This window comes from Chenopodium album, chromosome 23, assembly GCF_948465745.1.
Source record: "Chenopodium album chromosome 23, dcCheAlbu1.1, whole genome shotgun sequence".
Lineage (NCBI taxonomy): Eukaryota > Viridiplantae > Streptophyta > Magnoliopsida > Caryophyllales > Amaranthaceae > Chenopodium > Chenopodium album.
This window is the reverse complement of record NC_137856.1, coordinates 22,202,064-22,346,242: the sequence shown is the minus strand read 5'-3', so window position 1 is coordinate 22,346,242 and position 144,179 is coordinate 22,202,064. Positions and strand designations below refer to the sequence as shown.

The following is a 144,179-nucleotide window of genomic DNA, read 5'->3' as shown; positions in this document are numbered from 1 at the left end:
AGCTAAGGTGCGCGGTCGCGTAGCCAGCAGCACGGGCGCACACACCAAAGCACAAGCCGCGCAACCCACAAATGCGCGGGCGCGCAGCTACTTTGCGCGGGCGCGCAGGCTGCTGCGAGGGAGCGCAGACCGATGCGAGGGCGCACAGACCGCTGCGAGGGCGCACAGCTACCATGCGCGGGCGCACAGATCCTTGCGCGGGCGCACAGCGGGTCCTGTTCAGCGTTTTTGCGCGATTCTTTATATATTGCGAGGCTTGTCTCTCTAGTTTTAGGAGAGCTTCTATCTCTAGGTTTAGCTTAGGATTAGAGTAGTTTAGAGAGAGAAAGTGAGGGTTTCACCATTGTTGAGCTTGGATTTTGAAGAAGAAGATTGATCATCTTGTTTGTAGACTCTCATCTTCAATCAATGAGAATCTCTAACTCTCTCTCCTCTATTTTTATTGTTTTATTTTGATTATTATTTTTGTTGTTGGTATTGCTTGTTGATCATGTTGATTCTTGATTATTTGTTGATTAATCTTGTTATTGTCATGATTAGTGAGTAATATCCCCATTGAGGGGATGGTTGTGGTGTAGTTGGATCTTGAGCATGTTCTAGGTTTAGAATTGATTTAATTTGTGATTAAAGTCTTTATATGGTTGATATCCTTTAATCTTCTTGCAAGTGCACATTGTTGGGTTATTAAAGGTGAATCTTTGCTAACAAGGAACGGAAGTTGACTTAGTTAAGGTTCATTGTTATCGATTGTTATTTAATAGTACCACCTAGTATTTGGTTCTAATGTGGAAACATAGAGGCTATGTTAGGAGAAGCCAATTGACCCCGGAAGGCGGCTAGATTGGATATTTTATTTCGATATTTGAGCATGTTTAGTTCATAATTAATTCAACTTCTATGCTTTTGTTTATGTTCAAGTGAATGCTATACCTAAACCATTTCCCTTAATATTTTATTTCTTGTTTTAGCATTTTTAGACTTTAGTTTATTTATCTCGTATTCCGGACTAGCTTAATTGTCGATAACATTTGGTGGTGTTTAACCGTTCTCTGTGGTTCGTGTAGGAGTTTATAGGTACTACGCAGCGGATATAACATATATGAATCATATTCAATAAAGTACCTAATCCCAAGAATCGCATGCATAACACACAAGACACATAATCATACCTTTGAAGCGTGAATTCCACGAAGCTATTCGACAGGCAAATCAGGGAGAGAATAGAGCCCCAAGTGTTGCTCCTCTACTTAGTCCACGAGATTCGAACGAGCCGTCCACCAATACTAGATTGGTCGAGTGATTGAGGAAAACCGCAATCACCACCTTTTCGGACAACCGACCACCGCACGAACCACCACCACCACGAGACACCACCGGCGCCGGGAGGAGGAGAATGACGTGAGAGAGGGAGTATGAGAGGGGGTTGGTTTCGTGTTTGCTAATTAGGGTTTGATCTAAAATGATCAGTCAATTCCATAGCTGCAAACCTAGGCACCTAGTCTATTTATAATCTCATTATAATTAGACTAGGGCACGAAGCCCAATAGCCTCTCAAAGCCCCTACATGGCCGGCCACCTAGAGAGATGAGGCCCATGATGGGCCTCGTCCTCTAATGCTCGATCTAGCCCCTTTGTGTGACCTTATAGGATCCGTCCAATCGGGCTTTGGCCTATTTTACTAGTCCAAAGATCGTAAGTACCTCTAGCTATGGCAAAACGACGACCCAAATGTCCGGACTTAATTATCTCCATAATTTGATCCAATTATATATCTAGTAATTGCACACGACGAAGACATAACTCCTTCAATCTCCCACTTGTCTGAGACAAGGGTGCAATATTCAAATTCCTTAAGTCAATGTATATGTCGATTTGATAATATGATTGCATCACATGTCGAGATCATATTAATCTACAAATCGTTTCTTGAAATCTGAGTTAGAATTACAAAACCAAATGATTACTGAGTAATGCATTTGAACGCGGCCACGTATTTTCTGAATTCTCCCTCTTCAAGCGGCCATGACACATTTCCTAATTTAATAGGTAGACTCTATCCAATCTTGTGGCAACAAGCCTCCCACTCAACTTCTGAAATAACCGGGAAACATCCTTTATAATCTCCAGTTACGGGTAGACGTTTGAATGTACCACAGTTATAACATCCATTGAATGAAATCAATGTTCCACTCATGTCAAAGGAATCCACTAATATATACGGAAGCTCTATACTTGAGCTTCAAAGTAGGTCAATAGTTCAATCATGCATCATTCATGCATATCCAAGTGATTGATCGAGCATCACTATGCCCCTATAGCCCATGAAACCGAGCTATCCAATCAATCTTACATGCTAGTCCATTTATTGAAATCATTTATGTCCACTTTAATGATTTCGAACTAGGAACTTAAATAATACACGGATTTTGTTCACCTGTGGGGTTTCATACACCAGGTCTCTATCTGATAGATAACCTGATGAGCCCATCAATCCATAATTATTTTGGACATTTTATTTAATTTCAAAACCATAATTAAATAAGAGAAATAATAATTTCTGTTTTAAACATAATTCTGCAAATTGATGTATTTTCTCATGTAATATGTTTCCACAAACATACACAACTTAAAATTACATAATTTGCTTCAATCCAAGACTTTAATATGACTTTCATACCTTTGTCTATGGAAGGGGTTTAGTGATTTCTCACTCATAATAAAACTTCGCAGAACGTGACCTTCCGCCGGTCAATGATCTCATAACTGAGGCGATATTTTATATCCATTTGTTTGGATTTGTAATGTGACCCTGGCTCCTTTGTTCTTGGGCAAAGGTGATCCTTTAGTCATATTACATTTTAATCCGAACTTCCTCTAAAACTATCCGACTATAGTTTAATACACATATTCTAACATTGAGCATGCGATAGTGCTCTGCTTTGAACTCTTCAAGCTCACTGTACTTCTCCATACTGACAAAATTGTGCGTCTAGATCAAAATCTAGAGTCATCTTGCCTGTTTGGAGAGAACTTGCATTCGTAAAGCTCTTGACAACTTGTTTACCTTTAACACCATAAACTAGAAAAATTCCTTTAGCGCTTCTCAAGTACTCAAGGATTTGTTCTTGGTGACTTTCCGTATGCTTATTCTGTATTTGCTTGAAACTTGCTACACATGCACAAGTCATATGTAACAACTTGCTTTGTACATTTCATGGTACATGTAATGGTCCCTTTTGCAAAAGCATTAGGTCCACTGCCTTTACAACTCAACTCAACTAGCTTTTAAGGCACTGAGTTTTACTGAGTGTAAAACCATGAGACATGGGAAGAGATCCTCTCTTAGAATCTTGCATCTTGAACTCGTCAAGAACCTTATCAACATAAGTCTCTTGATTGGGCCCAGTCATCCTTCAAGATTCACTTTGTGGATTTTGATTCCCAATATGTACTCAACATCTCTTAAGTCTCCCATATAGAAACAATCTTTCTAACCATTGCTTGACTTATTCAAGCATTGATATATCGTTTCATATGAACTGTATGTCAACTACATACTAGACTAAGAAGACCAATTGCTCCCACTAAACTTCTTGTTTCTACAAGATTTCTTTTCATTCTTCCAAGGTAATCAAACTGTTTGATTTCCTAATGAATATTTCAACTCCTTAATGCTTACTTCAATCCATAAATGAATTTCTGAAGTTTGCAAAACTTTCTAGGAATTTCTGGAATTCAAAAATTTAGGTTGTATCATATACATCCCATCCATCAAGAACATTTCATGAAGGTGATTTTAATTTCCATAACTAGAAATAATCCGAATAGGCTTACATGACTAATAGGTTTGACCCTATTTGTAAGACTATCATGGACTAGCACATCTTTACAGACATGGAGTCCATTCTGGATTTCTTGGCTTTAAGCCATTTCCTGAGTTGGCACTTGTCCAAAGCTTGCTTGTAGGTATGGATTCCAACCATTCCAATAGGAAAATTTTAGAATCCACCTTTTACTAGAATTCCAACAAACTGTTTGTTTCAATCCTAAGTAACCTACGATAGGTATGAGCGACAATAGAATTATTCTCTTCAACTCATTGAAGCATTTCATTCTAGTAGGACGATAGAAGTCTCGCTAGTTGAATTAGCTTGCTTCGACACATGTTTGTTCAAATTAGCTGATTTCATGCGCATTCGTCTCTGATGTAGTGTTATCTACATCCCTTTGTTGCTCGTCTCGAATCTCATCGAGATCTAACTTTACTCCCACTTGGCTTTGTAGGAAGACATTTCTTTCTATAAAGACACTATCGCAAGCAACAAACATTTTGTTTTACGCGATTGTAGGAATAATACCTCTGATTTAGGGTTTATGATGTCACCTTTGTAAACATTTTACATAGATTTCATATTCCCTCAATCCTGTTTAGAAAAGATTATGTTGGAACATTTCCATCCTTTCTACTGCTTTGGTTAAGTTTCTGTTTAGTATATTCGCAATTGTTGTTGTTCTAATGCATATCCTCAAAACGATATTTGTAAATCATTAAATCTTGGATCGAACCATGGCAAGCAAAGTTTGATTCCTATTTTATACATACAATTTAATTGTAATGTTCCTGGATTGTGAACGAATTCAACAATTCCTTTAGATGATCATTTGTTTTGAGTTAAATATTTATTACAACAATCATATTGTGGTGCTAAATTGTTTTTCTCAAACTTGATTTTACATTTCATTTTTGGAATTTTGAACATTTCAATGATTCCAACTTTTATTTCATTAAGTAATTATCGACATATTTACTTAAATCGTTAATAAAAGCAATGAAATAGTTAAATCCTTTTGCTATATCTTGAACTTATGGTACACACACATCATATGTTTGTGTTCCAAAAGGTCATTTTAGCTCTTTTACCCTTTCAACTAAAAGGTAACTTGGTCATTATACCTTATCAAGCATGACTTCTAATTCTTAAGTGATTTATAATCATATAAGAGTAAGAGTCCATCCATAATTTGGATGTGCAAATGGTTTATGTGACCTAACTTTACTTTGTTATAAGTATGTTTGCTTTGAATCATCTAAATTTACTTTTGTGATCTACTTATATCAATGTTATAAATAAAATTAACTCATATCTAGCAAAATGAAAACAATTTATTACCTTGGTCATGGATCAACATTTGTCCAAGCCAAGTAATACAAATCAGTATTCAAAACAAGAAAACCGAAATATTGTCTCATCAAAAACTGGAAATAGTTCTAAATGTCATGATAAACTAATCAGAAATTAAAACTATGAAGCTATCTCTGGCCACTCAAATACTTCTAGTGCACCTTCAAGCTCCATCTCCATGCTAGCTTCACTTGTTTGCAGTTCCTGTGCAACATCATAATGTTAAGCACTGCAACTTGGTATCACATACCTTAGTGAAAGTTAAAATGATTATAACTTAATACCTGAGGTTGATGCTCCATTCTTCTTCTTGAGGAAATCAAGGTATTTCTGGCAATTGCGTTTCCAATGCCCCTTCTTCTTGCAGTAAAAGCATTCACTCTCACTTGCAACTTTGGGTTTTGGATTCGCCTTAGGCTTTTCAGGAGCCTTGGCAACTTGCTTGCCCTTGCTCTTGGCATTAGCCTTTTGCCCCTTCTTCTTGAACCCCTTTCCCTTTTGGATCATAAGAACTTCCTTCTTAGGTTCCTTAGGGATTTGTTTCTCAGCACTAACCAGCATTGCATGCAATTGACTCATAGTCTTTGCATTCGCAGTCATGTTAAAGTTCATGATAAACTGGTTGAAACTTTCTGGAAGTGAGTGGAGAATGATGTCTGTTGCCAAATCATCACTAATTGGGTACCCCAATTTCTCCATACTTTGAATTAGGCCGATCATTTTGAAAACATGATCATGAACTGTGGCACCCTTCTCCATTCTACAATCCATAATCTCACGATGAAGCTCATACCTTTCAACTCTAGCTTGTTTCTTAAACAAAACTTTGAGCTCTTCCATGATTGAATAGGCATCCAGGTCCTCAAAACGCTTTTGAAGACTAGGTTCCATGGTAGCAATCATTAAGCAAGTGATAGGCATAGCTCTATCATGAGCTTCCTTGTGCTTCTTGATATCTGCCGCAGTTGGATTTTCTGGCAGAGGTCCTGGTAATGGGGTATCAATGATATCCTCCTTACCCTCAGATTTCAGAACAAGCCTTAGCATTATTATGTTGTGATTGTTTTCGTCGGGTTTTTAATTGGGAAAGCTGTATCAATATTTCTGGGATCTAGATTTATTATGTTGTGATTGTTTAGTGAACTCTAGCGCATCATCAAACAACATAAATAAACCTAAACATGCATAATCTTCTAATGCAATAAAATATGACATAGTATGGCCCCTTAGTCCTAAGAAAAACTAGAAATGAAAATGCTCCCACTTGAATCATCATGGATCTTCATCCACCTTGCTCCTTTGGGCCTTCACTTCATGTGCTTCTTTTGGGCTAACACCATTTAAATAACTATTCTATTTACATTAAATAAAAGTTATGAAAAATACTCAACGGTACGCAGACCGTATTTAGATTACAAAAATACATCACGATACGCAGATCGTATTTAAGAATCTATGGGCCATACTAGTCTATATATAGCAACATAATATCATATATTAGAAAAGTGCCATATAATAAATCACTCAACATGCTTGTCTAAACTACAACATCGAATGTTTATAATAAAGTCAACGCATTTCCTAAAATATCTTATATTTTAATCATAATTAGATAATATCATATATTATTCATGACGGTTTATAAAATATCATATATTTAATTTAGTCATGAGATAGAATCAAATCATATTTTAATCTAGAAAGATAAAATCATATTTAATCTTCCATGATTATCCTAATTTAGGAGATTCTATCCTAATTACTAGCCAATCAAATAATTTTAAAATCAATTACATCCTAATCTAATTATGGGATAATCATATTATTTAAATCAATTATTATCCTTTTGGAATATGCTCAGAATATCCTCATCAATCTTATCCTTAATTAACCACTTTAATTTAGGATAATTATCAAAATAACAAACTAAATATGGATAATATCAAATATAACAACTTTTGAATATTTGATTTTATCCTAAAACAAAAAGATTTTATCCAAATAAAACCAACTTTATCTTTTAAAATAAAAGATCATATTTTGAAAATATTTTAACTTATCCAAAATAAAACCGATTTTATCCCAAAATAATTCGTAATTATCCTGAAATAAATTTTTAAAACAGAATTTTTTTTTTTTTTTAAAATTCCGCAACCACCAAACGCCGGCCACCGTGGTTGGCTAGCCGAAGCTAGCCACGGTGGCTGGCTGCCGTGACAGCAGCCACTGCCGCAAAGGGCAGCAGCGTGGAGCTGCTTTGCTGCTGGGCTGCAGGCCACCGTGCGTGGCCAGCCGAGGCTAGCCACGGTGGCTGGCTGCCTTGCAGCAGCCACTGCCGCGCAAGGCAGCAGCAGCACCAAGCTGCAGCCGTGGCAGCAGCCGTGCAACGGTTGCACGCTGCTGCCCACAGCCACCCTAGACCGCCGCCCTCCCTTCCCTCCCTCTTGGACACCACCTGGTCGGCAGCCGCCGTGGCTGCGCCACCCAGCCGCGGTTGCCGGCCAAAATAATTAATTTTTTTTTTTTTGTGTTTTAATTTAATTAAAATAACATTTATCCTAATTAAATTAAATTAGTCCATAAGATTAAAATTAAATCATATTCAATTTTAAAATAGGGTTCATCATAAAATTAATCCCAATTTAATTTTAACGTTTAAAATTAAATCTATGATCATACATAAAACATTTTTATGCATGAATCAAACCAATTAAAATTATGAAACATAAAACAAATCGAATAAAACCAAAGTCAAGCACAAAAATCATATTTTAGGGCTTGAAATTTTCGAAATATAGGGTTAGGGTTTTCGAAATTTTCGAAAATATTAGGGCATAATTCGGTCCTCTTTATGGCTATTTGAGCATAATTAAATCGCATTTAACCGATTCCAAAAGTTTAATCACATTAAAATAATAATCGAACCATAATTAAATTAATTTCTCCCTCTTAATTGATTATAAAATTAACGTGGACATCAAATAATCGTATTATTATGATCTAGCGCGTTAATGCAAGAGGCTAACTGATACCACTGTAGGAGTTTATAGGTACTACGCAGCGGATATAACATATATGAATCATATTCAATAAAGTACCTAATCCCAAGAATCGCATGCATAACACACAAGACACATAATCATACCTTTGAAGCGTGAATTCCACGAAGCTATTCGACAGGCAAATCAGGGAGAGAATAGAGCCCCAAGTGTTGCTCCTCTACTTAGTCCACGAGATTCGAACGAGCCGTCCACCAATACTAGATTGGTCGAGTGATTGAGGAAAACCGCAATCACCACCTTTTCGGACAACCGACCACCGCACGAACCACCACCACCACGAGACACCACCGGCGCCGGGAGGAGGAGAATGACGTGAGAGAGGGAGTATGAGAGGGGGTTGGTTTCGTGTTTGCTAATTAGGGTTTGATCTAAAATGATCAGTCAATTCCATAGCTGCAAACCTAGGCACCTAGTCTATTTATAATCTCATTATAATTAGACTAGGGCACGAAGCCCAATAGCCTCTCAAAGCCCCTACATGGCCGGCCACCTAGAGAGATGAGGCCCATGATGGGCCTCGTCCTCTAATGCTCGATCTAGCCCCTTTGTGTGACCTTATAGGATCCGTCCAATCGGGCTTTGGCCTATTTTACTAGTCCAAAGATCGTAAGTACCTCTAGCTATGGCAAAACGACGACCCAAATGTCCGGACTTAATTATCTCCATAATTTGATCCAATTATATATCTAGTAATTGCACACGACGAAGACATAACTCCTTCAATCTCCCACTTGTCTGAGCTTAGTGGTAGTTGGTTGATTACAAATGTGCGCTTCGGCTTATAATCGATTCTCCATAACCTTTTTTTAAGCCTTTGAAATTGATTCGTATTTATTAAAATTTGAACTTATATTTCCTACGTTCTTTTTTAATTGCAACATTTGTAATTTTACAATATTTACACACAATGCTTTTTTAATTGTTTTCATGATATCAACTTTTTTAATTTTTACAAAACTGTATAGAAAAATGCTTTCATGTTATCAACTGTTATAAAGTCATATGCTATAGAAAGCCTGTTTAATTTATTTTTTTCCCTTTTGCTTTTAATTTTTTTAGCCTATTTAATTTTTTTTTCTTCTCTTTTCTTAGCCTTTTTAATTTTTTTCCCTTTTACTTCAAAGAAAGAGTTCAATTCCCATGTAACCTCATTATATATAGATTTTTAAGTCTTTTTTTCCCTTTTGCTTCAAAGACTTTTCTAAACTCCCAATATCTCAACATATCAATCTAGACTCCTAATATCCAAACAACAAAATCAAATGACAAACTCATTCAAACTCATCAAACTTCTTTACCTTAAGTACTTTCTCTCCCTGATCTTCTTCTTCAAAATATTTGAAAACCCGAATGCTGTTTTAGATCCTCTTTTTCTAAATGTATACATTATATTAAGTTACATGTTATCCGTTGTAATCAGAAATTCAAACGTATGTATGCATTAAAATTTAATTTCTTATTACGTTCTTTTTCAATTGCAGCGTTTGTAATTTTACAATATTTACACACACACACTGATTTAATTTATCTATTTTTTTTTGTGATTCTTACGTTGGAAAAAATATATATAGTCAAATGGTATCTGTTAGATGAATTTAGATTCAATTCATCTAGAAAAATGCTTTCAGGATGTCTACATTTTTTAATTTTTACAAAAAAAGGTAATCTTAGATACTTATGTTATATAGTATGTGCATTGATAACCATGAAATCCCCAAAGTTGCAATTAAAACAAGATGTGAGACCTATATCTTATTATTCAACGATTCTGACACCATACTTCTGAATTCCTAGATATACCACCGTTCATGCATGATTTTATTTATGTATTTCATAGGATTATGTTTCATAATAAAGGATGCAGTTTTAGTTGCCCTGTTATGGAAGGGAATTGAAGAGAGAAAAAGTTTATGGGAGGGGGAGGTGAGAGAAAAATGAAATAGAAATAAGTAAAACCTTCGATTAAAAAAATTTTGTATCTATTTATTTGTTTTGATAGGTGAAATTGGTTAGAATAGGTAAACATCAGAATATTTACATGCCTCCGATGATCAACATAGTCATTGCTACAATTTAAAGTACAGTTCAGCACCTCCTTGCAACTAATAGCAAAGTTTAGTACCTTATTGCCGTGTTTTCTTGAGATATGTAGGTAATTTAAAAGTCAGAATTGTATTAAACTGTACTCATCCGCATTCTCCTAAATGGGTCTCACCTTAATTAGCTTATGCTGTGTAACATTATAAAACTTGGGATTATGTGTTGGGTTTTACTCTTATCTAACTATGAGTAAGGAAACAAACACTATTTCCGGATCCATGTATACTTTAAAAGATTAAATACAACACATAATCTACTCTAAAGATTATACCTTTGAAGTGTGCTTGTTCAACGAACGAAGCCAAGAACAAGAACCACAAGTGTATGCATCGATATGAACCTACTTATATATGTATTGCAACCGGCCAATGAATCCCCGAATTTGCTTCTCAGTTTTGGGCGGTGGCATTGACATGATTGCCTTGCTCTTGGCTGACTCTATCTCTATTCCTTTAGAGCTAATGACGTATCCCAAGAGTTTTCCATCCTAAGGTGACTCCAAAAGCACACTTAGATGAATTCTTAGCCTTTCGAAGAATTTTCTTAAGGCTACTTGATGTCCTGGATGGTATTTTAATTTCACAATCATGTCATCCACATATACTTCAACTTCCTTGTGCATCATATCATGGAGTAAGGCAGTCGTTGCTCGTTGGTATGTGGCACCCGCGTTTTTTAACCCGAATGACATTACTGTGTAACAGTAAGTACCCCAAGGTGTTATGAATGTTGTCTTCTCCATGTCTTCTTCTGCCATGAGAATCTGGTTATATCCTGCATATCCATCCATAAACGAGAGAAGTGCGTGATTCGCTGTATTATCTACCAACATGTTGATGTGTGGCAAAGGGAAGTCATCCTTTGGACTTGCCTTATTTAGATCTTGATAGTTGATAAATCATATTTATATAGTTTTATTTAGGCACGTTTTTGCTAGTTTTAGAGCTATTTCATAGTTTTCTTAGTCGTTTTTAGATTCATGTCTGCATAAGTTATTATATGTCGCTCTATTACGCTCCGTTTGTGTTTTTCTTAATGTTTCAGGTGATTTCATAGTCATTTGGAAGCTTTCGAAGTGTTTAGAGATGATTCGAATGATATTTTAATGGAAATCGATGGATCGAGTTCATTGATCGAGGGATTTATGCTCATGGATGTTGGCTCAAAGGATTGTATGCATTGAAAATGAAAATAGCATCCACGGGAGTCGCTATGGACCTTACGGAAGTGAATTTAAGTTAGAAATGGAGAAAAACGAAGGTTTGCAAGGTATCAAAAATGACCTTTGCTCACTCTTTTGATCATATCTTGAGTTCTACAGATTTGGTTGATGCGAATCAAGTTGGGGGAAACTAAACTTGAAGAGTTTTCCAATGATAAGTCACACGCCCCGAGAAGATTCCTAGAACAGAATTTATGAGCATTTGAATCTAAGCAATGTGATCAGGCAACCACAGGGCTGGCTGCGCGTCTGTCCCTCGCCCCCTTGAGGCTGTTGCCGCCATTGCCAAGGCGTGGGAACCACCCTGCGGCCGCGGGTCAGGTCGAGTGATGAGGAGTCACGACAACCTTGCTTCTCTCGTGCCACGTCATCAATTATCGTCCAATAGCATTATAACTTGTATTTTTATTTATTTATTTTATTTAAGATGAGGCAAAAAACATATGTACTTGAGAAGATTTTATTTTGCCTCTTTATGCTCTATTTTTCCAGATTAAACGTTTCTTAGTTTTCTCTCCATTGTTGAACCATAGTTTATTATTCTCCATTAATTCAATCATCGAGGTATTTCATTTATTCTTTTCATTCTTTATTTATTTTATTAATTATGAATTCAAGTCTATTTATTTCTTTTGTTTTTTTTATTTCAATTATGACTGAGTAGTCGTTTTCTAGGGCTAATTGAGGGAAGCCATGTTTATACCTTGATTAATTATGCTTAATTATTTATTAATTTATGAATTAGGGTTTGAATGATTCCGATTGATTTGTGCTTTATTGTTTGATTCATGTAATTGACCAATATCATGAGTTGAATATTTAGCTAATAAAAATTAGAATTGAAAGATCATATTTTTTTAGAGGGTTAATTACAATTGGCGAATTTGATTATGTTAGCGACCGAACTACATATGTTAATTCGTAAGCGTTAATTCCCGACCGTAGGATTAACAAGTGCTTTAATTATTCGACCTAGTTTGTTTATTAATGGATTGTTTGCATTTCTTGGATTGGTATAAGGATAGTGGACCGAACGTATTCCCTAGACTTTAATTTATCTGAGAACAACCTTATTTTCGTTATTGTTATTCTTTAGTTATTTAATTATCAAATCACTATTTTTGAACAAACTATTTTAATTGTTGGTTTATAAATAAAACAAGTATTAATATTTGGGTCAATAAGTATTCAATAAAAATGTAGCACATCTTCTTAATAAACCCAATCATCCTATTTTTATATATGGGCCAACTATTTTATTATTCAACTCCATAAGTTTTTATAAAGCCTAAACCTACCCTAACCCACTCTACACTATAAATACTCTATTTATCCCCAAATTTGCCACACAAAACTTAAAGGGGTAAGTTTTCTTCTCTTTTATTTTCTTTTCTTTTATTGTCTCTTTCCTCCTCCTTTCTTTTCCCTTGGTTTCACGTAGAAGTACAACACCTTTTCTTTTCTTTTGTTCCTTTTCTTTTGTTTCCTTATTCTTTTTCCTTTCTTTTTTTTACGTGGGAGCAAACCCACATACCGCATCCACCCACTACCGCTGCTGACCATCGGACCCCGCCACTGCTGCCTCCGGCCACTGGTACTGCTGCCGCCCAGCTGGCCTTTCTGCCATTCAGTCTTTCTTCCTTCCTCCCTCCTCTTGGTTTTCACATTTTATATATTAGTTTGAGTTTTATTTTTATTGTTTAAAATTTGTTTAATTAGTCAAAATGGAAAAATTGTCAAAAAGCGGTCCGCCAAAAACAAGTCAAACTTTTAATTATTTCTAAATAATACAAACTTTAGAGGGAATCTGCTTTAAATGAGAAAGTTTGCCTACAACCTAAATGATCGATAATTTTGGTTTAAAAAAATGATCGTTAATTTTTTTTATTTATTATTTTAATAAATCCTTTAACACGTAATTAACATTTAAACCATAGTTTCGTTAAAAAAAAAAAATTTAAACCATAGTTAATTAATAATTAACAGCCACTCAAAAAAAATTAATAATTAGAAAACCCACTACTCCCCACCACTAGGTACCAACCACTCTTTCTCCCCACCACCGCAGCTCCCCTCCCCCACTTCCAGCCCAGCCACCCCGCCCTGCACTCGCTTTCCCCCTCCCCAAACCGCCATCACCGAACTCCCTTCCCCTGAATCCCTCTCTTTTCCCACGGTCTCTCTCTTGTAATTGTTGGTGTTTGAGAATTTTGCTGTGATCCTTGTTTGCTTCAATAATATTTTTGAGGCCTGAATTTTTATTTTACTAAATGATACAAAAATTTGTTTTCTTGGTTATCTTAAAATGAATTTTGTGGCGCAATTATGGACTTCTTTATTAATACTCCAATGTAGATCTTCGATTATGGGCTTGCAAAGTGGCTTCCAAATCAATGGAACATTATAATTAAGCTTCCTGAATATCATTATGGTTTGAAGGAAATTCGGGTTGGTAGATTGTAAAAAATGATTTTTTTTTTTGTCGTGAGCCCATTGTTTATTGGTCGCCTGTCATTGGATTTCGTGGGTGGGCGAAAGGGCGCGCAATTGGGGTTTCGTGGAGGGAGGGGGATTTTGTAGGTTTTAATGGTGGGTGAAAGTCGGGAAAGGGAGTAGGAGGGATGGGGATGCCGGAAATGGGGGAAGGGTTGAGGCCCTGGCAGGGTGTGTCGAAGGGCCGGGCACCGGGGAAGGAGGATGAACACTGAACAGGGAGAGGAAGGGGTTGCTGGTGGGTAGTTTTTTTTTTTTTAATAATAATAATAAAATTGATATCTTTTAAAAAATAAAAATATTAAATAAATAAATAAAAATTCAAATTAAATTATCAAACCAATAAAACAATGACACATGTCTCATTCACCTATTAAGCAAGTCCCTAACCGGTCATAACTTGTTTCCGGCGGACACTTTACAAAGTTTGTATTATTTAGAAATAATCAAAAGTTTGACTTGTTTTTGGTGGACCGCTCAAATTTTGTATTATTTTTGACAATTTTTCCTATCAAAATTATGTTTTAAAGGTTTTATGCTAATTTTCAAATTATTATTAGGATTATTATTTTCAGATTTTGATATGATTAAAGTTAGAGTTATGTAGACACCCAATTGTGTCTCCCCAAAACCAAACCCAGTGATGAATACCTTTCGTGTCGAATCATAATCAAATGAAGTGAAAGTGTTAAAAGTCTAGTGTTGCGGTTAGTTTTGGTTAAAATCTTTCTTTCTGTTTTTGAAAACCAACTCTATTTTATGAAAATAGTCAATCCAATTTAGTTTTATCCATAATAAGGGTCCAATAATAGTGTAGTTGGATAGGGCTCAAAAAGAGCTTTCCAACAATATATTATAAGCCCAATTCCGATGAATAATGAGGAAGTTATGACCAAAATACTATACTGGGCTTGGTTTGATTCTTACATGCGGCCCAATGATCTAGGGGAGGGCCTATTGTTATTCTTAAAGCTTGATTATAGTCTTCTAGAATCATCTAGAAGGTTCTTTTTTATCCTAGTAGAATTAGGGTTGATAATTATGTGTATGAGTTTTACTTGGAATAAAATAATGTTTTATATGAAAATACGTTTTTAGCCTTCGTACGAACTTTACGATTCAATTCTATTGATAAGGGGACTCCGTACTAAAAGCGCATTGAAAACCACTTTCGTTGCCTGGTGACAGACTCTGTCGCCGACGAAGTGGAGTTTTATTCCTTTTCAAACTTTAACTATATTCTATCGATTTTCGGACAATTTTCCTATAAATAGGGTCCATGGACCTCCGTTTTGAATAATCTACAATCACCTAATTATCTCTCTTTTCTCTCGAACATTATAGCTTTCTTTCTCTCTCTTTCTAAACTATCTTTTACAAACACAATACCGCATTCACAAGATCTAGAAACACCTAGCCAAGTTTGAAGTTGCCTTCGCCCTATACGTGAAAGGTTGATACCTTCTGCGGGTTTGGTCCCAAATCCAGTCTAAACTTTTTAACTCTTTCTTTCAATTATTTGATTTAATTCTTTGATTTATTATTTTCATTGAAGTTTACTAACTCGTGAATTTTGTTATTAGAAAGAGGTACGATGCATCAAAGTATGTAATCTTATTGCTCTATTCTTGTAGAAAGCATGTTTATTATTTTATAAATTCTTAGTATCATGTTAGGATGTTATTATTTCTTTCTAGAATCATGTTTAGGGTGCCTTTTATTCTTTCTAATAGCATGTTAGTATCATGTTAGGCTTAAGCTTTGATCTTTATTGTTTAGTGACATGCTAGGATTTGTTATTAATCTTGTTAGTATCATGCCTAGGATCTTGCTATTGTTATTAAGCTTTATTGTTAACCTGATTGTTATTATGATGATTATCATTATGTTGCTTGATATTTATTGTTATTGCTTGATCACGCCTTTTATGCATGTTTAAAGGGAATTTGAACTTGAGATCATGCTTAATAAGATCATTAATAATTTGGTTTAGGCTAATATGATTTTAATTCAAGTGATCGCCAATAATAGTTTTATTATTGCATTAATATTCAACCAACATAGATTAAACAAGTTTAGGGTTAATATAATGATTGCATGTGTAATACCCGAGATTTTAAAACCTGATTTATTATACGCTAATATTTATTTTATTAGCTTAATTAAAGTTTTGTCTCTGTTTTAACAAGAACGAATGTTTTAATCTTGAATTTTATTTTAATATTATATTATTTCAGAAGCTAATTTTAAGGAAATTAAATTATTATTTTACAGTTTATTTTCGGTCCGTAAAATATTTAAAGATTTTGTATCAAAATTTGTATTTCTTTTATACGAAATAGTGAAATGATACAAAATATATATAAACAAAACTCCCCTCCTAACTTCCCCGAGCTCTTTCCTTCACGATTAAGTTATGAGGATTAACATTAGTTTACTTCTCCTATTCATTGTTTCCTAGTGTCTTGCCAAACCAATCAAGGATAATTGATTAGAATTTTGCCACCTTACCTTGAGCTTATCCTACTCCTTCAAGGTTAAGGAATGAAAGGAACAAGAAGACAAATTCCACCTCTTCAATTATCACCTTCAAGGTTAAGTAAGTAAGGATGAAGTTTAGTCTAACCTTACTTGCCTTCTATTGGCTACTCCATCTTTTCCCAAATACTACACAACAAATGATGAGAATATCAATATATATATATTGCTAATCCTAGTTTTTCTTTTTCATCACTTGCAAGTTCTAGTTATAAGTGAACAAATATCCCATAAATTCCAACCCAAATATTACCACCGTCATCTTCTCTTCCTAGACCGTTGCTGTCACCTTTCCCCACGGACGACCAGTCGTGCTGTTTCCCCCTCCTTTCGTTGTTCTACTTTTGCCGAGACCGTTAGGGACCAAATTCTTAACCTTGGTTTTAAGAGTACCCAAAGTAAGATAAATTCTTTGTCTTTGTACGTAGTTTTTAATTTGGGTAGTATATCTAGTTGTTTTCTAAATAGTCAAGTGTCATGTATTACTACTTACGTAGTACTAGCTAGCTATTTCTAAAAGAAAATGAGTTTTAGATTGCTTTCATACTAAAATGATTTAAGGATTTCATAGTTTTAGTCATTTTACCTACTAATGCAATAATTTATATTTTTAAGAGGAATCGGACCTCGGAGCTCAGTAAGAACGATAAGATAAAAGCTAACAGGAAGGTTATCGGACTGTAAATCGAGGTAACGGCTATTGCTAGTACCCGCAATTCCCTTGAAATGTGTTTATAAAAGCATGATGCCACTTTTGAAAGTTATTTGTATCTATGGATTTAATGACTTGCGGGATGATGAACGTGTTTATGTTAATGTAATTCAGTCTTATGATTTATATGAATGATTTTATGGATATACGTTGTTTTATTGATCTTTGGATCTCACGAAAGTATGTTATGAATCTATGAATGATCTATGTAAAAGTTACATAACATGATAAATAACAGTGAAAGACCTAGTCTGTCTGGCAGTATATGTTTACAGGTTACTTCTCGGTCATGCATGTACCCATGGGGCATTAGCCCAACTATGTCGAGCATATGCTCTATGTTATGGGCACCGGCCCATCGCGGAAGACATTCCGCCATGTCATACTTGCCAGCGACTAGCATGTTAATATGAACGTTATATATATCATTATATGAATTTTATTAAATGTTTTAAGATATTCCATTCTCCCTGTTTTGTTAACTAAAATGAATTGAAATGATGTTACACTACTAGAGTAGTTCGTTACTGAGTCTTCGGCTCACCCGTTTTTACGTTTTTATGTTTTAGGTACTGCTGGGGATGATGGAGACGAGTGATAGCGAGGATTTTACTTTCAGTTATCACTTAATAGTAGTTATAGTTTTAAGTTGTTTAATTTGAATAGTAAGACTAAGCTACTTAGTAAAGTTTGAGATAAGATAGGATTTTCTATTATAAAAATTAAGAATAATATTTGTTATAAATAGATTACTATATTTTATAAATCAAGTTTGTTAATTAAGCATGTTTGTTGCCTTGTAAATCTCGTGAGGGATTTACGGCAGTGACGTCCCGACCATGTTAGGTTAATTCCGCTGTTAAGATTCTCTTAATAATTGATTTAGAGGTCGGGGCGTTACAGTGTGGTATCAGAGCAATGGTTCCTGTGAAACCCTAATGGTTTTACATTTATATATAGAGTTTATTAGATTTTTTTTAGATTAAGATCACTAGCTAATAAAATGTGGTAAAAAAAATGAATTGAGTGTGAGTGTAGGAACGGGATCAAGGGGCTTATTTTTCCATTTTTAGTTTTCTTAATCACATTTGATGTGCAGAATGGCAAGTTACAAGGGAGCTACCGATGCCTCCAAAGGAACCCAGAACGATGTTTTTATAAGGAATGAAATGGTCCACGAAGAAAATTTCCATGAGGAAAACAACGAGGAGCCACCCTTAAAAGAGTATGAAGAAAGAATGGGATGACTTGAGAATGTGAGTACGCTATTAGCTGAACTAGTTCAGGATTCCAGGAAAAAGAAAAATACGAATGAGGAAGATAGTGCGTCGATGTTTAAAAAGTTTTCATCCCTTAACCCACCATCATATGATGGTAAGCCTGATCCTGTCGAGTTTGAAGATTGGATTAACCGGATGGATCAGTTGTTCGAGACCTTGCGATGCCCTGATCGGATGAAAGTTGACTTTGCTATATTTTATCTCACTAGTCAAGCAAGTTTATGGTGGAAGGTCAACAAAGAAAGGAAGGATGAGCTTGGATTTAGTTGGGCCAAACTCCAAGAGTTGATGCGAGATAGGTTTTATCCATTGTCCTTGAGGAGACAAAAGGAAGATGAATTCCTCCACTTACAAGAAGGAACCATGAGTGTGTTGGATTACGCAAACAAATTCATGGAGTTATCAAGGTTTGCACCAGAGTTAGTGTCAACGGAACAATCTAGGATGAATCGTTTCGAACGAGGTCTCCATTTGAAATATCAGGACAGACTATCATCTCAACGATTTACTTCTTATCAAGATATGGTTGACGTTACAGTAAATGTGGACAGGGTTGTATTACTTCGAGAGGCACAGAATGTTGGCTATAAGAGGAGGAATGATAACCAAAACCAAGGAGGAACAAAGAGGCCAAACCAAAGTCAACAAGGGGGTTACCCTGGTAATAGAGGACAAGGTCAGCAAGGAGGGAACAAAAATCAGAATAATAGATCTCAAGTAGTGTGTACTAAATGTGGAAGGAGAAGCCATACTGAAAATGAATGTCGTGTCGGTACCAATACTTGCTACCGATGTGGGAGTCCTGGTCATTATATTAAGGATTGTCCTAAGTCCATAACAATTTCACCAATTCCAAAGGGACCAGCTCTATCTGGTGCAGATCGGGGAAGGAACAACACCAACATAGGAGGCACAAACCGAAATCTACCTCGACCACCAACAACTGGAAGAGTTTATGTGATGAGACAGGATGAGGCAGACAATGATGACACTGTGATCACTGGTACTTTCTCTATCCATTCTTCACATGCTTATGTTCTCTTTGATTCTGGAGCATCACATTCTATTTCCCCAATATTTGCCAAAAGTTTTCCATTGAAACCATATTATGACTTTCTTGGCATGAGTGTTTCCCTCCCTACTGGAGAAACTGTAAAATGTGGAACCATGTATAGAGACTGTCCAATTATCTTAGAGAGAGCCGAATTCCGAGCTAATTTGATAGCTTTTGACCTATCTGATTTTGACATAATTCTTGGTATGGATTGGTTAACAAAGCATGAGGCCAAAATTGATTGTGTAGAGCAAAGTTTAACCCTTAAGGCTTCAAATGAAGAAAGGATATCCTATCAAAAGTTTGAAAGAAAACCAAAGATCCAAATTGTCTCTGCTTTGAAAGCTCACCAGATTGATAAGAGGATATGTGGTTATCTTTGTAGTGTGTTTGACTTAAACCCATCTGAATCATTAGTAACTAACATTCCTATAGTTTGTGAGTACCCAGAAGTCTTTCCAGAAGAGATACTTGGCATGCCACCACCAAGAGAATTAGACTTTACCATCGAGTGAATTCCAGGATCGACTCTTATTTCTAAAGCACCATATAGGATGGCACCAACTGAATTACAAGAATTGAAGAAACAATTAGATGAGTTTCTTGAGAAAGGATACATTCGACCAAGTGTGTCACCTTGGGGAGCCCCAGTCTTGTTTGTGAAGAAAAAGGATGGAAGTTTGAGGTTATGTGTCGATTATAGAGAGCTAAACAAGATCACAATCAAGAACAAATACCCTTTACCTCGCATTGATGATTTATTTTACCAACTTCGAGGTGCAAAAGTATTCTCAAAGATTGATTTGAGGTCTGGATATCACCAACTCCGCATTAAATCTGAAGATGTTCCAAAAACTGCCTTTAGAACGCGATATGGTCATTATGAGTTTGTTGTAATGCCATTTGGGTTAACTAATGCACCAGCGGTGTTTATGGATTTGATGAACCGTATTTTTAAACCATACCTCGATAAGTTTGTTGTTGTTTTTATTGATGACATTTTGGTCTATTCCAAGAATAATGAGGAACATGAGGAACATTTGAGAATAGTGTTAGATACCTTGATCAAGAATCAGTTATATGCAAAATTAACAAAGTGCGAGTTTTGGCTAAAGGAAATATCATTTCTGGGGCACATTATTTCTGATAAGGGAATATCTGTAGATCCTGAGAAAATAAAAGCAATTGTGGAATGGCCTAGACCAACCAACGTTCCTGAAGTACGAAGTTTTATGGGCTTAGCTGGATATTATAGAAGATTTGTTAAAGACTTTTCCAAGCTTGCATTACCTATAACTCGACTTGTGAGGAAAAATACCAAGTTTATTTGGGATAAAGATTGTGAGTCTGCATTTCAGGAACTTAAAAAACGTCTCACTACTGCTCCTATTCTCACCCTTCCATCTGGAACTGAAGGATGTGTTATTTATAGTGATGCCTCTAAGCATGGTTTAGGATGTGTATTGATGCAAAATGATAAAGTCATAGCTTATGCTTCTCGCCAGCTCAAAGTACATGAACAAAATTACCCCACTCATGATCTTGAACTTGCTGCCGTAATTTTTGCACTCAAATTATGGAGACATTACTTATACGGTGCTTCATGTAAAATTTTCACTGACCATAAAAGCCTCAAGTACATTTTTACCCAAAAGGAGCTGAATATGAGACAACGTAGATGGTTGGAACTCTTAAAAGATTATGATGTGAGTATCCAATACCATCCTGGCAAAGCTAATGTTGTTGCTGATGCCTTAAGTCGTAAAGCTCGCCTGAGTTCAATTCTACCTTTTTCTCAAGCCAACTATAACGACTTACAAAGGATGGGAATCGAATTTATTCATAAGGATGGGAGTGCTTGTCTAAATACACTAGAGATAAGACCAACATTGATAGATGAAATTAAGGAGGCCCAAAGTAAGGACTCACAATTGGAAAGAATAAAGAATGAGGTACGAAGTGGGAAATCCCCGGGTTTTGTAATTCAGGAGGATGGAACATTAAGGTTTCAAGGTAGATTATGTGTTCCCAATGAAGAGATGTTGAAAAAGAAGATTTTAGAGGAAGCTCATAGTTCACCATACTCGATTCACCCTGGAGGAAACAAAATGTACAAGGATTTGAAACAAATGTACTGGTGGAGTAACATGAAGCAAGAAGTGGCAGAATTTGTAGCTAAATGTTTGACGTGTCAGAGAATTAAGATAGAATATCAAAGACCAGCAGGTTTGTTACAACCGTTGGATGTATTAGAATGGAAATGGGACTCGATATCAATGGATTTTATCATAGGACTACCAAGGTCAACTAAAGGAATGAATGCTATTTGGGTCATTGTGGATCGATTAACAAAATCTGCACATTTCCTAGCAATGAAAAATAACAGGAGTCTAGATCAACTTGCTGAATTATATGTGAACACCATAGTGAGATTACATGGGGTACCTAGTTCGATTGTTTCTGACCGTGATACAAGATATCAGGCTACATATTGGAAAGAATTACAAAAGGCGCTTGGAACAAAACTCAACTTTAGTACTGCTTTCCACCCAACAACAGATGGGCAAACTGAACGCACTAATCAGATTGTTGAAGATATGTTAAGAGCATGTGTCTTGGATTTTCAAGGAACTTGGGAAAAATATTTACCTATGGTGGAATTTTCTTACAACAACAGCTATCAAGCCACCATTGGAATGGCCCCATATGAAGCCCTTTACGGGAGGAGATGTCGAACACCATTGTGTTGGAGTGATATTGATGAGGTACGTGTCATAGGACCAGAGCTGATTCAAGAAACAACTGACAAGATTCGTCTTATCCAATCAAGAATGAAAGCTGCTCAAAGCAGACAAAAGAGTTATGCAGACCAACGAAGGAGATCGTTAGAGTTTGATGTTGGAGAGCATGTATTTTTAAAAATCTCTCCTACAAAAGGAGTTATGAGATTTGGTCAATCAGGAAAGTTAACTCCAAGGTACATCGGGCCGTACGAAATCTTAGCAAAAGTGAATAAGGTAGCATATCGACTTGCCTTACCCACCGACTTAGAGAAGGTGCATAATGTGTTTCATGTGTCAATGTTACGGAAATATGTCCCTGATCCAAGCCATGTGATTCAAAATGAACCCTTACAATTGCGGAACGATTTGACATATGAGGAAAAACCAATTGAAATCCTTGACCGCAGAGAGAAACAGCGTAGAAACAAGGTAATTCCAATGGTGAAGGTCTTATGGGCCAATCACAGCTACATGGGAAGTGGAGGAACAAATGCGAACAAAATACCCCGAACTGTTTGTTTAACCACAAACAACGTATGGACTATTATATATTATATGTTGTGATATTGTTATTGTAGAAATATTATGAGAATTGATTGATTAAATGTGACCTGTATGCTTTAATGATATAATTGTTCTAAGTTCGACTGAGCTCCAGTTTTGAGGACGAAACTTTTTCTAAGGGGGTTAGGATATAATACTCGAGATTTTAAAACCTGATTTATTATACGCTAATATTTATTTTATTAGCTTAATTAAAGTTTTGTCTCTGTTTTAACAAGAACGAATGTTTTAATCTTGAATTTTATTTTTATATTATATTATTTCAGAAGCTAATTTTAAGGAAAGTAAATTATTATATTTACAGTTTATTTTCGGTCCATAAAATATTTAAAGATTTTGTATCAAAATTTGTATTTCTTTTATCCGAAATAGCGAAATGATACAAAATATATATATACAAAACTCCCCTCCTAACTTCCCTGAGCTCTTTCCTTCACGATTAAGTTATGAGGATTAACATTAGTTTACTTCTCCTATTCATTGTTGCCTAGTGTCTTGCCAAACAAATCAAGGATAATTGATTAGAATTTTGCCACCTTACCTTGAGCTTATCCTACTCCTTCAAGGTTAAGGATTGAAAGGAACAAGAAGACAAATTCCACCTCTTCAATTATCACCTTCACGGTTAAGTAAGGTAAGGATGAAGTTTAGTCTAACCTTACTTGCCTTCTATTGGCTACTCCATCTTTTCCCAAATACTACATAACAAATGATCAGAATATCAATATATATATATTGCTAATCCTAGTTTTTCTTTTTCATCACTTGCAAGTTCTAGTTATAAGTGAACAAATATCCCATAAATTCCAACCCAAATATTACCACCGTCATCTTCTCTTCCTAGACCGTTGCTGTCACCTTTCCCCACGGACGACCAGTCGTGCTGTTTCCCCCTCCTTTCGTTGTTCTACTTTTGCCGAGACCGTTAGGGACCAAATTCTTAACCTTGGTTTTAAGAGTACCCAAAGTAAGATAAATTCTTTGTCTTCGTATGTAGTTTTTAATTTGGGTAGTATATCTAGTTGTTTTCTAAATAGTTAAGTGTCATGTATTACTACTTACGTAGTACTAGCTAGCTATTTCTAAAAGAAAATGAGTTTTAGATTGTTTTCATACTAAAATGATTTAAGGATTTTATAGTTTTAGTCATTTTACCTACTAATGCAATAATTTATATTTTTAAGAGGAATCGGACCTCGGAGCTCAGTAAGAACGATAAAATAAAAGCTAACAGGAAGGTTATCGGACTGTAAATCGAGGTAACGGCTATTGCTAGTAGGGATGTCAGTGGGGCGGGTCAAGTAGGAGACCCTCCCCATCCCCGCCCCAGTGGGGCGGGGATGGGTCTCGGTTTGGCGGGTGGTGGGGCGGGGATGGGGATGAATTCCATACCCGCCATGGGTGATGGGGCGGGGGTGGATTTTAAGTTATACCCACCCCATCCCCGCCCTGCCCCACCCACCCCATTTTGTACCCACCTCATCCCCACCTCATACCTACATCTATATATCTTTTAAAGAAAAATTACATACTTTTGTAGTATTTATAAAATAATTACGTAAAATACAATATTAATTATAATACTTTGTACGACACTTATATTATAACACAAAAATGTGCGTAGAACGTTTATTTTATAATTCGTATTAATTATGGAGGATTGTGTATCTGAGATACGGAGATTAGGTGGATCTTGGGTGGGGATTAGGCGGGTCTTTGGTGGGGATTAGGTGGGGATGGATATCCAAGTGGGGGGTGGGGTGGGGAAGGTTTTGGAGTTGTACCCGGTGGGGCGGGGATGGGGATTAAAATTGGACCCGCCGCGGGGATGGGGATGGGGATGGGGATGGGGATGAAAATATTAGGTGGGGATGGGGATGGGAAGGCCAACATCCGCCCCGCCCCGCCCCATTGACTTCCCTAATTGCTAGTACCCGCAATTCCCTTGAAATGTGTTTTATAAAAGCATGATGCCACTTTTGAAAGTTATTTGTATCTCTGGATTTAATGACTTGCGGGATGATGAATGTGTTTATGTTAATGTAATTCAGTCTTATGATTTATATGAATGATTTTATGGATATACGTTGTTTTATTGATCTTTGGATCTCACGAAAGTATGTTATGAATCTATGAATGATTTATGTAAAAGTTACATAACATGATAAATAACAGTGAAAGGCCTAGTCTGTCTGGCAGTATATGTTTACAGGTTACTTCTCGGTCATGCATGTACCCATGGGGCATTAGCCCAACTATGTCGAGCATCTGCTCTATGTTATGGGGACCGGCCCATCGCGGAAGACGTTCCGCCATGTCATACTTGCCAGCGACTAGCATGTTAATATGAACGTTATATATATCATTATATAAATTTTATTAAATGTTTTAAGATATTCCATTCTCCCTGTTTTGTTAACTAAAATGAATTGAAATGATGTTACACTACTAGAGTAGTTCGTTACTGAGTCTTCGGCTCACCCGTTTTTGTATTTTTATGTTTTAGGTACTGCTGGGGATGATGGAGACGAGTAGTAGCGAGGATTTTACTTTCAGTTATCACTTAATAGTAGTTATAGTTTTAAGTTGTTTAATTTGAATAGTAAGACTAAGCTACTTAGTAAAGTTTGAGATAAGATAGGATTTTCTATTATAAAAATTAAGAATAATGTTTGTTATAGATAGATTACTATGTTTTGTAATTCAAGTTTGTTAATTAAGCATGTTTGTTGCCTTGTAAATCTCGTGAGGGATTTACGGCAGTGACGTCCCGACCATGTTAGGTTAATTCCGCTGTTAAGATTCTCTTAATAACTGATTTAAAGGTCGGGGCGTTACAGCATGTTAGTTAGAAAGTGCATATGAATACGAGCAGAATAAAGTAGAGGCCTATTTTATAGGGCGGGTACTCTCTCTTTTAGATTGGATTCGTAACCTCATCCCCGAACACCAGTCTTGGTTCTAGATCTATTGGAGTTGACAATCTCCTGGTTCGTGAAGGGGTGTAACCTTCACCCTGTGAACGGTTTACAAATTCTTAAAACTTGTTGGCGATTCTTTTGCTCTTGTTTCCTTCCCTTTAGACGCCACCATGCTTAAGTGTATGATCACAGTGGGGTTCAAATTTGGGGTAATGCTTGAAATATTCCCTACAGGTTTAAACTTATTAAAGATGTGATTTTAAGGGTTCTTAAACAATTTGATTTGGGCTTTTGTATACCTAATGATTATATTGATTGATTGGGCATAAAATTATGTTTTTATAAAGTTCTAAGGGAGTTTTAATCAAATAATGTTGTTGGAATTTTATTTAAAGTAGTAAACTTGTGATTTTAATGAAAGAGTTTAATTACCCATTAAAAGAGAGACTAATTAGGAGTTTTTGAATAATTTTCAGATTATTTAAAGTTGTTTAAAGTGAGTGCAGGTTGCTGGAAATTGTGTATACAAGGGTAATTAATATAGTATTGTTGTCCCTTTATGTTGGAGACTTGGTTCCGGAATTTTGACACGAGGTGTAAGCTAGGTCGTTGAAACTAACTTTCCTATGCCAAAACTAAATTAATAAACGCTCAACACACCTTCATACAAGTATAATGGCAAGTCGAGGGTCGTACCACTAGGAATAAGAGTTATTTGTTATTGCCAAGGCTAAGCTATTTCGAAGACAAGGTGTGGGTGTGTATGGTATGATCTAAACTACTAATCAACAAGTAGAAATCAAGAAAATGAAACACTAGGGCTTAGGATTCACATATACTTGTAATGGAATTAGCTAGTCGGGAATAGAATTGACTAATTCGAGTGATGCGAGGGAAAATCGATCATGCAATCAAAAGAGAGTGATAGGCTTGTCTCCTATAGGTCAAACTAGCATCAACTACGAGAGACACTAACTAGGAACTTCACAAACCACCTCAATCGACAAATGCAAGCCACAAATCAATGGTCCGTATCATTGTGGACCTACAATGCAATCTAGCATGATTAACTAGGTTGATCACTACTACTTAAACATACACATGCACATAATCAATCAACCAATTTAATCACATCATCAACTCCATCAATTTCCCCCAATTAGCATCAATCCATTACTCATATATGTCTCACCATTACCCTAGCAAGTAAACTACTCACAATCCATCAAGAAAATAGAAACCAAAGCTAAACTAACTAACAAGTTCATCATTATCAATTGAAATCAAGAAATTCAATCAAACAATGAATAAAACTTGAACAATTAACAAAAAAATTGTAATCAAACTAAAGATTGAATTAAACTGAAAGAGATTCTTACAAACTTGAGCCAAATTAAAGAAATTACATTTGAAATCATCCAATTGCTACAATCATCAACTAATCAATCTTCAACCTTCAATTTCTCTTCCTTTAAAACTAAGAACTAGAGTTTCTCTATCTAGAAATCTAACCTAATTCTAAAAACTAAACTTAAAATCTAATTCTCCCCCTAAAAATAGAAAGAAAAACTATATATAGTATAACTATCAAAGATAAGGTAGTTAAGTCGTCCAAAGAAACCCACATAGGCACGACCATCACCAAAGAAATGCGCGGCGGCTCAAAAGAGGGTACGGAACAGGGGCTCAGGAGGAGGAGCGCGACCGCGCCACAGTCGCGCGCACCTACGCCTGGGAGTAGGAGAGCTCTTCCTCTCTTCGACCTTGCTCATCCTCGTGCGCTCCACTTGGTGATGTTGATGACACCAGGTTAGGACGTCTTGAAATGGCTTCCATGGTGGGTTCAACGCCAAAAATGGTGCCCCCACCACACGAGTGCACCAACTCATAAACTTGCACCTTGTGTTTCTTCAAACTTGAACCCCAAATGGCAAGCAAAAGGCATCCGAAATGATGAGAAATATGAGAGGAAAACTCGGGAATCCTTAAGACACGATCTAACCCTGAAAAATGAACGAAAACAAACAAGTAAAAGGGAAAAAGGCAAAATAAACCAAGAAATACATAAAAATAGAAAATCAACTACAAGAAATGCAAACTAAGAAAATAAAGAACAAAACTAATGGAAAATTAAGGAAAAGAGAGATAAAAGAGCATGAATTCCACCCTAAAAAGAACTAAATGAGTGCCATAAATGACACTCATCAAATTTTTATAGTGTATTCAACTACTTTAAGTACTTATTTGAGGTACTTACAAGGTACGAAACCTTGCCTTTAGAACCATGTATAGGGATGTATCGAGAACTTAGTATCATGTATAGAGAAGACTGGGCATAATTGTTTGGTTATACATTGTGATTTTCGTATGTTGTGCGCTATTTTAATTTGCAAGTATTATTTATGTATTAATTTTAGAGGCCAATACGGGCGAATGTGACTCCATGACTCACTTCGTACCATCATCCCCGATCCTCCTTTTGTGGTTCCGAACCATATGGAGTTAGTAATCTCATGGATTATGAATGGGGTGTAACCTTCACTGGTCAATCGTTGTTGCCTTTCGTTGTCCCTTTTCGTGGTTGCCTTAAATGATCCGTGAACGGTTTACAAGTTCCTTAAAACTTGTTGGCAGCTCCCTACTTTCCTTGTCCCTAATTGTGTCCCTATCGTATATGTCAATTCCCACTTCCTATGAGTGCCAAGCATATTCACAACACATGCTTTTAACGTAGGTGCACTTCGTGCGACGCCTTCAATTTGGCGACTCCACTGGGGATGATTCTTGGTTATTTATCGATTTGAGTGACCGGTATTTAATTGAGATAAGTGGATGAGACTTGAAAGATTCTTGAATTGTATTCGTGCGATTTAATTGGCATTGTCACATATGCATATGCATATTAGGTTACCTATTTTTCCACAATAGTACGTGCTCTACGTACGAGGCTAGCCCGGGGAATTTAAGCTCTATCAACCTAAAAACGCTCATGGCAATAAGGGTTCATTCGAGTTTTTAAATCCACCCAAACCATGGAGTCGAGTTCGATTTCATCACGAACTCGCGGAGCTGCCCGTTGGCATACACCCTCAAGGGAGGCTGCCTTGCTAACGCGTCCAAACTCTTAACCATGGTACCCTTTGACACCCAAATAAGCTTGACCATAGTGGAACATAGATCTTGACTTTAGTTGCGAACTTCATTGCATCATTCGTGACAATGTGCTTATGTGTGCATATTTTTATTTTTTATTTTTTTTTCTTTTCTTCTCTTTTTTCTTATCTAACCCTTGTTTTTTTTATTTGAGTCGAGTCTTTTTTAATTTTGAGTCAACCCGGATTTTTATTCCCGTATACTGCACAAGTGTCAACTTGTTTTGGTCATAGCCGGAGTTCTAGAAAAGGTTACGTGTAGTGCCACATATGGATCTGTAGCCCCGAGTTTTTTCTTTCATTAGGCATTGGTTTCGTCCCAATCAGAGTCACATATATAAAGTTATAACCGATATACTACAGTCTGTCCAGTTTTAGGTGTCTTTTTAGTGTCAACTTTCTTTCTTTTTAATTTTTTATTTTCGTGTCAAGCTAGTCTTAGCCAAGTCCTTTTATCCGTGTCAACTCGTATAACATAGGATTATAGATTTTTATTTTTATTTTTATTTATTTATTTATTTATACCCATGAATCCTAACTCTTCTAGAATTCCACTCATCTTTTTAGTTTCTTGTGATTTTTTGTGCTAACCTTAACATGTGTTCTTTGTCGTTGATTGTGGTTGATCTTATTTATGACTAACGATTGCCAATGGACCGTTTTTACCTAGTAAATAGCATAAACATTAAAATTGAACAAAATTAATCAAGTTAGTCTGTCTTTTAGTCTTCCGTGCTATTTGGTCCTTGGGTCCTTTGTTTTTCACAATGTCTTCATGTCTAATCATGCAATCATACCACGAGTCTTATAAACTCACCTAATCATACATGTTGAGTCGTTGCACATACTTTGTCTTCGAGTAATGCACTATATTGCTTATGATCGTCTACTAGGACCACGCATGCGTCGTTTTCCGTCGTAATAGGAATGAGTAGATTATTTCACATTGGTTTTGAAAATTTTTTCATACACTCTTCCTTTCCAATCCGATTTATTGAGCCAATGCATTAAGTGAGCTCATTTTGTTCCATAGTACTCGAGTTCAAAATTCACTAGGCAAGAGTTGGAAGAATAAGGAGAACGTTATTCCTTCCTTCTTTTCTTCCAATCAAAGCATCAGCAATAACAAATTTCTTGTCCCTCTTGGCGGTAACAAGTAATTCATAAGCATCCATGAAGACGAAGCACAAGACAAGTTTCCATACAAGATTTCATGCTTTTTTTTTGTCTTTTGTTCCAACCCTTTTTCCCTAATAAGTCTAGCACAGGTTCTCCTCATCCTTATGTCTCGATGCCATGTTCCATCAATAAGCATCTATTTCCTTTGCATTCGATCATGTCATTCTCCAAAAAAAAAAAAAAAAAAAAAAAACCGCCGAACTAAACACAAGGTACACCAATGATTTGAGGCACCTTTGCAACCCTATCATTCCCCTTAAACCATTTTCATTCGATCACATATCCATTTATTCATCAACCACTTTGAGCCTCGTCTAACGTTTGGCCTCATTTATTCAACCCACATTTACCTAACCATGGGATGGGAAGGTGTGCAATTTGTGTAACATTCAAAAAGCAAGTTAAAAAAAAACAAAAGAATAAGTAAATAAAAAAACAATGTCTAAAGGCAAGTGTTCCAATGTCTTTGATACGAACACGTCTCGAATTGCGTCTCTCATCAAGTGCTTGGTACTGTGCCTAAGAAACATGAATGCTAAGTGAGTGATGAATAGCATGATCTGGGATTGCCTACATTGATTCAAAAGAACAAAAAAAAAAAAAAAAAAAAAAATCAAAGCAAAAAAAAAAAAATTGTGAAAAATAAAACTTGCGAATTTAAAATTTTCCAATACACAATTACATATCTCAAGGGGTTTCTCTCGGGTCTTGAGCCTTTTATCCCTTTCTTCCTTAAACCGTCAACTTAACCACATTACAACCCTTGAAAGATCTCTTTGAGGTGTACATACACTTGTGAAAAGTTTGGTTAGAGCTACGTTCGGCCTGATTCCTAACGGATACGTAGGGCAACCTCACATTGAGGTGCGGCCACATTCATATTCATATCCATGCATGATCGAGTCAAAGAATATTCAATGCTTAACCCTTGCCATTTAGAGCTAGACTTGGGGGCTTGAACCCACATCACTTAGCTTACCCAGCCCAACAAGAGTCATCATCTTTGACTCTTCTCACATCTATTTCCATCACCATAACCTTTGCAGCCAACCTTAGTATCACTTTCACACACTTCACTCACACATACATAGCCATATCATCATTCCCTTTAAGAACCCTTTATCATGAAATCTTGTTTCAACACTGTGCATGTCATCATCTTTCAAGACAACATTCTTTAGAAGAAACATTGTTTACTTGCCTAGCTTCCTGACCTGAGCAATGTTCATTGTTTCACACATCGCATAATGCGTTGAGCAACATTTATATGTCAATGATTTTTAATCATACAAAGCATATCGTGCTTAGCTCCTTGACCTAAGCAACGTTCATTATGCAATAATCACTTCGTCTATATACGTGCTTAGCTTCCAGACCTAAGCGACGTTCGAGATCATTTCTTTACACCATATATGATGCTTAGCTCCATGACCTAAGTTAATTCATCTATCGTGTCACATGATGTAATTGTCCTTAGTCTCCTGGCCTAAGAACATGTATCATGCATACATTATCTTCAAGAAAAGCAATTCGATCCATGCATGCGATTCATTTCGTTTTGCTGAACGAGAAGTTCAAAACTTCTTCCCTTTTTCATATCTTTTCTTTTGGGGAAGTTAAAAAAAAAAATTTCAAATTTCTTTTTTGAGGGAAGTTCGAAAATAAACTTTTTTTCACGTCTTTCTTTTTCGGGAGAAAGTAGGTACCCTCCACTCATCTCATGACAAAAATGACGAAAAACTTTTTCTTTTGCATTTTCGGTTGCTTGTGTCTATGCACACACTCACTTAATACACATATACACAAAATCACAAGTCATACACATGTCATGTATGTCATGCTTGGTCAAGTCATTGGTCAAGTCAATTGGTCGAGTCGATCATAGTCTATACGAGTCCCTTCTAAACGAGTCCCTTGGCAAATTTTATTTTGGTACAGCCCACGTCCGGGGACAAGCGGACCATTTACAGCCCACGTCCGGGGACAAGCGGACCATTTACAGCCCACGTCCGAGGACAAGCGAACCATTAACAGCCCACGTCCGGGGACAAGCGGACCATTTACAGCCCACGTCCGGGGACAAGCGGATCATCTACAGCCCACGTTCGGGGACAAGCGGACCAACTACAGACCACGTCCGGGGACAACCGGATCATCTACGGTCCACGTTCGGGGACAAGAGAACCAATTACATCCCACGTTTGGGGACAAGCAAACCTTTTACAGCCTGTTTAGGGTAAAAATACCCCAGGTACGTGGCCCAATCTCATAGTGACACGTGGCCCAATAAATAGGTGACACGTGGCCCTATGAGAGTGAGACACGTGTCCCCCTGTTATGGTGACACCTGTCAGCCATGTCTAAATACCCTAAAGCTACAATCAGAAAGAGAAAAGGGCTCTGATGACCTCAGGCCCAAATCCCGAGAAAGCCTTGAAAGCCGTAAAACGGCGCCCCCCACGACACGTGGCGACCTCTGATTGCGCAGCCAATCATGTCCCGAGATTTTAGGGCATAAACCCTAGGGGGGCACATGCTCCCACCCCTATATATACCCCAATCATTTATGATGGGAGGGGTGGATTTTGATGTGACATTAATACAAGAGCTCTAAAAACGCTCCAACTTCTCTCTACTTTCTCTCTCTAGCCTTTTCCGTTTCCGTTCACTAACTTGAGCGTCGGAGGCGAATATTCCGATCACCGGAATATTCGTTATTTTGTAGGTGTCCGAGTCTTTGTCAACAGAGCGCGACCAGTATCCGAGGGAATCACAAAAAAACCCGAAACATTTGGCGCCGTCTGTGGGGATACTCGTCCGTTATGGCAATAGATGGTCAGACACCTAATCCTGGACCTCGTCCAGGTGAGGATGGATATGTAGAGGACATATGTACTACCATACACTCAAGCAATCCTTTGACTGCCTCATTTGAAGAGGCCGAACAACCTACCCCAGCTGCCTTAATGGCTGAGCTGACTAAGCTCCGCAAGGAGTTGGCGGCTGTCCAGCAAAAAGGGGGAGGAAGCACCTCTAAGAAAGCCAACAACAAGACCAATGCAACTGATGCTGGTAACACCCCATTCCGTCGTCCGCACGGAAGGTCTCCCCGAGTCCCACGGACCAATTTCTCTGGCCTGCTGGCGAAAACACAGTCGGCTGGGGGGAGGGGCAGACAGCCAAAAATAGTTGAGACTGAGCCGTCACAGCGCTTTAAGGACGCAAGGGATTACATTCGGCACAAGCAAAGGGAGAGGGCCGCATACTCTGACACGGCCTCTACCCCAACCATGCCGGATGAGGCCTCCAACCGATCTTTCTCCCAATACACCAACACGGCTGCTTCCAGCAAGAGCCATACTATTACTCCCCGTCTAATTCAGCCATTGCAATATCAGCCTCCTCAAGTACCCAATGGGTTGGTACAACCAACTCCACAAGTCTTTGGGCAGTATGGGCCGTATGGCCAGATGTTCGGCCAGGCTCCCTATCTGGCTGGAACGTCCGCTCAGCCTCAGCCTATTGATTGGCAGATGCGTTTGTTGAATTTGGGAGATAAGCCGCCTCCGTTTTCGCAAGACATACTAGCGTCCCCTCAACCAGCAAAGGTGAAGAGTGTACTAGTGGGTGCCTATGATGATACGGGCAACCCCGAAGAGCATGTTACCTCGTACAGGAATCTGATGTACTTGCAAAGTGTAGATGATGCTACATGGTGTAGATGCTTCCCGGCCACTCTCAAAGGGGTGGCTCAGGATTGGTTTAACAGCCTTCCAGCCGGATGCATCAATTGCTTCACCACCCTCAGTTTGTTGTTTGTGGGAAACTTCTCATACAACATCCCACCAAGAAAGACAAGTCTCAACTTGGCTACAATTGTTCAAGGAAAGAATGAAGGACTACGCTCGTACGTCCAAAGGTTTAACCAAGAAAAAGCCCAAATCCATAATCTTCCGGACGAAATGGCTTATTCAGAATTTCTCCGGGGATTAAGGCATAATGGTTTCAAGTTTGATTTGGTAAGAAAGAAGATTCGGTCATACGCAGGTGTATTGCGGGAAGCCGAAGCCTATATTGAGGCCGCGGACTTTTGTTCGCTCACCAAATCCGAACAGCCAGCCAAGGGGGCTGAGAAGAAGCAATCTTCTCACCAAGACTCGGCCGGCCGAAAGAAAGAAGGAAACAAAAGAAAAGAAATCTGGGTAGCTGATGACAAGCAACCCAAGTCAAAGAAAAGCAAGACGTACGAACCTCAGTATGAGTTCAACAAGGATGGTTACTCCATTTTGATGGAGATAAAAGACAAGTTTGAGTTTGAGAAGCCTCAGCCTTTGAGAGGCTCGGCCCAATACAGAAACAAAAACAAGTATTGTCATTACCACAAGGATGTGGGTCATGACACGAATGAGTGTATCAACTTGAAGAGACTGTTGGATAAGTTGGCCGACAAGGGTCTGCTGAAACCCTATGTGACCAAGTCCAAATTCACCTTCAAACGGACAGACAACACGTCCGAGAAAAAGCAACAAAATGAAAAGAATGACAAGGAAGATGATGGGAATAGTACTGATTCAGGCTTTGTGGCCGTCATATCAGGAGGCTTTGCTTCAGGCGGCCCTACCATGAAAGGAATCAAGCAGGATGCTCGAAATTTATCAAATGTGATGCAAACGGACGTTGTTAAGGCCGAGCCATTTCCTGAAGTGATCATAAGTGAGGCTGACCGTGGAGAGGTCAGAGCTTTGCACAATGATCCCATGGTCTTTGTAATGAAAATAGCAAATTTGAAGGTGGGACGCATATTGATTGATATGGGTAGTTCGGCCGATATCATAAGTCTCTCTGCCTTGAGGAATTTAAGCTTCCCAGAAGATGCTCTCCAAGATATAACTCACCCCTTAGTAGGATTTGGGGGGAATATCATTCATCCAATCGGACGGATCGACCTTCCCGTCCGTTTTGGGCAGAAGGGTGAAGGAAGAGACATGGTCGTCCGTTTCCTTGTCGTAAAAGAATTGATTGGGTACAATGTAATCCTTGGCCGCCCTACTCTCAATGCAGCCAAGGCGGTCATAGTGCCCCATTTGATGTTGCTGAAGTTTGAAAGGTCGGACGGGAAAATTGGGACGATTCAAGGAAGAAAATGGCTAAGGAATGCAATCAGCTGGCCGTGAAGCCAACAACACGCGGCCCAAAACTGTCCGAGATTAAGGAAGAAGGAACCTCACTCCCAGCATACCAGGTCGGCCAGAAGCGTAAGGCGACCAGGGCAGAAGCCTAGCAATTAATGACTGTCGGTCGGCCAGATGAGTTGAGGCCCCAGCCGGCCGGCAGCCATCAGGATATAGTGCTTGACTCCAACTACCCAGAACGGACAGTAAGTGTCGGCACTATAGCCTTGGAATTGCTTGGGGATGAGTTGGTTCAGCTGTTAAGGGATTTCAAAGATGTGTTTGCATTTGAAGTAGGTGAAATGCCAGGAATAAGTCCTGACCTGGCCGTGCACAAATTGGCCGTGAATCCTTTGATGAAGCCTGTCCGTCAGAAGAAGAGAAATCACGGAGAAGAGAAGAATCAGGCGGCCGCAGCAGAGGTGAAAAAGCTGCTGGACGCCGGTTTCATTCGGCAATGTTTTTACCCAGATTGGGTGGCCAATGTAGTCCTTGTGAAAAAGCCGAATGGAACTTGGAGGATGTGCGTGGATTACACGGACTTGAACAAGGCGTGTCCAAAGGATAGCTTCCCCTTGCCTAAGATTGACCGTTTGGTTGACTCTACGGCCGGACACGCCCTTATGAGCTTCATGGACGCATACTCCGGATTCCATCAAATTCCTTTATGGGAAGAAGATCAAGAGAAAACAGCGTTTGTGACCGAGCAGGGGTTGTACTGCTACAAGGTTATGCCATTCGGCCTCAAGAATGCCCCTGCTACATTTCAGAGGCTTGTAAATACGGTCTTTAGAGATCAGCTCGGCCGGAACATGGAGGCATATGTTGATGACATGATTGTCAAGTCAAAAGAGCCGGCCAACCATCTCAAAGACCTACGAGAAACGTTCGCCGAACTCAGGCGGCATAAGATGATGTTAAATCCAAAGAAGTGTGTATTTGGTGTTGAGTCCGGCAAGTTTCTCGGATTTTTGATTGATCAACGTGGAATTGAGGCCAACCCTGAAAAAATTCAAGCTGTCCTTGACATGAAGTCTCCAAGAACAATTAAGGAAGTGCAAAGACTGACCGGCTGTTTAGCAGCCCTTGGAAGATTTTTGTCAAGATCAGGGGATAAGTGCCGTTACTTCTTTCAAACCATCAAGAAGAAAGCCATGTTCGAATGGACAGAGGAGGCCGAGGAAGCACTCGTACAGTTGAAAAATCACTTGCATACATTGCCTCGCCTCGTCAGTCCACTCAAGAATGAGAAGCTATATATTTATCTTGCCATCTCCGAGCACTCTCTAAGTGACGTCCTTCTTGCTGAAAGGGACGGCCATCAGGCCCCGATATACTTCGTCAGTCATGTGCTCCATAACGCCGAGCTGAAGTACCCCCCAGTAGAAAAATTTGGCCTGGCCTTGTATATGGCATCAAAGAAGCTGCGGCCATACTTTCTAGCCCATTCAATTGTGGTCTATACAGACCAACCTTTGAAGAAGCCGTTCTCAACCTTAGAGGCAAGTGGCCGCATGCTCAAGTAGGCTTTAGAGCTCAGAGGTTTTGATCTTGTGTTTGAACCAAGGAAGGCAATCAAGGGGCAAGCCTTTGCGGATTTTTTGGCTGAAATGACACGGCCTGATCTTCAGCCGGCCGGGGACCAAGTCTGGAAAGTGTTTGTGGATGGTAGTGCAACAACGACCGGGTGTGGCGCTGGTATTATATGTGAATCTCCTGAGGGAGATAAGTATGAGTACGCGTTGAGGTTTCAGTTCCAAGAGTCAAACAATGAAGCTGAGTACGAAGCATTGTTGGCCGGCCTAAGGATGTGTAAAGCGGCCGGGGCAACCAAAATTGAAGTATGCTCGGACTCCCGGCTGATAGTTCACCAAGTCAATGGTGGCTTCGAGGCCAGGGAGCCGGCCATGATGAAGTACATGCAGCTAGTTAAGGATGAGGCCGAGGGCCTAGAACTTTTTTCTCTCAAGCAAGTTCCTCGTTCAGAAAATCATCAAGCGGACGCCCTCTCCAAATTGGCTTCCTCGGCATCATGTGATACTCCAAGATCAGTGTTTTGGGAAGTAAAGGAAAAAAGGAGCATTGATGCCGAGCCTGTTCAGATAATAGATAGAAGTTCAACCTGGATGGACGGAATTATTTCCTACTTAAGAGATGGAATACTTCCGGACGATCCAAAAGAGAGCTGGCTAATGAAGAGGAAGGCGGCTTGGTTTGAGATGAAGGATGGGGAACTATTCAAAAGAGCATTTGTGAAGCCCTACCTCAAATGTATAACTCCTGAAAGAGGGCATGATGTGTTGGATGACCTTCATCAGGGCCATTGTGGTTCACATATTGGAGGACGAGCCTTAGCTGAAAAGGCAACGCATTTGGGATATTACTGGCCGAGCCTGAAGTCGGACACCATGAAAACGGTGAAAAAATGTGACAAGTGCCAGAGATTTTCAACCCTTATTCATCGTCCAACAAATAGTCTATCAGCCATCAGTAGTCCGCTTCCCTTTGCCAAATGGGGCATGGACATTCTGGGGCCGTATACTCCTGCATCTGGCAAGAGACGATATGTACTTGTGGCAGTAGACTACTTCACCAAATGGGTTGAAGCTGAGGCCGTCAGGGGCATCAAATGGACGGATGTGTCAGCCTTCATCTGGAAAAGCATAATCACTCGGTACGGGGTACCTCAGTCAATGGTGTTCGACAATGGACCCCAGTTTGAGACGCGTCAACTGAAAGAGTGGTTGGGAGACCAAGGCATTACTCATTGTTTTGCCTCAGTCGGCCGACCACAGGCCAATGGTCAAGTCGAGGCCTATAACAAGTTGATCTCAAATGGGATCAAACGCAAGCTTGAAAAAGCAGGCGGCCTATGGGCAGACGAGTTGGTCAATGTACTATGGTCCATACGGACAACAGCAAAGAGTTCTACAGGGGAGACTCCATTCTTTTTGGTCTATGGAGCCGAGGCGGTACTCCCAATTGAAATGTACGAGCCCACTTTACGGGTAATGCTTTATGATGAATCGGCCAATTGGGAGGCCATGAAGACCGCCCTAGATTTCCTTCCAGAAGCTAGGGGCAATGCGGTGCTTAGGCATGAAATTTATCGCCTAAGGATGACAAGGGCATATAACCGCCGAGTGTCTAAGTGGCCGCTCAAAATGGGGGACTTGGTGTTGAGAAAAATGGAAGCTGTTGGCCGTGCCAATGAGGATGGCAAGTTGACCCCAAACTGGGAGGGGCCGTACAGAATCAGGGAAGAAGTCCGAGACGGCACATATCGCCTCGAGGCAATTGATGGCTGTCAGATCCCACGGACATGGAACACTGATAACTTGAAGAAGTATTATGTTTCAGTTTTGTTTCTTTAAGTACTTAGCCAAAAAGTTGTTTATACAGCTAGGTCTACGACCGAGCCTTGTAATTAAAGTCATACGGCCACAACAATGTACTTTTGACAACATTAATGAAAAGTCAGGCATTGTTGAATTATTTGTTGTTTTACTTTTATTTATTTGCTTGTTTTTATTTATGATTAACGGCCGAATGAAGTGACTCACTGAGTTGCTTCCAACTTAGTAACACGGCTTATCATTCTTTTTGAATGGCCGAGGTAAAAAGGAAGCAAGGTTGCTCCTAATATAGCAATTCGGCCATGAAAAAAAAAATGATTACGTCCGCCCCAATTTTAGGCGGACGATTAAGGCATGGTATTCCAAACTTGTGTAGAAAGCAAGTGTCCTTTACAAATAAGGCAATGGCATACCAAGGCGTTTGGCCCGGCCGACCAAGGAATCTCTAAGTTGAGATAATACTTAGGATTTCTAGGGTGCGTCCGAGCGATAGATTCAACGGACCACTCGTACAATAAAAGCCAAACGGCCAGTTAAATTGATTCGGTGCTTCGCCTAGTCCAAGGGCAATCATTGTTATGATTTGATTAACTTACTAGTTGTCATACCCCTTTTAAGGTATAAAAACTACCAAGTTAATCAAACCACTTAGAAAATGGACTAGGCAAACACCGAATAAAGGGGCATACCCCTAGAAGCGTACGAAAAGGCATAATATTGAGACGTACGAAAAGGCATAATATTGAGACGTACGAAAAACTTGCAAAAAGTAGAAAATTGCAAAAAATTACTAAGTATAGAACAGAAGTAAAAACCGCTTAAAAGGCGGACGAAATTCCATTAATAAGACCGCACGAAGGCGGCCGAGATGTTTACAAAACCGCTCTAACAGGCGGCCTCAAAAAAAAAAAAAAGAGAAGTACAGAAATAAGCTAAGTAAAAGCTGCATAAAGAGAAAGCTGGGCAGACGGCTGCTGGAGGACCTGAGCTCTACTTAGCCGTATTATCCTTGGCAGGCTCCTCCTCAATCTCGACGTCCTTGGCCGGGGCAACCTTGTCGTCCCCCTCCTCCTCCTCATCCCCGTCCTCTCCGGACTCGGGGGAAGTAACGACCAGCTCTGGAGGAGGCATGCCGGCCTTCAATGCATCTTCTCGAAGGCAGACGTACTGAAGCCGCTTTTTGAAGCGTTCCTCGTAATAGGCGGCCTCACCCTCGTCCACCATCAAGTCGAAGGCATCAAAGAAGTATTCCTTAAGTCTGTCTTCTGCGTTCTGCTCTATGCGGATGACTTCTTCCACGCTGATTGGCCGAGGAGTTTTAAGTCGCTCCTCATAGTCCGCAAGGGACTTCTTCAAGGTCTCCACCTCGGCCTTCAGCGCGTCCGCTTCATCTAGCGCAGACTTAAGGTTGGCTTGGGCCAACTTCAGCTCACTCTTCAAGGCCTCGGACGCCTCGAAGCCCAACTTCCACTTTTCCTTCTCAAGGATGGCCTCGTCCCTTTCGACCCTCATGGCCTCCCTGGCCAAGGACTCCTGTTCGAGTGCCTTGCCCAGTTTGACCAGGTCCTCTGTTTGTCGCGCCGCCTTGTCGGACAACACGGTTATCTGGGTCTCAAAGTGTACCCTTTGGACGGCGGCCGTCCCAGTTACAGCATCCTCGGCTTTTCTGATTTCAAGCCAAGCATTCTTCAACCGTTTGTTCTCCTTGTCCTTCCAATCTAGGAAGGCGTTCAGACGGAGGAAGAGCTGCGGACAGAAGGAAGAAACTTAGTCAAAAATATGGAAAAATTGGCTAAGTGTTGGAAAGAAAAAGCATAAGGAGATAGAAGTATACCTCGGCGCTGCAATTTAGCATGGGGCCGAGGAAGCCTTCGTTGATCCCCCGCAGCTTATCACGCTGCGCTTGGGGGACCGCACGAACCATGGCCTCGCGCATGGCCTTCCTGTCCGCACCAGTCAGTGACTGGCCGGGTACCTTCAACTGCATATCCTCTGATATATCTGCGGACGACCGTGTAAGAAAAGTTAGTTAAAATTCACAAGTAAACAAAGACTTATAAAAAGTGAGAAAAAGATGGCTAACCAGTGGAGAAGGTTGGAGGAGAAAGGTTGGTGGGAGGAGGCGGCAAAGGAGCTTCCCCCTCCTCCGGACGGCTCCCTTCAGCGTCGCTGGACGGCGGGTTGACCAGCATCGTCCCGATCCAGCGACCGGTCATTTGTTCTGTGGTTAACCTGTCCCCACCGTCCAAAGGGACGGACTCCTCATGGACCTGATCAGCAACAGGTTCCATGGGCTTGGAGGCCCCGCTTTGTGTCAGCCGGGGTTGTTCTCCTTTAGACTGTGTAGAAACAGTCTGCGGCTTTGTCGTTGCCGCGGCCTTGGAAGACGGCTTGGAAGCAACCGTCTTTCTCCTTTTGGGTGCGGACGCATCCGGAGTAGACGTGGTCGGCTGCTTCCGCCTGGCCTTCGGAGAGGAAGAGGAGGTCTGCAAAATTACAAAGTTAGTAAAATTTTTGAAGTCAAAACTAAAGATGGCGTCCGTGCGATTTGGGAAAGAAGCTCCCTTCCAGCATGCATGAACGGACATAAAGTGTCCGTGCAAACTCAGGAAGTGGGCTCCTCCCAATATAGTAGAACGGCCACGTCAAGGAATGAAAAATTTGAAAAATAATCTAAGTGTTTACCTCTTTGATCTGCTCGTACATCTTGAAACGAGCTTTGTACCTGGCCAAGTCCACCTCGGACAACTCCACTTCAGCTTTCTGGGCCGAGTCAAGCATAGCGTACGCCTCCGCTGCAAAGACAAAAAGCAAAAGTGTTAGAAAATTTTCCTAAAAAATTCTACATGTGTACAAAAGAGGAGTCTATATTTCTAAATGTCCACCTTGGGGCATGTTCTGGTACAGGCCGTACGCAGACATAAAGACAGGGTCCCTAAGCCAGTTGGCAAGAGGAACCCAATGGCTAGGGACCCGTTCAGTTTTGTTGCCCCGCTTGACTCGGTTGACTTTGAAGTACTCAAGCTGGTGTTCGTGGCTTGGGTGGATGGGCGGCTTGTCAGGTTTATGGTCTCCGCGTCCGAGTTGAATAGGCTCTGGACGGCACCTGTTCATGCGAAGGTTGAACTCCGCATCTTGAGTTTTGATGCGGTAAAAGCGGTGCTTCCAGTCCCTCCATTTGCTGACACGGTCGACCACGACCATATAGTCCCTGGTTGAAGTTAAACTCAAGATGAGCCAACCATCCACGTCTTTCTCCAGCCGAGTAAGTGAGTGCATCTCACAGAAGACCGCAAAGTCTGGCGTGAATTTTTTGGCGATGCACGTCACCAAATACCCAAAAATGTTCAACCAACTGTTTGGCGTCAGGTGGAAGAGGCCGATGTCATACTCATCCAGGAGATTCCGGATGAACGGGTGAAGAGGGAAGCGAAGCCCCACGTCCAAGGCGGCCCTATAGACGCAAAACGCCCGTTTGCGCGGCTTCTCCTCATCCCACGTAGCCACGGCCAAGGCCTTCCTGGGGACTTGAATTTCGAATCCCTCCCCCAAATGGAGGGACTCCTTGTACTTCTCGAAGTCCTTCCTTAAAAACTTCAGGGCTGTCTCCCCAACTGTACAAGCGTACGGGTCCCTGAAGTTGTCCACATTGCAACGTTTTCCTCGGTCGCCGCCTCACCTTCAGCCATCTCACCCTCGGCCACTTTCTCAACTTCTTCTTCTTCCATTGGGTGAGAAGGGGCATTCCCAAACTCCGAAGACAGCACTCTATCCAAGTTTGCTGCCTCGGCCGAGCTTCGGCCCCTTGAACTAGGAACGCCCATTGAAGAAGGAACGTCCTTCTCGAACATTGGACACTTGCCTTTGTCCTTGGCAGCGTCCGCCTCATTTCCCGAAGGAGGGGCGTTGCGAATAGGCAGGGCGGACGGTTCTCGGATGGAGATTCCGGTTAAGGGCCTGTCCGCCCCACCCAGTTGAGGCCGAGGTCGAGAAGAAGAAGTGGGGACGGACGAACCAGCAGCGTCCGACCCGGGATTGGAAGGGTTGTCTCTGCAAGCAACCAGCTCGGCCCCATCCATGACCGAGTTGGCGAACTGAGGGAACCTAAGTTCCGAGACAGGAGCGGACGAGGCGCCTTCAGCTTGAAGGCGTTCCTCGAAGGAAGAAGTGACCTCTACAGCCAAATGTTGGGAGCCGGTGGAGGCGGTCGTAGTTTGAGTGGTGGAGTTAGTCTCCACCATAGTACTTGGGTTACTAGGGTCATAGGGGACCCTAGGATGAACCAGACTGCCGTCTGGGTTCCTGGCCGCATGACGCTCACGCGTACGCATGGTTCTTGCCATTGCCTGTTGGGACAAAGAAGAATAAGTGGGGGTGAGTATGTACATATCAGACATAGACTCACTCCAAGGAGGAGACATCCCTTCTCCGTCCACTCTAGATTCCTCAGTCCCAGGCGAACGGCCGGCCTCATGAGAAGAGTCGGACGAAGCCGAGTATGGATCCAGAATTGAAGTAAAAGAAAAACAAGGAAAAATAAAAAAGGGAAATGTAGACGGCCTACCTCTGTACGTTCTGAAAACTTTGAAGGTGGTGGTGAAGCTCTTGAAGATTGACTGGAAAACTCAAATATGCCCGGAAAACTCAACGGAAAACTCAAACTCACGGCGGCGCTCTTGAAGATTAGGGGAAAAATCACTTTCTCTCACTAGAATGCTCTGCCTTCTCTCTAGAATTCACAATTGGGTAAAGTGTAAAAATGAGAATTTACTTCCCATATTTATAGAATGAATTCATGGGGGTAAAATGGTAAAATCATTTTTCCCGCCTAAACATTCAAACAGTAATTCCTTGAGAAATTACTCGAAGAAATAAGTGGACGACGTTAGGGTTCTGTTAACTTGTGAAAAAGACCAGACGGACAATTAACGGCACGTTAAAGTGAATTGAAATGAGTTAAGTGGAACACTCAAGAATTTTACACCTTCAACACTTAGTCTCCACAACTTGAGAAAATCTAAGTTGAAAAGCGTTCGCCCAGTCCTCAGACGTACAATCCAAAACGGGAATTCAGACGTACGAAGCATGATTAGAAAGCCAAGAAGTACGTCTGAAATCAAGGAAGCCCAGGTCACCCCAAAAGAAAATATGTGGCCGTTCTGGGTGGTTAGGAGATAAGCTCCTCCCAGAGTACCAGAACGTCCAGTCTCATTTCTGTGGCTGTTCTGGGTGGTTAGGAGATAAGCTCCTCCCAGAGTACCAGAACGTCCAGTCTCATTTCTGTGGCCGTTCTGGGTGGTTAGGAGATAAGTTCCTCCCAGAGTACCAGAACGTCCAGTCTCATTTCTGTGGCCGTTCTGGGTGGTTAGGAGATAAGCTCCTCCCAGAGTACCAGAACGTCCAGTCTCATTTCTGTGGCCATTCTTGGTGGTTAGGAGATAAGCTCCTCCCAGAGTACCAGAACGTCCAGTCTCATTTCTGTGGCCGTTCTGGGTGGTTAGGAGATAAGCTCCTCCCAGAGTACCAGAACGTCCAGTTTCATCTCTGTGGCCGCTCTGGGTTGGTAGGAGCAACTCCTCCTAGAGTGTGAGGACGTCCAGTGGACGACCGCATGAATTCAGAGGTTAAGTCTCTCTCAGAGTATGAGAGCGTCCATTACAAAATATGAATGTCTAAATAAGCAAAAAGCCAAGCTCATTCCAGACTACGAGGACGTCCAGGGCAAGATATATGGACGTCCACGTAGCGAAAAGAGCCTTGAATCAAAAGTATATGGACGTCCAGGGCAGGTGGGAAGCAAATCCAACCCAGAATACCAGGACGTCCACAATGCAAGATCAGAGGAGGCGGCCAGTACGTGTACGAGCCACCCCCTCTGAGGGGCAAATGTTTAGGGTAAAAATACCCCAGGTACGTGGCCCAATCTCATAGTGACACGTGGCCCTATGAGAGTGAGACACGTGTCCCCCTGTTATGGTGATACCTGTCAGCCATGTCTAAATACCCTAAAGCTACAATCAGAAAGAGAAAAGGGCTTTGATGACCTCAGGCCCAAATCCCGAGAAAGCCTTGAAAGCCGTAAAACGGCGCCCCCCACGACACGTGGCGACCTCTGATTGCGCAGCCAATCATGTCCCGAGATTTTAGGGCATAAACCCTAGGGGGGCACATGCTCCCACCCCTATATATACCCCAATCATTTATGATGGGAGGGGTGGATTTTGATGTGACATTAATATAAGAGCTCTAAAAACGCTCCAACTTCTCTCTACTTTCTCTCTCTAGCCTTTTCCGTTTCCGTTCACTAACTTGAGCGTCGGAGGCGAATATTCCGATCACCGGAATATTCGTTATTTTGTAGGTATCCGAGTCTTTGTCAACAGAGCGCGACCAGTATCCGAGGGAATCACAAAAAACCCCGAAACACAGCCCACGTTCGGGGACAAGCGAACCAACTACAACCCACGTTCGGGGACAATCGAACCATCATCATTTTAGTGATCATCTCCCAAGCGAAGACGATTCACGGCGCAAGGTTCTCGATACACAGAGACTTGCAGTTTCATCATCAGACAACTTTTTCCTTAAGCATGAAAAATTGTCATCTGTCAACTTTCCTCAAGCATGGAAAGTATCATCCGGTGGATCTTCAAGCATAGAAAGCTACCAAATTCATCAGTCAACTTTCCTCAAGCATGGAAAGTATCATCCGATGGATTCCTTCAAGCATAGGAAGCTACCAAACTCATTTGTCACCGATACACTGGTGTCAGATATGCATTTTATCCCTTTACTCTTTTATCTGTGGAACTAACATTTTTCTGCAAGTATCGGCGTATACAGAGTGATTTAGGATCGCAGAACGTCTTAAAGCATTCTCCGTCCCTATATACTACTTTGACTATCATTTTCGAAACTGATGTTTCTACAAACTCAGTCAAAGTGGGGGCTTCTGTAGACACTTAAAAATGTCTCCCCAAAACCAAACTCGATGATGAACAACCTTTCACCGCCATTATTGGTCGGGTTGAGTATGTAATCTTTAGAGTGCTTAAATCCATGCTCCATTCAATACATTTCATAAAACAATCCAATTCATAGCCCATTTTCCCAAATCATAACTTATTTTCCTCTTTTCATGGCTTTAAACCCAAAATAATTCATTTCGTGTCCTTTCTATAAAAACGTTTGGATCAGTTTATTTTGGTCCAAAATCTGGGTCCAATTATTAAATATTTGGATGGGGCTTGAAAAGAGCTTTTCAACGATATATTATAAGCCCAAATTCGAGTTATAACGAATAAGTTATGGCCAAAATACTAAACTGAGTCTATATCAAACCTAAGCCAACCTTACCTACGACCCAATGATCATGTGGAGGGTCCAAAGGCTTAAATCCCATTCCTAATCCAATTAGGATTAATTGGAAGCTTATATGAGTTTCTAAAATATCTTAATTATCCTTTTTGAAAAGATAAGATTAAAGCATTTGAAATTGAATAAAACTTTTCTTTTTGAAAGTCCTAATTCTATTCGAATTGAAAGACGTTCAAAAATTGTCAGATATTATTTTCGTGCTTCATAGTTTTTATCTAATTCTTATATGTTTGGATAGCTCTTGAAATTATCTTTCCAATGATATATTATAATATTAATTCCGAACTATAACGGAAAAATATACTTCCTCCGTTTTCTTTTACTTGCAACACAGCCTTGTGGCACGTGTTTTGAGGTCGGGTTTATGTAATGTAAACGGGTAAATTTTTCACTATAATTTTTACAAATGATAATTAACCCTATTCTAATTTTCGTGTAAAAATTATATTGATAAAATCGCTCGTTTACCCTCACTAATCATCTCCTAAAACTGTGTGCTTAAAAGGTGTGTTGCAAGTAAAAGAAAACGGAGGAAGTATAAAAGAAATACAAAACTCTATCCAAAACTGATACCGTCCCACTATTTCGGCCATATCTTTTATTCTACATTATATTTTAATCTTATTCTAATTGGGTTAGAAATTAGACTTCAAGAGCTTTCAAACGATATCTTATTCATCTTATTCCGATTTCTGGATCAAAAGATATGATAAAAACAAAAACCGCAAAAACTGCTGTCTATCGCAAGAGTTTTATCCGATTCGAATTCTTATCTTTTCTTGATTCGACCCCTCTTTTTTCCTTATAAATAGAGGTCATATCTCCCCTTTTTCAATGATCAACAAGCTTGATCACCAAATCGTTCTCTCTTCCTCTCTTCTACACCAAAAATCATTCTCTCTCCCTACACCAAAAATATTCTCTCATCTCTCTCTTGCTCTAGCCTATATTCTAGCCACCCTATTCTCTCATTTTATATCCCTTAAGCACTCTAAGGAGTCCATGCATACCCGAAGTTCTATACTTAAACCAAGGCGTGAAAGGTATAACTAACTGATGGTTTGGACCAAATCAACTCTACTTTTATTTAATTTAATTATTTCAATTTGATTTATTTTTATTGAAGTTACTAACAATTTATTCATGATGTAGCAATTCAAGGAAACGCGGAATGTGAGTGATGAATTAATTTAATTACTTATTTTATTTTCTTGTTGCTAGTATCATGATTAGGATTATTTCTATTTGATTTGGACTAACGCTATTATTGTTGAATTGCTTCCAATATTGATGTTTATTCTATTATTATTATTATTTATGATCACCATATTGCATGTTTAAAGGGAATATGTAATTGAATATCACGCCTAATAAGATAATTTGGACAACCGGTTTAGGTTCCTTTTTAATTAATCTTGTTGTTTAATCAAGTGATCACCAATATTTTGAATTATGTGTGCATTAATATTAAACCAATTTAGCATAATAATAGTTTGGAGCGAATTGAATATTTTGTTTGTATGCCTTTGAGAGCGCAGGAATACTTTTCACAATAAGAATCGAGTAGAGGCCAATACGGGCGAATGTGACTCCATGACTCATTTCATACCATCATCCCCAATCCTCCTTTCGTGGTTTCGAACCATATGAAGTTAGTAATCTCATGGATTATGAATGGGGTGTAACTTCACGGGTCAATCGTTGTTGCCTTTCGTTGTCCCTTTTCGTGGTTGCCTTAAATGATCCGTGAACGGTTTACAAGTTCCTTAAAAACTTGTTGGCGGCTCCCTACTTTCCTTGTCCCTAATCGTGTCCCTATCGTATATGTCAATTCCCACTTCCTATGAGTTCCAAGCATATTCACAACATGCTTTTAACATAGGCGCACTTCGAGCGACGCCTACAAAGAGGAATGTTGGTTTCATCAAGAATATTAGCACAAAAATGATGCATCGAATATGAGACAATATTGACATTAGTATCATTCTACCAGAACCCCAAACCTCCAGAACTACCAAAACTACTCAAACAAAGACCATTCGTATAGCCACAACGGTTTTTAATTTTATTAAGAATACTTTCATCAACTTTTTTCTCCATAACAAACACAATTTTCGGCTTTTCCCTCTAACATAAATCTTGGAGAACTCTAACTGACCTCGGGTTGCCAAGCCCGAACCAGTTCCAACTTAATATTTTCATTGCTTTTTGAGGGCTTGGTTATCACCAAGACCCTCTACTTGAAGAAAATTGTTACAATCAACAAAAGGGTCTAAAAATTTTGTTTTTTTATTCCCTTCACTACCTCCCATACCACCAATAGTATCACCATGTTGCTCACATTTTCTTTTACCCCCATCTAAACAAACCAAACTATCAGACATATTGATGTCATCAACATTACCTAAAGATAGGCGTGCCTTTCTCTTCCACGTGCCTGATTGACTTGCACCCATAGAGCTAGCATTTCTTATCAATGGTTGCCCTTGTTACGTTGGCTTGATAATGGCATCATCACTGCTCGGAACATTTTGTGAATCAGATGCAGCTTGGACTTGGCACGGTCTCAGAACAACTTTATTGCTCCCTAGATTGTTTACAATCATGAGTGCAACTTCCCTGGTCTTCGGTGAGGCCTCACATGAGCTATGCGGGGAGTTAAATAAAAGTTTGCAAGCAGTACTTGGCGGACTTAACCGAATAGCATTAGGATCATTATACTGGGGCTTCCTCACTGCTTTACCACGAGCAAGATTTTCCACCCATCTCCTCTCATTCTCACGGTCAACATCAGTTAGACGAGGTCGCTGCAACTAATTAACGGTGATGCTGTAAGAAACGGCCCGTGTTGAAACACGCACCACATTCACCTTTTCTTTAGATTCCTCATAGAAGGGGTACTCCTTATTCACATGCCCCAATCTGCCACAGTAGTAGCAAAAGTCTCCAAGGCGCTCATATTTGAACCCCACCCACTTTGTAGCACTCCCTCCTACAACAATCTTCATTCCCCTTCTCAATGGCTTCTCCACGCCGATCAAAGCTTTTACGGGCAAGAATTTCTCCCAACCCAATGGGTTTGAGTTATTGAAGTCCACAAAATCACCGAGACTGTCACTTATCTCCCTCGCAAATTTGGAGTTTCGACGGCTAAAAGGGACATCCAAGATTCTTATCCAAAAAGGGGAGAATTGGAAAGAAATCTCGAATGGTTGATCATCTCCATTAAGCTCTTGTAAAAGTAATATCTAATTGTCAAACGTCCATGTTCTGCCCTCCATAACTTTCAGCTTGTTAGCTTCATCAAAGAATTGAAACACGAATAGGTTCGTTTCAATCATACGAATAGTCACATCACTCGATAATCGCCATAGGTTTTTCAGGTTTCTTTTCATTGCCTCGACATTAAATGGTTTCCTTGTTAGCAGTTTCCCAACCAAAGAAAGTTCAATTTGAGACTAAGAAACCTTATCAATTGGTTCTTCAAAATCACACCCATACACCTTACTTTTGTCCTCTGTCATATGGAGTTTCTCCCAATCCTCCACCAAATCATTAGCCATAGCGATGAATATACACACACATCACTCGCAAATTGATAACAGAAGGAAATTTCAAAGAAATTCAGGTTAAAATCACGAACGAAAATGATTCCCTACAAACCCTAGCAGAGACTCTCACAAACCCTACGTGAAGGACTTTAAAAACAACCACATCATTTAATTTTTTTTTTTGTTTTTATGAATATTGTTGAGACAATTACGTCACTTAATATATATATATATTTATTTATTTAACCCAATAAAGTTAATTAAAAATAATGTGTAAATATCTATACTTCTATACTATATACTAAACTAATCATAGGAGGGGACACTTGGCATGATTTTGTGAAAATATTTCCCTCCAAAATGCTTTCTTTTTTTTTTTTAAAAAAAAAGATTCTATTAAAAAAAAATTAAAGGATAGACATTATAAGTTAATTCATTTTTTTTTTATTTATAAATTTTTTTTTTACATAAGTCATTTAATTTCAATTAATTATATTTCAATTGACTATTATTATATCATATAACTATTATATAAAGCTAAACTGTTAGCCAGGCTACAAGACATTGACACTTGACGTTCTAACTTTTCGCCAAGTGTTGTGCCACGTATGATATATTTGAATATATTTGTTGTAGAATAGGATATAAAAGTTGAATTTGATAAATTATGTAGGATAAAAAAAGTTATTTTTGAGTTCTATTTTCAATAAAATTTGGTTTGAACCTAAAATTAAACTTCTGGTTTAAAATTTTATTTTCAACAAAATATCAATATTTTATATGTAGTATGTACAAGTGAGTAGTGACCAATTCATAACAATCTCCCATTTAGCTACCATATGGGTAGCCGTATTACCCGTTTGTAAAAAATGAGCACAATTAAAGACGCTAAAATCACAACTTATCCTAGAAATTTCATCCAATTAATATGAAAATAAGTTTAACTCCAAATCATTTATTATTATTCTAATTGCTCTAACCATGCTACTTCCGTTACTTTCAAGAACTACTCGATAGGCCAAACACCACTCATATCTTAATGAGCGGTAATACAATATTCTTTATTTTACAAGTATGATTGACAAGTAAATATTAATTTACTTTATAAATTTGTACATTGCACAGGACTAAAACTAGTTTATTACTACGTAATATATATATATATATATATATATATATATATATATATATATATATATATATATATATATATATATATATATATATATATATATATATATATATATATTTAACGGTAAACTACGGGGGAGGGGCTCCCACTCTATCACATGAAAGGGGGCTACGAGGAATCGAATCCCATCATATCACTCCTCAACTAGTTTATTAATATTGGCATCACCTAAATTGTGACAATAGATCAAATTAAAAGGGCTTTTCAAGTATGACATGTGCGCACTAGTTAAAGATTGATACGAGTAGTCGAGTAGCAAACTAGCAACAACGAGTACTTTATAGTTTGACTAATTCCAATTTCAATAGTTATAGGTGTCAAAAGTCTCAAGCTCAAGAGTTGGTTTCAACATATATATATTCTTACTCAATTTTTCATCTTGAGTTGTTGATACAAAAGTACTTGGTAGTATTTTAGTTTAGATTTCAAAGCATAGCGCCGTTGAAACCTCTCGCCACCCTTTCGCGGTTGTTGACATCCTTCTAACCGCCGCTGCTATTCAGGTTATCTTCTCTGTTGTGCTATATTATACACTACACATTGTAATCAAATTCTATTTCTATAAATTGTATTTCTAATTAGAATATTCAATTTCTCCATCTAAATTGCAAAAAGTATCCAATAAGATTATTGAGAATCAAGAAATTGGGGTACAGATTAATTTTTTTTGTTTAGAAATTTGAATCTCCGAGTCATTCCTAAATTAATGGTTGTTCTGTTTTTTTTATTTTTTTATTTTTTATGAATTCCGATTTGGAGTTCTACAATGAACTTAATACGAAATATTTGTTTTCTGTATGTTGATTTTGAGAAACTATCATGTTAATTATGAAATTTGGCGACACTAACAACCAAGCTAGAGAATTTTGTTGTATTGTTTGATAAAGATGTTTCTTAATTTGCTTTTGCTAGAAATATAATGACATAATTGTTAATCTTTGGGAAAAAAGTGATCATATAGCTTTATAATTGGTTGAATTTTACAGACAAATTAAGATGCGGAAGAGAAACAATAGGTCCCCACAAGAATCGAAAGCTGATGGCAGTGATGAAGTTGGTAGTTCATCTAATGCCCAAGAGCCTTCTTGGGATGAGGCAATGCCACGATTGCGTAGTGCAAATAGGTCGACGTCTGTTATGCTGACGCTCTTTGCATTACTCATTTATATCTCCTGGAGTGTTTATCATTATCAGTTCGAGGTTTTACCGGTACCTTTGAGTGCTGATAAGGCTGGCAAACGGGGATTTTCGGAGATAGAAGCTATGAAACATGTCAAGGAATTGACTCAGTTGGGTCCTCATTCTGTTGGTTCTGATGCTCTTGACCCCGCTTTGAAGGTTCTATTTCTTGAGTATTATGTATCTCAGTCTCATAGTTCGAAACTTCTTTTGTCTTCAAATTATGTGCCACATTTGGCTAGTGTGGCAAATCGATTATTATTATTGGCAATTTGGCAGTGGGGTTGATGGTGGTAGTTGCTATCTACAACGTGATTGTTATATCCTGTTTCTGTTTTTATTAATCTGTTATTTTTGATGTTCTACTTGGATGGCTGAACAATAACATAGATTAAGCAGAAAATGAATATATTAAGTGTAGAATAAATCGACTAGCGTAAATTAGCAACATATCACCATATTATCCTTACTATTGGAACCTTTGCATATCTCATTAGCTAAATGATTAGTGGTGTAAGTTGATAATGTGTATTTCCAAGGCAAATGTAGCTATTTTCTTCAACGAGGACGGAGGGTGTATATCAAAGTGACTAATTTGCTTTCATGTTGCTGAATGATCTTATGCCCTGGATGAACTTGTATTCTTTTGTATTTAAAAATTTGTATGTGAATGATCGTCAGCAAGGAGGGCACTTCTACAGAATTAGCTTTGTGGCGTCTATCATAGTACCATGCACCTGTTCCATTTGTGCAGTTGTATTTTGTGGTAAAGTAAAATTGGTGTTTTGGAGTGGAAGTGATTATAATGTGAATTTCTCTCTAATAATTGGTGAAGGACTGTTGTTCTCAGTTTACGTTGGTTGTAGAATATGTTTTGACTTATTACTAGGAGTGGTTACTATTTGTCCTACCCATGAATCCATGATGCCCCTAGGAATTTATTTTTTCCCTTGATTTAGCTGTTGAACCCTGCCTAAAAGGTGGTGAGGCCTGAGGGTATCTGAGTCAGCATGGAACCCCCAAAATGGAATTTGAGTGCCACAGAAAAGCTAGCTTTTTAAGCAATAGCGCAATACAGGGATCGCACACTAGTACTGTTTGGTTTGTTTCTTGTTTCAGGGTCTCTACTGAACATACCAGCTCAAAAACACAGTATAACCTTCAATCTTATTATCGTTATCTATTTTGTGTCAAAAAAAAAAATTATCGTTATCTATTCAAACCATTTTTTTTTTCCTAGTTTCTGTATTGTTTGTCCATTATACATGCAAGTTTTTAGGAACTAATAAAGCTAAAACTAGAAAACCAATTCTCTGGTAGATAGTGTTTCATTTTTAATTGGTAGACTGCTGGATAGTATTAATCCTGGCATTCACGCAAATTAGAAAGTCTGAATTGTTGTGATGTTTCATCACTGATTTACTACTTGTCAGTGAAAAATTCCATTGGGGATTAGAAACTAAGCTAACTTGTTTCGACAAAAAATGTGTGTAGTACAATAGCAGTATGTTTGGCTAAGGAGATAAGTAAATTATGATATTTTTCATTGAAAGGATCCTATGGTATCAAAGTTTCTCTCTTGGTTTTTTGTCTGACTTTCACTCTTTAGTTTCTCTTTTGGTTCTTTGTCTGACTTTCGAACTTTTATTTCTCTCTTGGTTTTTTGTCTGATACTCTGGTTTTGTTGGCCCTTGATTGTCTGGAGACTCTGGATTTGCACATTTAATAAGCCTCTTCTCATGGCTTTTGCATTACATGCCTTTCACTTGAGAGATGCTTATGATTTTTTCTACTGTGCAATTATTTTATTGAATATTGTTTTGCTGAACATCTCATTTTTATTCATTGTCTTATGATTTTCCTTTTCCTATTGGGCAGTATGTGCTGCTTACTGCAGAAAAGATAAAAAACACATCTCATTGGGAAGTTGATGTTGAGGTGGAAGAGTTTTATGTCAAGGAGGGTGCAAATCATCTTAATGGCGGCTTATTTGTCGGGAAGACACTTATTTATGCTGATCTAAATCATATTATCTTGAGGATCACACCCAAATACGAATCTGAAGCCAAGGAAAACTCTGTTTTGGTTTCATCACACATTGATACTGTTTTCTCAACGTACGTATGTGATTATATTATCTTTCACTGTTGTTTTGACTTTTGACTGTCTCTGTATTTGTGACAAGCTTCTGAGGAAGAGTTTAGTAATATACTTATTGTCTTGAAACATCTATATCTAGTTATGCATTTCTGATGGACTAGAGCTTGGACCTGTATTTCATATCTTTAAAGGATTGGATGGAGTTAATCTGACGCTAAAAAATAGCTAGTAGCAATTTCTGTTTCATAGAAAATTCCAAAATACATCCTTCTTTACTCAATAAAAAGTATATGCCCTCCAGTGTTAATATATTTGCATTTGCTAATCAATTTCAGGAAACCACATCTTACTGCTCTTCTACTAATACAATATTACCTCACCAGTAGTTGTTAACAGAATCATGCCTACTGTTATGTTAGAAAGCTACCTTTACTTTACATATTGTGTATGAATAAATTTCTGAACTTTGTTTTTCTTAGTAGTTAGATCTATAGTAGTGAAGTACATGTTATCTAGATGCTCTTTAGGATAAAGTTATTATTTCTTTTGACAATGGGCTATTATGAAATGCGTTACATATAATTCTTTATGAGATGATGTTTTGAATTTTTAAGTCAGGAATTCATGCTGGCCGTAGTTTTGTGTGAAGAAAACATGAATAATGGAGACATAGTGTTTTGGTCATCTCCTGGCTGCCTTGGGAGATTTTTTTTTAATTTTAATTTCACTGTCTTCCTTAATCTCTCTTGATTCTTGGTTGGAGAGCTGAATATTTCTATTTGAAATCCTTTCTGAAGATTTCTAATACAAAGAAAACTTTTTAATATATCAGATAAATGATTAGATTAGACTAAATTCAACATTCTAGACAGTAAACCCCTTTGAGTGATGAAAATGAAGTATAAGTTAAATATGAAACTGTCAAGTGCCTAGGGAAAATTCCTTGATGTCCACATGGGGATGTAATGTGAAGTCTTTAATGATTATTCATTATTATAGGAAAGCCTTGGCTTATCTTGACATTGCTGTGTGACAAACCAAGGACCACATACCTTGCTCCTCTTTGGTTGATATAATATTCATCTTTTGAATGTTTTTGGAGTAGACCGTGGTTTTCTCTCTGAGTGAAACATGCATCAAGCTTTCTGTAACTGTTGTAGTATTACACAATAGTTGCAAATCTTGCAGCATTGTGTAAGTGCACTGTGCATTTTTTTACGGAAAACTTGTTTATTTGTTCTTTGTGTTAATCTGTTGAGAACTGTTTGTATTTTAGGGGAGGAGCTGGTGATTGCAGTTCATGTGTTGCAGTTATGCTGGAGCTTGCCAGAGGAGTCTCACAATGGGCTCATAGCTTTAAGAGCTCTGTCATTTTCTTGTTTAATACAGGTGAGGAAGAGGGTCTAAACGGTGCTCATAGCTTCATTAATCAGGTATCTTACATATCTACATGCTCAAGGTGATATCATTTTCTTTCCATATTATCTTTCCAAGTTATCACGGGAAGGAAGAGAATTGGTATAGTTGCTTGGAATTTAAGTTTGACCTGCTATCTCGATGCAGCATCCATGGAGCAAAACTGTTCGTGTTGCTATTGATTTGGAGGCCATGGGCGTTGGAGGAAAGGCTGGGATTTTTCAGGTCAAGTTCTAAATATTTTCATGCCATAGGTTTCCATAGTCAATCTCACGAATAAAATTATTTAATTTAATTAAACTCCATATTTTTTGTTCTAGTGCTCTATGGTTTTCCTTGAACTTTAGATTCTTAACTTTAGATTCTTATTTCTTGTTGCTTATACAATAATACTGCCTGCTCGCATTGGAAATAAGAAATCATGAGCTATTAAGTTGATGTGCTCTGTATATATATATATTTTCAGGCTGGAACTCATCCTTGGGCTATCGAAAAATTTGCCTTAGTGGCTAAGTATCCATCTGGTAATATCATGGCACAGGTTAGCTCCTTGTTGCTACATTGCAGTTTCAAATAAGAACAAATGTTGGATGTATTTGCCAATAAATACTGAATTCATGAGAAATCAATCTTTTTCTTCCCAATATGCCTACATATACCAATAAGGCAATAAGGTACCTATGGCATGTGATCGTGCATGAATGTAGCCACTTTGTTTTTACTCATGGACCTAGGACCATGATGTGCATCTAAATATCTCATAATGTTTGAACTTTATGTTCATTTTTGCTGCTGAAGTAAGAAATGAACTTTATGGCCGGAGTATTTGAACTGTAACAATTTGTTTACAAAAATTTAAACTACATGTTCGTCTAGCACACATCTTTATGAGACTAAGTTAATAGTTTTCAGACTTGTCATTGTGACCGTGAGTGTAATATAGAGTTTTCTGTTACATTGTGCACCTTCTTATTCGTTTTTGTTTCATTAGCTTCTTTACATATGAACACTTACAATTGATTTAGTGTTGCAGGATTTATTTACTTCCGGTATTATCAAATCTGCTACAGACTTTCAAGTTTACCAGGAAGCTGGTCTATCTGGACTTGACTTTGCATTTACGGACAATACAGCAGTGTATCACACAAAGGTTTGTTTTGCTTGATTTCAAACTTATTAATATGTTTAAAGGGTCTCTTTTGGAAAAAAAAAAATTCTCCCTCTGTCCAGTAACGTCTGCACACTAATCTTTGACTGAAACATCTGAATAAATATCAAGCGGTTCGTGAGGTTGCTTTTTCTTCTGGGTTAGGCATAAAAAATGAGAAAAGCACTTGGGAAAGAATTTATATAATTACCCTCACTAAAAATTCTTTAACAAAGAGAATGACATGCATATCTCGGTTAGTTTGTTGGGTTTTTTGGTTAAATTGGCTTGGGTCACATCAGGCAATAATCCTTCACGCCTCGTTTGGTTGACATGGGAATTAAATTCCCATAGGAAGCATTTAATGGGAAGTTATTTACCTAATAAAATTCCTAGGGATTTCCTTAATATGTTTGGTTGGCAAAGTGAGAATTTAAAATTCCCATGAATTTTAATTCATCAATGGGGGCTTGGTAATATACTTCCCAATTTTGAGGTAGTATTCTCACTTCCTCCATTTTTTACTTTTGTGTGTCAACCAAACAATTATCCAACTTGTCAATTTCTATGAATTTCCATTTCCCCCATTTTGTGTTGTCAACAAAACAAGGCCTCAGTTTGGTTTAGTTTATATTTATTTTTATTATATGATGTGTTGTTATTCAGAGTTTTCATTGTACTTCCTCAACCCTTATTTAATTTCAAAGTGGTTGGAGGGAGGGGGGGGGGGGGGGGGGGCACAATTTTAAGAAGAGGAGAGAGATAAAGTGAGAACCACTAGCCAAATCAAACAATGTTGCAATTGTTTTGCAACATACAAAAAGGAATATGCTGCGAATAAAAGGGAATGGAGGAAGTACTATTTACGGCAGACCAATCTATGGTCATCAATAATTCAGGTTGGTGCAGTTCTGATTTGGGTCAATTTTTGTGTTGTAAAAATTCTGTAAGTATAGTTTTGATTTGGTCATCATACTCATATGTGACCAACCTAAAAGCTTAAGCTAATCATATATTATTAATTCCTCCAAATCACACCATTTCGATTTTTTCACTATCCACACATCTATCTTTGACATCTTCTGTTTTTTATACGTTTTTTTTTAAAAAAAGTCATGTGTTATCTTATTAAATTCGTCTTGAATTATTCTTTTCAAATATCAAATCTTTACGGAGTATAATTTTTTCTAAAACCAAATTAAAGATATTAATATACAAAGTTTTGCATTGGCAAGCATGAAACACCAAATAGTCCATTTTTTTTTTTTTTTTTTTTTATGTTTAATTTTTTTTTTTTATTATTTTTTATTATTTTTTTTTTCAAAAAAAAAAAAGAAATTATTATTTCACAATTCTGGCATTATTGTGTTGTCTAAATTTCTGGGTAAGAATATGTTGCCATCTGTCATGTCCACAATGTGTTGGTATGTTAGTCGGAAAGATTTTTTTCTCTGTTATACAAAGATGATTTTCTTAAAGAATTATGAAAAAGTGTAGCTTGCAATTTACACATTATTTATTATTCGTCAAACCTCCTAAGAATTTGCTTAAGGTTACACATGCGCAGGCTTACACTCTTACCAACTCATCAAATTTATTACGAGTAGCACCTGAATGATACCATGTAAATGTGCAAAATTTATTCCAGGAAAACTCACAACTAGAAAATCTTTCTAATGCCCTCCCCTTTTCCTCCCGAAAGTATAGTGCAGTGTGGAATGCAAATGGTACACGAGAGCTTGTAACATTCATCTTTTCTTCAGAGTAGCAAATAATTAATTAATTTTATTTTTCATTTAAAAGTAAAAGTAACTTTTTTTTTTATTCTCTAAACCACATCAACTTTTGACTGACAATTCAACACTTTCTCCTCATGCCTTTTTATTTATTTATTTATTTATTTATTTTTTTTTTAATAATTATTCCTTGTTTAATGATATAATAAATCCTAGTGCAGCAAAAAAGTAAAATAAAATAGAGAGAGTATTAAAGAAGTAAGCTAGAAGACAATGGAAGAACATAAGACTCATGAAATTCCTTACCACCAAGGCACCAATAATATATTTTGGTTTATTTACCACTTGTACCCTATCACTTCCATTTAGTGTTGCTTTAATTACCAAGGGTTTAGTTATTTTAGTGAACATTCTGTTTGATTTTTTGGCCCAAATTGAAGTGTCAAAGTATCTAATGAAATGAAGAGTTGAGTAAAGTAGTTCTTGGTTCCAGATTTAATCATCTAACTAGTCGTTGCTAGATCTGTAGACCTTATCACACTCTTCATATGCTTTTAAATTTTAGTGGAGGCCATTCCGCCATGGTTTGAAAATTCGGTTTTGGTCACGCTCAAGGAAACGATCATTTATTGAGGAAACATAACTGATGTATTAATTGCGGTCCATGTCACGGTTGTTGCAAATATGAATATGATTTTTAATTTTTTTAGGATTTTTTTTTTATTAATGGTAAGATACTCCCTCTGTCCCCAATTGTTTGCTCCACTTGCCTTTTTTAGGTGTCCCCAAAAGATTGCCCCGTACTACTTTTGGCATGTTTTTCCACTTGCACTCTCTCTATCTCTCTCCTCTTTGATATTTGTGTCAACCCATGTGCACCATTTTTTGCCCAAGCCTTAAGTAAGTGATTTTTTAGTTTGGGGCAAACAACTAGGGACGGAGGGAGTATTAGGGTAGCTATACAAGACAATTAGAGAGACATGGAGAATTTCTTCAAAAAAAAAAAAAAAAAAAAAAGAAGAAATAAAGAAAGAGACATTGAGAATCTTTCACTTCTATAATAAGTAACATTTGACCGAGAGTCTGAGACACACGTTCAATCCTGGGCGATTTGGTGTGGGATTATTTGATTTGGACAAGATTGTGGGTTTTTGAAACATCTGTTATTGAATGGTCAATTGAAAATCCTTTGCAATACAGCCTAGCCAGAAATACTGTGGTCATATATTTGTATCATGGTAGATGCTGCAATATGAATATTAGTCACTTCTTGTGAAAGCATTTTCTATTACTGTTTTGCATGAAGGATTATATTGTCTGCATTGATATGAGTCATGTTAGATAAATATAGATTTTGAATTGAATTTAACTAATGATGCTTATAACACTTAATGACTTGAGAATTTTTTGTTGAGCAAGCTTAGTAAGTGATGCGTACTAGCTGATATGTTTCTCATCGGTAAATATTCAAATGACTCCTAAGGTGATCCCTCTCACCGCTCCTTACGCACTAAAGAAAGTCTTGCATAGCTTTCTCAAGACTGACTCTTGTGTGCAACAGCAACAGCATGTTTTTATTTGTTTATTTATTTTCTGTTGGGAGTAGTAAAATAGTAATAGAAATCATGAAATTAGTAATAGTGTAATACATAAGGCCATAGGGCTACTATCCCCAAGAGATGTAATTGGATAGGTGTATTGTGCCTTACAACGCAATTTGTGGTTTCATTCACCAATCAAGCTTTCTGTAGACTATGTCCACAATCCACCACATGGTCCCTCTTATGAGATTGGTGAATAAGTAGCCTTTTATCTCTGTGGATCCCACTAGCTCACAACTTCCTTAATTAACCATATTTTGATGAAAGAGAATAAGATTTGAATATTTGACAATATTTTGATGAAAGAGATAATATCCATGTGCAGAATGACAAAGTTGAGCTATTAAAGCCTGGTTCCCTTCAGCATCTTGGAGAAAATATGTTGGCGTATTTGCTTCATGTTGCATCTTCAACTGATCTTGCAAATGGCAGTGCTTTCAGAGCACCAGAACATGCCGATCAAAACTCTGCCATTTATTTTGACATATTGGTAATACTTGTGGAAAATTGATTATTGTTTGATTTGACTTTGTGTATGCTCGATATTTAGTTTCGATATATTTTTTTATTATTTTTTTTTTAATTTTTTTATATTTTTTTTATATTTTTTTTTGTGTTAACAAAACCTATACCTTTGCAATTGTTAGGGGAACTACATGATCGTGTATGGTCAACAGTTTGCAAATATGATGCACAACTCTGTGATTTTGCAGTCGCTGTTGATATGGTTCATGTCCTTATTTATGGGTGGTTATCCAGCTTTGGTTTCGTTTGCTTTGTCAATATTAAGTGTTATCCTAATGTGGATAGTTTCTTTGACCTTCTCCATTGGTGTTGCCTTCATCCTATCAAGCATATCGTGGGCAGCAGTGCCTTACATTGCAAGTCCGTGGTTGGTTATTGGTTTATTTGGGTTCCCTTCTCTTCTTGGGGCTTTTGCTGGTCAAAATCTTGGTTTTCTCCTTCTGCAAAAGTATCTTTCTAATGCATATGCTCAGGGAGAGCGGACTTTATTGCCATCCGTTCAAGTTAATGTAGCCAGGTTAGAGGCTGAAAGGTGGCTCTTTAAATCAGGAACATTGCAGTGGCTGATAATTTTGGTTCTGGCACATTACTATAAAGTTGGTAGTTCATATATAGCCATGGTTTGGCTTATTGCGCCGGCTTTCTCATGTAAGTGAATGCACTTCTGTATGTTAAATTCTGTATCTAGAGAAATAGAGAAATTAATTGTAGATTGACATAAAACTCTCTCTCTCTCTCAAATTCTGTATCTAGAGAAATAGTGAAATTAATTGTAGATTGACATAACTCTCTCTCTCTCGCTTTTGTGTATTTTGTGTTCATTCCATGTGCAAGCTCAGTGAAAGAATGCATTGAAACGTTATCTTCTTTATTTGCAATTTTTGCAATCATTTTTCCAAACTAACTTTTGTTGAAATCTTCATGTAGATGGGCTACTAGAGGCAACACTGACCCCCATTCGGTTACCCAAGCCGCTGAAGATTGTAACCGTGCTTATTGCTTTATCAGTTCCTCTCTTAGTTTCTATTGGTTCGATCATACGAATAGTTGGTGTACTTATCGGGACTGCTGTACGCTTTGACAGGTAAAAGTTTAATTAGTGATATTAAGTATCTGAAAGCTAGTTGTCACATTCTTTTTCCTTCATTTTTTTAAGGTAATAATAAATAGAATATTATTAAACAAAAAAAAAAAAAAAAAAAAAGAAGAAAAGAAATTGTCCTTGAACAATAGTTGGCTGCAGAGTGTGAAAATATAATCTGCATCTGGAAAAAGAAAACATATCGGGTGCTTCTTAGAGCATTCTTGTGTTCATAATGTTTTGCAGCAGTGTTCATAATGTTTTGCAGCACAAGGATTCATACAATTCATCCTCTTCTCATTGCCATATGGTTCTAGTTTTTTCTTCATCACATTCTGTATTTCTGTGTATCAGAGATTGTAAATATAAATTTGATGCCCACCCTAGGCAGGAATTTAGATTTTTGCTGCCTTACTTCCCCAACTCGCTTCCATAATTTTTCATAGATTATTATCAATAAATATGTGCAGAAGATTTATTATCTTATATTGATCCTTATATTTGCTTGTAACAATATGTTTCCAGTAAAAGATTTCTAATGAGTTGTAACTGCTTAAATTAGCTACTTGACAAGTTGATGTATAGTAGTCTTCATGATGACCATTCCTGAAATTGTAATAAACCTTGTCATATTAGGAAAATTGGATTAAATCCATTGGTGTGTGTCATGGCTGAAAGAAGTTTGTCAATTGGGCTAAGAAGCTTAGCTGGAATCCCTTTGTCTTGCATCAACTTTATAATTCCTTTGACTAGTCATGAAGTTGGATGCTTTTGCTTTTAGAGGGATGAATTTTCTGTGGGTTTTTTTAGACTTTTATAATAGGTGTAAGTTAGCTGATAAATTCTCAAAAAATAGGCAGTGTATGTTTAGACTTTTATAATAGGTGTAAGTAAAAGAATAGGCAGTGTATGTTTATCAGGCTCTCAGAGTGATGCTAATTTTGCTGGTTTGTTACTGTGCAGAAATCCTGGGGGTGTTCCTGAATGGCTGCTGAACGTAATTGTATCTATAGTTGTAGCTGCTACAGTATGCTTGACATTGGTGTATCTACTTTCTTACATCCACCTTTCAGGTTTGCTGCAATTCATCTCTTGCATCTTATATTCATAGTATGCTTGCCTGCTTGATTGTTAGGGAGATTTTTTGATTTTGACGTGAACCTAGTGACTCGGAAATACCAATCTAGATTCATAGTTCCATCCTTTTATAGATTGGTTGACCATAAAAGAATCTGTTCCCATGGGCAAGATTACAGAAGAATTCTTTTACTGGCTTTGTAAAAGAATCATTTTTTATTTTTGTACATAAAGAGATTTTTCCCTTTCAAAAAAAAGTAGAAAGTAATTTTTGGGTTATTATACGCTGAGGGATTATATACCCTGCAATAAACATGAACTCTGTGCTGTTGGGTGTACAAATTGGGTAACTTTGTGGTTATTTTGTCTATTGGATCAAGTTCATTTTCTCATTGGCTGCAGATGATCAAAGTTGAAGCTATTGGAAGGAGTTTTTCCATATTTACATTTACTTTTAGATCATTAGTCTTCCTAAATCCCTATAATTCTCTTAGAAATTTAATGTTGAAATTCTTATGTAAGTGCGGCTGCAGAAGAATTGTTGAAAACTGCATCTATAAAAAGAACATTCTTGAACATGACATCAGGCTCTTCGAGAGAAATATTATGCACGGATGTAGTTTATTATGACCCATTATAACCTCCTCCCTCCCCGCTTGAAGAGAAAGATGTTAAACTTTAAATCTAACTCTCGACCAAGTCACTGGATCATGTGAATTCTCAATCAAGTTCTCATTTCCAGTGTTATTTTTTCTACCTATTCAAATATCAAATACATGGATCTGTAATCAGGTTTATATGTATCCCTGAGTTCTAACTAGTCTAACTAGCAAACTTGATTCTAGATTTCAGATAGGTTAGGTATTACTGTGGGCAACAACTTTTAAATGTTGTTTAATGCCTATGACAATCCTTCATGGTTATTGCCTGTGTAAAGGAGGGGAAAAGACTTTCACTCCCATGATGGAAGTTGCAGTCTTCTACCATGTAATGGCCTGGATTTTAGTGCGATAAGGTAATTTGGCCTCTGTCTTTTTTTTTTCCCATAGGCTCACCTTTCAAACAGATCAACTTGCTATCAGCAGATACCTTTCTTCTTCTGTTTTCTCAGTATTTGATTTTTTTCATTGTTAATCCCTACCTTTTAAAGAATATGAGAAAACACTTATAAATAGTGTCAGGACAATTATATCCTTATGTTTGTTTACCTACATGCCCTTATTGGTATGATGTTAATTGCCTCTAAGCTTTTCCTTGTGTGATTTAATGATTTGACTCTTATGAATAGTCTTTGGACAATTATACCCTCTAAAATGTTTATTTATTTTGCCCTAATTAATGCTAATTGCCCTTTTTAACTCTTAAGAATAGTGTGTGGACATTAATACCCCTAAAAATCTTTGTTTATATATTTTCCCTCAGTATGATGCCAACAACTAAAAGAGCTCCCTGGACATGGCTATTAGTCACCCTTGTCTTGAAAAAGAATTAGATTGTCAAATGTTCTGTACAGTTTTATTCCAAATTAATTTACGGTTTGTGTTTTTTTGCATTATGTATAGGAGCTAAAAGGTCTATCATTCTGGTGAGTTTTGTTTGTTTTGGACTCTCCCTTGCTGCAGTATGGTCTGGTGTCATTCCAAGTTACACCGAAGAGACTGCTAGAGCTGTGAATGTAAGTCACTGATAACATATACTATTTCAGCAGAAAAGCTGTTATTTCATTGCCATAATCCTCAGCAATCAGCATATTGTGATCTCAAAGAAAAAGCCTCACCTTTTATATTCTTAAATGTCATGGTATGGCTACATATAAGAAGAATAAAATTGAAGCTAAGAGAATTGATATAATGTGCTTCCTTATCCTAGTTTAATTCCTAAAGTTTTTTTTTTTTTTGATCAAAGTTTAATTCCTAAAGTTAGTCATGGGATATGATCTTGACTAAATAATCTAAATCTTTTATTTTTTAAATAAAAAAAATATCATGCATTTTAACAGTGAGTTTGGATAAAGAAAGGGGAAGGAAAAGAAGGGGAGGGAGGAGAAGAGGAGGGGAGGGAAGATTAAAGAAAAAGCCTCACCTTTTATATTCTTAAATGTCATGGTATGGCTACATATCTATAATCTATAACTTTATACTAAAGGCAAAACCAGGAATGACACATGTCATTTCCTGGTTAAAAATTTTCCCTCCAAAAGTTTTCTTTTTTTATTTTTTTATTTTTTTGGCCAAAGCTTCTTAGAGAAGTTTTTAATACAAACTATACAATAATAATTCACTTCCTATTTGATAAGTATATCTTATTTATTTATTTATATATGCAATAATAGGTTTTCAATCTATAACTTTGTAATGTAATTCATAGTTATTTTTATTAGTCGTGCATATATTTTTCTCTCTGTTTTCTTTAGTGTGATAATTTTTTTTTTTTTTTTTTTTTTGTAACTACAGAACTTTCATCATATTTTGCAATTAGGTATAATTTTTTTTATAATTAAATAGTAGTCTTAAACTAATGATAAGTATTAAAAATTACCGTGCATGGCATGAGACTTAACCTAGTAAGAAGAATAAAATTGAAGCTAAGAGAATTGATATAACGTGCTTCCTCATCCTAGTTTAATTCCTAAAGTTTTTTTTTTTTGAAAAAAGTTTAATTCCTAAAGTTAGTCATGGGATATGATCTTGACTAAATAATCTAAATCTTTTTTTTTTAAATAAAAAAAATATCATGTATCTTTTACAGTGAGTTTGGATAAAGAAAGGGGAAGGAAAAGAAGGGGAGGGAGGAGAAGAGGAGGGGAGGGAAGATTGGTGAGTTTTTCTTTTAAATCTCTCCATTGTTGGAGGGATCAATTTCCTACAATTTAATCCCTCCATTTCTCTCCCCTCCATTTCCCTTCCTTCTTCATTTGCTATCCAAATGAAAAATGCTCCATCTCTCCATTTCTCTTCCCTTCCTTTCCCTCATTCCCTTCAATCCAAACACACCGTTAATTTGTCATTTGCCTTGAAATTATAATTGTCTTGGTGGCTCAATTTCACAAAGACCTTTCTAAGAGCTTGGTTTAGTTGAGTAAACTGACAAACCTTTTCACTCAATTTAGTTAAAGATTTTTAAGGAGATTCTATCAGACTTTTAGAAAATGTGTCAATTATATACAGACATTCAATATAATATATGCGACTGGTATATTTGGATAAAGTTTTAATGAAGGTTTCAAAAGAATCTAAGAGAAACCAAAGATGACTTGTGCGAAGGGAGTCAAAAATTACATGATTAAATCAGGTTTTAAAGTGCATGTGGCAAAACTGGCAATAGATAGAACTCATAGAAGTGAATGTGGTGGAGAGATTCTTTGTGGATGACCGCATGAGATTTAAATTTTGTTAATGTAGCCTGCTATATACTTTTTGGAACAAATTTTTTGTTTTGTTGCTTTGATTTTTTTGTATTATGCAATGCGTTTCTTTCCAACAAAAGTAAAAATAAATTCAGTATATAATTCATAAACAAAAGCACATAGGTAGGTCTTATTGCCTGACTCATCAACTTTCATTTGAAATTAAATTGTTCATATCATGAAAAGCTGCATAATTTCTTATAATTGCTGTGTCTGAATTCTATGTTTTTTCCTTATTAGTAGTCTCTCATATCACTAAAGTCAGATGTTCAACATGCACTTTTTTCAGATAGATGACCTTTATTAATGCTTACCAGGTTGTTCACGTTGTTGATACAATGGATGGTCATGATAATGGAAGAGACCCTACCTCGTATGTTTCGTTCTTTTCCTCAACTCCAGGGAACTTGGATAGGGAGATTGAACAGATCAAAGAAGGTTTTGAATGTGGTAGAGAGAAGGTTGTGGATTTTGTTACTTTCTCTGTGAACTATGGCTGCTTGAGCTACAATGAAACTGAACAAGGATGGAGTGACCTTGATATTCCCAAAATTGAAGTTAAGAGTGACAGGAAGATGGATGTAAGAGTGACCGAGCTTTCAATTGACACAAAGGTCTCCACGAGGTGGTCTATAGCAATTAATACAGATGAAGTAGCAAATTTTGAATTCCGAGGTATAGCTCAAATAACGCACTGCATCTTCTATTAATAATTCTTAATCACCATTATTCTTAGCAATTTCCTGTTTAAACGAAAGCTCAATTTGTTGCTTATTGACCTGGACCATTTTTGTATATAGTAGAAATTAGATAAACATATTCAAACAAAGCAGGGATTTTCAAAACTTAGTTAGACACCCATAAACTTGTAAGAAAAGATTAACCCTTAAGATTAATATAGAGATTCTGTGTTATTGGAAAATTGGGAAAGCCCAACATATTTTTGTTACAAGGTGTATTTGATTCTTATGATGATTGGTTAAACAGTCATTCACTATCTAGGCTAATCTGATGAGGATCACAAGATTTGGTAATAGGAAAGTGAGACATGCATTAACATTAGTTTAATTATACCTGTATCTCTTAAGTTTATGATTTTCCTGTCTTATGTTTGTAGTAAAATGAAAATAACATATCTTAGAATCTTTTCTTTAGTAATATATACAATGAACTAGCTTTTATTTATTTATTAATTTTTATTACTATTTATTTCTTATTTTTTAAATGGAGTTTATATGCTGATACCAATGTATACCCCTTGTAAGATTAATTATAATATGGCATTATGATTTTTTATTTTTTATTCTTTTAAATGGGATCGAGATTGACATATTATCATGGTTGGAACTGTACTAATATATGTCTCATCCTCATCTAAATGAGTTTATTATTTCGCTTAATCTTAAGCGAAAAAAAAATAAAAATTGTACAATCATATATACCGAGTATATATTTATTTATTTTATTTTGACATTTGTGTGCTCTCTAGTATCAGGTGATCATAAGGAGCTAGTTCCAATGAGCAATAAGAGTAGCATTGGTGGTTGGCATGTCATCCAGTTTTCTGGAGGAAAGAATGCTCCAACAAAATTTGATCTCACTCTTGAATGGATCAAAAATTCTGTACGTTCTACTAGTCATGCCAGTAATGATGCACAAAAATATCTTATAAAATTAAGGACGGATGTAAACAGATTAACTCCAAAAACAGAGAGAGTTTTGATGAAGCTTCCTTCTTGGTGTTCTCTTTTTGGGAAGTCCACTTCTCCATATACCTTGGCATTTTTTACTGCTCTTCCAATTGATTTATAAACCAATTATTTTCGGAAATTTGTGTAATAGGTGCAGAATTTATTATTGTTATAGCAAAATAAGATAAACCTGTATAAACTTTTGAAATTAGCATTTGTATAACTTTTTAGATGTATATAAACTTTTTTTTTTTTTTTTTAAGTTGCAATGACTTGGTTTTAAAGAAGTTAATCGTAATTTATTGTAGTAAACAAGAAGTTATCAAAATAATAGAGGAAGATTACTAATAGTAAAAAAATGAAATGTTAGGGCTAAGGCAATGGTTTTAAGCAATGATTTTGTTATCAGCTATTCTGATATGAGTATTTTGAAACGAAGCTTTTTGCACCCAAAATGCTTTTACAAACAGCTCCTAACCAACCAAACATCTTAAATAAAGAGCTTTTTGAAATGGTCAAATAGCTCATTTTGCTCCAAAAAGCTTTAAATTAAACACCCCCTTGCTCTGCCAAAAAAAAAAAAACACCCCCTTGTAGACTATTAAAAATCTCTTCCCGAAACCAAATTCGATGATGAACAATCTTTCATTGTCATTATTGGTCGAGTTGCGTAATGAATCCGCAGAGTGCTTGAAACCATAGCCTTAGCCCACATTTCATTTTTTCCACCTAAACCAATCATATTCCTAGTTTATTTTCTCAAACTATAATTTATTTTTCTATTTTCGTGTCAACATCACAAAGCCGAGCTATTTTGATTTTGTGGCCTCATAATTTTGATCCAAATATTATTTGGTTAGATAGGCCTTGAAATAAGCTTTCCAACGGTATATAATAACCCAATTCCGATTTAAAACGAAAAAGGTATAAGCGAAACACTAAAACTCGACCTAAAATCGTCACCTTTTCACTAAAACTATCTTGTCATAAAATCTACAAAAGATTTTGATTTTATTCCCATTAGGTTGGAAAGGAAACTTAAAGATCTTTCTAGCAATATATTACTAGATAAGCCCCGTGCGGTGCACGACATAAAAAAATTCATTGAAATAAATATATATTTTATATATGTCCCTCATATGATATAAATTATAGAAACATAACCATTAATTGCCATTTGCAATGATATTTAGATCTTATTAATTTTGTAGAAAAGAAAAAACTTAAGCAAACTATACATTACGGGGTACCCTATAACCGAGAGTAATTATATTTTGAAGCCAGATAGTCACTCATAAATTCATAATATAAAATATGGAGTATAATATAATATAATAATAAAAAATAATTGCCTTACAAAAATATTGTTATAATTTAAGGTAAAAAAATAAATAAGAATATGGTGTCAGTAATTGATTTAGGCGGGAAAAATTTTAACAACAGCTTGTCATGTGTACAATTTTAAAAAGTGATGATGTCAGCGGTTGTTGTTTTAAGTTATTTATAGATATGCCTTATTCCAAGCTACGGACCAAAAGCTGTGATAGTTTTAAAAGCTCGTAAAAACAGGAAAATAACGTACAACGGTACGAAGTACAGTGCCACAGTACTAAATGTCGTGCCACCGCACCAAGATTTTCCAGATTCTTTTCTTAACGCACTTTCTTTTCCCAAAATGATAGAATTTGGAATCGTGCTACAGTAGCGTCACCGTGAGGGTACGTGACACGACATCTTGTACAATGCCATGGCGCACATTGCCATGCCACGGTACCTTTTTCTTCAACGGCGCCTCGTTTTGAGGGTTTTGTACCTCATTCCATCATTTTTTTTCTATAAATACGAGGCTTATTTACAAGTTTCGGGACACCAACACACATTCTCATTTCTCTCTCATATTCTAAGCCTTGAATCTAATCTCCTAATTGCACCATTCCTTCCCTAATTAAGCACTCCAAGGAATTTGTACTATACAGCTATACTCGAAGCTCAATACTTAAACCAGACATGAAAGGTAGAAAAAATTGAGGGTTTGGTTTGGGGATACATTTTTAGGTGTCTACAGATCTAAATCTTCCCCTTTCCTTGTACAATAGTTAAGGAGATAACAAAATACACTACTCTCATACTTTTTAGGATAAATTGGTAATATTAATGTAATACCTGTGTATTTTGTAATTTTATAAAATATAAAAATTAGAAGTTTCATATATTCTAAATTATGTCATTTATCTTATAAATTTATAAACTTTAGGTAGACTCTTTTATGAGCTATTAGATTTATATATTCTTAAAACCTACATGATATTTAAGTATATAATTTTACCCAAAAAATAAAATAAAATAAAAAAAATAAATAAAAAAAAACCTCGTCAGCCGTAACTCGTTAGCCGTGAAGCTATCAAATTGCATTCCTTCACTTTTGCGTGTGATTTCTAAACCAAACATGCTGATGAGTCTTTTATGATGTATTATCTTATCATCTATATATTATATTGATCATCTTAATCAATTAATTTTCACCTTCCAATGTGAATTTTGCTTACTGCTCAAGTCTCGTCAAGTATACACAAGTGAATTTTGACCCATATGTGGTCTGGTTCAAGGTGTTTTCAGGTTATTGGAAGTATTCAAGTTTTTATACTTGTTGATTATTTATTCGAATTACCCATGTCCAAGGCTAGGTATAAAACAAAGAGCATGACACACTTATGGGATAGATGAGTTAATTGAGTAAAAGATCGTATTATTATTCGAGTGAATTGATAAAGTTTATTTTTCAGAGTACAGAGTTATTTTTACCTTGAGGTATATATGTGTGATGTAGTTTTGAACTACATTGTTTAAGTGAGCTAGTAATGTTATTTTATTATACTTTGTAGTCTGATATATGGGATTACTCAGCTTTTTGCTGACATGTGTGTTGTTTTGTTGTGATACTTGTGTTTACGGCCATGTCTTTTTCTTATGGTGGCCCTGCGACGATTTATTTTGGAATTTGTCCTTAATGATGAGCAGTCAAGGTTGTGACAGGTTAATCAAGTGATGATCGTAGCTACAGGAAATATGATTCAATTAGTGTTTTTATAACGAGTTTGCAAAGCTATATAAATAGCTCACTTAGATTTATTGGGTTGTAATTATTGGGATTTTTGTAAGCCTTAGCACTTGACAGTTTGTTGAGTGTGGCAGTGATACCTCTGATTTAAGTGTATGCTCCACAATTTTATTTAAAGGTCGTTTATTTTTCCTTTAATTCTTGTTTATTATTAGTTAGTGAATCGGTGGTGTTAAAATTAATCCCAACTTTGGGCCATTTTTATTAATCCCAACTATCGATTAATTTTAAAAATCTCAAATTTGGGGGGCATTATGTTCTCGCTCTTCCCCCACCCCCAAAAAACGATGACCTGCCCAACCAACTGCCATCTAAATTGAAACCACCAAAATCAACCACCTTTTCACCCAAAACCAGCCACGCTAGCCCAAAAATCGCCCACCTTAATTCGACCCACATCGTCAACCCCCTTCGAAAATCTAACCCTAACCAACCACCCCCTTCAAAATTTCGACTCACACCATCCACCTCCTACGATGGTGGCTCATTTTACATGATGGGGCAATTAAGGGAGCGGGGTGTTTCACGGGGTGGCGAAAGGGATGGTCGGCATTTTCCGAGGGCGGGGGAAGAATGTTTCCCAGCGGAGGGAAGAGGAGGGTTGAGGGTTGAGTGTTTAGGTGGGGGGTTGTTAGTGGTTTCAAAAAAAAAAATTAATTTTTTAGTTTTGTTTTTAGTTTTTTTTTTAAAAGAAATTAACTAATTAAAATTAGACACATGGCATTTGAAAATAAAATGAAATAAAAAAAGTTGTCTTTTAATCGAGTCATCGGTCATTTGACGTTCAAAGAAAATGCCCCCCTAAAGTTGGGATTACTAAAAGATAATCGTAAGTTAGGATTATTAATAGTAAATGGCCCAAAATTGGGATTAATGAAACCAATTTAGCCTATTTTGTATTTACCTAGGGCGCGTCATAGCTAGCCATAACTGGGAAGTTCTTTCGTTTTGGCCTTATGTTACAACTTTAGTTGTTAATAGCGTTAATGAGGGAAAATACGTAAACAATTTTTTTAGGGGTCAAAATGTCAACACGCTATTCTTAAAGATTTAAAAAAAAAAAGAAAAAAATTAACATTAATGAGGGCAAATATGTAAATAAACATTTTTAGAGAGTATAATTATCCAAACACAATTCATGAAAGTTATCTCAAAGCTTTTAAAAGGTAAATATAAAATGAATATTTTAAAATGCATAATGGTCTAATTAACCTTATTAAAAAAAAAACGTTTTTTCATACTTTTTGAATATGTAAATAAACATTTTAGGGGAATAGGGCCTTTTCTGATTTACTGAACTGAGCTGAACTAAACTAAACTGATTGGAACTAAACTTTATTGAAATGAATTGTTCATGAGAGAAGGAAATTAAGAGCTGAAATGAACTAAACTGATTGGAGCTGAACTGATTTGAGTTGAAATTAAGTTGAAGAGAACAGTCTCATAACCATCTCAACACTATTCATAAAAGTGTAATTGTAGACACCTAATTGTGTCTCCCCGAAAACCAAACCCAGTGATGAATATCTTTCACGTCATTGATTATCGAACGAAGTGAAAGTGTGAAAAGTCTAGTGATGCGGTTATTTTTAATAAAATATCCTTCATTCAATTTTCGAAAAATGTACTCTTTTTTTATGAAAATGTCCAGTCCAATTCAGTTTGGTCCATGATATGGGTCCAATAATTGTGTATTTGGATGAAGCTTGAAAATATCTTTTCAACGATATACTATAAGCCCCATTTCCGATGAATAATGAGGAAGTTATGGCCAAAATATTAAACTGGGCCCAAACCGGATTTTACCTATAACCCAATGATCATGTACAGGGTCCAAAGGTTTAATCCCATTCCTAAACTAATTAGGATTTATTAGAAGCTTCTATAAGTATAAAAAAAATCTTAATTATCCTTTTTGAAAAGATAAGATTAAAGAATTTGATATTGAATAAAAACTTTCCTTTTTTAAGTCCTAATTCTATTCAAATTTAAATATGTTCAAAGATGATCAGATATTATTTTCGTACCTCATAATCTTTATCCAAATTTTATATGGTTGTATAGATCTTGAAATTATCTATCTAATGATATATTATAATATCAATTCGAGATATAACGAAAAAGATATGAAAGGAATACGAAACTCTTCAAAACTGACACCCTTCCACTATTTTGGCCATATCTTTTTATCTATAAAAGATTTTAATCTGATTATAATTAGGTTGGAAAATAGACTTCAAGAGCTTTCTAACGACGTAGTATATGACTTATTTGGACTTCTGAACAAAAGATATGATAAAAACAAAATCCGCAAAAAACTGTCTCATCGCGCCGCGTGATCTCAACCAATTTTATTCTGATTCGAATTCTAACTATTTTCTATCGTTTTCCGGACTATTTTTTTTTCTATAAATAGGGTCCTTAATCCCCGTTTTCAAAGCATCCACCAATAATAACCATCTCTCTCTTCTCTCTCTAAGCTAAAGCTTATTCTCTCCGTATTATTTTTCTAATGCTAGCCTTTTCAAAATACACAATTCCGCATTCACATGTTCTATACACACCTAGCCAAGTTCAAAGGTGCCTTTGCCCTAGACATTAAAGGTTGCTAATTTCTTAGGGTTTGGGTCCCAAATCCTATTTCAATTCTTTGATTAGATTTATTGTTTAATATTTTATTGAAGTTTACTAACGTGTGTATTTTGTTATTAGAAAGAAATACTAGGCAACAAAGTAAGTAATTTGATTACTTAATTATTCTTTTGATATAGGAATTTTGTTAAGATTATTTTCTTAATTCATAGTATCATGTTAGGATGTTTTTTTATGCTTTCTAGTATCATGTTTAGGGTGCTTCCTGTTCTTTCTTCTATAATGTTAGTATCATGTTAGGGATAAAGCTTTGATTTTTTTATTTAGCAACATGCTAGGATTTGTTATTAATCTTGTTAGTATCATGCCTAGGGTCTTGCTACTATTACTAAGCTTTATTGAGATTATTATTATGATGATGATTGTTGTGTTATTATTATGTTGCTTGATACTATATTGTTATTGTCATTGCTTGATCACGCCTTTTCTGCAGAATTAAAGGGAATTTGTACTTGAAATCACGCCTAATAAGATAATTAATAATTTGGGTTAGGCTAATATGACTTCAATTTAAGTGATCTTTAATAATAGTTTTATTTGTGCATTAATATTCAACCAACATAGCTTAAATAGGTTTAGGGTTAATTTAAGTGATCTTCAATAATAGTTTTATTTTAGGCCCTTGTTAGCATTAATCCAGTTAGATAATAATAACTATTGTAAACTAATTTTACATGGTCCTCAAGTATGATTAGTTAGAGTAGCTTAGGATAGATTTTATTCTTTATTTGATTTGTTGATTATTTCGCACGTTTGGCTAGGATTTGTTAGCAATTCGGATTCTTAATTAGTATACCCTAGAAGCTTATCTTTCTAAGCATAATTGTTGTACACTTTAAGGTATTTAAATCCCTTAATATCAATAATAACGTGTGTGTTGAGTTGATATGAAAATAACGCTTCTTTGAGAGAATGAACTAAGTGTTCTTCTTTTTCCTAATTAGTTGTCCATCCTCCACCTTTGATAATCGACCCGTGTTGTGCTATTTAAATCCTTCCATCCACCCCATCATCCACCAACTAGTTGATTGAATTCAATATTCAATCTCCATATCCTTCAAACTATCATTGTTGCTACAAAAATCGGTTTTAATCTTCACATAAAATCATCAAATCCTAGAAATCGGTTTTCACTTGTTTAGGAAATGTGGTTTTGTTGAAGCTAAGGAAGTTAGTGATGAAAATTTGAAGTTGTTGCTTGAACAGTTTGAAGATGTTTTTCCTAATGAATTTCCTAATGGTTTACCACCTCTACGGGGTATTGAGCATTCTATTGATCTTGTTCCTGGTTCTACATTTCCAAATAAACGAGCTTATAGGTGCAATCCAAAAGAATCATTAGAGCTTCAAAGGCAAATTCAATAGTTGATGGACAAAGGTTATGTGAGAGAATAAATGAGTGCTATGGCCGTACCTGCTTTGTTATGCCCAAGAAAGATGGCACTTGGAGAATGTGCATTGATATTAGAGCGGTTAACAACATCACCCTCAAATATAGATTTCCAATGCCAAGGCTTGAAGACATGCTTGATGAACTTAATGGTTCTCAAATCTTCTCAAAAATTGATCTTAGAAGTGGTTATCATCAAATGAAAATTCGAGAAGGTGATGAGTGGAAAACATCTTTCAAGACTAAGCAAGGGCTCTATGAGTGGTTGGTGATGCCATTTGGGATATGCAATGCTCCTAGTTCCTTCATGAGGATCATGAATGAGGTATTAAGACCTTTCCTTAATAATTTTATTGTTGTTTACATGGATGATATTCTTGTTTATAATAAGTCTAAAGACGAGCATTGATATCATTTGAGATTATTATTTGAGAAGTTAAGGGAGGTTAAATTATATGGAAAACTTGAAAAGTGTAGTTTTATGGTTCCTAGTGTTACTTTTCTTGGTTATATAGTTTCCAATGAGGATTCATCAAAGGTGCAAGCTATTTCATTTTGGCTTGTTCCTAAGATAATTCATGAAGTAAGGAGTTTCAATGGACTTGCTAGTTTCTATAGGCGTTTCATTAAGGGTTTTGATACATTAATGGCACCTATAACTGAGCTTATGAAGAAGGGGAACGGATTTATTTGGTCTCCTTAGTGTCAAGCTGCTTTTGATAACATTAAAAATCAAATCTGCAATGCTCCAATTCTAGCTCTTCCAGATTTTACCATAGTGTTTGAAGTTGAGTGTGATGCAAGTGATGTGGGTATAGGGGTTGTTTTAGTACAGGAGAAACGACCCATAGCCCATAATAGTGAGAAGCTAAGTGGTGCTAAGCTCAATTATTCAAACTATGATAGCGAATTTTATGAAATTGTGAGAGCATTGGATCATTGGTCACATTACTTGATGCCTAAACCTTTTGTGCTACATTTGGGCCATGAGGCTTTGAAGTTCATTAATGAACAACAAAAACTCAATTATAAACATGCTAAGTGGGTGGAGTTCCTACAATCAGTCACTTTCTTTCACTTTCAATTCCAAGTATAAAGAAGGAATCAGGAATGTGGTAGTCAATGCACTTTCTAGAAGAAGTTATTTGCTAGCTTCTATGGAGTTCAAGGTACTTGGGTTTGACATTCTTAAAGAGTATTATGCTAATGATGATGACTTCAAAGGGGCTTATTAGGAGCCAAAAGATGAATACACAAAACAATATGGATTTTTTTTCAAAGGCAATAGACTTTGCATTCCTAAGTGTACTGTGGAGTAAGAGAGCTTTTGATTAGAAAGGCACATGGTGGTGGTATTTCTAGCCACTTTGGCGTACAAAAGACACTTGACATGCTTCAAGAGAAATTCTATTGGCCAAGGATGATGAGAGACATACACACAATTGTTGAACAATGTGCAACTTGTCAAAAGGCCAAAAACACTTTCATTAAGGTATGTATACTCCATTGCCTACCCCAATGTCCCCAAACATGCCTTGGGAGAGTGTTAGTATGGATTTTGTTGTGGGGTTGCCTAGAACGAAAAAGGGTAATGATGCTTTTATGGTGGTTGTTGATAGATTTTCTAAGATGACAAATTTTATTCTTGTCATAAAACTGATGATGCAACTCATGTTGGTGATTTATATTTTCAACATGTTGTTAAGTTACATGGAATTCCTAGAAGTATTGTGAGTGATAGGGATTCTAAATTCTTTAGTCACTTTTGGAGGACTTTTTGGAAATTGATTGGAACTACGTTGTTGTTTTCTACATCACTTCATCCACAAACTGATGGCCAAAATGAGGTCACAAATCGAACTCTAGGATGCTTGTTGAGGGGTTTAGTAAGAAAAACTCAAAAGGATTGGGACATTAAACTTGCACATGCCGAGTTTGCTTACAATAGAAGCCATTCAAGAACTACAAAGCAATCACCATTTGAGATTACTTGAACAAACCAAAGCACAAGGCTACTTGGACAAACCAGAAACTGAAATCTGCTTTGGTTTGTCCAAGTAATCTTGTGCTTCTATTTCTGGTTTGTCCGAAGCTTTAGCACCCACTATCAAACCTTTGCGGTTAGTCCCATTACTTGTTAAGACCCTTTCCATATTGGATATTCCATATTGAGAGTTAATTTCTAGTTTATTTAACCTACAAATGTCAAACAATCATCAATCATTCACTAAGTTCGAAACTCTCCAAATTGTTTGTTCTTCATAAAACCTTCAAGAAACCTTTGAAAAACCCATCTTTTAATCAAAATCTCTTGTATTTTCATTGCTTTGCTTTGTTTATGCAGTGTGGACACGCATCATTAGCTCATCAAGCGTTAATAAACGCTGAATCTTATTAGCGTGTCACATCATATGGGATGGAAATATCTCAAAGATTTTTCCATATCAAACTTAGTAAGAATCTTAACAATATAAGATGCTCGAATATGTTAAATTATCTAGTTCAATCTCTATAGATCTTGATTCCCAAATGTACTTTGGTAGTCTAAGGTCTTTCATAAAGAAACAATAAGTTAACCATACTTTACTGATTCAAGCGTGTGGATAACATTTTCTTATGAGGAGTATGTCATCTACATACAAGACCAAGAATACTATGTTGCTCCCACTATAATTTTGGTAAATTAACTTCCTCTTCATTTCTGAGAAAATCAAACTATTTGATTGTCTCATAAAATCGAGGATTCAAACTCCAACATGCTTACTCCAGTACATTTCATAAATGAACTTTTAAAGCTTGCATACCTCCTTAGGATCCACTGGTGATCAAAATCTCTTGTTGTGTCACAACCTCTTTCAAGAACCAATTCAAGAAAGCTATATTGATGATCAACTTCCATATTTCATAAATATTGAAGGTAGTAAGTACAAGAAGTATCCGAATGAACTTATTAAGCACTGAGACTGGTGAAACGGTTTCATCATAGTCAATACTATTAATTTCCTTGGATCGAATTCTGAAACCAGTCTTGCTTTGAAAACGTAGAAGTTTCCATCTATGCCTGTTTTAAACTTGAAACAATATTTGTCATCAATAGGTTTTACCACATAAAACAAATAAACCAAGTCTCGTACTTGATCTTCAAACACAGAATTCAGCTCGAAATTCATGACATGTCATTTCTCAGAGTTTGACTTGTCAAAACTTTTGTAGATAACGTGTCCTTTGAATTCTAAGATCAATATCTCAGAACCTTCCATCAACATGAATCTATTAATTTCTGTGATAGTTCTCTTGTTATACTAAACCTAGCTACATGAGATCATAGCAACCTATGAAATGTTACACTAGTACAAAAAACAAATTGGCAAGCGGTTCAAACCCCCCAATGGCAAGCGATTTTGAACCACTCCCTAATGGGGGGCTTGCCAATGGTCATTCAAATGGCAAGCAGTTCAGAACCGCTTGCCTTTTGATGAGAATGGCAAGCGGTTTTGCCAAAACCGCTTGCCATTCTCATCAAATGGGAAGCGGTTCCAGAGTCAATTGTGAAAAATTTTACAATCTTTTAATGAGTATCAAGACTTAGACTCAAATATCCACAACTACAATCATATTGCATTGCCTTTATTTTCTTGTCAAATTAATTCTCTACTTACCATTCTAAAATTTTTAAACATTTCAAACAATTTCAACTAATACTTTATCATATAAATATCACCATATATACTTGAATCATTAGTAAAAGTTATGAAGTAGCCCAACTCTACCTAGTATTTGAACCCATTGGTCCACATACATCATTTATTGCGTTTAATCACATAATCGGTTAACAACTTTGACTAGTTTTAATTAGGTGCGTTAATTGGATTAACCACCTAAGTTTGTAACTAGTCTTGCGCTTGTTTCGAATTGTTGCTTGAATTATTTGTGAAATGTATGGGGCATTCACGTTAGTGAATGGATGAATGGAATAGATATTCTAATGCAGGTTTTACAAAATGGCAACTAGTGGGGCCCCACTAGCATAGTAAATACGGATTGCGTTCCGTTTTGTATTTTTGTAAATCTAAATACGGACTGCGTGCCGTTAAGTATTTTTTAACTTAAATTTATTTTTGCTAAGAATGATTTTCACTATTATGTGTCACTTAACATACCAATCTAAATATCTAATATTACATAAATGTTTCGGACATCAATGTGACTAATTAACAACAATGTCATTTGTGTATTGAGGCACAATCAACAAAAGTAATCTACGATAACAATCTCAAAATTTCATCAAAACATGTAATCAGCATACATCTTCCCTGGCAGTCAAAGTTAGCCGATCAATCTCACAAATGTCATCTGGAACTTGCCCTACTAATACATACACGTCTGAATTATGTAAAACAGTCGATTAAAGATGCCTAACATAAAGAATACAAGATTCTGAAAAAAAAAAAAAGCAAATCAATGCATCGATGGTACGGAGTCAGCCCATTTAGGAGAAATAGAGGCAGAAAGTAAGTCGAAGAAAATTTAAGGGGAAGCCAAGGTTTGGTAGTAACATTGAGATGTATAGTAGCTTGGCTGACAAGAACTCTAATCTTTCCATTCACCCTAGTGGGAACTCTTTATACACCATAATCACCTTCTAGGTAAGTGTTATTGATAGTGTTCAATAAATCACCTTCAATGGTAACCAGATTTACATGAAGGAGTTCAAACACATAAAGAACTCGTATCCTATATAAAAGCGACTACTTTAGGTATGGCCAACTTGTGAATTGAAGGTTCTCAAACAGACATTATTCAAAAATAATTCAAAAATTGAAGATGATTCCAACTTGAGATTTATGTTATCAATTATTCCTTAAACTATTATATAATATGGTTTGTTAGCTATGAGGAATAATTGAAAAGGCAGTGCCTTTAAAAAGCCCCAATTTTCGTGAAATAATTTGAAAAACCAGCCTAACAGCTACCTAGTGATAGGGTAAACAATTGTAACGAAAAGAATATTTACTAATATTTGTGACGATAACCCATTTTGTCATTAGAAAGGAACATAAGTCTGAAGATTTGACCATTATTGATATAGAGAAGCCTGAAGGTCTTACTAAAGATTTCCTTCACTTAAAGTGCCATGGTATGGGAAAGGAGAGACCATTATAACAATAGAAATAGGACCAGTCAATAATTAATATGACTCACGTTTAATAAGCATCTAAAAACTTCTATATAAGCATCCATGTCCTAGTACTGACTAACATCCTATGTAACTATTTAGATTTTGGGCTAGCTCAAGTGGGGAGCTTCGACTCATGCACCTCTGTACCTTTCCGTCTAAAATAAGAAGGGGAACTTTACATCGGTCATCCAAAAAATGACCACCAGTAGAATTGAATGAGCTACAAAAAATACATTTATTTTATATGTTTTAAATATTGAAAATATATTAAGCTAATCTTAATTTTCTAATTTTCATAATTTGATGATTTAAAAAATTTAGATTAAATCAAGACTGTTAGATTATGTTGGAAGAATCCTAGCCTTTCATGTTAGTAATTGTATTAATGCTTGTTTGTTTTGGGAAAAAGGAGAGATAATATCTTTATTTTGACTCAAAAAAAAAAAAAAAAAAAAAACATACAATTGTCAATATTCCACCAATATAACGTTATATTTTAACTACATGAAAACATTGAAATAGTGGAAAAATTTTAAGTCCATCCTCCATTGAAGACTAGATAACATGTTCTTTAGATTCGGCCTAGTCTAATTACATGTAAATTATAATCACACAATTCAATTCGCGATCCTTCGTTGATGTATTATCATAGCCATTCTAAATTAGTGTAGCACTTATGTTCGGTATTCGAATTCTCCGTTGACAATGGGTTGAAGCATTCAAGGCCTCCATTGTTTTTGTTTGAAGCATTCAAATTATTAATAGAAAAACTCAAACCTTTAATTTTACTTTCCAATAACGACCTTGAATTAGTTAATTCATGAAACTCATTCATCAATAGATTTATTAACATATAAAATTGAACCATTTGTTATAAACCAAGCCGAAATTATCATAAAAAAAAAAATTTACTATTGATAAATAAAAACTAGTTTGATTATTTAACCACAAAAGAAAAGAAGAATTGAAAAAACAAAAACGTACGGCATCTCTAATAACGTAAAAAATCTTAGCTTGAAAAAAAAAATCTTTTTGAAATCCAAAATTTTGGCTAAAAAACCATCTAAATAGGAAACTAAATATCAACCGAAATAATCTTGCCTTATAGATTTAAGCAATCTTTTTTATATGCATAACTGCAGCTAAAAATCCATCTTAAAAGGAATTTTTGTTTAAAGCAAAACTAATGAAAGCTTCTACCAAACATTAATGGAATACCTTCAATGAAACATCGATAATACTTTACTTCAATTAATCTTTAATGTAACTAATAGAACATGTTTTAAATGTAATAGCAATGGAAGTTTGATGATAACAATAGCAAAAAAAAAAAGTGTTCTAATATGTTAATAATCTTAAAGCATTTGTATTCGACTATCCATGGTAATTAATTAATTAGTAGGTGGTTTTGCGGATCAAGATGGAAGGTTGATGAATTGAAGGTGACCAAAGGTTGAAGATGTCCAATGTTTGAAGGTGAAATGAGGTTGAAAAGGATTAGATTTTGAAGATGATAAATTTTTTTTACCCTCTTGTAACTAGGCAAACAACCTCGAAAACATATATTAGTAAAATAATAATTGGGTTTATAAAAATATATAAATAAAAGTATAATTATTTATTGAAATTACAAAAAAAAAAAAAAAAAAAAAAAAAAAAAAAAAAAAAAAAAAAAAAAAACTAAAATTTTTATTTAAATGTATTTTCAATAAAAGAAAAGCTAAACTAAATATATTTTTTGTGGCTCACATTTTTTGTAGTGATGGTCATTTTTTAAATGACCATTGTAAAATTTTCCAAAAAAAAGTCTATGTAACTACTATTATGCAATTTCATTTTAAAGCTTTAAATTTTTCTGCACTATTAATATTTTTATTGCTCATGTACGTATAACCATTATTCCATAGAAATATTGATGTTTATTGCTTTGAACACATTAACATGTTTTGTTAGAAACTCATCATATACTAATGATTTTAAGAATTATTATTGCCTTTGTTTGGATAATTAATATTTGTCTTTTAACCAGAGTTTTTTATTTTAACAAAATCTGCAAATATTTAACTTAAATTGTCAAACTTAGTAGTATAGGCTAGGGAAAAAAAAAATCAAATTCATGTTTAATATTTTTTGAGAACCATAGCAATATTAGATTACACTATGTACAATTTTTTTTTTTTAATGAATATCTTATATGAAAATGATTTACAAAATTATACACAAAACATCTTTATTATTAAACACTTTTCACAATAATCAACTTCATATGATTTTAGTAATATATATACATTTTGATTTATACAAACCCAAGGAACAACAAAGTTGATGTGCCTCCGGAGAAACTATTAGTATCCTCAAGTATCATGCTGCAGCTTTTACAGAACATTTTCTAAGTAAAAATTGAAATATCGTCAGACATGAATAAGAGAAATTATCATGATACAATTTTACAAAGGTAAAAGAGGTAAGATATTTTTCAATATATAAAGTTCATGAGAAATCTAAGAAGACGTTGATTCTCGTTATTGAATAATAATAAAAGGGAAGTGTCATTATATCCTGACCATGTTCACTTGGTACTTCACTGAAAATATGAGTCATAACTATGCATTTATCACTCAAGATAGGATAAGTTTCTTCCAAAGCCTAACTATATTCAGATATTGAAGGGTAACAACTAAAAAGAGCAATATAATAAGCAATAAAGTTTAAAGATATGTCAATGGCACATATTAAAAGGATTAATTCCCTCCCTATCTCACATACTTTTTAGCTCCATAGATGCTTATTTGCTCTCAAATTATATTTTCCTCCAAATGAAATCTATTATCTCCATTAGTCCTAGACCTAGTTTATTAGACAAGATAGTCCAATGATAAAAGGATCATGGTCAATTTTATAGAGTTTTAATTAGATAGGGCTTTATTGGATAGAGTCATTAATAGACAGGGTCATTATTGGGTCAAGAAAGATACCCAATAATTTTGAAAAATAAAATGTACTTTGTAAAAAAAAAATTACCTGTACAAATTCTTATTCATTTATAATGCCTGAAAGTAAGCAAGGATATCAAAGGGAATCTGATACTATTTGTACTCATTGTGTTTTTTATTTTTCTTGTTCGTTTACCGTGTAGCCAAATATTGTCCTACTATCGGAGCGTCACCCATTTGGCCCGACCCGTTATCGATCTGCTATAAAGTGACTCTCTTATGACCCAACCCGCTCCCAACCCTGACCCGACCCACCCAATAACCTGGTCTAATTAGTCTTATCTATAACAATCAACAACTTATAATCACATTCTTGTATTTAAACCATATTGATTAATTTATTGTTTTATACTTTTAAATCTCTTTCTTAAAGTACGTGCAAGCTAAGATGATTCGCGAAAGAGCAACATTGAAAGTGGGGATGTAGACTTAGCATCTCCTTGATCACTACTTTTAGGTAGTTCATGTTCTTTAAATCCTCCACGCTTACTCGATCATGTTTTGCTCTCGATACTTCCTCTTACTCTTCTTGTGCTGCCATAACTCGAGGATGACTTATTAGCTCGGCCATTGCCTATTCTAGCAGCATGCTCGTGAGCACCACACGAGGGCGTTTGCAGCTTAGGTGGGGGAGCTTATCACGTGCGAACAGTTTCCCAGGCGCTATGGCACAGCGTGTCCCATATGAGGCAACTCCCATATCTGGTTGGTCCGATACTCATGCATATGTGTTGGTGCAGGTTAATTTCATTGCGTGTCTTATTCCTTGTTTTCAAGCTTGTTGCGCATATGGGGTAGGCTGGCCTGGATCTAAGCCTCGTAGATTCAGGCGTCGCACGGGCGATCTGCGTTGTGACAACCCGCTTATATGAATTGAACAAATGTAAAACTATGAAGCAGATGTAAACTAAAAAGAAATAAAACAAACGTGTGCATTTCAGCTACGTACCTTCAGCAGCTTTAATTATCTGCTTCTTGTTCTGATGCTTGTTCATTAGCAACTCCTTCCAACTTTAACAACACCATTTTATATCCCTGCAAAAATACAACAATGTTGATAATTAAATAAAAAAATATTAAAATTGCAGGGTTACAAGAGATAGTTCCCGTAAAATAAGTCCACTCCTTCAGTGTCAGAACTTGGAAAATATTAAAACTCAGAAGAGTATCCCTGCCAATTAACAAGCAAAACTTATACAACAAATGGATTAATCATTTTTTAGCGGTTTCTTCTTTTGTTTACAGCACTATGAATGGAAACGATGTCTTCCAGAGTTCCATTATCTCCCTTTCTAGCTACTTCATTTCTTTCTTCCCTTTATGCAAGCCCAATCTTCCATTTTAGAGACTGAAATGTCTTCCAAATGCTGTGAATATCGGTCTACGACATATAAAACCACCACCAATAACAGTTACTCAGAATATATACCTTTTCAGTTTCTTACCACTGTCTAGTTGTAGTTAATAACAGCGTCACGGGCATATAAAAGTACTAAAAATTAGTGTGTTTTGTATTCTCAATTTCTCTCCATAATAACTTAACTTTCCTGCAAGTCTTTTTAGACTTGATCCACACTGGGTCAACATTATTGTTTTTGTGCAATATAGTGGGTCACATCTTATGTTCTTCAGAGTAAGTTTGTGTTCAGGAATCATGATATAATAAATTTGATGGAAGTCAACTACCTGGCCATGTAATACACCAGAGAGGCCAACTGTTGCTCCTACTTTAGCACATGAAACAATTTCATCCACCAAAGACAAAAGCAGATTTAATAAAATGTTCGCAATGACTGTCGTATTTGACAAGGGAAGGCTTGCCCCCTATACAACCTTGTGGTGGGACCCTTCCCCGGACCCTGGCCTAGCGAGGACACCAATGTACACCGGGCTGCCCCTTAATGATTGTCGTATTTATCTGTCTCTATGACATTTTGATCTGCAGCAAGCTCCATAGCATGCATATTTTCCTGCACTTTTTCTTCCAGACAAGAAGTATTGTCTTTTGAGGGTACTAAATACAGCATCAATTTCTGAGATTCTATATTGTTCAGTTCAGCAGTCTGATGTGTGGCTGTTATTGCTTGAGGATCAATATCAACCCCAACTGACAAAGTTGCACCTAACTACATTTGACAAAATTATGTTTATAAAACAAGAGCCATTATGATTTAACAAGATCACTAGATCAGTATAGTCAATCAGAAAAGGTAGGGCATACATTTCAATCATTTTGAGAAGGTATAAGGGCAGAACATCAAGGTTTCCCAACACTCTCTTCCCAAAAATATAATGTCAAGCTTGTCAATGAAATAAACTTATGAGTACAATTAGCATATGCTAAGAGTCAAATGGAAGGAATCAATCGTTAGTTCCGCTTTCCATTCACTATTAAGTGTTTATACCTAGCCTTGTACTCAATATTCTTTCTTAATTGTGCAGATCCCTTTTTAGAAAAATTACCTAAAATTTGGCTAATCAAAAAAAAAAAAAAAACAAAATTACCTAAAATTAAGAGCAAACTTTTGGATATAAGGAGCTACAAAAAGTGGTTCAACTACAAAAAACAGTTAGCAGTTCGTGTCAGCCAAAGGATTTAGATCCAAACAATCTGTTCTCACGAGAGTTCTGAGAAAAATAAAAAGGTTTTCCTACACATGCCATGATGTACCATTAACCCCTCTTACGAGAAACAATAATCAATACGAGTGAACTGGATACACAGTGGAAAGAAACTTTAGTCCATCTTCACTAAAATGAAAAGGCTATATCTTACAGAATGGAGTGTCTAAAACTACACGGAATATTCCAAATAATATGTTTTAAAATTAAAAAAAGATATAAAGATTCCAAACAATATGGATTTCCTTTTATGTATAGTGTACCTTCAAAGCTGCAATTGAGAGATTTCCAGACCCTCTGCCGTAGTCCAGGAAATGTTCACCTCCTGTTGCAGTTTGATGTAGCAACAGCAAACACATCTTGGTTGTAGCATGCTCTCCAGTTCCAAAAGCTAAACCAGGATTTAAAATAATATTTGTCGCCTGTGCATCCTCCAGCAAGGCAGAAGAAAATAGACATAAAAGAAATGATAAAAACTGAAAAAAAATAAATAAAAAAAAATACAACAATAAGTCAAACAAACTACATCATATTCTCTGAAAGAATCAGAAAACTAAGACACTGATGGTCATACAGGAGCAGTTTTCCACTCTGGCACAAAGCAGAGGCCTTTACTTCCACTAGATCAAATGATTCCTGAAGAAAGTGTTAAAGATATACATTAGTAGCTAAGACATTATAGGTTTTTATAAGAAGAATGGGGAAAAGGCTACATTAGTCAAATCCAGAGTGCAAATATACAGGCAAGTGAAAAGTTTGGTGCAGTATGGTATATGCATTGACACCTTACAATCAGAAACACACTTCTTACAAAATAAAAGCATAATGATAGGAACAACATGAATTAAATGCAAAATATAAAAGTAGTAATAGCAAGTAGCAGATATTCAACCTGAGTTCGCTTTATCCAATCATAGGGATCATACTTTTAGAGTTCAAAAGCTGGAATTTCTATGCCTATGGAATCAGCAGCGCATGATATGCATGAAGTCACATTTCCATGCCCAATAAATATTGAACACGTGTTGACCTGCATATAGAATAGATATCTACCAGGTCTATAATTTTGATATTTGACATTAGTGCATGACAGCAAAGTGTATCACTCAATTAAAATTAGAATAACAGACAATGAACCAAGTCTATCTTCTAGGGGACAGTAATGGCACTGAATAGCTAACAAATGCATTGCACATCGTTCTAAAGATGGCTACGCACATGTTCATAGACTATCTCACATATGGAAACCTTCCATTGTCTGAATTCACCAACCACAAAGGTTTACGAGAGCAAAACGATTCAAGAATGACAAAAGGCATGGGAAACTCATAGTATCATACATTCATACCCATCAGATAAACTGGGAGTTAGGCCCTGTTTCTTTCAACTTATAAGTCATTCCATTCAGTTCAGTTCAGAACTATTCTGTTTAGTTCAGATTAGTTCAGAACCATTTAGTTCAGTTATGATCCATTCAGTTGAAAGAAACGGGGCCTTAATCTATAGTACCAACCCCTGGACAACATTGAAAACATACTGGCATACTGCATCAGCATAATGCTAAATACTTCGGTTCTATCCTTCCAAATTGGTCATCATCACAATGAGACAATATTCCCCTTTTGAAAATTTTCTCTATTGGCAATCGGTATGGTTTATATTATGTTACTGTGCTGACTAAGCTTTTCTTGAGCAATGAATCAGCTACATATGAGCTACATACTTAAGTGGACACTGTAAGAACAGGAATTTAAAAGCATCTTCACTCATGACATTCTTTATCTAATCCAATAACTTGTATAGAACATCTGTTTATTTTGTTCCCAACTTTACCTTTTTTTTTTTTTTTTTTTTTGAAAGGTCCCATCTTTACCTTAATATTAAGAAAGTTTCTCTCTCTTTTTCCATAAATCTTCACAAGGATCATAATCTTCTGCATAAAGAAATTCAGTAAAATACATTAATATCTCTATTATAATGAAGTCTAATAAGTTATAATCAATATTAATAATAATATAATGACACCATTATAACTTTCCAAGAATAAACGTTAATAACATCATTATAAAGTAGTCTTCTATGGAGTATAGATCTATAAAATCCAGTGATTGACATAGAGTGAACAATTTAAGAAACAAAAGTACAAGTGGGAAAGCATTCTGCCGTTTTCCATATTCTGCCATGTCTTTCTCTCGTTGCAACTTTCCTCACCAACAACTCAGTTGTCCCTCTTTCTCCTATATATCCTTATCAAATCAAATCAATATGAGAGCAAGAACTATTCACCAAAGAAGCCCAAATCACCTAATGAATCAATTATTGACAAGTAAGTCTAAACAGTTTATACTAAGTAATTTCCTCCTATGCAAGAAAACAATACCTTCAATTATATATCATATACTTCTATAAAACGCAACAAATCAAACTTTTCCATGTCTTTATACTATTCAATCAAAAAATTGGATATTTCGAATATCCGAAAATCCAAAAAATCTGATCCGAAAATTTTCGGATATCCGATCCGAAATATTCAAAAACTAAAAGATCGGATTCTTTTTAACATCCCTACAAATCTGTATGAGGTAAAAACATTATTTTCCAATGAAGAAGCTACACCACTCAACCTACCACCACCCTTATAAACTATATGGCTGCTACTTTCTCTTGATTTGCTACTAAAAAGCTAATTTGCAATCTCTCAAACAAAATTACATCGCAAACATATAATTTTAAATACTAAAAACCTTCAAGGTCTACCGCCACAAGCAAATGATCACATGCAACACTATAAGGGAAACAATCAGAGTGTCACAACGAATAGAAAGATAATCAAAGAATTAAACATTATGTAAATCACACGCTCCAAAACTATGTTGACCTTGTCCATAGGTTCATCAATTTCATAAAGCCTGAATCTAAACAACCTGTAATTTATACACTAAGAATGGAGAAAGGGAATAGGACAAGAAATGGTTAATTAAGAAAATTTCAGCTGAAAGCATAATAAAATTATATGTTTGTTGAATAATTAGAGAGATACTAGGATTCTTATTACCTGATCATAGGAATGAAGACCAAATGCTGCACTCAATGACTTCAAGAATGTGCAGAACATTAGATCTAACTGCTTCAGATAGCAGCTCCTTGTTAAAAAATTCTAACAAATTCCTTTCTAGTCCAAGCACAACATGTATATTGCATCCTTGCTTTCAAAATTGGAATATATTATAAGTATCAACTTCTACACTACACAGGCAAGTGTCCCCACAAAAAGACAAATAACCACAATTTAAGAGAGAGAGACCAATAAAAGTAACAAAAGAGTTCCAGATAAGAGGATTTTATTCTGATTAAAAAGTAGCATTAAGAAGCTAACAAAGTATCATCTTATAGATAGGAGTTTTTCTAAAGCCACAGAGAGCATTTTCTCTATAGGCTAATGGCTATGACACAGCAATAAGATGTCACATAGCAACTAAACTAGACTTTTGAGCACATCCAATATGATTGTGTCTGGAGATGTTGTCACATTACCTTAACCCCTTCATATCAAGGGATAGGTACTCTTGTATTACTATATCTGAAATGCAGCTATGTATATTTGTATAATGATCTAAATGTTGCATTACTATTTCCCAATTGTTCTCATGAAACAGTATATCTAATGTAGCAAATACAATTCTGGCATGAAACTCAAGAAAGATACAGATTTTCATCCCCTACTCCAATTGTTTGCAGTCACACATTCGCTACTACATACACACTACTCCTCATGCATGACCTTACCCATATTCCACTATCTTCATTGTTGCTGACACCACTATACAGTATACATAACTGTCATTATCAATGAGGAAGTAACCTGACGTGTATTTTGTATTTTCAGAGCGAAGAAATTAGAAACACCTATTTCTGTGTTGCTACATGACTGGTTGTGTTCCTGCAGCCTAGACTATTGCAGATTGTAAGGATACAGTATGCCATCTTTTTTAATCCACCAACAAACCAACTACGTCAGCTCTGGGTGAAATAAGAAATTAATGTCTTGATATATGCTTGTTTGGCCATTCTTTATGTATGGTTAGAGGTCTTTCGTGCTTTGCTTTGAGAATATCCAGTAAAGGTTTTCTTGCAATATCTTTTAATCAAGTATTGCGTAGCTACAAGCCTGCAACACACTCTGCTAACTTACAGACTTAAAGAGGACATCAAGTTCTATTCGCAGATTTTGAACGTTGTAGTAAAACAAACCTAATATCATAATGCACGATGCTGACCTACGATTGAGTTGCATCCACATATTTTACAAGTACACAATGCTACTAATTTGGACACAATATAGCAGATATTGACAATCTTGTACCTTACTAGATGTCCTCAACGCCATTAGATCATAATAGTTCCGTTTCTTTAAGTTGTATATGTTTGGAATCTTGACATTGTTCACAATTTAAGAGAATCTTCTATAATTCGTCTAATATAAAAGTAGATATACAATCATATGAGGTATTGTTTAATACGTCTTGATGAGTACTATAAGAATATATAATTTTTACTAAACTGAAACTAAAGATATTTCGAGTTAAACATGTGCATTGGCATATGTGAAAAGTCAAAGCGGGTAGAACTTAGAGCAACGGAGGGAGTATTACATTTTCTTTTTCCTTTTTTTTTTCTTTTTTTTTTTGGAGGGAACATCATAATATTACCTCTTCTATTATTTCCAAATTCCAACATCTTCGGGCTGGAAAAAAACATATAAAAAAAAATCTCATAGGAAGTCATTCTAGCCAGCATGGATTCAAAAGAGGTACACTAGAAAGGAAGAAACATTTCAAATTATAAAAATAAAAAAAAAATAAAAAAAAAAAAGCTTGAAATGGTGAGAATGTAAGAGATAACCACTAACCAAACCAAAAAAAGCATTAAATCTTTGCAAGTTATATTAAACCATGAGGTTGCAATCTCAATCATAGTTTATGTTTAAGACTAAGAGAATTATAAGGTGTTCAAGAATTACTCTGTAGATTTTAAGACAAGGGTTTGCACATAGTCCCAAGAAAAAGATAGAAGTAGGGAAATAGAAAAGGCATTCATTGAAAGTTGAAGACAACTAAAAACTTCCATTAAGCTAAGAAAATATAAAGGAGAAAGGAAAGAGTTAAAGATTACATAAGAATATGAAAAGACAGAAGCTGAAAACATGCAGCAAAAAATATTTTATATAGAAATCAAAGCATTGTAATTCTATGAAAATAAGCCTCCAGATAGCCTATCAGCACTGCTGTTTGTTACATACTTGGTAACCTCACTTACCTGATGATCATTAATATGCATTTCAAGACAACTCCACAGAAGGTTACAAGATGTGAAAAGGACTTGCTTGCTCACAGCGTTCCTTTCATCTGTGAATTATTTTGATGACATGACAGGTACCTTCATCTGACTAAGGTCTCTTATGCGAGTCACGAAATATCCTGCAATGTGAAATAGTGAATAGTCCATCAATAATATACTTCCTCTGGTTATTTTAGTTGTGAAACCTCAACAAAATGTGAGGGCCATTTGATAAATGTGACATAACTAAAAAAACGGAGGAAGTATTATAATTAACATCAAGATGAGAAAGACAACTTTAGCAACCATATAAGAGAACAAGTGATATTAATTCAACCAAAATATGAGGCTTACAGTCACCAGCAAGCCCCAAATATTGACTATCAATTGCGGACAGATTATTAAGATCCCAAACAACTACAAAATAAATATCTACCTTAAAATCCATCCATTTGACATCGATCATAGAAGTTTCATTTAGCAAATGCGCTGATCAAAATTAAAAATCACATCAATTTACAACCATTTTTTACTTGACAAAGCATTAGCAGCGAAAACACTATGATTTAATTGAAGATTTAAAGGAAACCAATTTTGTAAGATCCCTTTTCTATCTATTTAATTTAGAAAGGAAGCTAATGGGTGTAAGACATGGCTAATCTAACATTACAAGTAATTATATATGATGATTTCATGGGATAAAGCAACAAGACAAGGAAGCAACATAATCGATCATGCCATGATATAACAGTGTTGGTAATAGACTAGTGGTGCCGAAATTTTGCGTTTTGTTCGAACGAGTTCAAAATTCTACCTTTTATTCAAGCTAAGTGGAGTGTAATTAAAATTTTCCAAATCAGTCATACGTAGTCAAATAGAGCATTGTTTTTAAGTTGTAGTACAGTTAGTATAGTTTATAAGCTCCTCCAATGTTTTGTATAAATTCACATCAGCAAGTTAAGGGAAGTTTACGTCATTGAATGTTATCGAGTGTTGAGGATCCCATGAGAACTCTCATTACATGAGAACCATAAGAACTCCTCAAATTTAGAACATATGCAATACTTTTTAGAACATACAGGTACACATTTTAGAGCATAGAAACCTAAACAAATATACATGTTCTAAAATTTCAAGGTGATGTTTTAAATTATCGTGTTTAGAACATCATAACCTTCATAATTCAGAACAAAAATAATCAGAACATAACCTTAAAAATAAAGAACATAACCTTGATGTTTTAGAACATGACCTTGATATTTAAGAACATCCATATATGTGCAAATTTTTATGTTCTAAAAAATATAACGCATGTTCTAAATTTGAGGAGTACTCATGGTTCTTATACAAAAAGAGTTCTCATATGAACCTAAAATATATATGCTTTTCCCTGCATTACTCGTAAAGTGACAAAATTTGTATTAAAGTAATCAATAAGATTACAAAGCATCACAAAGATAAAAGAAAAAAGAATAAGAAAGATAATAAAACACTGCCCACTATATAATACCTTATTATACTGAAAGAGAAGAAAAAATTAAAGGTAAACACTGAAGGAACTTAAAAAGTGAGAAATTTAATAGTATTTAGATATTAAGTGGAAAGAAAGATAGTTTAAGGGAAGAGATAGTGACATTCATGACAAAATGCATGCATTTTTATCATGTGAAAAGGAGAGACTCTCTACTATCGCTGGCTAATAGTAACGGATTGGATTTCAGAGGGCCATCATCAAACAAATCATCCATGTTTAAATCATAATGAAGCCCAATATGGTGAACCATCTCGTTGTGCAAGCCATCGTACGATGGGAAACCCTCTGGTCCAAATGAGTCTAGAAGATCTTTAGCATATAATGTGATGATATGGCCATCTTTATCAAATGCTGCAAGAATACCACCCACATTTGGATGGGCCTTGAAAATCACTTCTTTCACAAAAAGAGTGTGTTGGGGGTCAAAGGGGCAAACCAACCATGGCATAGGCATTTGTATCGGCATTATTGGCTTTGCACTACCAAAAGGTGTACTAGTAGCTTCTTTGCCATCAAAGTGAACAATACCACTTCACAATCAGCAGCCTTTGCTGTCTTCTTAGTCCGTTCATACCAGTCAAGCAATGTATGATAAGTGTTTGACGGCGTTTCTAGTAGGTCAATGTAAAGAAGAACATTCTTTCCCCGGAGTTCTACTATAGGCACTTGATCAATATCATTAGTCCTATTCATGCGAAGAACATAATCCCGTGACCCATAAACAAACAAAGACTCTAAGGTGACTGCCCTTATCGCCTCCAGTTCTCTCTGGACAAGGAAGTGCCTGGTGAAGGGATATCCATTGATACCCAACCGATTAATCACATATTTCCCCAAGTAATCCGCGACGTTCATTTTGGGGTCCAAAATGACCACTTGATCTTCATCATCGGAATAGCAAAGACCCACACCAACTTCCCAGAGCTTGCGGCTTACAAAGTCATTGAACGGTGAAACCCACCAATTAGGATTAGAAGGTATCTCGAGCTGAAAAGGCAGATTGGGTAGCTTAGAAAAGGCAGTGATTATCCCCCGAATACTGTTGCAAGTAGAATCTAACCAAAACACAGGCACAAAAAAGCAACAAACCAAGATGTCCTTTTCCCCTAAGACTCTCAACTTCAACTTTATTACGACCACCTTGTCCAACCAAGTAACCCCCGTCCAACATCAAAGGTTGTACCTTTATTAATGCCGGGGCCTTTATTTTCATAAATTACAAGGTCAGATGAAAATAAATTGCGTATTTCACTAATGTTGTTCATACACCACAGAAACCCATCCTCATCATGTTCATGTCGTCTTTGTGTCCAATAAGAGGAATCCTCTTTTAGCTCAGGCCACCGAGTCCGATGCCGCTCATGACAAGGATATAATATTTGGTGTTTTGGGCGGTGATCTTGAACTCGCTTTACAAATTCTACCGTCCTACAAACCCAATTTGATGTATATCAGGAGGTAGGGTGTTCAAAATTACCCAACCCAATGACCCGCTGACCCGGCTTAATTTAACTGGGTTTTCTTTATTTTTTTAAAATTGACGGGACAGGTACCTGACCCGGAATATTAGGCGGGTATTCGGGTCGGGTCTTGGGCCGACTTGTGTAAATGGCGGGTACCCGTATGTGTGTTTTTTTTATTAAAAAACTAGATTAGTATCCTTGCGATGTGCGGTTAAACATTTTATAATCTAACATATAATTAAATTAATTTGTGAGAGTGAGGCGTTATTAGAACTTCCTTTTCTATTTAAGGGATCATAACATTGTTTTTTTTTTTAATCTCTCGTTCTTATATCTCTTTAAACATCAAAAAAATTGTTGGTTAATAAATTACTATAAAAAAAATACTTCGTATTACTAAAAGAATTAAGATGCAACTCTAAGTAAAATAAAGGGAAAAAAATTAAGATGCAACTCTAAGTAGTAAAACAAAGGAAAAAGAATTAAGATGCAACTCCCACCAAGTAAATTAGGAATTGCAAACTCATTTACCATTATTCTGACATAACTTCTACCAAATAAAATAAAAATTACAATGATATGACCCCCAAACACTAAAAAAAACAAAAGACACCAAACAAAATAAAATCATCTTTCTAAAAGTAAATGATATGATCATCAAGGGTAGAACAATAAACAATCTTAATTCAAAATTAGATATAGTCATAGATCCGGTCCATTTTGGTAGAAGTTATGTCAAAATAATGGTAAATGGGTTTGGTTTTCCTAATTTACTTGGTGGGAGTTGCATCTTAGTTCTTTTTCCTTTATTTTGTACGAACAAAAGTAGAATTTTATTTTAATGAAATTTCAGATATTTTATCTTTTCCTCTTCAAGAAATTGTAGAACATGAGCAGATGCATATCATACTCACAAGAGATTTAGATCCAAGATCTTAAGCCTTATTAATGTCGAAGCTCGATTCGATTCTTGCATGTAGAAAGTTTAATTGAAATTAAGAGCTAAACTGAACTGAACTGAAATGAGCTGAGCTGAACTGAACTGAACCAAATTGATTGGAGCTGAACTGAACTTAAATTAAGTAAATGTGAACAGGCCCTTAGTAATAGTACCAACAGTTTGACCTTCCTCGTTCAATCCTTTTTTTTATTTCACCCTTGAAATTGCGATATATAATTGACCGTGACTAAACACGGGTCTTGATAAATATAGTCCAACATGTGAAAGGGATTGACCTTGACTCTTATTTATCGTCATTGCAAAACAAAGAACCAATGAAAATTGTCTTCTTTGCATATTGAAAGGAAATTGGTTATCTGATGGGCTTAAAACCATGCGAGGTATGAATACTTTGTGCCCAATATTGCTTGAGATCTACCACCCTATACATGCAAAAAAAAAAAAAAAATCTGATAAGATGATTAGAGTATATTAAAAACATGATATATGAGTTATTTAGTATTAGATATTTGGTTACCTTTTCATCTAAAAACACCATTTCAATACTGCCATCTTTATTTGGATTTTCAAAACTTGAAGGTTTCCAGATTCGTACAATTCTTATCTTAATAGTCATGATCCCCATAATTGGTGTAATTTCCTCCACGAAATTGGTTACTTCTGCCATTTTAATACTTGATTGTCAACCTTGCAAAATCGAATGTGAACAATGTAAGTAATGGTAGATACTTTGTAAAAGTTTTTTTGTTTTTTTTTTTTAAAAAATCAAGTGTATGATAAAAGGAATTTATTTTCATTTAATTAAGAAAATAAAGAATAGAAGAGATGCATACTTATGTTTGCGAAAAAGAGATAATACGTATTGTCATAAAATGGATAAGTTTGATTTCGTTAAGATGCCCATCTATTTATAGTAAAAATTACTCCTTAATTGACTAAAATTTTAAATTATGATGTTGATAAAATTATGATGTTGATAAAATTAATTAATTTAAATTTTAAATTATGATGTTGATAACTATACTCAATCTGATAAGATTAGTACCGGTGCTCAGGATTGCTCAAGATGATAAATATCATGTACCCCTCAACTTTAGAAAAAGTAGCTTATTATTATAGATTAAAATTATTATTTTTTTACGTATAAAAATAATAATAATTAATGTGTATCAAGATGAAGAACATCATGTCTTTCAAAAAAAAAAAGGATGAAGAACATCATGTACCCCTCAATTTTAGGAAAAGTAGTTTATTATTAATAATCTGTATCAAGAGTTATCAAGTGATAAAATTTCCTTTTTTTTATTTTTTTTATATAATATTTTCATAACATGCAAGACAGTTTTGGGCGTGAAAACCTTTTTATAATAAGTTGCCACGTGTCCAGGTTAGGGGAAAAATGACGTCAGCGGTTTCTATTTTAGTTATAGTTATAGATTATGCAAAAAAAAAACCCTTAGTCAATACTTTTATTGAGTTAGGCTGTTAGCGTTTACTTTTTTCAACTTCTACTCTCTCTCTTCTAATGCACAGCCGTCATCCCCCTTGTTTGCTCTCTCCTTTGTTCTTTAGTTCTTCAATTAGGAATTCAAGATAGTCCCTCCATCTCTCTTCCTAGTTCCTCCATATATCTCACAGACTATTTTTCGTATCTTTTGACAATTCTATCTCTACTCTTCAATCATTGAATTCATCTCCATTTCGGTGCGGTGCTTGCTTGCTTTCATTATTTATGCTTAGATCTACAAGAAGGATACAACTTTTCCATATAAATGGAGTAGATTTGTTAGGTTGTGGATGAAATATGTTACACAAAACATTGTGGGTTTGAGTGTTTTACAATTATGGTGAATTTTTATATTGTGTGGGTTATATATATTCATTAATTTGATACTATGATTATTATGTTGAAGTATAATCGTTTTTTTTTTGGGTTTTTGAATATGATAAAGATGTAATTTTTTTTTTTTAAATATAATATAAAAACCTTATAAATCGGGTACCCTGTGACCTGACCCGGGAAATCCGGGTACCCGCTTTTCTCGAGTCGGGTCATGGGCCGCCTCACTAACTACCCGCAATCCCGAGTACCCGCATCTTCGGGTACCCGAAAACGCGGGTACTCGGATTTGAACAGCTTTATCAGGAGGTATAACTGTTTTTTCATACAAATAGTAATGGTATACTTGTAACTAGGGGTGTACATAAATTAACCGAACCGGAAACCGGACCTTAACCGGACCAGATTGGACCGAAACCTTCAGGTCTGGTCCCGGTCCTTAAAAAAGGTCTATTCCGTTTTTCGGTCCGGTCCGGGTTTAACCCGGAATTTCCCGGTCCAGACCGAAAACCCGGTTTTTTTTTTTTTTTTGGGTATAATCAAGAAACAAATCAAACAGTTCATTTTCACTCTCTCTCCTAAAAACCCTAAGTTCACTTCTCTCTCACCGGCGATTCTCCCTCACTGGAATCAAATCTCTCTCTGCGACTCCTCATTCATGGTTAGTGTTTTTTTCTCAATTACATTTACTTGTTGATGTTTGCATGTTGATTTTTTGAATAGTTGCTGATTATTTACATGTTTTGAGTGCATTTGTAAGGATTTATGGTTGCTTTGAATTTGTGGGTTTATGATTTTTCAATCTTTGATTATGGGTTTTTGTTTTTTCAATGCCCACCACCTGTTCAATGATATGCACCCCCTCTGTACTGCTTCTTTCTCTCTCTTTCCTCTTTCAATTTTTTCTGTTTCTTCAAAATTTTCAGGTTTATGTTGCATAATAATTGATGGGTTTTGCTGATTTTTGTGTATTTGTTGAAATTTTTATACTTGTATGCATTTTCTTGGAATAATAATGTATGATGAGTTGTTAAAAATTTGGCTCAATTATTTAGGTGCCTTTGGATTCATTATTGTTATACTAGTATGAAATATAGAAGAAAAATAAGGACCTTTCAATGACCCTTCAATTGAATGAGTTAAGGTAGGAACAACCATAGCTTGGATTATTCTGCTATGTTTAGCACAAAGTTGGGATTTGTCTGCTAGACTGAACATGAATGGCTAATGTCTAACAAAACTGTCTTGGTTTGATTTGTCTGCTAGATTGCTACTGCTTGACCGGTTGAGAAATAGTTGTGTTTTTCGGCTGAATAACCGGTTGTATATTGTTTGGATCAGGAAATGGTACATACTCTTGAACCATCTTTGAGATACTCTCCCCATAGACGGTGCCAAATGTTTTGGGTGTTTTTGTCCCTTGGGAGAGTTACGTCACAAATCTGGTCCAGCTCGAGCTGCACCTGCAAAAACACGGAGACTCCGATTGTTGGAGCTCCACCTCCGACGGTCAAGTTAGTAACTTGAAAAGGAATAAAGAGTGCGGAAATTTAGGTGGGTATCTGCTTGGATTCCAAGCTCAGGTGTTTTCTGATCAGAGAATATGTGTTTAGTAAATGATTGTAGATGTCCCCAAAATGGGGGAATATCTCCCTATTTATAGGATCATTGGAAAATGTGCCCCTCCCTATGTCACTCTGACCTAGGACTAATGGGTCGCGCCGCAAAGTGCGGATTCTTGGGAATTGGGCCCTTGAAAGCCGCAATTCTGATGAAGATATGAGATTTCCACGTGTCAGCTGGTGAGTAGTCTTCGATGACCTACCAGCCCTTGACACGTGGAGCTCTCTCATTAGTCCATGTGTCTAGGGTATTTTTACCCTCAACATGGCTCGTTACACATGTCTTTCAAAAAAAAAAAAAAAGTAGATCGTTACACCTTATGGTCGACCATCACGGGAGTTACTTTGTTAGTGTTATAGGAATTACTCGGTCAATATTGTAGAGGTTATCAATCAGTATTATAGGGGTTAATTTGTCTTTTACAAGCTATTTTATATACCATTCTAAAAAGAAAATAAAATGAAAATTAAAAAGTACATACCAAATGTCCAAATCACAATTTGGCTCTTTGATTCTATAGTGGGTTATCCAAAAAGTATTACATAATTAGCTGCTTTAATTTGATTGTGGACGATTTAATTTGTATATATAAGTGATAAAGTAGTAGGTTGAACTGTTGAAGCATGTACATATTCTTGAAACTTGTCTAGGTTCATTCCCATCTCTATCCTCCTATCAAGCTTTTTCCTAATTCCTAAGAGAAATACCCAAAAAGAATCCAGGTTCATTTGACTCGTATTATAAAAAGAAGCCAAACACACTTGGAAAACTTTCTTTCCCGAAACGTTCCTTTAAATTAAAAGGTATCCAAAATTATATATCCAAAAAATTATGATTCATAGTGTTAGATGACTAGTCAATTATTCCTTGCGCGGTTGCGCCTATACCCTTGGACCTTGGTCACGAATTATCCAAAGGCATTTCTTAGATTCGTTGCATAATATAGTTTTTGTTTTTCATTCTATATGAGAAACTGAGGATTTCCGTCAAAAAAAAAAAGAATTATCTGATTAAGCAAAGTATAAAGGATTATTTTTGTTATTAGGATGAAGTGTCAATTTTTATTACGTACATAGTATAAAGAAAGTTACATGATTAAATTTGAATCACAATTGCACCGGTGATGATGGGTAACTGAGATAATTATTACTCGTAGGATTATTTCCAATTTTATCAAATACGGAGTATAATTATTCTATAAAAGTTTCTCAAAAAAAAATTTATTCTATAAAATACTACGTATTATTGTATCAAAAAATTAATACTCGTACTACGTATTACAAAGTATTCAGTATATATAAAATAATCATGATTAACATAATTTTGACAATTAATCCCAAACATATCAATTCCAATTTTTGTTTTTTTGACAAATATAATCTCATGATTCACACATTTTATGAAAATAAAATCAATTCCCAATCTCTATGTTATAAAATTGTAAGAAGGAATATATGATATTGACCAATTTTACCATTATTACCAAAGATAACTCAATAGTCAATATTGAATATTCCAAGTTCATATCTGTCTTTTATGCCCCTTTATTAAATTAGAAAAACCAAACAAAAGCACTTACGCAAAACTGATTCAGCCTCCATAACACAATTTCACAAATATTTTATTTCCAATAATTTCCCATAATGTTTCATTTCATTTTAATTTATTTTAGAATCATAGAACACATAAATTACGAGTAGTAGTTGTATATATAAACCCACAAATCTTTTGTCATTTGAGCAACAACACCTTAGGCTTGGGCAAAAAGCCAGGCCTAATTTTAAAAACAAACAACCAAAAATGGCTTCAATGGCTGCTATTTTCACCAAAACCCCAACAAATCAAACCATCTCATTTCCAAAGCTGTCGAAAACCAAATTTGTTTCCCCAAATAATTTACCATTTTCAACTAGAAACTCGAATCCTCGGGTTCGAACCCAGCTGCGATTGCGAGTCGCATCGCAGCTGATTTCGCCCGATGGAGGTAATCTTGTTCAACTGGTAGTTGATGAATCCCTCAAGAGAGAGAAAAAGAGGGAGGCTATTGAACTTCCAAGAATCAAGCTTACTAAGATCGATCTACAATGGGTTCATATTCTTAGTGAAGGGTGGGCTAGCCCACTTTCTGGGTTCATGAAAGAAAATGAGTTCCTCCAAACGCTTCATTTCAATTCGCTCCGACTTGATGATGGTTCATTTGTCAACATGTCGGTTCCGATTGTTCTCGCCATTGATGATTTGGTCAAGGATCAGATTGGTGAGTCTCGCAGGGTTGCCCTGTTTGACCCTGCTCTTGATGAGCCTGTTGCGATCCTCAACGAGTAAGTTTTTATATATTTCGGGTTCATTTGGAATCGCTGTGGTTTTCTAGTTTTGGTTTTTAAATTATACGAATTTTATGTGTTTAGAAAAAACCCATTGTTGTGGGATTTTGTTTAAATCGTCTCAATATAGATATTGACAGGATTTTGTTTTTCATCTTAAAACACGTTCAACTAAATATTGTTAAATGATCTTAATAAACGTTCATTGTCTAAAATAAATGATTTGTAAACTGTAATGCAATTGTTTATCGATTAATGTCTTCAATTATTACCGGTTAATGAGTACATAATGGAGCGGGGAGCGGGATTTGAACCCGCAACCTCGGAGTCAATATATTTTGATGATTTATTTACGGTTTTGCCACTTGATGGGGATATACTATGACTTCCTCTATTCGATAAAGTTATGTTTAGATTTTGCTGCTTTGGATATTTGGAATTTAGGCTTTAGGGAGGAAATATCTTTCTTAGCATACATTTCAAAAAGTTTTTATTTATATATATGTATATATTTTTATTTTTTTTGAATTTAAAGTTGACACTAATATAATGAATATAAGACTTTTTGGAATACAAAGAAAGAGACTGATACCATTCTTCAAACAAAAAAAAAAAAAAAAAGAAAGAGACTGATACCATAAATTATTTTTTGATGGGATGATCATAAAGTTTGAGTGTTTTTTCTTTAATAATTACCTGGTAGACTTAACATATTGGTGGGATTGAATCTCAATTTGGATTAATTTTGAAATGGATTTATTATTACTCATTGTGTTAAATCTGTTCAAAGAAGTACTGCTGCTCAATGAAGTTGCATGTTATTGCTTTAGGCTTTTTGAGATACTTGACTCGAGAGCTGCCTGGCCACTATTGATTACTCCGTATGATTATTTGTGAACTTAGGGAGTATTTGCTAAAATCATTACATTAGAACTTCAAAAATGAAAGTGTGAAAGTTTTTTCGCTTTGTTGTAGTCCTGATACTCCTAATAACGAACTCGTACTCCATTTTTAATTTAGTGCAAGTCACCCATTATGATTTATGATATAGAATATGTTGGAGAGAATGGTAGACCTGTCATAGGAATCATGAGACTATGCTACAATTCTACAAATTGTGCAGAGTTTTCATGTTACAGTGTATATGTTTTTAAATTTCACCTTAAATCCGTGCACGCATTGTAAGATTTGTTTCTTTTCTTTGACATCTATTATATAATGCTTGCCCCTGGAATACTATTCCCATCTTATAATATCTCTTATATTAAGGAAGTGAAATGATTTAGACAAACATTTTTAAGCAAATCTTTGACTGTAGACCAATAATATTTAGTTTTGTTGCTTGTCAAATCTTTTTTCTTGTCTCTATTAGAAATTTGACAATCATTTGATCAAAATTAGTTGACAGTTAATGTAAAGGTGAGTGTAAGGATTTGCTGTATTTTTATGAATAAGTTAAATTTTGCTCTAATTGAATTGGAGATGAAGTCAACCCCATATTTTTAAAACCAACCAAAAAAAAAAAAAAAAAAAAAAAAACCAAACTTTGATGTGTTCTGAATTTTACATGTGTTCACATCAAAACAATTATTGTATGTGTGTAGTCATTTGACTTCTGAAAATCAAACATAACATGACATGATAAGTCCCGTAGATGGAATTGTCGATGCTTTAAAACTTTTGCACCTTCATATTTTTATAATGCTTCAACAATCTTATGATCAATTTTACTGCATTCGTTGCCATCCAGCATTGAGATATACAAGCACAACAAAGAAGAACGTGTTGCAAGAACATGGGGTACCACTGCTCCCGGCCTTCCATATGTGGAGGAAACTATAGCCAATGCTGGAGACTGGTTAATTGGAGGAGATTTAGAGGTCCTAGAACCTATTAAGTACAATGATGGTCTTGATAGGTTCCGTCTATCCCCTGCTCAGCTACGCAAGGAGTTCCTCAATCGTGATGCTGATGCAGTCTTTGCATTCCAACTTAGGAATCCAGTGCACAATGGTCATGCTCTGCTAATGACTGACACACGTCGTCGACTTCTTGAGATGGGATATAAGAATCCTATCCTTTTGCTTAATCCACTCGGAGGCTTCACCAAGGCAGATGATGTTCCACTGCATTGGCGTATGAAGCAACATGAAAAGGTTTGTCAACCTGTTCTAATAATTGCACTTTCTAGGCATTTTACACTTCTAGTGACTCTCTACTTGGCAATTTACACTTCATTGTGACCACGTGACATGTTCATGGGAAAATCAACATTCATACTTCATACTACAAGCTATTGTAGACCATATTTATGGCTCTTACATATTATATGAAAGGGTGGTATGTAGTATGATCTAAATTCTAGAGCGTTCCATATTCCTGTTTTTGTTGTGGGATAACTTGTGATGACTCTCTACTCTCTACAATACCTACTACATAAAATTGTATTGGGAAGAGTACTTTAATCACCCAGCTACTCTATAATTCTAAAGGGTGTTTTCATGCTTTATTCTGTCATTATCTTTAACATGAGGGTTTGGATGATGTGACACTTTTTTATTTGGAGGGAGTACTTTATTTCATCAAGTAGTCAACTTAAGGAGGAAAGTGAGGTTTCTGAAATGTTTTTGCACAAATATAGATAGCAGCTTATAGACCTGTTTTTCTCATGCTTAGTTAATGTTTTGACCTAAGTAGATTTGGTTGATTCCCCTTCAGGATATTCGGATAAATTTAAGGAATAATAATCCCCAGATTAATGCATGGCATCCCTAACTGTTTTAAGTGTGACCTATATTAGGTGCTTGAAGATGGTGTGTTAGACCCAGAGACGACTGTTGTTTCGATATTTCCTTCTCCTATGCACTATGCTGGTCCAACTGAGGTACAATGGCATGCAAAGGCTCGTATCAATGCTGGTGCCAATTTTTACATTGTTGGCCGTGACCCTGCTGGTATGGGTCATCCTGTTGAGAAAAGAGATTTATATGATGCTGACCACGGGAAGAAGGTGCTCAGCATGGCTCCTGGACTAGAGCGACTCAACATCCTTCCATTCAAGGTTCAAAATTATAGCTTTGAATTATGATTCTTTTTGGTCTGTTGCATGTTTAAATTAGTTATTAATCATTGTTTCCTAAAACACCAGGTTGCTGCTTATGATAAGACTCAGGGAAAAATGGCATTCTTCGATCCAACAAGGCCTCAAGATTTTCAGTTCATATCAGGCACCAAGGTCATTATCAAATATCAAATCTGCAATTCTGACTAGGCATCGACAGTTCTGCCATCTTTTTAGTTTTTAAAACATTATAAATTGATCAAGTTTGTTCTACTGCAGATGCGAACTCTGGCTAAGAACAAAGAAAATCCCCCTAATGGGTTTATGTGCCCTGGTGGATGGAAGGTTTTGGTGGAATACTACGACAGTGTTGCTTCCTCTGACAATGGCAAGATTCCTCAACCCGCCGCTGCTGCTGCTGTAGCTGTTTGATGAGGTTTTTTAGTCCCATTTGAAACTTATATCATTTGTGTGAAATTGCTATGAATTCCTATTTCCTATGGATATTTTTCTCGAAAACCTTGTATATATTTCTGTTTCTGGATTTCTCTGGTCAAAACTCGCTGCTTGGTACCAGTCTACCAGATTATGTAGGGTCTTGAGTATTTGCTCCCCTACCCTATGTTCGTGGAAGCATTGCTGGGGGAATATGCATAATTCTCCGTTCTAATTGAAAGGCTTTCACAAACTATCATTGTAACAAATTGGAATGAATAATGAATGAACTGTGGGGATCTCACACTGTATGCTTGATTGTTTGAAAACGTAGGGGTCTTTGCTTACCTGAACGGGTATCTTGTGACTACCTAAAGTGTTGATATTGTGATGTGGTTCCAAGGCATCAATATTGTTATTATAATTATTTTTATTGTTATTTTTAATTTATTATTAGGCAACCGAATTTATTAGGATATTTTTGTGAGTTTAATTCGGTTAGTAAAAGATAAGCTTACCTTTAAAGATTATATTTGCAAAATATTATCTTTACAAGTTAGGGTTAGTTTCCTAGTTAGATTGAAATTTTTTAGGCTAATTATTTAGCTTATAAATACGTGATGGTGTTTAACGAAAAGTATGATTGATTGATTTAAAATTTTTAAAGTTTTACGTAAGCTTGTGCTTGTGTATTCTTGGCCTAGTTTAGGTTTTAAGCTCGTGTTGCTTAGCGTTTCTTGATCGAGACTCAAGATTCCAAACCTTTCAACTGCGATTGAAGGTTATATCCATCAAAATCCATATCAAATTGGTGTGGCTGCTGTTTGACGAGGGACGAGTTTGACAATTTGTGTCAAAAAAACTCAGTTTCGAATGTCATATTGATCGACTTGGCTCTCCTATTGTCCTATATCAAATATTGGAATGTGGGTTATTTGTTCTGTTTCTTGTTGACCTTACTTTATGTTGGTTAAGTATTGGCGTATAGCACCTATATGTTTTATAAATATATAGGATGACAAAATGTACCACTACAGCCTAATAAGTGATAGGTGGTAGGTATTTTAGGAGAAAATAATCAACGACATAAGATAACAAAAAGTACCACCACATGTATAATAGTACAGAAAAAGTACTATTAATACAATTTATACCTTAATGGTACATTATAATACAAAAAAATGTACCACTGTAGAAAAATATCAGATGAAAAAATATAATAAAAACCCCATACTGCCCTCCTATATGCATGCTAAACATATAGGTGCTATGCGCCTAGATGCACTCATTTAGGTTTCGATGTGATGCTTATCCATTGTCCTACTGTTATTTTAACGAGGGAATATATATACATAAACGGCAAGATGAGTTGTTTATTCAAAACTAGCCTAATATATTAGGAACTTCATTTGATAATCCGTTCTAATAGTTGAATTCGTGATATTGCAAGGAAAGTAGGAAACTCAACATATCTGCAGAAAACGTACACTCAACAACAATAAATCAATTGAAAACGTGAAATGTGCCTTTGGAATCTAATAAAACGTGAAAACATAAGTCCACTCATACGATTAGTATATTAGGTAGTTACATCCGTTATCTGATCTTTTAATCAAATTGGTTTTTTAATTTAACTAAAAAAAACTTAACAATATCTGTAAACCTATACACTTTTTTTTTTTTTTTTTTTTTTTTTTTTTTTTTTTTTTTTTTTTTTTTTTTTTTTTTTTAACGTGAAGTAATAATATCATTAAATAGTAGTTATACGACATCTACAATAATAAAGATTTGTAAACAATATATTTAAGGAAAATATCATTACTTTTACAAACAAAATCATAATTAATTTCCATATTTGGCATAACTCATATTCCACCGCTTCAAGCTTGACTCGAGCAATGATTTTCGATGTCTTTGCATCTTTCCAAGTTGAGACCTCCGCAATCTTTGCTGATGTTTTGATCGACCAGTTGATGACAAATCCCACACCCATAGCCCATAGGAATCCAAATCACCTTCCCAATTATTGTAAGAACACTAACATAAAATTCTCATCCATGGATGAGAATCAAAATCCTAGAAAATTGGGACAGACTCTCACGGAAGGAGAGAACAAAACAAAACTAACGAGCCAAAACGTAAAACAAAATAAAAAACTAAGGGGTCGTTTGGCACTACTGTGGTTTTTTGTTTTTTTAAAATCATATGATATATGTCATATAACAAACTTAAAATTAGTTAAACTTATTGAATCATGATAATTTTAAAAACTGACAACATAAAAGTGGAAATACCTTTTTCTTATTTCTTGTTTTTGGTTTTTGGTTTTCAAATAAACAGATTACTAAAAACAAAAAACGATGCCAAACACTCCATGATTTGAATTAAAGAAAAAGGGTCAAAAATAGTCTAATTTTCGAAGAAATTAGACTATTTCCAGCCTAAACGATCAAGAAAACTAAAACCCTACCTAAAAGAGAGAGCAGACAGGAGATAGAAGAGAGAAAAAGAGAAAAGAGGTGGCTTCTTCCAATTGTAACAATATATATTTACTCTAATCATCAAATATATAATTTACGTAATACGTAGTATCGTTTTTGCCAAATCAATTATCTATGATATGCTTGACTTATATATACAAGTTAAGAGGTACAAGCATAAAAAGTTAGTAAGAAAAAAATAAGAAAGAGGAATACCCAGTCAATATAATTGTCTTTTTAAGTAGCAGTGGAGGGGGATATGCGTCTTTTCATGTACTAGTTGAGGGGTACATGTGTAATTTTCTCACCAAACAGTAAAAGCAAAAAGCAAACAGTAATTGGACAGCTCACCAAAATTACTACATAAATGGCCCTGTTTTATCAATATATTTACAAAAATGCCGTCAGATGAACAATAATTCGTTTTTCTGGTAGATTAACTTGTATTTTCCCAAAAAAAAAACTAACCAATGCCCGCCATCAACCTATAACACACACACAAACACAATAAATAAATAAATAAATAAAACAGTCATTTCTATTAGGAGTTGTGAAACTAATTATACAGAAAAATACATACTAAAAGCATGAAAAAGAAAAAAGGAAAAAAAAAACAAAAAAAATAAGCAAATTTAGGAAGAGTTCCCCCCCCCCCCCCCAAAAAAAAAAAATAAAATAAAATAAAATAAAATAAAGAATCAAGAGCATTTTTATTTTTGTATGGGGAGTGAGAACGGTTGAAGATATAAATTTACGTGGAAGAAGTGGAGCAGTTATTATAGAGTAGTTATGATAGGTAATTATTTTTTTTTAAAAAAATAATTCTTAATATTTAATCAGAGATAAGAGAGGTAATTTTGAAATTTGAGGAGGGTATCTATAACATTATACTAAAGGCGAAACCAGGAATGACACATGTCATCTCCTGGTTAAAAATTTTCCCTCCAAAAGCTTTTTTTTTTTTTTTTTTTTTTTTTGGCCAAAGCTTCTTAGAGAAGTTTTTAATACAAACTATTCAATAATATTTCACTTCCTATTTTATAAATATATTTCGTTTGTACACAATCAAACAAAGATATAATTTTTTTTTATACAATATTATGCAATAATTGTTTTCTATCTATAACTTTATGACGTAATCCACAGTTATTTTTATTAGTCGTGTATATATTATTTTTTTTTTTGTTTTTTTTGTTTTTTTTTTTGGTGTTAAGAGAGCAACAAGGGTGGGGGTAAGAATCGATCCCAAGATCTCCTGGAACCGGGAGGGAGCTCTAACCACTTGAGCTATCCCTCACTCGAATTCTCTCTGTTTTCTTTAGTGTGATCAATTTTTTTTAATTTTTTTGTAATTACAGAAATTTTATCCTATTTTGCAATTAGGTTTAATTTTTTATAATTAAATAATAATGCTAAACTAATGATAAGTATTAAGTTTTAAAAATTACCGTGCATGGCACGGGATTTAACCTAGTTTTGGAAAAAAGCAAATTTATCACCCAAGAAGCTCTTTCTCTTTGTATAGTACTATAAATATATAATACGAAGTATAAGCTAAGTATATCCAAGGTCGTACGTCTTGAAAATTTTGGAGGCCTTGATCTAATGGGAGGTACTAAATAGAGGTACTCGTATGATTTTATCTAAATGCAGGACAACTTAATTTTAGTCAAATTTTATTTTTCCAAACTTACCCGTGCTTTAAACCTACACGGCTACACCCATTAAGTCATTAACTATTTACCTTTAACAATCTACTGTAAATGTAAACATATCTCATAGACCCATTGGAGGCTCCCAGCTTCACCGGAAGCGATGAAGGGGGGCTCTTCAACCATTATGCATCCTCAACTTACAAACCTCAGATAATTTACATGAACTTAGATTGACAAATAAGACATTTAATTCACCTATTTTTCAAATTTTTAGAACCAAAGTCATGTTATCACTAAAACTTTTTGATACCCAGATTGAACTTGTTTGTAAACTTCTTCATCTTAATATTGACTATGATTTCCAAGCCTCTTCACCGCCAACCGGAATAAGAATCCGGGGCCCTTTACTACCTACCGGAGTTAATTTCCGGGGCTCTTAACCACCTCCCGAAATTAATTTTCGAGGCTTTCTACCATCTCCCGAAGTTATTTTCCGGGGCCCTTTACAGCCTATCGGAGTTGTTCGGGGCCCTTTACAGCCTACCAGATTGCATGTTTAACATTTCATAAAATTGATTGTTATAGTTGATTTGTTCGTCGAATTTGGAGGCTGATTACATAAATCCATACAAGACCACGTCGGATATCAATTCTTTGGTTTTACTAGAGTTTGGATTGCAGGCAGCTTTTTTCTGCTCTTTTTCTTGTTACTGGATGTTTCTTGTCACTTTACCTATTGTTGGGTAATACGAGTAACTATGTATGAGGGAGAATGGAATTAGTTTGGGTTCATAAAAAAAAGGGTAATATATAGTCTTTAACATATTTAAGTGCTAATTTTTAAATCCTGCATTTAAGTTATTTTATACTGTATTTAGTACTTATGTATTTTATTTGAAGGAATGACCCCTAACTTCATTAAAGCTCTTTTCACTTTACCATACAAAAATATTATTTAGTAAAAATAATATAAGTTAAAAATAATATAAGTTCAATAAATTAAAAATCTTTTCAGTTCATTAAAATCAGTTATTTTAAAGAAGAAATATAATAGAAAAACTGTAAAAAAAAAATAAATAAATAAATAAAATAATTTCATTTCAGCAAATATAATTTTAGTTTAGCAAAAATAAGGTGAAATGAACGGGTTTTTACCAATGAATAATCCAATAAAATCTAATATGTAATATATGATATCATCATACCATATGACTAAACTTTAAGCAAGACCACAAGACATCAACAATTGGCGTTTCAACCTTTTGCCAAGTGTTGTACCACATAAGTAACAATTGTTATTTTGTATGACACGTAGAATTTATATTTGAATATAATTTGTAGAATTAAAAATTTTAGTTTTTTTTTATTAGAATAAAAAGTTGCATTTATTATTTAGATATATTTTGTGACAAAAGCAGCTAGTTTTTTCGAATTCAAAAAACTTTGACAATGGCCAAGTTCATAGAGGGGGGGGGGGGGGGGGGGGGTTGGGGAAGAGAGAGAGATAAAGATTTTAATGAGGTGGGTCAAGGAGGGAATAGTAAAAATAAAGGGCACATGATGGGTCAATGCGGTTGTCTTTCTACAATATATATATATATATATATATATATATATATATATATATATATATGTATGTGTGTGTGTGTGTATATATATGTATATATATACACACATATATATATGTGTATATATGTGTATATATATGTATATATATACATATATACACATATAGGACCAAATTATAATGAGAACTAATCCTAGGAACTAGGAACTAATTCAGACCACAGATCAGAGACAATAGCGCGTGATCTAACGACCTAAACTAGTTCAGACAAATTAAATGAGCATGAAAATTCAGGCGCCATTTTCTCTCTCCTCTCTCTTTCTCTCTCCTTTGCCATTTTCTCTCTCCTCTTGCTCTCTTCTTCGCCATTTTCAACTGCCCAAAACATTCGAAAAAAAATTGCCATAACCGTCTATTCAACTGCTTAATTTCGCTATATAAATCACTTTTAAGTTATATTGTCTACATTTTTCAGTTTCGAAACAAAAATTTTCGAAAATTGGCGAATATTAGGTATTACATCAAAACATTGAAGTTCATACTCTTTCGTCTAATTTTTTTGCAATCAATAACATAATACTAAAACAGACACCAAGAATGACACATTTCAATTCCTGGTGTAGTTATTTCCCTAAAAAAGACTCTTCCTTTTTTCCTGGTGTAGAATCCAGTCTTAGTGTTGTAACTCTCCCGAGGGACACAAAAAACCTCGAAACAACTTGCATAATAAATAGCATGTTAAACTTTGTTCTTCCTTTGTCCAAGCACGGCTCCTAAAGCAAAATCACTTGCATCACACATGATTTCGAAAGGAAGATTCCAATCGGGTGCACATATGATGGGTGCCGATATCAAAGCCTGCTTAATCCTGTTGAAAGCCTCAAGACACTCGTAAATAAAAACAAAAGGGGCATCCTTGAGTAAAAGCTGAGTTAGTGGTTTAGCAATTTTAGAAAAGTCTTTGATAAAATGGCGATAAAACCTCGCATGACCCAAGAAACTCCTAACTCCCTTAACATGTATTGGGGGAGGTAATTGCCCAATCACTGAAATCTTAGCTTTGTCTACCTGTATGCCCTTATTAGATACAATGTGACCCAGAACTACTCCCTCTGTCACCATAAAATGACATTTCTCCCAATTTAAGACCAAATTGCATTCTTCACATCTTTTCAAAATTTTAGCGAGATTAATTAAACATGCATCAAAAGAAGAACCATACACGCTAAAATCATCCATAAAGACTTCCATAATAGACTCTATAAAATTAGAAAATATGCTCATCATGCAACGTTGAAAAGTAGCAAGGGCATTACATAAACCAAAGGGCATTCTACGATATGCAAAAGTACCATAAGGGCATGTAAATGTAGTCTTTTCCTGATCTTCAGGGTAAATTGGAATTTGGAAAAATCCTGAGTACCCATCCAGATAGCAAAAGAACTTATGGTTAGCTAACCTCTCAAGCATTTGATCAATAAAGGGGAGAGGGAAATGGTCCTTTTTAGTGGCGATATTTAACCTACGATAATCAATGCACATACGCCACCCTGTAACAGTTCTAGTGGGAATCAATTCATTTTTATCATTTTTTATAACAGTCATCCCACCCTTTTTAGGAACAACCTGTATAGGACTTACCCATTTAGAGTCAGAAATAGGATATATAATACCTGCATCAAGTAATTTCATAACCACTTTCTTAACTACTTCCTGCATATTAGGATTCAACCTCCTCTGGGGTTGAATACATGGCTTGTAATTGTCCTCTAAGTGTATCCTATGCATACAAAAATCAGGGCTTATACCCTTGAGATCATCAATACTGTACCCTATTGCCCTTTTGTGGGTTCTAAGAACCTCTACAAGTTAGGAAGTTTGGGGGTCATCAAGTGCAGTACTAATGATCACAGGGTACGTTTCCTGCTCATCTAGAAAAACATATTTTAAGTGAGAAGGGAGAGGTTTTAGTTCTGGTTTCTTGACCTCTGCAGGTTTTGATTCCTGAACCAATTTTACTAGCTTCTTACTCTAGTTGGGATCGAGTTCTTCTATAGCAAGAGCTTTTTCAATGACATCCACCTCTTTACTCCAGATACTCGCATCACCTGTAGACAAATCTCCACAAAGTATTTCTTCCAAGGGATCCCTTGCAAGAACCTTTGTTAAGCTATCTTCACAAATATTGTCCATTATATCAATAACATCAATTAAACAACAGTTTTCCTCTAGCATAGGACCTTTTAAAACTTTCCCTAAATTAAATGTAATATTATTATCACCAACAGATAGGGTTAGTTTACCATTTTTCACATCAATAATGGCTTGTGCAGTATGGAGAAAAGGCCTACCTAATATAATGGGGATTTGTGTATCCACAGCCATGTCTAAAACAACAAAATCTACAGGGATGAAAAATTTACCAACTCTAACAAGGATGAAAAATACCTAGGGGATATTTAACTGAACGATCTGCCACTTGCAAAGTAATATTAGTAATTTTTAAATCACCCATATTTATTTTAGAATAAATAGACGATGGCATAACGCTAATAGAAGCACCCAAATCACACAATGCTTTATCTATGAAGACATTACCAATATGACAAGGGATAGAAAAACTACCGGGATCCTTTAATTTAGGAGGGGATTTATTTTGTAATAGTGCACTACATTTCTCAGTAAAAGCTACAGTTTCTACTTCATTAAAGGCCCTTTTCCTAGTCAAAATATCTTTCATAAATTTAGTATATGCAGGAACCTGTGTAATAAGTTCTGTGAAAGGAACCGTTACCTACGAATTTTTCACAACCTCCAAAACTTACCAAATTGACGATTTGGGAATGGTAGTTTGATTATAGGTTGTTGTGCTTCCCTACTCTTCTCCTGGGGTGCATCCTTCCCTGAGGTTGTACCCTGCAATGAATTATCAGAAATGTTAGTATTACCCTGGAGCCCTGCAGGAACATTAGGTGTAACAGAATCAGGATTAGCAATATTAATTAAATCAGGTTCATCCTCCTTGGGCATAGGAGGCCCATCGTAGTGTGAACCACTCCTTAGGGTGATTGCATTTTCATGATCCGTAGGTTGAATTCCCTGCGCTGGTAGAGCTCCCTGCTGGCGAGCTTGTAGAGTAGAAGACAATTGGGCAATTTGGGTGTCCATGACTTTATTATGGGCTATAATTGAGTCAATCTGTTGGTCTCTACTCTCCATATGCTTTTGCATACTAGTTAGCATCGCTCTAATTTCTGACAAGGCAGGGTCAGAAGATGTAGTAGGGGTTTGTGCTGGGTTTTTTTGGTTAGAGTGAGGGTGGTAATATTTCTGCTGTGGAGGGGGTGCTTGTTGTGGTTGTTGTGGAGGTGGGGGGTTTTGAACATTGGTTCTCAAATATGATAGATATGGATGATTTCAGTAGCCAGAATTGTAGGTGTTGTAGTATGGGTTATTTTGCTTATAGGTTTGAAAAGCATTAACTTGCTCCATCGAGCTCCTGCAATTTTGCTCCTAATGTCCTATACTTCCACAATTTTCACAAAAAGATTTATTAGAATTATTAGCAACAGCAGAAACATTAGCAACAGAATTAGGGATATTAGTACTAAGGTTATCTAATTTCTGGCAAATAGAAGTAAGATGAGCCTGCAAAAGGGATACTGAATCAACGTGGTGTTTGCCCTTATTTGTATAGCCTCTAGAATTCCCATATTCGAAATTATGTATCGCCATATCTTCAATAACCTGACCTGCATCATTAACATTAAGATTCATAAATCTACCACTAGCTGCGGAGTCTAGAATCGTTCTAGATGCATTCCCTAATCCATTGTAAAAGGCTTGAATTAGCTGCCACTTTGCCAAATTATGGTGGGAACACTTCCTCTGCAGATCCTTGAACCTCTCCCAAGCCTCATATAATGCTTCATCTGGCTCCTGGGCGAAGTTCTGAATGGCACTTCTTAGTAAAGCTGTTTTCTCTGTAGGGTAATATTTATTATAAAAATTTAAAGCAAGAATCTCCCAGTCGGTAATACCAAGTACAGTTCTATTCATTCCATTAGACCACAATTCAGTTTTTCCACATAATGAAAAGGGAAAAAGAATCTCCCTGATCTGGTCCTGCGAAACCCCATTCTGCCTAATTGTGTTGTAGTATTGACAGAAATCTGCAATGTGAAGATTATGATCTTCACCCTTAGCTCCACTGAATTGCTTCCTTTATATCATTGTTATGAATTAGGGCTTGATCTCGAATTGGACTCCCTCCAATTCTGGTCTGGGCGAAAGGAAATCCGTCGGGGACGGTTGCGAGTAATCGCTGAGCTTCTTAGGTGCAGTCATCTCTGATTCTGAATCAGAAGGAACCTTCGAATCACTAGAATCAGATGGCGAATTACTAGGAATATCGTTACTCCCAAAGCCTGCCAGAATTTGTCTATAAAAATTCTTCTGTCTATGGAAAGTGCGCTCGATCTCAGGATCGAATGGAATGTAACCTGATCTAGAACACCTGGGCATAAACAGAGAACTAAAAAGAAAAATATGAGAACTGCCTCAAAGAACTAAAGTCCTTTGAGGCAAAAGAAAAATATTCTAGACTACAAAAACAATTAGAAATAAAAATAAAACCGTTTCCCCGGCAACGGCGCTAAAATTTTGACAGGCTAAAGTCGTATCACCTAATCAAAAGTAATTACCTAAGTCCTCTAACTAATGCAGATAGGGAAGTAAGGTCGAATCCACAGGGAAACAAGTCTTTTTACTCCTAATTAGTTATTATAATCTAAATTATCAATGTAACCAATTTTATTGTGATTAAAGTCTATACTACGAAGAATATGAGTAAGGGAATAATTCAGGGAGAAATCAAATAATAAAAGGGTAGGGCATAGGCTCACTAATAAACAATATTCTAGGGTAAAACATAATAATCAATCATCAATACATCAACTAATCAGATCATAAAGGGCTTTCGCTACGCATTACAATCACAGAGTTAATTTACCGGTATTAAATCTCATCTCTCGAATCTCGACTTAACCATTTATAAATTAGTCTGCCTATTGAAACTAAGCCTAAACATTAATTCTCATCTCTCGAATCTCAAATCAATATTGTCAGACTCATACAATTAAACCAGGCCTAATCTAATTGCATAGCATTAAATCAATCAATAGAAAATTAATTAAGCATTAACAATCAATAATCATAATTTACCCCTTCATATTATTTATTAGATCCCCATAAACCCTAGAAAGTAAACTACTCAGACATGATTAAAGCTAAACAAATCAAAACAATTAAACAAGACATAAGGAATGAAAGGAATAAAAATACTAAAATTAATAAAGTAGAAATCGTACCGAATCGACGGAATTACAACGGAGTTTAAGAACAAGAGAGAGAGAGTAAAAGTTTAGAGAGAGAAAATCAAAGTAGAGAGAGAAAGATAGTAAGAGTATGTGAAAGAAGATCTTAAACTTTCTTTAAAAAATAGCATCTATACTAAGTAAGAAATTCTACGCTAAACAAAATTAAATCGGAACTAAATCAGCCCTTAAAAGCTCGCGCCCGGTCGGGCGCCACACCGCCCGGCCGGGCTCGCCTTTCTAAACCTAAACCACTTCTCGCGCCCGGTCGGGCGCGAGCCTGCCTTTCTCCTTTGCTCGCCCCACCCGGCCGGGAGCGCCTTTGGGCGAGGCTTCTTGGCCCCGGGAGGAGGTCTTGGGCATCTATTTCGTGGACTTCTATTGGGCATCTAATCCTCGGCCCAATCAGATTTCCTCCTTGGGTCTTTGAACTCGGTCCAAATGCCTCAGGATTTCCAATACCGAGCCCTTAATCACCGATTTGCTTCTTCTAACCGGCCTTGGGCTTCCATGAGTGGCCATGTTCCTCTAATGCTCGTAGTCGCTCCTCGAAAATCTGGGAAAATGCTCCAAAAGTGCAATTTCCTACAAAACTCAACCAAAACTACGAAAACACTAGAAAACACCAAGTAGTAATAAAAGTGGCTCAAAAGAGCCAAAAACACTACTAATTATGACCAAGGGACGGGGTAAATCACTATAAAAAATAGACATCAAAGTTAGAGAGAGAAAATGAGACGCGCGAAGAAAGAGAAAATGAATCGAAGCGAGAGAAAAATAAGGGAGGTCATTCAAGTGGCGGAATTACGAAAATGTCATTAATGAAATTGAAAAAGGCGGGTGAAGCATGAACCGTTGGATTGAGAGTGATCAACGCTCCAGATTAGTTCCTAGTTCCTATTATAGGACCAGGTTCTCTCATGATCCTGATTAAGATTAAGAGTAAGAGATATAGTATTAATACTGTGTATATTACTCTTATGTAATATTTGTGTCTCATACAAGTAAATTTGCATGGTTATATATTACCGTGTAAATTACTAGTACTTGCGGGCTATAACGTTAGGGGTGGCAATGAGGTTGGCTAGACATTAAGTGCAATGAAGAAATTAAAGCGTGAGCAATCGCACTTCATTTAAAATATAGAAATTAAAGTGTGGACAATCACACTACATTTAAAACATACATTTAAACCTAAGTGTAAACAAAAAGGTTGACTTATAAAAAAAGGTTTTCTTGAACAAATTTTCCTATTTTAAAATATGGAGGGAGTAGCATTTGGAGAAAATACAAGCTTATGTCATGATAAACAAAAAAAGTGTTTATTTAGTGGCATTTCCTTAAAAAAAAATCAACAACTTTTATTAATTGTAGGTCCCATTAATATTGATTTAGGGCCTGTTCTCATTGGCTTAAATGAGCTGAACTGAACTGAACTGAACTGAACTGAGCTGGACTTATTAGAGTTCAATTGAACTGAACTTAACTGAAAAGAATATTTTATAAGAGAAAGAAATTAGGATTTGAACTGAAATGAAAAGAATATTTTATAAGAGAAAGAAATTAGGATTTGAATTAAACTGAACTTATTAGAGCTGAATTGAACTGAATTGAAAATAATCGTATGAGAATGGTCCCTTATTTGCAAAAATGTATTGTTGAATAGAATATTTGGTTGATTAACTATTTATATCAAACACGAGGATAAATTGAGGCCCCCTTTAGCATTTGGGGCCTAAAAAAAGCATAAACCCGACAAAATTTAGAATTTGTTGTATACTTCCGGGTTACCGTATAACGGGGTCATTTGTTCATTTAATTAACAAAGAGTCATTTGTTGATTGATTAAGCAAATAACTCGGGGGAAATGATTTTGGCACACCCTAAATTGATTTTGGCACACCCCTATGTGAGAGCACAGTTTTCTATAATCTTCTCACATAGGCCATAGGGGTGTGCCAAAATCAATTTAGGGTGTGCCAAAATCAGTTTCCATAACTCGGGTGTACACCCTGGTGAACATACTACATAGTAATAGGCTCTCGACGAAGTTAGCCCATAAACCAAAAACCCCTGAGTCTAAAATCAAACTGGTTTTCCCCAGCATCAAATATGACCCAGACCAACTCCGCTTCCACAGCAGCAGCGCCGGAGCCATCGGCGGCTGTGGAGAGCTATGTAATGGTGCACAACATTGCTAAGCGCCACAACGTCGGCACATTAGCCCGAAGCGCCACCGCCTTCGGCGTATCGGAACTAGTTCTTGTTGGCCGCCGCGACTTCAATTCCTTCGGCAACCATGGCTCCGTCTCTCACATCGGCATCCGCCATTTTCACTCTCTCTTAGATGCTCGCAACTTTCTCAAGGTTTGAACCTTCTTCTAGTTGGAAAATGCTTTCTTCATGGGAATCAACTTTCATTTGTTGGTATTGTTGGGGTTTTTATTTTCAGGAGAGAAATTGTGATATTTGTGGTGTAGAGATTACGAATGATGCTAAGCCTGTTAATCAACACCCTTTTACCAGGAGCACTGCATTTTTACTTGGCAATGAGGTAGTTGGTTAACTTTTTTTTTTTTTTTTTGTTGATCTAATCTAATTCAAGTGTAGCTAGCAATTTGGGGAAACTGTTTTTTGTGTTAGTTCACATAAATGTATCGCAGGAGTAATATGACAAATTGATCGAATCGAGTCATGTTTAGGCTTGTATCTTGTTTGTGTGAGTTGTGTCATGTGGTATCTTTGGCTGCTGGTTATACTACTTATATGTTTAGGACTAATATGACAATTGATCAATTTGGTTCATGTTTGGGCTGGTATCGTGTTTGTGTCGTGTGGTGTCTTAGACTACTGGTTCTACTATTTTCGTGTATTTTGACAAAACTTAACAGGACTAATACGACATATTAATCAATTCGGTTCATGTTTGGGCTGTGGTATCTTAGACTGTCAGTTCTACTCTTTTTGTGCTGTTCACAGAACTTGCTCATGCTTCCTGTCCATCCTGAACATAATCACTTTTGAAATGCTTTGAAGCATCAAGCTTGGGTTGATTTACTGAATGAAGAATTAGCTGCTCTTGAAATTAGTTGAACATGGAAAATTACTGCTATACATTATGTCAATTAAGCCTTATGAAGGGGTTGCTTTGGGTGTGTGGTTACCATACACACCCACCTTATATGTAAAGAACATGACTTAACATTACAAAGAATATGCAGCCATATTCAATGTAATAAAAATACGATAACTGAAGTATGTGTTCTTTCTATTTGAATGATGTGATCTTTTCATTATGATCTTATGTTTTTTGTGAATTGAGAAGTGAGAACAAACGTATTTGCATCTTAATTTTTAGGTATCTTCTTTTTTTTTTTAAATTGTACTCCCTCTGTGTTTTAATAGGCGTTACACTTACCAAATGCGGTCGTGTTTAAATAAGTGTTACACTTGCCTTTTTGGCAAAAATCTACATTTTAATATTATATTTCTCTTCTCTTTTAGTCCCCATGACCCCGTCTAAACCTACTATTAATTTTATTTTATTATTTATTTCCTCTACATTCATTACTTTTCAATAAAATATGAATCCCACTATCTTTCTTTTATAATTTTTTAATGCTCCAATTACCCCACTTATCTCTTTTTTTATTTAAGTCAATTAAATTGCCTAAAACTATGTGCCGGTCAAACACGGAGGGAGTAAGTTAATTTATACTTTGTGCTTACAAATTTTTCTTTCTTTTTTCATCCATCAATGTTTTGAGTTCCTGTCTTCAACCATGGCTTCTCGAGCTAATTTTAATTTTGATTTGTCCTTTTTTATTTTTATTTTTATTGTGGAGATATTTGCTCTTAATTAGCTTAAATTTGGAGTTATTATTAATATATTATAAGGTTTTGAGATTTTGTGATAAGTAAGGTTTTGTTATATGGTTGATATTACAATAAAATTTGTATAATTAATTGAATCTAGAAAGTACAAAGAGAGGAATGGCGAATTATGAAAAATTGGGATAACTTTTTAGTGGTTATGGAGTAATAATTTCTGATCTTGTGGTTAATTGTTTCTATAGATGTTTTTGTTTTAGACCCTAAGCTCTTTAGGGCTCATGTTCTATTGTTTTAGTCTTAATGTAGGGTATAGAGTCCCTCATATTTTACATTTTGGGAGTGTTCGTTTGAGACGGGTGCAACCAGGTGCATAATCCAAATTTTGGTACTAAGTGGGGCTGTTGAGTACAACTTGAACTCTTAGGATAAGAATTATTAGTGATATTTTTACGACATTATTCAATCAAAAGCTGCTTAATCATAGAGTTAAGCTTTTGATTGAAAGTTCAGGGTTGGTAAAATTATGTTTTGTTGGTTGCCACTATGCTGAAATGATAAAATAAATGTTTGGTTTTGTTTGGAATTTGAATGAATAAGTACTCTGAAATAGGGTACAAGCTATTAATTTTAACGAAGTAGTGATCCTACATGTGAAGCTTTTGGAGAAATGTGTACACCTCACAGCTTCAAGCTTATGAGTTAAAAAAAAAAAAAAAGTTTATCTTAATGCTATATATTGAGATTAACACTAACTATTAAAATGATGATATCTATTGATATATATTGATAATTAAATGTGGTCAAAGTTTATGTGAGAATTATGTATAAAGTCAATATGATGCTTGTGAAACAAACAAAGTATAACCTATTTTTTGTTTAATATATATATTGAACTTACATATGCTTAATTTAACATGTTTTTGCAGAAGTTAACTTCTTTTTACTTAAATAAATATATATTTTTGCTGAAAAAAAAAACCTTTTTTTTGCTGATATATATTTGAATTTGTTGACAAGAATACTCAAATCCAGTCAATCCACCCCATTAGCTAACAAAATGGGAGGAAATAGAAGCTGTATATTGAGGTTATATTCCTTCTTATGGAGATATTTGATAATTGATACTAATCCAATGTTATTTGGTAGAAACTTTACCTTTTGGTATAAGGTTCCAGATTTCAAAGCTTCTGTGATCTGTGAAGACAAACTAATGCAGTAAAATGATGGGATTTTGGTTTGAGAGCTTGGAGTAAGATAGACTAGATTGTTAACTCTCATGTGCTTATTGTATTTATTAATTGTATAATATTATTATTCTAATCAAAATCCATCAAAAGTTGTGATTAACTTTAACATGTTGAACCCTAGTGATTATGATGAAAGACTTGATATGCACAAATAGAATGGGAAATAACTCTTAAGATAGGTTGATCATCTATTGGAAATTTGTGATGAACCAACAATGAAAGACAAACTACAGACTCAGGAAAAGGAGGGGACAGCTATGCATTAGGAGGCAAATGTCATTAACATTTCACTACGAGAGGAGGCAACGTGAATTAGCAGACCTGAGATACTGCAATATAATGGGGCCAAAATACATTAATGTCAGGTTGTATTGTGCTTGCTGGGATTGTTAGTATAAATAGTAGAGTAGAATGTCATAGAAGGCATTTGGTGAATTAAGATTCTTAAGAAAAGAGAGAGACTAGTAGTCTCAAGCTACCTTGTGAGATTAATAGCCTAAAGCTATTACTTGTAACCGTTGGTTGTGTTATTAATCAAATCATTCTCAGGCTTTCACTTAAATTAATCTGTTCTTCTAAAATATTAAACACAAATATTTAAAAAAATCCGGTGTACACTATTTTACTGAATGGCGGATTGGCGGCGGAAAGAAAATGAAGGTTTTACTCACCCACCCAAGTTAAACTCATACTTCTCGCTCCTTCCTTCTTATTTTCCCCTTTCAGATACTATAACTTCTCTCTCCTCTTCATTTAACTTTCTCTTCCATTCTTCCTTCCATTTATTATATCCCTTCGTTTTTCAAGTTTTATGTCCACAAACATGTAGATAGCAAAAGCAGTTGAATTTTGCAGCTTTCTTACAATTGAAGCAAAAATGCCAACCTATAAAGCATGGTGACTAAAAATTCTGCAAACCGTCAATGTTAGTAAAGTATGAGTGACTGGAACATATTATGTTTCTGATTTACATTTTATTTATTACTTTTTTTTTAAAATTTTGTTGTTTTGTGATGTGGATCTTTATTATTTTGATTTGTTTGAGTGATTGTATTGTTTTTTCATTGTTAATTTTGTGTATATTTTGGTTGATTTTGATACTCTGTTATTATGAAAAAAAAGGTCACTTTTATGAAAAAAAAGGGTCACTTTTGTGAAAATAAAGAGTCACTTTTGTAACAATATATGTCACTTTTGTAAGAAAAAAGGGTCACTTTTATAAGAAAAAAGGGTCACTTTTATAAGAAAAAGGGGTCATTTTTCGCAAAATGTTCGATGTACAATAAAATTATTGTACACCAATTGTACACCGGGGGCATGCAAAAGTTTTTGAATATTAAAATCAGAATTACTAATCTATAACAAAATTTATCCTTTTTTCATTTTATTTATATTGAGTTTTGAGATCAACGAGTTCTTTGGTAATTTTTCTGGATGTAGGACAGGTATGCTAATGCTTGAAATTTTGGTGTATATGTGATACGATAGACCTATTTTCTGAAATTGAATTTTGAACTTCTGTCAAGAAAGCCTTTTCAATATATAGTAATGATTTGCAATTATATTGCTTGTTTATGTTTTAAAATTTTAAATTAAAGAGGACTCTAGGACGAGAGGTTGATGCTTGAATTTTTGATAAAAGTATTTGTAACCATATATAAACCAGTTTTCTGAAATTGAATATGACCTATAAATTCAAGAGTGCCTTTCCAATCCACAGAAATAATTTGCAATTATATTGCTTGTTTTCTGTTTTAAAAGTTTCATTGGGGAGCGTACTTAAAATAAGAGGTGTATTTTTTTTATTCTTACATCTTTATCCTTTTGCTTGAATTTGTGTACCAACTTGCATAATAGCCAATAACTTTAGATCCTGTTGTTCCATCCTATTATATTAGAGGGTAAGTTATTAATGTAGTACCATAAAAGAATTGGCAAAATTGATCACATAGTTATTATCCATTTTATGTTATTTAGCAATCAAGGGAGAACAAGACACTTAAAACTGTTATGAATAATGAAATATATGGCCAATCTATAATGTAATGGATCGAGCAAGCCCCCAGATCAAGTACACATACTGTAGAAGTAGAGGGAAGAGTAACAAGGGGAATTCACCAGTGCACAACTGTGTATAATTTCATAAGTAGGGAGTGGTGGTAATAAAGGGGGAAGTACCCACACGTGTTAGTATCTCTTAGCCTGTGGAGAATCTATCCTTCTTGTTTGTCTCCCTCAAAACACTGGTAAGCCATGTTTTCTGTATTTCCAATTTGTTGCTGTAATTCAAGCCTTTTTAAGCTTGATGATGCAGATCTAAATAGACCCAAAAGAAGTTAACAAAGATAAGGGGAAGTATAAACAACTACTGAAGTGGCTGCAATAAACAATCCATGAAATCTTCCATATCTTAAAATAACTAAATTTATACTTTGTGGTAATTTTGCTACCATTACAGTATTAATATCAGGTCCGCTTGCATGTATTTGTATAGTTGCATGGACAATTTAATGTCTCTGGAAATTTCATCATCTGAAAGACAAATCGCCTAGAAATGTAAGTGATTTCTATTGTGTTGCATGCAGTAATCAGAGGCTTTTAGATACATAGCTCTCTATGGCTAGAGTTCTCGTGTATTTTCTGTTTCCATTTCCCTTTACTGAAGAGATATCTTTTTTCTTCAAATTTATTGGCAAATATTTTCATTAAACCTGAGGTAATCTTCATGTACACTGGTGAGTAAAGGATTGAATAATCTTGGGTACCATTACTAATTGCTAATTTTCTTGTAGGGAACAGGCCTTTCAGCCAAGGAATGCGAGATATGTGACTTCTTTGTGTATATTCCCCAATATGGAGGTGGGACTGCTTCATTAAACGTTACTATAGCAGCTTCTATAGTCCTTCATCACTTTGGAGGTATATACTGGATATTCATCTTAAATCACAGAACTGTCGCTCTGACTTGATTATATCTACGTACATAATGCTTTGGGTTAGCAATCCATACTAATGTATCCTGTGTCCTATGTTACTCGGACACGCCATTTTTGGCCTCATACCCGGGTCAGTACGACCCGACACGGACCCGGGTATGAAATCCGTTCCGGACACTCCGTTTGGCTCTCGGGTATGGCATAGTTGTCTTGGAGCTTCAAAAATAGCAGGGAAGAGCTTCAAAAATAGCAGGGAAGAGCTTCAAAAATGGCGAACAGTAACACTCAACAGAGGAGAGAGGAGAGAGGAGAGAGGAGAGAGAAATAAAAAATGAATGGTTGAGTCTTTTATTGGACCCACACTCCACTCTCTTTTTACAGAAATTTCAACATATGCTTTTAAAATTTGGCAGTATCAATAAGAGTTTTGGCAGTATTAGACTATTATATTAGGTACTTAGGTAGTAGACTAGTAGTAGTACTACTTTTCGTTAAAAAAAAAATAGTATTACTATACAGAGTATATTATACAGTCTAATTTAAAATAAAAATTGCAAATTTTTTTATGGGGACTTGCTATGATTATCCTATTTTTTTTTTCTTTTATTGTCGTATCCGTACCCGAGTCCAAAGTAAAGACGGTGTCCCCGTGTCCTAAATTTTTGAAAATGACGTATCGGACACTCGGATCCGTACCAATATCGGATACCCGTACCCGTGTCAATGTAACATAGCCTGTGTCTTTCTTAGTGTATTTGGGGAAGAGAAGGTGGGTGGGGGGATTAGTTATTACATTTAGTCAAAACAATTCATGCTTCTGTAGATCTGTAAAATAAAGGCTTTTTTTTTTAGCTTATTTATCCTGTTTATGAATCCTGACATGTTTGCTGGAGTAAAATAGCTTATGTGGACACAGTTGGGGAACTACAGCTTATATCTGACATCTACTTCCTTCCAGTCTGGGCAGGATTTACTGAGAGGATCCGTGACGGAAACAAATTTGTTGTTGCTGAAAGGCCTACGCGACAATCAAGGCGTAGTTTGTGTACAGAATCAGATGATGCTATTGTAGAGGAGCGTCGTCTGCGGAAGGAAAATGCTGCTAGTGGTTTCTTTGGTGAACTTGATGATACTGACACAGGCACCAACCTTTTGTTTGACAAATTAGAGGATAATAAAGGAGATTTTACTATTTGATGAAATTTGCATAAGCAGTGACTTATGCTCCTTGAAATATATCCTCGATGGCATCAACTCTTACAGCCACGGAGAGACTTCAAAACTTTTCGATGATGACTTTTTAGTTGATGTCACTAAGGTGAAATCTTGATTATATACAATGAATTCTGAGCCATCAGTGAGTTCAATAGTTCATACATTATACATATGGAAGTCTTGCGATTGAATTGTTGTGTATAGCCTTATTATTAATAGAAAATAAGATGATTGTTTTTTTTTTTTTTTTTATAAAGTGATAGTCATCAAACTTTTCTTGGCAAAAGATATGGAAAACATCGAATTTAGTTTGATTCGATTGCTTTACTAAAATGATGTCATCAAGCCAATGGCTATCAGATCATCCAAATTATTTGATTTTTTTAGGCAAATTTGTCAAAAAAAACCTTTTAGATACACCATTTTGCGGAAAAAAAAACCTTTTAAAAGCTTTTTAGCTAAAAGAAATTCGAATTTTAACATTTTGGCAAAAGAAAACTCGAAAGTGAATTTTTTTTGTTGATGACAGCCAAGTGTCTCTAATCCACGTAATTAATTTAATTTATTCTAATTATTGTTTTAGTACTCACTTAACAATTTTATAACTAAATTAATTTATAAAAAAAAAAAAAAAACAAAAACAAAAAACAAAAAACAAAAACAAAAACCACCACCCTCCTCCCTTTCCACCTCCTCTTGCATCAGCCATTTCCTTTCCTCCTCCCACTGCAGCAGCCCTCCTCCCCTACGCCACCTACAACCTCTCATCCCCGACGACCCACCTCAACCTTCGGTCGACCCCCCTTACCCCCGGCCTGCTGCAACCCTCTACCCCCCCGGCTCTCCCTTCGAACATCTACCTTTCATTTCTCCCTCAAACACTCTCAAACACACAACCCAAATTTGCTAGGATCTTTTTGGAAGCTTCAAATCAAGTTTTCGCACACAATCAATGCATTTTTGCTTGGATTTTATCTTATAATGTGCTTGAACTTTGCAATTTTTAATTTGTCCATAAACCCTAGAAAAATCGATTTGGGGGTTTCTAAATTTGTGCATCTTGCTTGCAATTGATGTTTATTTTGGCTTTGAGTAGATATGTATATGATGGTAGGATAATTTGGAAGCAAATTTCAATTAATTTGGACTTAATTTGAGCAATTTAGAGCCAAAAATTGAAAATTACTTACATGTGGTGGTCGCCGCCGGGGATAAGGAAGAAAGAGATGGTCGGCCGGTGGTGGGGGATCTGGGCGGCGGGTCCAATGGGGGTGGGGGTGGTTGCCTAGTGGTCGGAAGGTGGTGGTTGGCTAGTGGTTGGGAGGTGGTAGTTTTTTTTTTTTTATTTAATTTAATTATTACTCATAAATAGGTGGGTTAGAGAGTGATTAAAAGAAAGAAAACAAAATAAGAGACTAATTAAGTGAATTAGAGGGCAATTAGTGAAATAGGTTTCTCCTTGCAAAAAAATTGAGGTTGTGGTTTTTTTTTAACTAAAAAGCTTTTAAAAGGTTTTTTTTGACAAAAGGGTGCTTTTAAAAGGTTTTTTCTTGACAAATTTGCCTTTTTTTTTTTTTTTATGATTTTATAATCATAACTCAACACTTCATGCATTTTACATATGGGCATGACTACTCAATAGTAGGTACATATGTGCAAAGGCCTAAGATTGGCCATATTTTCATGGAATGATGATTTTGGTACATGGTTATGGTCTATCTCAGGGAGGGCCTTTCCAAGGTTATAACGTGGCTAGGCTTGGGGTTATGAAGAATGGACAGGCTCAAGTATACTCCCACAATCCCTTACTTTTGGTGCTTATCAAATTAAAACCTTTCTGGTTTGTGTGGCAACTTCCTACATTAGGTGCCTTTTCCTTGTCCTCTCTCTCTCTTTTTTTCTCTCTCCTTTTTTTTGACAAGTTTTGTTTTGGGTTTAGAACGATTTTTTCTTTCTTTTGCATTGGATCTTTCCTTTTAGACTAACTTTGTGTCCCCCTCTTATGTTTCGTTCCCCCCAATTTCCTATTTATATCTCTTTGCACCATTCCCATAAGGTATGGAATAATGTAGGTTGAATAACTAAGGCTTAACTGACGAGGATCAAAAGGGCTGCCAAAAAGATGGATTTTCTCTAAGGTTAAGAACATGGGATTATCTTTGTGGAGTTTCAAGTTGCCTCATGTATTGGTGAATCATCATATCCTTTCTTTGTGGGCCAAAGATGGGCCTCTTTTCATTCGATAAATCTAGTGAGCCAAAGCTAGTCAAGATTCTTAAAGTGTTAAATGTATGCCTTTTTGATATTGCCTGTTTGTATGTGTACGTTTTATTTAATTCGAGTCAATAACAATAAAGAGATTGAAAAGAGAACAAGATAGAAGTACTTGAAAATATAATTTTTTTTTCATTGATTAATGAGAGTACAAAATAAGTAGATTCGACAACATGAATCTCTTAGTCTATCATAAAAAACAAAGGAAAGAAACAAAACAAGACCTCGGGTGCTACATCTTGAATTGTTGACAACTTTTTGAGATTGTGTCTTCGAGCTTTGTCCGTTTCTAACGTAGGTGAAATCCTCTCTGAAAATCTAGTTCATCTATATGATTCATGGTTTCATTTATCAAGTCCCTTTCAATTATTGTTCCCACAGTATAGACCTTTTGAAATGTGTCTAAACCAAGGTATTGTAAATGGCACTTGTATGGTGGAGACATATTGTCTATGAACTTTGGGACAAGTTCATGATCCGGAGGTCTATGTGAAATAAGAGCAACCTTAGATCGCCACCTGGAAAAGAAGTTAATGATGCCTTCTTTTTCCCCTTGCTTAAGCAATTCAAGATCGCGCAAGGTAGTTGTGAGCTCGATGTTGTCTCCATATTGGGTTAAAAACGCTTTTACAACGTCATTCCAAGTGGAAGTTTGTTTTGCATCGAGGTTATAAAACCATGATCTAGCAGTTGGGTCCAATGAAAGAGGAAAAGTACGTACATATAGGCTTTGCTCAACCCCTTTCAATGCCATAATTCCAATAAAGCTCATTAGGTGAGTCCTAGGATTGTCTGTAACCTTAAAGGTTGGCAAATCCGTAGTCAAGAACTTTTCTGGGAGAGTCTTGCCACTAGGTTATGGTGCAAGCTCATAATTAAAGTACTTAGTCCCTGAGCTAGCTCGAAGGACAAGTTTCTCCAAGGCCTCTAGCCTTTCTGCTCTTGCTTTTTCTTGCAAAATGTTTTCTTTTTCTTTTTCTGCTTTTATTTTAGCCTTTGCTTTTTTATGAGCCCTTAATTGGGCTTCTTCTTCTCGTAGGGCCTTTAGGTTTTCGAGTTCCTGTCTAAGCTTCTCCAATGCTGCTTTATCACCCATGATTGGACTAGTACGCGAATGTGGAATATGACCTACTAATGTGTGTCACAACTCACAAGAAATTGAGCGCATTCACTCAAACCTTTTCTGCCAAGCATTCAAACAATGAACCAAAGTCAAAATGATTGTTTTATTTCTCTGTTTTTTTTTAATCCTTGTAATACGAATTCACTTTAAGCAAGTTTGTTGATGAAGAATGTCAAAAAATTCACGAACAATCATTAACGGAATGTTATGATTTGTATTGACTTCAACAAGATAATCATCTAAGGATTTTACTTTAAATGAATTGTTTTCGAAAAATGTGGAAGAGAAAGACAAGAAAATTGGATTGAAAATGCTCATCAAATTTTTAGAAATATTAATCGACAACACACTCCTTAAAATGATCAAATATACTATAGTATTTGTTGATCATTTAGATTACAATAGAGATGAATATCGTCTTTTTTAATTATGATTCTCATATTGCTTTTCTTTAAGGATAATATATTACTATTAGCTTAAAAGAATGATGGCCTCCGAATGTAAAATCCAAAAAATAATTAAATCATTTTCTCGATTTTATCATTCATCATTTTCTCTCTCTCTCTCTCTCTCTCTCTTTTATTTATTATTTTTTTTTTTTTAAGAACGATATTTTTTTTGTTTTATTTCTCTCTTTTTTTGTGAGGCAATCATCCCAAATAAGGTTCTCGGGATTTTCTTTTTAAACCATAGAAGAGGTAAATAAATTATACTCTTAAATCAAGGTTGACCAATTACAACTAAAAAATGATGAACATGAAAATAGGCACGTTTAAGAATAACATATTGATGATGTCCTTCGTCCTATTAAGGGATGCAAACTTCTAATGACGAACCTCATAAGAAATTATGTCCTAATTCGATTATAATGTACGTAAACGAATCATCATAATCAAAAATAGTATCGCGCGCAATTTCCGTCTTGCGCTAAGGTGGAAAGTGCAACTTCAAGAGTAGCATCTGCCACATGCGTTTTTATTTATTTTTTGTTTCCTTTATTTTTTTGCGAAAACGCAAAAAGAACGATAAAAAACATGTTTTTTTGGATTTTAAAAAAAGGGAAAAAAAGACGATCAAAGTAAAAGTAAGTAAGCTAGACAACGTTGTAAGCCAAAAAGATATTTTTAGCACCTACTTAACGATTAACCTTGAAGCGGTAATATCGTTTTCTCTGTATGATATTGCTCGTAACGAGTCAAAGTCAACGTTGAACAGTAGGCGCGCGCAAGACACAGAGTTGCGCGAAGGCGCTGCGCGCAACTTCTGTACTTGCGATATGATGGCGCAGGCAACTTTGACAGTTGCGCGTGCCACCTGGTAGGTTGGACAATTTTTTTTCTTATTATTATTTTTTTTTTGTCGAACCACAATTTTTTGCGATTTTTTTTTTTTTATTATATCTCTAGGTAACAAGTTGGAATTAGTTAGATTAAACACAAAACACATATTCATGTAGTCACATAAGCACATAAAAGGAACCGTCGAGGCGTATAATGCCATTCTAAGGTCAAGACTTGGGTGTCCAAGGGTATCATATCTTAAGAGACGATGCACGAATCAATCACTCAACATGTTAACCCATGACATAGCCCTCCCAACATTTTGTTGTCGATATGGGTGGGATGATTGTTATTGATTTCGAGATTAAAGCCTGGTGTTGGCAGCCCCTAATGAATGAGCCAATCCCCAATGGTTAAAGTGTGTTATGATTATGCATGATGCAATGTTGCTTGTTTGGTTTTTACTTTTATGAAAAAGGAAGATATTATGCGCTTAAACCTTGCTGTCTAACTAGAGATTATCCAAGTTAATTCCCGTTACAACCCATAGGAATCCTAGTGTTGGAAAACCTTGGAACATAAGTAAGAACTAATCTTGTAACCTCTAAGCCCCCAGTTGAGTCGCCACTGTAAGGAGGGTGTTCCCATCGTAGGGGATCCTTCTCCTTAGATGTCCATGGCCCTTTAAAAGCCTAGGACTTTACACTGAATTCCTGACTGTTTGGGGGACCTTGAATTAGAGTTGATTCTATCATTACGCTTTTTTGTAAGAAACAAATAGGAGTCACCAATGAGTTTTAGGAAAACTCATAAACCTCATTCATGCCTTTCTCCCAAGTAGAGTTCAAAGGATATTTAGCATGAATCGTAAGTTTACCCATGCCCAAATTGGTCTACGTGTACAAGAGATGAGTTCTGCAGCGAGGGTACTAAAATAACGTTCTTTTTAGGGAGGAATCGCTATTCTAGCCCTAGTGTGCGGCCTCTACTAGCTCTTCCTTTTTCACAATTTAATCACCAAACAATATATGCAACGTGATACCTAAAGATCAAGTTAGTTGATTTTTATGGTCTTACAATCGCAGACCATCCCCGCATCAAAGGACTAGTGAATTGGCGATATAACTACAGATACTCAGGTGGCATAGGTGCAACGGCGGCGGCGGTGCATCTGTTGGGACCTCTTTCGTTCTGGTGCCACAGTATTATTCGTCAGAATAGTTTCTTTTGGTATGGCTTTTTTATGTTATGGAGAAGCATGTTTGCTCTCTGTGTAATAGTTTGGTTTTTAATTTCTAGTTGCTTTTGGTGTGTTTAGTTGTTATTATTCATAATTTTTATGGATAAGTTTGAAGAACGTAGGGGGATTTTGTGTATTGCTCATATTGAAGAAGATGATACCTCTTCACATAAACTAGAGCTTTTAGTTGGAAAGTTGAGAATCCTTTTGGTATTTTGGAATTTATCAGGGATTTGAAAGATGAAGGTAATGCTTTCTACAAACAGTGTAATATGGGATTAGTGATTGCTAAATACTCTCTTGCACTCAAGCTTTTATCTTTTGTTACGGTGGGTAATGATGAAGATAAATCAGTTTTTTCGAGCCTAGCTGTGTTTCTTAATCTGAACTTGGGTGCTTGTTATGTCAAAGAGAAAAACTTTGACAAGGTGGGTCAGTTGTGTTCTGCAGTTTTGTGTTATGATACTTCTAATGTGAAAGCTTACTTTAGAAGGGCGGTGGCAGCTTTAGGGCTCAATAAACCCGAATTAGCTTTCATGGATCTTGCACAATCAATTAGGATTGATCCCACCAACAGAGAGTTTTAACAAAAACTCAATGAGGTGACCTCTTAATTGGGTTGGTCTCCATATTTTGTTAACGAGGCACTTTCAAGAGAGGATAAAATGTTTAGAGATTATGCTAAAATTGGGAAAGAAGAAGAAAAGAGGAAGTTAGGGAAAAAAGGGAAAAGAAAGGAAAGAGATGTTAGTGGAGATGGTTGTTTTCGTAGGTGTATAAGTGTAAAAGATGTCACCAAAAAGGAAAAGGATGTTGTTGGAAAATCTTTGAATTCGGAGGAGGGTAAAGCTAACCTTATCGATCAAGATCGAAGGCCCAACATTATTGATAACAATTCTGATCTGAAGTCAACTTCAGAAACAAAAAAACCAAATCTTACGGGGTCAAGTTATCGGTTGTGTGACTTCTGTCAAGAGTCGCAAATTATGGACTCCCCTACTCCGCCCAATGACTGATCCTGGGTTCAGTACATGAAGTTTTTACCCCAATGGAGATTAGTCACCCCCCTGTGAAAGGGCATGATAGGTGTGAAGCAACTCCAAATTTGGCACAAGAAGATTCGACCATAGGTATGGTCGGTCAAGTGTCATTGTGTGAAAGTACGTCGGTGCCCCTTCCAGTTGCTCCAGTTTACTCCCCGGTGAAGTCTGCTACAAGCCCCAACAATTCCTCTTCTCAAAATTTGAAGTTATTGGTTTCTTTTAATTGTTCTAGAGCTAGAAGGAAAAGTCATTCTCTAAGAATTTTAACTTCCTCTGTTTTCACGAACCCTTTGTTTTGCAGGATGAGTGGCTCTAAAAGCAAAATGTCTTATCCCACCGAACTTGTATGGCTTCCGAATAGAAAGTTGTTATATGGTTCTACCCCTAATGTTCTAGTGTGTACTTTAGTTTATGATTACTTTTGGGTTTTGCTGTTGTAAAAAAAAAAAAAGTATTTACATGCCTTGCACTGACACGTACTTAGCGTTTGTGCTAATCTGTTTTCCTTTTTGTTTTGGTTCGCCCTGTTTACCATTTTTGGTAAGCAATCTTGATGCAATCTTGATTTCTGGTGTGGAGTTGTTCGTGCGCATACTAGAGTCGGGATTGAGATCACATAGTTAGGAATTAATTTTATTTATGTGTGGAGTTTTTATTGGATTATTTTGAAACAACTATTATTATTATTCATATTTTTATTAATAAAAGTTTGTTATTTTTCCGCTGTAATTATCAGAAGTTGCTAGCGGCTAGGGTTTCGAGTGTGGGGGGAGGGGTGGCCGACGGTTTTAAGGGAAGGGGGAGGATTTTTTAGGGTTATACGTGGGTGGGGGGAAAGTTTTCCGGATAAATAAATGGCGACGAGGGTTGGAGGAGGGAGGGTGAGGGTGGTGAGGTGGTGGTTGGGCTATAGGGTGGCTGGGAAATGAAGAAAAATAGTGTTGCTATGGTGGATGTGGTGGTGCTGTGATGGAGGTGATTCCCTTATGATTTTTATAAAACAAACAACATGTTAAATGAAAATGGATTCATTTCATTCTCTTTGATACCCTTTCTCCATTCCATTCTAATTCCACCGTGCGAACCAAACGGCCCCAAAGTATGTTTACGTTTAAAAAAAAAGGAACAGAGATTTAATACTTAGTGAAAAATATTGATGACTGCGAATTCAATTTGGGATAGTGAAAAAATAATTCATAGTGCATTTAGTACATATATACATAATTGGAATTCAAAAATAGAATATGGAGATTTTTGTTCTAAAATGTTCTATTAGTATTATTAGGAAGATTCTTGATAGAAAGAAATTTTTGAATTTTTACAATGGGGGAATATAAGAAGTACAAGTACAAAATAAAACAATAAGGGAGGATAAGTGTTATACGGTTGGATTATTTCATCATGATCCCTAATTAAAATATATTGTGATTATGCAGGTTGTGTAGGAAGTTTAACTTGTTAAGATATTTGCAAAGCTATTTTTGATTTTTATAAAAGAATTCAGCTAATTCGTCCTGAATTCTATATTGTAAAGTACTCATATTTAAGATCTTGTTAAAAGATAATTAAGCACTCATATTTAAGATTATTTTGATGAATTATTGTAATTAAAGTGTGAGTAAAAGGTTAAATAGTGTTTGTTAATGAGATTATTAATCTACAAAATTTTACTTATAACTAGTGCATGCAAAGGTAGCGTGTGGCAGAATCTCTTATTCTTAATAAGATTTTTTTCTTAAAAAAATGATTGTATAATAGAATCTTCTACAAGATCAAAGTTCAAACTCTATTAGATTTTAAAACCATGTCAGATCTTTAATTTTACTTGTAATATGAGAATTTTATACTTCCATAGTCGTTATTTTTGACAACTCCAACCTATATTTAAATATAATCTCAAATTTTTAACTCATTCAAAAGTTTACATATATCAAGTACTCAAACATTCACCCAAGGAAAATTAACAAAAAGCTCCCGTAAAAAAAAAAAAAAACCAAAAAGCTACAAAGTACTAAGCTATTAAGGGTCTGTTCTCATACGTTGAAATTCAGTTCAGTTCAGTTCAGCTCCTAATTTTCTTCTCTTATAAAATTTTCATTTCAGTTCAATTCAGTTCATCTGAGTTCAATCAATGAGAACAGGCCTAAGTAGATAAAGTAAATAAAAAATTCTTAGAAAAAAAAAGTTGTATTATCACATTGTTAGGAAAAAGTAACATATTTTTTACCAGAAATTAATTCAATTACATATAAAAGTTATTACTTAAATTAAACACCGAGTCTTAAAAAAAATATACATAAATTTGAATTCAAGTTAAACAAAAAAGTGGGTGAAAAAAATTCATGTTTTAAGCTAGGTCTAGTCAAAGTCAGGTCAAGGAAAAGAAATAGATAGAATTTGCTTAAATTATGAGTAGCTTGAAGTCAGGTACAAAAAACAAGTCAGGATCGGAGAAAACCGGATATTTATCGTGTCTAAAAGATTTCGTGCAAAGTGTCTTCATGAGTGCAAATTGGGTTCAAATGAAGGCTATCGGGTCTAATTAGTTCCCGGTATACTAGGACTCAAATAGTAGATTAACATTAACAAATAACGTCAATTTAAGACTAATTGTGGGCTAATTCATGGTTAGTTTTGGAGCAAACTTCTCGGGTCAAACCAATTTGGCTTCAATTCAATATAGAGTATCTCCACGTTTTTCAGATCAGGTTAACTTTCGACACCTGCCGATAATCCTTTTAAACAACTTTCATATAAACAGTAACGGACAAACGCCTTTCATTAATCTATTTAAACAACTTCCATATAAATCGTAACAGACTAACGGTAAGTAAATTAAAATTGTGACAATAAACCAGGCAACACACCTCCTTAATTACCCCCAAATGAACAAATGTTGAACCCCAGTTTACCGGGGATTTGAAGTTGGACAAGCAAAGCAAAGCAGCATAAAATCCGCTACAAATTTCAAAAATTAAATACAACTCCGTACTTGTTGCTTCCTTACTTCCTTCCATCAAATGTCTTCCAATTCTTTCTCACTCTACTGTAAGTCATACTACTACCCAATTAAATATTGAAAAAAACCCAATTTGTAGTTTTTTCTACTCTTTCAACTAAGACTATTCTGTAATATTCTAGGGTTTCAAAATTTGGTAAATAATTCTTTAATTTTTGAGCCCCTCATCTTGTTCTTCCCCAAAAACCAAGTTCTTTACTTTCTTTTTTAAATTCCATTCGCACGTTTTTCCTAATGCACGTTTTTAGTTGCAGAATTAGTCTCTGAAATTTGGATTTATTTGGGTTAATTTTTTTTTGGGTTTGATTCTTGTTGTTCATCATTTTTTGTTTTGAAGGGAGTATCAGAAGAAAGTTGTCAATTGGGGAGTTTGTTTCTGTATTTGATTCTTGCAGAAAAGTTGCTGATTCTTGTAAATCATCTTTCCATTTCTGGTATGAAATTCTTTTCTTTTTAAGCTAGATTATGCTGATTCTTTGATTACCCATTTGGGTTTTAAAGTAGCTTCAATTGTTGTTTTTGTATTTTGTAATTCATTGCTTTGTTTGTTTTGGGTGTTTATTTTCGCAGTTCGTGTTCTTGAATACTGTGTGTTTGGTTTGAAGATGTGGAAATAGAATTAATCAGTATATAGTGTAACTGTGTAAACGATGGGTTGTGTTTATGGTAAATGTTGTAAGCGACATCACGGTAAAGGGAAGGAAAATGGTGTTGTATATGGTAAATCTGGGGTTCAAGGAATGCCGGTTTTTGCTGAGAGATCGTTAGAATCTATCTCTGTGCCTTCACACAATTTCTGTTTGGAGTATTCGGTCCTTACACAACGAGGGTACTATCCTGATTCACCTGAAAAAGAAAATCAGGATTGTTATTGCATAAGGACACAATTGTGTGGCAATTTGAATATTCATTTCTTTGGAGTGTTTGATGGACATGGTCAATTTGGTGCTCAATGTTCTAATTTTGTGAAGGATAGATTGGTAGAGATCTTGTCTAATGATTCCTCTTTGTTAAAAGATCCTATAAAAGCTTATAATGACGCCTTTCTTAGGACAAATGAGGAATTACACAACAGTGACATAGATGATGCAATGAGTGGTACAACAGCGATTACTGCTCTTGTTATTGGGAATACACTTTATGTTGCTAATGTGGGCGATTCTAGAGCTGTGATTGCTCTTAAGAAGGGAAATCAGATAATTGCGCAAGATCTATCTCGTGATCAGACTCCATTTAGGCAAGATGAATATGAGAGGGTGAAGTTATGTGGGGCTAGAGTTTTGAGTGTTGATCAAGTGGAGGGTTTGAAGGATCCAACTGTACAAACATGGGGTGATGAGGAGACTGAAGGCAGTGATCCTCCTAGATTGTGGGTTGAGAATGGAATGTATCCTGGCACAGCTTTCACAAGGAGTGTTGGGGATAGCACAGCTGAAAATATAGGTGTTATAGCTGCTCCAGAGGTATCAGTGGTTCAACTTACACCAGATCACTTGTTCTTTGTTATTGCAAGTGATGGCGTCTTTGAGTTCCTACCAAGCCAAGCAGTTGTTGATTTGGTATGTCATTCCAGTTACAATGGAATATTTGCTATCATCTTATTATGCATATGCATCTTTCTGTTGCTTCCAGCGGATGTCATTCTCTTTGGTTGGTCTGAAAATTTTCTACATTGAGTATGCTTCTTCTGTATAATAACTATTTTGAAATAAAAGTAGCTTTTTTCTCAAAGTGTTACATGTTTCTTTTTTGGTGGTGTAATGCAGTATCACATTGCAACATGTGACAGGACATTATTACTGTTTTAATTTTGCTCTTTGTAGCTTCTGAGACCAACTGTACAGACTAAGCCATAACGAGTAAGATAGTTTGAGCGTAGATGCTCTAAAGATTGAAACTTTTTTAATGGTTAACATCACTTAGCTATTCGGTTCTTTTTAAAAGTTCTCTGTAAACTGCTACTCAAATGTTTTGTTATAAACAATTGCAAAACTTTTCAATGCTACCACAAATGGCAGCATCTGCCTTTGATGTATGTCATTTTAAAGCAATGGCATTTGGATTTCTCAGTAACATCATCATTTACAATGTGCTACGCTGAGAAAAGGAAAACATGCTTGTGCACTATTAAATTGTGATCTGATGCCTGTAATTTTCTTAGCTATATGTGATCACAGTAGAGATTTTCATTGAATGAAATTCAAATTAATTTCTAGCAATTTCTATTTCTTTCTTTATAACTCCCTTTTGCTTGTAACTATTATAATCTTGGGCTAGCCCAAGGGTCCTTTGTTATGCGCATCTAATACTGTTTTCGATTTTTGTGTTGTGTGTTTAGGTTTCCAGTAATCAAGATCCTCGAGATGCATGTTCTGAAATAGTAGGAGAATCATACAAACTATGGTTAACTCATGAAAATCGTACTGATGATATTACGATCATCATTGTGCACATCAAAGGTCTTTCTAGTGTATGTATTGCCTTAAAACTTTTTTTGATGACTTTTTCATTTGGATCACTAGCTGTTCAGATGTTTTAAAATCATGATCTTTATCACATACTTAATCAAATTATAATGACATTATAGTACTAAAATGGCCTCTAATGTCATTCTAATCTAATGTATACTTTTGTACATATTTATTTAAAATCTTGTTTGACATTGATCTTTTTTGTCACTGAACTTGTTGTACACTCAACTACCTATTGTCCAGATTGATTTGGCTTGTTTTTCTATATTTTTCTTTTTGCTTCATGATTCTTTGGAGGAAAAACAGATGGAGTGTATTGGTCTTGCATGAGTAGGCATCACAGGTTTTTTTTTTGGTGTTTTCAAACTAAAATAAAATCTCGAGATTCCCGAAAATTGAAGAGGTTTTGTCACACTTTGTCATTATTTAGTTTACAAAAGTGATTAAGCTAGTAAAATTAGTTACACTTTCTATTTAACCCCAAATGTTGCAAATCTTTTACTAAAAGCTAACTAAAACTATGAATTCCATATAAAAATATGATGTACTATCAAAAGTCTTGCACCTCTGACAGTGCTGTCCCCAATTACTTGCTGCACTTCTATGAAATAAAAAAGTATTTTTGTTAATATTAATTCCCTCAAATATTAAATAACTCAATACCGTCTAAGTATAATACGTCCTCTCTTTTTTTTAAGTTGTACCATATTAACTTACATTTGACTTTGACTTCAAATACGAATTAACATTAATTATGTATAAGTATACTTCATAGAAAGCTGATATTCTGAAATACATATTGATACGGAATTAGCAAGATTACCCATGACTACATTTGTTCAGTTATATAAATAAATAAAATAATCAAAAATAGTGCAAAAAGGCAATGGTATAACTAAAATATAGAGGAAGTCAATTAATTACCAATCTCCACAAAACACAATGAACTAAATTACCTAAGACCATGCACTGGTCAAGTAGTGCGACTAATTTTGGACAGGATACTAGGTAAGAGGAACTAGTTTATTTATTTTTCATCATTTTTGTACTTTTGCACTCTAGTTTACACTTTGGACTCTTGTGTTTTGTTCAAATCTAATTTGAACTCTTTAAACTCTAATTCTAGTCCATTCTAAACAGTTATTCAAGTGCAAACAATATTGAGTTTTGGGTAGTGGGCAATTTATTTTTGTGATTGTGTATGGGTGATGGAATTGGAGGGAAGAAGTTGGAAAGGGGGGTAGGTTCTGTCTTAGAGTTGGATAAAGACCAGTTAGTCTAAAGTAGCTGCCAATATGTGCATACAGTTTGCCAGATTTGAGCTAACTGCAGCCACATAGCTTCAAATAGAATCTTGAAAACAGAACTAAAGCTTAGTGCCATTAACTGTAATTCAAATGATGCAGCATTTGAGATTTTGATAATTTTGTCTTCTTATTATGTATAAATAATTAGTAGGAAACTAAGAACATTGATGGGATGAACTAAGCATGTTCATCTGGGGTTATGGCTCTGTTAATAGAAACAAAACAGTCGTGTAACTCTACAGATGATGCTGCTGGTGAAAAGGGACTCGACACACTTATGTTATTTAGTACTGCTTATGCATAATTGCATGACCGTGCTGTTTTTACAATTTGTAGCTGTCGATCCGCTGCAGCTTAGCTGCTGCAAAAGAGGGGTTATACTGCCAATTGTTCTAGAATCTCTCTGTTTGCTCTGTGTTGGTTTTTTTATTCCTAAGCAAGTATAGGCATGTATCCGTAGCAGCGTTTATCACTTACCAAGTCAGGGGTTGCCATTGATTGGAACGATCCTATATATGTCATTTGCACTTACTTTTCATGAAGAGAACAGCATGGGAGGGATGCTTTCTCATCAATTAGGGAAAGAGAGGAGAGGGGGGGTTCGGGGGGACCCACTTTATAATTGGTAGCAAAGCCTGGTTTTATTGTTTTTGACACTTTCCGAATGGTTTATTTGTGCTCATTAATGTTACAAACAAGCTTACAACTTACACTTGCTTACTGTTAATAGGTTGCATTTAAAGTTTTAAACTCTTTCTTAAAAAATGTGAGCTTCTTTACAATTTTGTTTGTTGTATTTATTACAGTCGAATGCAGGGCTCACTGGTCAAGTGAGTAAGGGAGATACAAAACCACCTGCAGCGAGGATGAAAAATGCTGCTTCTGACTTATCTGTTACTACTACATCTGACTTAAACCCTTCAGAAAGAAATAGTCCCTCAGATCAGCAGCCTTGTCGACCTATAATTTCTGTTGATCGAAGTGCTGTTGCTTTGTCTCCATCGTATTCTCAGCCAGCATGATGATTGAGGTCTGTCTACATCTTTTAAGTGAGACTCTTATTTATTGCAAGTGGAAGATGCAAATGATTTTCTGTGTCTATTCGTGACAGTTGCTTGGCTTGGATTAGTTTTAAGAAGCACTGCATCATTTTTGCTGATCTCCTCGTGAAATGGTAGGGCTCTTGATTCATGCTGTTTGCTTTATCAAATATCCATGCCTTAAGTTATGCTAGTTAATTTAAGCAGTCATGTAGTGCTCTTCATTGTTGTTGTTTGTGGTGTAACATGCTTTATGACATAAACACTACCATTTTATGTTGGTTTGCAAATGTTTTCTTTTTCAAAAGCATCTTGATTATAGTGAGGACATGGTCCAACTCATCCAATCAAGATAATTAAAACTCAAAGCACTTATCTGCTAATTTCAATTAACACAAACGACTTAGTTATTCTTTTTTGTTTTATTTTTTTTTTGAATTTTATTTTATAAAGTTTAGACGATTAGTTAGTCATGTTTTTGTAACAGTTTAGCATAATAAGAATCTCATATGTAATTCCTTTTGTCAGACTAATGGAAGTTGTTGAATACAAGCTACGGACCAGAAAATGCAGAAACTTCTGTCCAAAAATAATCTGTTGGCCTGCTGATGTTTGCTTCTGAGCTTTTTTTGGAGCGAAATATCCCCTTTTTTGATCAATGATTTAGAAGTAAATAAGATGGGAGTTTGTGGGTGATTTGCCTTCATGTGTTTCTCTCTGTCATCTGCAACGTACGCTTCTCAGTTTCATGTCCTCATCGGATCAACATTTCCCAACGATAGGTACAGATGAGCACTTTGGAATAGTGATAGTCTGGGATCTAACCTGCCGACTGTATCAATGTATGTGAAAGAAAATCGTGTTTGACAACCATGACTTTAGTTCAAATTGTGAATCATCGATTAATGGTTATGATTACTGATTCTCACTGTATATTTTCCCTGTACAATTATCAATTTGAGTAGTTTGCTGGTATATTCTTTAGTTATTCAGTTTTTGTCAATATATTCTTGATTCATGGCGTCTATCGAATCTACTATACATAAGTTGAGGGGAGGTTGTGGTGTCCCCCTAAAATTACCTCAATCTCTCAATTTTCATTAAGCTCTATTGAGTTGAGACAATTTGTTGAACTCAAGACCAACAAGTTTTAAGTTACAAATCTTACCATCTTAGCCATTTATTAATTTTTCTTTTTTATCCAACAAAATTATAGTTAACTTAGATAAGTTAATTGATGTTTTATTATACTATTTATTTCCATTATGTAATGATTGACTTTGGCAACTAAAAAATGTTTATAGCAAGAATTATACTCGAAATCAACAGGTATAAACTAACCCGGGGTATCGCTCGGGCCACTTAGTAGTTATTATTCAAAAAAGGGAATTTTGTAAGATAACACCTTTTAAAACATTTTTGTTGTGAAAAAACACCTTATATATATATATATATATATATATATATATATATATATATATATATATATATATATATATATATATATATATATATATTTGTTGTGTGTGTGTGTGTGTATTTTGGAAACACGCTCAAACCAGATAACTTTTGTTAAAACGCACCTGAGGGTGATTTTAGGTCGTTTGGTCTTACGACGTTGACTACCACGTGAGAGGCAAGTGCGTCGGTTTACCCCCCCCCCCCCCCTCCATTTTAATTTTTTAACCTTTTCTTTCCCTCCAATTACTTTCTCTCTCCTCTCAATTACTTTCTCTCTCCTCTCAATTACCTCTCTATGTCTTCCTCACCTCACCACACCATTACACCTCTGCGAAGAAAGTTTGCCATGGTAGGCACAAATTGAGTGCTTCAATTCGTGGGTTAATTCATGTGAGTTATTTTTGGCCAAATGAAAGGGTAAGCCAAAGTTGTAGAATTTGCAAGCCTTGAACCTGCTCCTTGGATTCTCATGTGTCCATGAGGTTCTAATGGAAGACCACAAAAGCACTTTTGACCCCTCACCATTATTGCTACCTCCATCCTATAAAACATTGCTGGTAATAATTAACCCCCAAATCAAAAACCTTAATTCCAATTTAAAACCCTAACTTATGATTATTCGCAAAATCAACAAAATTAATGGAATAAGCCTAATTAAAACTACTTCATGCCTCGTAATTATGCCAATTGAGCATTTTTGCAGAAATTGGAGTTCAGCTTCTTCAAAGGAGAGCAATGGAGGTTTGGGTGGAAGAACAAGGGAGATAGAAAGGTTTAATTGGGAAGAGGAGATAGAAAATTGAATTGGAGTGAAAGAAGGGGTAAAAAATTAGGAGGGGTTTCGGCGCACGTGCCTCTCACATGATAGTCAACGCCATAAAACCGAGTCAACTGGCCTTAAGCCGCCCTTCGGTGTGTTTTTACCAAACTTATCTGGTTTTAGGTGTGTTTTCACCAATTAATAAAAAAATTTTTAGGTGGTTCTTTACAACAAAACTGTTTTAAAAGGTGTTATCTGACAAAATTTCCTTTAAAAAAATAATATATAAGGAGAAATAAAATAGATGATATTAAATTGCAACCAAACAATTTTTAAAACTTTGGATACTTTATTAGTAAATGCCATAAGTTAAACATTTATCAATCAAACTTCATTATTTCAAAAACTATTGACCATTGACATTATATTTTTTCCGTTGATGTGTCAATCAATCAATATAATTTGCATTAATTTTTCAAAAACACAATTAACAACCAAAGTTTTAATATGAAACAATATAAAAATTTCATCCCTTTCAAAAAAAAAATTATAAAATTTCATAAAGGATAAATTTAATTTCTTACCGTCAAATTGAGTAAACTTCTAATCACATAAACATAATAGAGAGAGATAATACTTTCGTTAATTATTATATATAACTTTTGGATTTTTTTTATAGTTCACAAATATTAAAGGAAAAATGTCTATCTAAACTAAATATTAAAGGAAAAATTGTCAAAAATAATACAACATTTGAGCGGTCCGTTAAAAACAAGTTAGCCTTTTGATTATTTCTGAATAATACAATCTTTGAGGGTTATCCGTTAAAAAAAGTTATTATCGGTTAGTAACCTAATTAGCAGGTTATATGCGACACATGTATGTCATTATCTCAATTGTTTGACAATTTTATTTGATTTTTTAATTTTTTAAAAGTTTATTTATTTAATTTTTTTGAACAAATTAAAAGTTTATTATTATTATTATTATTATTATTATTATTATTATTATTATTATTATTATTATTATTATTATTATTATTATTATTATTATTATTATTATTATTATTATATCTCAATAAAAGATAAAGTCATACAACCTACAATGAATTAGTGGGAAGCTGAGATACAATCTGAGTCCCCACTCCTCTAGCAATAGAAAAGCCTATCCTAGTAAAAATATGAGCTGCAGCACGAGCCTCAATGTCCTGAGTCGTCGAGAACTTCTGAACCCGCTTCAGCAACGCAACAACCTCCTTGTCTAATTCCCCGAGTGAAGAAAAGGAGAAGGGAAGGAATCCATATCCAATTGCTCCACAACTAGATTCATATTTGACCCGCTTACGATGAGCCGCATCAGTCACAACCCGTCCAACAACAAAATCAGATAGCCCAGACTGTGTCAAAGGAGAAGACCCCTATCAAATCAATACAGACATCACAACCACGACCCCAAGAATAAAGTAACACATTTGCAGGTCTGAGAGCCCCGTCGTTCCCTTCAAACAACCCAATGTCAACCTCTTTTCTCGGTGAAATCCCTGATCGATAACAAACATCAACAAGGGTATCCCAAACAACATTTTGCCGATGTTTAATAACCACCATACCAACACATGAAAACACGTGATCACCAAAAATATCCCCTGTGAAAACCCTTAAACAAGCAGAGCATGACGTCGAGACAGAGAACAATGGAACACTTAATCGGTAGCATAACATACATCGGTAAGTCTTTGCGTTCATCGTATAACCCAACCCTGAAATAGGAACTGCTCAAAGCCAAGCGGAAGTGTGATCTCCCTGTTGCGATTTCCACAATGCTGATTGTCGAGGAGATAAAAAGAAGGTGGATTCTGCATAAGTGGTAACCTTTGTGAAGTATATATCTGCCAATTTCTTCATGAGTTTAAGGGCAGCGACCTCACTAGGATTACTCAAAATATCAGACTCAACCGTTCCATTAAATAGACTCAACGCATCCGCAAAGGCTCGACCAAGGCCAATAATGTCAGCATGCCGCAGTAGCTTTGTCTGTAACCCAGCAGACTGTAATCGAGAGGCAAGAAAAGTATAATGACGAACATCACTTGTAGAATAAACACCAAATCCGCCAAACGTGAAAGGTAAGGTGACAAGTCGCCACTGCCATTCGCCAAACCTAGGCCCCAAAGCAGTAACGATACGCTTCAAGAAAGATCGAAGAGCCTCGTCGAAAGTGCGCTGAGCCACCTCAAAAGTAATAGGAGGACAAGTACGCAAAGCAAAGTAGAGTTTTGAAACTTCGGTTCATGCCCTAAGCAAAAACAGCTCACACTGGGATTATTGAGCTTAGCAACATTATCCATTAGCGCAATGGTCTTGGTCACCCTCTGCATCACAAGCGCACCTCCAAAACTGGGATCGGAACTAGCGTGATCACCAAGCAACTCAACACCATGTAAAGGTCGAGCAATATTATGCGAAAAGACA

The 144,179-nt window shown here is 35.7% G+C and overlaps 5 protein-coding genes and 1 pseudogene across 5 annotated transcripts; 5 read left to right on the top strand and 1 right to left on the bottom strand.

Annotated features, from left to right (window-relative positions):
- The first annotated feature begins 18,641 nt into the window (after positions 1-18,641).
- On the top strand, positions 18,642-20,159 carry LOC145607138 (uncharacterized). The gene has a single exon (XM_081662889.1). It carries the CDS (start codon positions 18,642-18,644, stop codon positions 20,157-20,159), a length of 1,518 nt encoding a protein of 505 aa, XP_081519015.1.
- Positions 20,160-51,148: 30,989 nt separating this feature from the next.
- LOC145607776 (uncharacterized) lies at positions 51,149-68,106 on the top strand. The gene is made up of 14 exons (XM_081663366.1): positions 51,149-51,393; positions 51,877-52,228; positions 53,948-54,186; positions 55,446-55,602; positions 55,733-55,810; positions 56,052-56,126; positions 56,619-56,735; positions 60,395-60,559; positions 60,717-61,242; positions 61,522-61,678; positions 62,639-62,748; positions 64,315-64,427; positions 66,476-66,833; positions 67,648-68,106. Exons 2-14 carry the CDS (start codon positions 51,887-51,889, stop codon positions 67,968-67,970), a joined length of 2,760 nt encoding a protein of 919 aa, XP_081519492.1. The 5' UTR covers positions 51,149-51,393; positions 51,877-51,886; the 3' UTR covers positions 67,971-68,106.
- Positions 68,107-84,482: 16,376 nt separating this feature from the next.
- Positions 84,483-86,999, bottom strand: LOC145607137 (uncharacterized; annotated as a pseudogene).
- Positions 87,000-100,111: 13,112 nt separating this feature from the next.
- On the top strand, positions 100,112-104,685 carry LOC145607671 (ATP sulfurylase 1, chloroplastic-like). Its single transcript, XM_081663264.1, has 5 exons — positions 100,112-100,882; positions 102,636-103,041; positions 103,686-103,946; positions 104,034-104,120; positions 104,226-104,685. The coding sequence occupies exons 1-5, from the start codon at positions 100,362-100,364 to the stop codon at positions 104,376-104,378; spliced, it is 1,428 nt and encodes a 475-aa protein (XP_081519390.1). The 5' UTR covers positions 100,112-100,361; the 3' UTR covers positions 104,379-104,685.
- Positions 104,686-117,528: 12,843 nt separating this feature from the next.
- LOC145608265 (uncharacterized) lies at positions 117,529-124,860 on the top strand. Its single transcript, XM_081663875.1, has 4 exons — positions 117,529-117,825; positions 117,911-118,012; positions 123,332-123,458; positions 124,434-124,860. The coding sequence occupies exons 1-4, from the start codon at positions 117,571-117,573 to the stop codon at positions 124,670-124,672; spliced, it is 723 nt and encodes a 240-aa protein (XP_081520001.1). The 5' UTR covers positions 117,529-117,570; the 3' UTR covers positions 124,673-124,860.
- A 9,716-nt stretch (positions 124,861-134,576) lies between these two features.
- LOC145608529 (putative protein phosphatase 2C 35) lies at positions 134,577-140,462 on the top strand. Its single transcript, XM_081664144.1, has 7 exons — positions 134,577-134,698; positions 135,007-135,103; positions 135,240-136,228; positions 137,008-137,139; positions 139,254-139,477; positions 139,559-139,621; positions 140,016-140,462. The coding sequence occupies exons 3-5, from the start codon at positions 135,320-135,322 to the stop codon at positions 139,467-139,469; spliced, it is 1,257 nt and encodes a 418-aa protein (XP_081520270.1). The 5' UTR covers positions 134,577-134,698; positions 135,007-135,103; positions 135,240-135,319; the 3' UTR covers positions 139,470-139,477; positions 139,559-139,621; positions 140,016-140,462.
- The last annotated feature ends 3,717 nt before the right edge of the window (positions 140,463-144,179 follow it).

Coding starts and splice junctions, on each gene's coding strand:
- LOC145607671 (XM_081663264.1), top strand. CDS start 100,362: ATGGCTTCAATGGCTGCTATTTTCACCAAAACCCCAACAAATCAAACC. Junction 100,883..102,635: donor CCTGTTGCGATCCTCAACGA/GTAAGTTTTTAT, acceptor GTTGCCATCCAG/CATTGAGATATACAAGCACA. Junction 103,947..104,033: donor TCAACATCCTTCCATTCAAG/GTTCAAAATTAT, acceptor CTAAAACACCAG/GTTGCTGCTTATGATAAGAC.
- LOC145608265 (XM_081663875.1), top strand. CDS start 117,571: ATGACCCAGACCAACTCCGCTTCCACAGCAGCAGCGCCGGAGCCATCG. Junction 117,826..117,910: donor ATGCTCGCAACTTTCTCAAG/GTTTGAACCTTC, acceptor TTTTATTTTCAG/GAGAGAAATTGTGATATTTG. Junction 118,013..123,331: donor CATTTTTACTTGGCAATGAG/GTAGTTGGTTAA, acceptor ATTTTCTTGTAG/GGAACAGGCCTTTCAGCCAA.
- LOC145608529 (XM_081664144.1), top strand. CDS start 135,320: ATGGGTTGTGTTTATGGTAAATGTTGTAAGCGACATCACGGTAAAGGG. Junction 136,229..137,007: donor GCCAAGCAGTTGTTGATTTG/GTATGTCATTCC, acceptor TTGTGTGTTTAG/GTTTCCAGTAATCAAGATCC. Junction 137,140..139,253: donor ACATCAAAGGTCTTTCTAGT/GTATGTATTGCC, acceptor TATTTATTACAG/TCGAATGCAGGGCTCACTGG.
- LOC145607138 (XM_081662889.1), top strand. CDS start 18,642: ATGTTTAAAAAGTTTTCATCCCTTAACCCACCATCATATGATGGTAAG.
- LOC145607776 (XM_081663366.1), top strand. CDS start 51,887: ATGCGGAAGAGAAACAATAGGTCCCCACAAGAATCGAAAGCTGATGGC. Junction 56,736..60,394: donor CAGCAGTGTATCACACAAAG/GTTTGTTTTGCT, acceptor ATCCATGTGCAG/AATGACAAAGTTGAGCTATT. Junction 60,560..60,716: donor CCATTTATTTTGACATATTG/GTAATACTTGTG, acceptor TGCAATTGTTAG/GGGAACTACATGATCGTGTA.